At 40.1% G+C, this 144,179-nt stretch overlaps 1 protein-coding gene and 1 pseudogene across 3 annotated transcripts; both read right to left on the bottom strand.

Moving 5' to 3' along the window:
- Positions 1-44,904: 44,904 nt before the first annotated feature.
- LOC148028991 (putative GPI-anchored protein At1g61900 pseudogene) lies at positions 44,905-46,188 on the bottom strand (annotated as a pseudogene).
- A 13,235-nt stretch (positions 46,189-59,423) lies between these two features.
- LOC148028990 (IQ domain-containing protein IQM1-like) lies at positions 59,424-105,513 on the bottom strand. Of its 3 annotated transcripts, XM_087687782.1 has the most exons (10): positions 105,363-105,513; positions 105,017-105,258; positions 104,326-104,440; positions 103,893-103,958; positions 103,112-103,200; positions 102,783-102,870; positions 97,520-97,657; positions 80,050-80,142; positions 60,847-60,948; positions 59,426-60,355 (listed from the first exon to the last, which is right to left on the bottom strand). In XM_087687782.1, exons 2-10 carry the CDS (start codon positions 105,031-105,033, stop codon positions 60,092-60,094), a joined length of 972 nt encoding a protein of 323 aa, XP_087543908.1. In that variant the 5' UTR covers positions 105,034-105,258; positions 105,363-105,513; the 3' UTR covers positions 59,426-60,091. The 3 variants fall into 3 exon arrangements, with proteins under 3 accessions (XP_087543907.1, XP_087543906.1, XP_087543908.1); XM_087687780.1 differs by lacking the exon at positions 105,363-105,513 and having other exon boundaries at positions 59,425-60,355; positions 105,017-105,329; XM_087687781.1 differs by lacking the exons at positions 97,520-97,657; positions 105,363-105,513 and having other exon boundaries at positions 59,424-60,355; positions 105,017-105,330.
- Positions 105,514-144,179: the final 38,666 nt, after the last annotated feature.

Here is a 144,179-nt window from a genome sequence, read left to right as displayed (position 1 = left end):
TCTTCAGAGACTCGGCATTGGGACGAGGAGATAGTTCACCTATGGGTGGACATTGAGGGGGGGTGTTAGATATGATCAATGCCCCACCCTCATTAGGTGCTACCAATGATCCATGGTGCTCAAAGTTGTAAGGCCCCCATTATGAGGAGAAGCCAAATGTGAGACCGGACATTGGTTGAGTCCTGACTTGTATATCAGATGAGGTCTATGTGACCGGATGGCAAAAAGGTGACTGTTGTGGGCCTAATCTTTGGGTTAGACGGAGTGGTTAAGTAAAGGGAATATTCCCTGGAATATTTCCTGGCCGACTAGTGGAGGCTCATATGGTAGGTCGGTCAGCAGGCCGACCTAACGACCTTCGCGGGTAATAAAAGCTAAACCCCTTCGCAGCCATCTTTCACTCATCTTTCACCCAGTCAGAGTTGTTATTCCAGCTAGCCTTAAGCTCTTCACCTATCTTCTGTCTAGATCGCCATCTAAGCTTCACACAGTGGAAGCGCACGGGTGGACAGAGCCATCTTTGTATCAGTTGTTTGGAGTTAGAGAATTTATTGATTCTCCTCTTATCTGTTGTGACAATTTTGTTCGATGCGTCGTGTAATATTTTACAAAAATATGGATGATCGACTACCGTTGACTAAGGCAGTATTTCAATGAGCATAGAATGTCAACTAAGGCAATGTTCATGATGGCGCTAGACCTCCCTAAGGCTAGTGTGAATAAAACCTACTCCAAGGAGTTTTTCCTTTTGTTCCACGTCAGGGATTATAGACCAATCATGACACAAAAGGTCTTGTCGTATAGGGAACTCTAGTCGGCATGAGGAGGTGAGGATACCAAGGGCCTTTGGTCATAAACTCCTTAGGCTCTTAAGAAAGGCTCTTAAGAACTGCCAACTACCCTTCGAATTTCGGATGGTATCCTAGAAGTTCCAATACTAGTTTAGGAATTGAACTTGGAGAGAATAATACCTTCAGGTTGGCATCATTCTAGTTAGAATAGAAAACATTATACAAAATTATTTTTCCTAAAGAAACTATTAAGAAGGGATTGATTTACTCTCTCTTTTTGTCGTGAAATAAAAGCGTGTAATGAATTTGTATCAGGAGATAATTCAAAGAAGTTATTTTTATATGTTGGAACCTAAGGTGGTCGGTAATTAGGTAATTAAAATACTCTCTCGAGGGAACCAGGAGGATGGACCCCCAACAGATCCAGACCTATGGTTGGTTGGGTGGTCTCGATGAGCCAAGAGCCTTCCTAAGAAGGAAATTTTTGATATACCATTAGAGATCAGAAAGCCTGACTCACATCACTTTAGAACCATGGCCAAAAGCAATCAAAGTGCCACACTCCCCTTCATCTCCCATTCTCTTTGAACCTAACACAATGCAAGCTACCAAAAAGACTCAGGCCGGATCCTCATGGAACGGTTGAAACTTCCACTATAGGGTAGACTCAATTGAGCCTAGTTAGAAATTCCGAGTGTTTTCATCAAAATCCTGATCAGCATTTTCTAGGACATCTCTTGATGGGCTACTAAGAACGTACCACCAAGGAAGCAGCTTCAATGGGTACATTACACTCAAAGCAACTTACCAAAATCCAATTACATCAAATATATCCCAAATTCAAGTGCAAAAGCATGTCATAACCATATCAAAACTCATGCATCAATGTTAGACATCATTGTAGACATGTACCATATCTCAAATACCATGGAGGCACAAAAGGCATTCAAAGCATGAAGCTCAGTGTTATATGCTTGCTATCCAAATTGTTATGATAGTAATAACCTATGCAAAACCTAGCTAATAAAACTCTACACAATCCAAATAGCATTCCAAAGCATAACCAAAACATCCTTGCACCAAAATAGCATCACTGAGGTATTAAACATGCACAATGGAGCTCACTATTTGCTATCCAAACCAAAACCATTCTATTTTGTATGAACTAATGTACTAAAAACTATTTAAAAATCAACTCTATGAGTTCTCAAATTTATAGCTCTTGTAATGCTCTTCGTTTCTAGCTAGAACACCTGAACCAATATTATATGCAAAAGTTATGGCTAAAATACAACATTGTTGTCAAGCTATCATAGCTAACCATGACTTCTACAACATGCTCTATATCTACTCAAAATGGATAGAATGACTAATTCTCAGCTCAATAAGCATTGAGCAAGGCTCATCTAAGCAGTGGAAAGCTTCTCGACAAGTCGGGAGCAAGTTGGAATAAGCCAAGAGAAGAGAAGACTCGATACATACCTCGAGAGGAAGAAGTAAGGGCTACCATGAAACCTTGAGATAAAGCTTTGAATTTTGGTTGAAACAAAGGATGAAGAAGCTCTGAGCAAGTTGGAATAAGTTGAGAGAAGAGAAGATTCAATACATACCTCAAGAGGAACAAGTAAGGGCTACCATGAAACCTTGAGGTGAAGCTTTGAATTTGGGTTGAAACAAACGATGAAGAAGCTCCTCGAATGCTTGCTTTGATATTGATTGAAAGGTGGACCCTGAGTGTGGAAGGATACAAGTAGAAGCAAGAGCCATGGTAGATGGAGCAAGAGCACAAGAGAGAGACACACAATATGTGGGAACTTTGATTCACAATGTGTAAATGGCCTTCCCTTATTCAACAATCATTGAAAGAATAAAGAATAAAGGTACAATGATGGGCATCCGCCACTTGTAGTGTACAGGTGTATAGTCAAGGTGTGTGAAGCAAGAGCCATGGTAGATGGAGCAAGAGCACAAGAGAGAGACACACAATATGTGGGAACTCCAATTCACAATGTGTAAGCGGCCTTCCCTTATTCAACAATCATTGAAAGAATAAAGAATAAAGGTACAATGATGGGCATCTGCCACTTGTAGTGTACATGTTTATAGTCAAGGTGTGTGAAGTAAATACATGGAGATGTAGGCACATGCACCTTTACCCCCAACAAGAACATGGGCTTGGCTCAATACAGTTGGCACATAACTTGAGTTGTACACATGTTGTCCATGTCTTGCTCCTTATATTCTTTGCTAATCTTGAAATCTAATATTCAAGTAGGGCAATGCAAGGAGGTAATGCTGGGCTAAGAGAGTTGAGTTTTGGCAAGATAAAATAAGATTTATTAGATGGGTATGGTCAGGTGAGAGTTGACATGATCATGTTTCCTTGGATTAGGGCCAAGGAAATAACTTGGCACAAATATATGGGCTGATTAAGGAGGAATTTTTTTTCGTTGGAGATATTTAGTGTGATTTTTTATTCAGAGATGAGGAAGCTTGGAGGAGAGATCTATGTTCATCTCTAGCCTAGGAATGGCCGGTCTTGCATCATTTGGTGTTGGAAGCGCCAACTGGGCTCCCTTGCCAAAGAGGTTAGGTGGCATGTTGCCTAAGTATGGAGGGTTGTATTACTGCACATATGGGAATCTCCTTGGTAGTTTGCAATGTAATGCATCATGACTGAACCTACCATAGTTCAAGCATGGCCTAGATCTAGCATCTTGGCACGCGACTGGAAGGTGGTTACTGCCATAGTGTATACACTACACATGCGACCACACAGGTTTCCTCATTTGGTCTTGCAATCTTTTGATTGATCGATCTAGGTCCATGTTTCTTGGGCCTATCATCAAGTGTTGCTATCTATGAGCTCGTCATCTCTCTCATGATGGGATTGAGCATAAAGGTTGAAACAATCTATTTGGTGAGGGATTCAATGATTAGCTCAAGGGAGTTGTTGATAGATTTGTCAACGATTGTGAAGGAGATACTAATAAGATTGGTGATGGTGTGAATTTGGAGTCGTCAAAGAGAAAACAATGGTTTTTTATTTATTTTTTTCTTTAGTCCATTATAGGTTAGTACTAAGGCCTTTTCTTATCCCCTTTGGCCCATTTTGCATTAATTAACTCTTAAGTTTGCACGTGTGCTTATAATCCTTGAGACTTGTGAATTATAACTTTATTCTAGGATATTACATATTTTTCCCATTAGAGAAATCAAGATGTCCTCATCTCAAGAATAACTTAGAGGTTAGTGAGTTTGATGGCAAGTTTATAGGAGATTCTAGGATCTGTGTATTAGACCTACCACATTTCCACTATGCTACTCTGATTACACACAAGCACTCGAATTTCAAGACAATACAATGAAATCAAAGTTTTTTTTTTTTTTGCAACATATTGTGGATCAATTGTTATTGCAAGGTAGGGTCCATTACAATTACAAAGCTTATTACATGATATGAAGATAAGGTAGTTATATCTTCAAGATATTGGACTCTATTTGAACATGTTAAAGCTTTGGCTTTGATGAGGGCATTCTAGAGATTTATAGATTGTAGTGCTTCTAATTAGATATCCAATGGCGGTTTTAATCCATGGCAAAATTGGACCACCAATTGGGTAGTGCCCATAGGCGGAGCATATTTCTAAAGCATTAAATCAGTCAAAGCTTTGGCTTTGAGGAGGGTATCATGGAGATTTTAGGTTGTAGTGCTTCTTATTGCGAATCCAATGGTGGTTTTAATCCATGGAAAGATTTTACCAATAATTGGATAGTGTCCATAGGTGGGGGCATATTTCTAAAGTATTGTGAATTGAAAATTATAGGCTTCTGAGCTCAATCCTAGTTGGCATAAGGTAAATAACTCGTTCATCTTGATAGAATGATAGAAAGATAGTAAGTATCTTTGCCTTTCAGCCCACTTAATCTCTTCCCAACTTACAATCCATGAACTCATGCAATTTGATTTACTTTAGGATAATTTTTTTCTACTACATCTCAATGGAATTAGAAGTAGGTGCAATGTAAGAGTTAACTCTTGTAGAACTTATTCAATGTTTCATTCAAACCCTTACACATCCACAAGAAATTTCTCAAAGAAATAATGTTGAGAAAATACTACTCTCACACAAGGATGCACAAATGGAAGGAAAAAGAGAGGTGTCTTTCTTATTCATAGCTATGATGGGTAAAAAGGTCATACATCAAGGTAAAGATTATTGAGATCAAAGTAGGAAATATTTCAACTACAAGGCTTTCCATGGAAGTCAAATATATCAATGCTTTTGTAAACAAGAGGTTCAAAATAGATATCTAAGGTTCATTATTGAGAAGGAAGATTTAGGTAACCTTCTTTACAATAATTATGGATATGGGAGTGATCTAAGATAGAGACACACATGGCCACAATAACTTGAATCAATTTCTCATACGCATAGCAGTTTTATTGAATCTATCATCCATCCATGTGGAGGGTAAGGTTTGATTTGGATTCTTCAATTCCATCCACTACATTTGCTTTAGGTATGTTTGGATGTAAGCAAGACGATTCAGGTTAACAAAGTAGTATATGCCATCACACATGCAATGTCTTTCATAGTACCATAAAGATGGGTTATAAATTCAATCTAAGGTAAGCATAAATGGATCTCTTCTTTCAAAGTTCAAAGAGTGCATAGTTGACATGAATATAGCTCAAAATACCAATGTTAACCCTTAAACGAACAAGGTGGAAAATCCAAAAAATCTAAAGCAGAAGACAAAGGCCAAGGCAAAAGTGAAACAGAAGACGAAGGTGCGCCAATAAAAAAATGGAAACACAAGAAGTGCAGAAAAGTCCCAAATCAAGGAGAAAGGTGCACAAGGAAAAGCCCAAGTTAATACTTTTGTAAAAGAGTGCAAGGTGCATCACGATTTATTTTAAGAGTACCAGGCTCTCACCCGTGCAATTTGTAAAGGTAGATGGGCAGTAGAAAGGAGGCTAGGAAGATAGGAGGACAATGGGAAAAAGGGCCTAGGCCATGGCCAGCCATGTAAAAAAGGGGATAAGGGGATGACCTCCCAAAAGGGATTTAGGTTTTTGTATATAAAGTTGAAAAGTGAATGAGAAGCTCATTCCTATGTGTGGCCAAAAGTGGCTCTCCTCTTCTTCTTCTTCTTCTTCTTCTTCTTCTTCTTCTTCTTGCTTGCTTGAGCTTGTGCTTGAGAGAGGGAGTGTGAGAGTGTGAGGGAGTGAGTGTGTGAGGGTGAGGGACCAAGGAGAAGTTCTCCATCTTCTCTTCTCTTCTCTTCTCTTCTCTTCTATTCTATTCTATTCTATTCTATTCTATTCTATTCTATTCTATTCTATTCTCTTCTATTCTCTTCTCTTCTCTTCTCTTCTCTTTCTCGTGGCAATGGAGCTGGGAGTGTGGAGCTTGAGAATGGAGGTCACTTGAAGCTTGCACTTGGATCGTGGAGCTACCGGAGTGCTGGAGAGAGAAGGTAACTTGATCGAGCATGGAGGTAAGATCACTACACACGTAGAGATGGATGGCATGTCGACTATGTGAGAGGTAGCCATTAGTGCTCGGCTTGGAACCCTTGAAGCAATAAGAGTTCTTGGGTCTTGGCAATTGGTTGCCTCTACATTTTGGTTTCGTTGCTGGGACCAACGGATTCAAGCCTTGAGTGCTTGCACGAATCAAATCGAGCATTAAACTAGGGTTTTCCCCGAACTAGTACTTGAGGTAGATAGGTAGGAAGCGAGGGAGTTTGAAGAGGTATTCAATCTCCTTAGCAAGTAGGGTTTTGGTTTTTTGGATTTGGAAAAGTATGTTGGAGTACTGTAGGTATTTCCTTTATGATTTTTGCTTGCAAAATTAGGTAGGATAGGAGCAAAACATTGGAGCACGCAGTAGGGTTTTCTATTGTTATATAACAGGCTGAAACAGGGAAAAGAAGGGAAAAAAATGAAATTTTGGGTTAAATATCGGTAAGGGGAGCAAGACTAAGGTGAATGCAGGCCTGGGCAGGGTAATAAGAGGCCAAGAGTGGCAAGGAAGACCACATTTTGCATTGCAAGGTTTCAAGAGAGCTGAGAGATGGAGAGAGAGCTTCATTGCATGGACTTGCTTTGATCTTTCCAGCAAGGAGTTCTTTGCCCACTACAAGTAATTCCACACCTTCCCCTGCATCAGTAGCTAGGATCTAAAGGTGCTCCACTAGTAGGAAGGCCTCAATTGCTCGGCATGATGAATTCTGCGGAGTTCAGTGAAAAATGCATCGCGCTCGGCCCATCATGACATCTGGGCCGATCAAGTCCCCAAATTGGCCCTCGACCCACTGACTCTGATGCCCCCACTTGGCCCACTTGATTCGGACACTCATTGCTCAGCCCGTCTGAGTCAACCATTAGGACCAACTTAATATTCGGCCCTTAGCCAACTCTATTTGGCCCAAACCAACTCGGTCAACTCCACTTGGACCTTTTTGACTCGGCCCATCCGAAAAATTGACTCGGCCCACTAACCTGACTTGGACCTCAACCACGTCCATTTGGCCATCCAAGCCTTAAATTCGACCTTTGTTCCCATTTGGCCCTCGGTCCAAGTCCACCACTCGACCCCTGCAATTTGGAGGAGTTGGACTGAGTCAAATTTTTACAAATTTTTTGGAAAAATGCATGATACCCATCTAGATCTCAACCGCACAAACCTTTTTTAGCCATCCCGATGCCCACAACTCAATTCTGCCGCACAAGGAATAGGAATATTTGCAAGACAGCCGCTTAGCAGATTGAGTAGGTTGTTGAGAAAGTCAATGTCGTAACGACAGCCAGTGGAGTCATAGACCCCAAAACGAACCTAAAATGAGTAAAACGACATAGCAAGAAACCCTAGAACCTCAATGGGCTAATCTAACCAACAAGGGCAAAAAGGCCACACCACAAAACCATGTGTAGGTTGCATTTGGATTGTATCTAGTCAAAGCAAAATGCAACAAACTTAAGCTACAACTACAAGGATGACTAGACACGACAGTCCTAAAGATAGATGCATCTTGAACGTCACTGCACAGATGACCCAATATATCAGTAGAGAACCCAAATCTAGCTGTATAGTTGGAGACTCAAGTGCATGCATCAGAAGGCTTAAATTAACAAGCCAAGACCCGAAATATGAAGACATAGTGCCGCCTACTTATCTTAGGGTCAAACTCACCGCAAGAAGAAAGCATAGTGTCGATGCTCTAACCGATGAAGGGGCAGATTTTAATATCTTGACCTATGAAGCATGGACTCTACTAGGCCAACCAGAGCTCACACTGACTAATGCAACTCTTAGTCTATACGAGGGACACCCACAAACACTCATAGAAAAGTGCAAAATCCTTGTAACTATTGAAACTGAAAGCTTGCCTATCCTATCCCATGTTCCTCCAAATAGTGGTAGTTGTGGAAAGGAAACCCTCCTAGGACGACCCTTCAAAAGGGCGACAAAGTGTGAGGCTGATTACATAGCACAAAGGATACACTTGACACTACCGGGTGTGAGGATAATCACAACCTTTAGTAAAGGTGACCTCATCAAACCTCGAGGGAAAGACAAGGAATGTTCTGACATACCAGGCAAGCCTAGTGATGAGAGCAAGGACTTGTTGAAAGAATTGATACAAGTGCATGGTGAACAGAGAAAACCAATGAGTGAGGCCATGCTCAAAAAACAAGAAGGTCAAGAGACAATGCCAAGGACATGCTTTGGACTTAGAAATATCATAGAAGACCCCAAAAGAATCCCAAGCCTTATAGACAAAGGTATCGATGGAGAGCCAACACAATGTCGAGATGGATATCCAAAGCATTGCTACGTGCTCAATGGTATTACATAGGTAACCTATGGATTTGGGTACCAAAACCCCCTGCTAAACCACCTCTGTCAACCAAAGGCCGGGATGTGTCAAGAGCAAAAAAGCATAGGAGGAAATCTAAACAAAAAATCAAGTCTCGAGTCAAAAACATTGGGGTGACCAAGCCCCTCACGATTGAAATCAAGAAACCAAATGAAACTATTCGAAGGGTAGATTCTCAGTCTAGAGTGCTTAACAAGCACATATCATATCTACCCATCAAGTGTACACAAAGGCCACTAGTGCCCAAGGAGACTTCCATTTCCCAAAAGGATAACGAGCGTCTTAGGCACAACATTGCCCATGGCAAGGTTGATTGCTCAACAAAGCAACTAGCAAAATCATCTAACAACCATGAACAAATCTCTTAGACAATGCCAAGTCCACCTAGGAGTCCCAAGTCTCCTACACCCTCTTTCTCTTAATAGACACATGAAGCACAAAAGAAGTCATCTAGTGTAGCTACTCAATCCCAATCTCTATCACCATCTAAGCTTCCAAATGTCCAAGAGGTGGGACATGACACCACCCTTAGCTCTCAACCTAAGAATATGCATGTGCAACCCATTGTGACTAGCTTTGATCTGCACAAGCGAATGCACAAAGGGCAACAAAAGACACGGCCACTTCTAATCTTCTTAAGGACTTGACATTGCAGTTGACTAATAGTAGTCAGTCCACTGAACTAGCTGCTACTAATTCCAATCAGGAATCACAGCAGTCACAGCCTTTGGCCGTGATGATGCCTCTTGCATAATGTGCCCTTAGCAATTCAACCATGGAAGATGTTAGAATATCAAGCTCCCATTACTCTTTAGTCAGTCTATATTTATGTGTGTGACCGACATTAGCTGGATACATCTATACACGTGTGTAACATTCAATAAGTCGGTGTAGTCAGTGACTTAACCACAGTTAGTCTTGGTTAGTCATACCTATGTGTGTAAGTCTCTTTCAGTTAGTATAATGGAATAATAATGGAAGAAAAAAAATAATGACCTGAGGCTCATCTTTTGCTCCACTCTGTCTCTCCCCTTCTCTTCCAACATGGTATCAGAGCTTGAATGCATGAAGCTTGAAGCCTTATGACATCAAGACATCAAATCTGAAGAAAACGTCATCAAAGGAGACTGTGCACCTGCAGCTTGTTTTTTTGCAGAACCTATATCTTGCTACGAAATGGTTTTTTGAGAAACAGCGTGTGATTCCTAATTGTTTCAACATGATCTACAACTTTGCAGAAGAATGTTTTTTCAAATTTCTCACAGATTTTGAGATATTCAATACAGACCTGTGCAGACTAGCTGTTCACTGCAGTAGATAGCAGGTGATTCCAGGGCACTAGTGGCTTTCATTATAGCAATGTATATGCCCTTATTATCATGCATTTGAGCTTATTTGTAGGCTGGAAACAGTGAACTGGTTGCTGTCCTGAATTTGGAAACAATATACCTACAGGGTTGAAGTATCTGTGATGCTTATTTGCTAGTGACAAATGTTTGGATCATACCACTTGAGTAGTAGATGCTTTTTGGGATATTTTGAGTGCTAAAAATCTAAATTTTGGACTGATTTGTTGCTAGTTATACCAGGGTATTGACTAGTTATTGTCTGCAGGAAGGATACCTATCATCTTCACTTAACATACATGCAATATATTCTAGCTGATTGGACATGTATCAACTCCCGCATAGAGTGGCAGCTGAATGAGATGTTTCGGGATTGTTTTGAGGTCTGAATACTCTTGTTTTAATAGAGAAAATACTGTTGGTTATAGGAGTGGACTGGTTGTATTTGGTATTGCTACTTGCATACAGTACAAACATTGATACTTGTATGGATATAGTTTGTTTTTTGTTGGGATGTTTTGCCACTACCATAGAATGTTTTGAGCTGATTTGAGCTTGGTTTATGCTCAGTTGACGATGTTTTTTCATTGTTGGAATACAGTTTATAGCAAGCAGATTGTCAAGAAAACTATCCTGAATTGTAGGAAATTGTCTTGAATAGCAAGAAACTGGTCCTAAACTGTAGGAAAAGGAGTCAGATACTTACAGGTTGTATACATCACTAAATACCTAAGTTGCAACTATGGAAAATGCTCAAGGCACTAACAATATCACTCAAATTGTGAGAGAAAAGCTAGACAACAAAAAAATTTCTTTATGGAAGTTATGTATGAAGAATTTTTTGGTTGGCACAGGTTATTGGGACTTATGTACAGGTGATGAGGCCGAACCTAAAACACATGAAAGGAATCCGACAAATGATCAGAAAAGGGCTCATAAGCTATAGGTTGAGAGAGCATGCAAGGTGTTACATTGGTTTTCCTTATGTAAATCAGATGCTATGGTTATACAAATTATTGAATGCAGTTCTCCAAAGGATGCATGGGACATACTCATGAAGAATTATGAAAATGTAACACATGCAAGAAAGATTCAGCTAAAGCAACAGTTCAATAACATGTCTAGGAATGCCAGAAGCATTCAGACCTACACTACAAAGATCAAGAACATAGCGGATCAACTTGCCACCATTGGATCTATTGAGATATTAGCAATCACACCTAATGTAGCCTCTTTGTATGAGGCAATTTGGGATGAAGACATGCAAGCTGCAAGAATCCCATATGCATAGAAAGGGAAAATTGTACCCATCCAACAACTATAAAGCATTATACTTGACTACCACTTTTCATATGGAATGAATACATTATGATGCTTTTCTTTATCAATTAGTGTCAATCTTGTACTTGTCAGTCCTACACAAGATTGTGTTTATGAGTCCAAGTTTCCATATTGGAACCTATTTCACTTTTGTAACTGTTGTGGTCTTCAGTCACAATGTCATCATGAGCTCAATCTATGCTTACAAGCTACCATAGCCATGCTCTAGATCCCGCGTATTTTGACATGGTATCAGAGCCCAATCAGGCCATGGTACTGCTTCTCCAGCTCCATTCTACTCTCATCTAGCTCAGCTTGAGCTTAGTCCTCTAGGAGCTCATCTCCTACTCCTTCTTCTCCATTTGACCTTGTGGTAGCCATAGCCACCCTGCACCTATCCTGCTTCAAGCTCTTAGATCTCTTCAATCAGACAAGATCTTGACAAGCTTTCTTCTAGAGAACTGTAGCCTTACTCGTGGAGCTCCTCTCTATCACCTTAGAGCTCGACATTAGTCCATTTCAATCTCAGCATTGTGATTCTACATAGTTGATGCCTTGTGTGTCTACCATAGCCAGCAGACAGGCCCTGCCAACTTTGAGGAGCTAGATCTTGCAATAGAGGGCATAACTCTTCATATTGTCTTCTACAAAGTTGTTCTTCTACTCATGGCACTTCAACATGGCATAGAGATCAACGTGATCAATGCAGAATAAGCCCAGCATTTTGAAAATTCAATATCGTTGAAAAATCTATGCCTGGTTCCAATCATACATTTCGTTCAGTCCATACATGCAACAATCTTGATTATTATTATAGGGCTTTTGAAGCTATACATCTGAACTCTCTCCCTCTCATAGGGTTTCTCAAGTTACTACCTCTGTGAGCAACAATAAGTAAAGTACGAATCGCCTATTCTGAAAACCCTAGTCTGTCATAGCTCACTTTCACTAAAGCTCCTTTTTTACTTCATCTACTCATTGATTCCACCACACTAAAGGCTCTATCACTTAGGTTTGAAGGTACCAGTATCAAATCAAGGAAGGAAGATTTGGTTTGGAAGATCTTGAAGGCTTGGAATTTTTTTGAAGATCATCAAGTCAAACTCAAGCAACAAACATCAAAGTTCAAAATAGAATCTTTTGATACTACACTGCCATTGCTTGTGTCTTTTGACACATACAAAGATCAACTCATTACTGGTTATTCTCTATCATTTGAAGCTGATTCTTTAACACAAGAATGCCAAGCATGAATTTTTTTATGTGGATGCCACTCATGGGAAGTAACATGATTATTGTTACTCATTTATACTACACTGGAAAAATGTTTATTCTACTTACAAGAACACATGAAGTTACTTACATCAAAGAGCAATTAATGAATTCATTTGAAGATTTTGAAGTCATTTCGGCTACCTCAAAGATTGTACCTTTGCTTGAGGGGGACCATAAAGACAAGATGTTAACCTCAAATCGGAATGGCAGAAAAATAAAGGAAAAAGTGCAAAAAGAACAGAAAGATAGCAAAGGCGTAAAGGCGGCCTTGAAAACTAAACTGAGGCAAAAAGAGCAAATTTAAAGGAAAGGCATCTCAAAAACTCTAAAAACTCTTGTAAAAGAGTACCAAGCTCCCTCCTGTGTCACTTGTAAAAGAATAGACAGGTATAGGCTTAGGGCATGAAGCAAGAAGAGGGAAACAAGGGATGGGTGACCATGGGGGTTTTAGGGTTTGTATATATAAAGTTCAAAAAGTAAATGGAAAAGGAGCAAAGCTGGCAGCAACAGCTCATAGATGAAAATCAAGAGCTCGAGAAGATGCAAAAAGAATATGACCTATTCATCATGCAATATGAGGATCTAGCAGCGAAGATAGGGCAGATCGAGCAGGGCATGAAGGAGTTTACCGCAGGGGAGGAAGGGAGGAAACAAGAAGAGGAGCACCACCACCGAGAAATGGAAGCAATGACTGAAAGGCTGAGCCTTGAAAGAGAAGAATAGGAGCAAATGGGTAGAGAGTTGGAAGATCAGCAGTAGCAGCAGAGGCTCACAACCTTGGTGCAAAGACAGGGAGAAGGCATGGAAGAGATGAAGAAAAGGGTTGAAGTGTGGGCAGGCCAGAATGATCAAAGAGTGAAGACCTTGGTGCATCACCTAGCTCTGGTGGAGAAAGAGAAAATCCTAGTAGAAGGCAGAGCAGAGGCAACCCAAGTGGCCTTCCACACTCAGCAACAAATCTTCATGAAGACCTTGATGAATGCCACACATGAGGAAGAAGGGGAATCTGTGGACATAGTAAAAAGGAAACTAAGCATAGCGCGCAGAGCCCTACGAGCAGGGCTACACATGCCCTCCCAACCCATTGCAGTGGGGCTATGCCCAGGGGAAAACTGTAGGTATCTACTATCGGCTGGACTAAAGCCCCAGGAAATTGATGCCTTAGGGTTTGTAGAAGGGATGCAACAGTAAGAGCGCCCAGGGAGTGAGATAGAACTGCACATCGACCTAGGCAGATTCGAAGAAGAAGTGGTTCCACAACCCCCTTCACCTCATATCTTGAAGGGCAAGGGCAGCCAACAGACGCATCTATGGAGAGGAAAAACACCCTGAGGGAGAAGAGGAGGAAACTGGTGGAAGAAGCTAGAAAAAGATTAAGAGATAATCCTATGGCCCAACCCTCTGTACCCCTCCCACCATGCCCAAATGACATGCCCCCCATTTTTCATGCGGAGCTTATACTTTGGGAGAGACAAGAAAAGGAGAAGCAATCCTTCACCTTTAGCTTCCTCACCCCCAATGCCCTGCGCAAAGTTCTTTCCACTAAAATAGTGGATGAGGTGATCAATGTTGAAATCCATCTAAGTTAACAATGGCTATAGGAAAGAGAGAAGAATCCCACCCTCTGGGGCATCGAGGATGCAAAATACTAGCAAAATAAAGTTTTTGAAGTGCCTCAGTTTGTGCCCAGATACAAGTGCCAACCATTGTGACAAAGGCGCATACCTACAGAGAGGAATGACCATGCCTACATGGCATACCCTCGAGGAATAGGAGTAGACTTTGATGCAAATGCCCACGGCCGTTACGACTTTCCTATAATATACAACCCATGTACCACCACTTTAGCCCATGCCCTCACCTTCACTTCCGACAGCTTAGATGCCACCATGACATGCTTTATCGCTAATTTCTCCTCCTGTGTCTAGATCCCGCCTTCATCACCACTTGTAACTATCTTAGGCTCCTAAAAATCCTACTTAGGCAAGACCCCACCCCAGCCGAACACAGCCTTCCCCCGCTCTTTTTTGATCCTAACGCAATCGACAGCTATGCGATGACCCGCCTCATGATACGAGCTAGCGTCCTCCCTTCTTTCTGCATCGATGTTCTTGAAGACATGAGTGATAGCCGGTTCACTCGCTACAGCCATCCTTTCCTCTCCACCACTCCCCTTCAAGTTTGTTTGAACCTTAAGAATTTCCTGCATAGTCAAAGATTTTTGAGCCACTCCATTAAACCTCCTTCACCATCCCCCCCTGAGGACGAGGACTAACAATTCCCTACTACTAAACCCAATCCAAAAAAAAAAACGCATCCACACGCCGGTCCTGACACATTGCTCACAATCCTTCCACCTAGGGGTCCTTAAGTTAGGCGCGTTCGGTGACAGTGGTCAGCCGGCCCCACTCCTAATCCCCTACCCCTTTTTTTCCCCCCCTTCACGCTTAGGGCACACCAAGGGCACGACACACCTAGGGAGGTAACACTCACCTAATGGTTAGACCTGTCAGCCTACACTACACTCACCGCACCTCCCTACTGCACGAACGGGGTCCTCAAGTGTGGGGCATCACCTAGGCCTACCTGTGGTTAGACCCAGCTTCCCGTTCCACCAGCACGTGCACAAGGCACCCCACAATAAAGAAGACACTCCCCTTAGGTAAGAGCACCGCACTTTCTCCTCACAGACACGGCAAGATGTGCCAAACCATCAACTTTGGAGGCCCCATCACCCACTTGGCAGTATTGCCCATGCTCCCATGGCAGCCCAACCCACCTATGGCCCTACCATCTCCTAACCAAAAACTTGCCAACTGCCTATCATTCCCCAACAAACAACTCGACGTGCCATGGGACTGGCACCCGGCTTGGAGGGAGATAATGTTAACCTCAAATTGGAATGGCGAAAAAATAAAGGAAAAAGTGCAAAAAGAATAGAAAGAGAGCAAAGGCATAGAGGCGGCCTTGAAAACTAAATTGAGGCAAAAAGAGTAATTTTAAAGGGAAGGCACCTCGAAAACTCTGGTAAAAGAGTGCCAAGCTCCCTCCTGTGCCAGTTGTAAAAGAATAGATGGGTATAGGCTTAGGGCATGAAGTAAGAAGAGGGAATTAGAAAAAGGGACCTTGCCACAATGGCCGGTCATGTAACAAGGGATGGGCGCCCATGGGGGTTTTAGGGTTTGTATATATAAAGTTCAAAAAGTGAATGAAAGCTCATTCTTTGGTGTGTGGCTAACAAGAGTCCTCTGTTCTTCTATTCTTCTCTTCTTCTTGCTTGTGTGTGTGTTCTTGAGGGAGGGAGTGTGAGAGTGTAAGGGAGTGAGTGTGTGTGTGTGAGAGTGAGGGATCAATAGGGTGAAGCTCTTCACATCTCCTTTTCTCTTTTCCTCTCTCTTATCTTCCCTTCTCTTACCTCACACGTGGCTATGGAGAATGGATCTTGGAGATGGAGAAGACTTGAGGATGCTTGAGCTAGCATCTAGGATCGTGGAGCTACCAACTTGTGTGAGGGAGGAGGCAACTCATGTCGGCATCAAGCTAAGCTCACTACACCCCGAGAAGGTCGACAACACATCGGCAAGGTGATAGATAGCCATGAGAGCTCACTTGGAATGCTTGAAGCAATAAGCGATCCATGGGTCTTGGCGGTTGAGCGAAAGCTCCCACACAAGAACAAGATGACTAATGCAAGCAAAGTTCATGAAAATGATGACCATAAAGGAAAGATCAAAGAGAAAAATAATAAGAAGAAGAAGCAAAAAAATCATGAAGACTTTGAAGTGGCAAGTAAAGTGAACAGCAAGTACATGATCAAAAAGAGCAAGCTAGACTACTCCGACAAGAAGACCTACAATGAATTGAAGATCTATGTCAAAAGTAATGCTGAAAACTGCAAGGGCCTACCAGCCCTTCCTTGATTCTATTTTTACTGACTTTTTTAGCTGTGTAATGTCTAGCCCAAATGTCTTTATCATAAGCTTGTAAACTCCTCATGTAGCCTTGTACTACAACCTCTGTAAGGCCCCTGCTACAGCCTCTGGATGACCATCATGTTTGTGGTACCCACACTTAGCCTTTTCTACGACAGGCTCTAGTGTTTTGCCACATTTTTTGTGTGCTCACACTTTGCATGTGCTACTTTCATTAAAGCCTCTACACACTTTGTACCTTCTGGTTGTGATTGAGGAGGGGTGTTGAGATATTAGCAATCACACCTAATGTAGCCTCTTTGTATGAGGCAGTTTGAGGTGAAGACATGCAGGCTACAGGAATCCCATGTGCGCAGAAAGGGAAAATTGTACCCATCCAACAACTATAAAGCATTGTACTTGACTACCACTTTTCATATGGAATGAATACATGATGATGCTTTTCTTTATCAGTTAGTGTCAGTCTTGTACTTGTCAGTCCTGCACAAGATTGTGTTTATGAGTCCAAGCTTCCATCTTGGAACCTAATTCACTTGTGTAATAGTTGTGATCTTCAGTCAATGTCATCATGAGCGCAATCTATGCTTACAAGCTACCATAGCCATGCTCTAGATCTCGCGTATTTTGACAGGATCTTTAGTGTCTGAGGATGATATGATTGTAGTGACATTGAATGGACTTGGCAAAGAGTATAAAGAATTTTATACATCTATTTCTGTGAGAGCTGAATCCCCCGATTGGGATGAGTTGATTGCTTTTTTGTTGCATGACAAAGTTAAGCTTGGTCTAAATACAGGTTCTAGTATGTCTCAAAGCAGAGATACTATTCTTTACTCTAGCCAGCGTGGTAGAGACGCCAAAGGCCATGGCTCTTTTCAAGGTCGAGGAGACACTCAAAATGCTTATGGACAGCATCAGCAGAATGCCTGGCATGGCACAAATACACAGGGCCAACATGGATCTGGCGGCTTCAAAGGTAGGGAAAGATCACCCCATGGTAGAATATTGCAAAGGATTGTTACAAGAAGCAGGGAGATATGAAGGCAAAGGGCAAACAGCATGGGCACTATGCATCTTCTAGCAGTGCTCATGATGAGCAGGTTGACAGATTGTTTGCCATGACACCCCATGGAGAATGGTTTGATGAGATGGTTGCAGGTTCACGTGGTTATGTGTGTACTAGGGATGACACCCAGCATGACATTCAACACATAGGAATTGTTACGTTGTTGATGCCTAATGGCAAGAAAAAGAGCCTGCATGATGTACTACATGTACCTACAATAACCAAGAATCTTTTGTCAGTTGGATAGATGGCAGAATAAAATTTGCAAGTGAGATTTAATAGAGATGGATGCTTTGTTAAAGAATATGGTAATGGCTACAAATTGATTGCTAGAGGCCATCAACTTACCAAGACCATTTGCTCTTGTTGAAATTATTGGGATTTCGCCAAGTCGCGGAAAGACCCAAGATCGGGTGCTAGGCATCCGGGAAAAAGGATTCACATCTTAGCGGTCGATCGCATAAACAACCTCCGAAATATTTGTGCTTGTACTAAGATACAGTAATTGATTTCTTTGCTCAAGAAAGTAATTCAAGAAATACACTTAAATGCTTCAGGTTGAAATCCTAGAGGAGAGGCAGGAACAGTTACCTCCAACTATCTACGTGGCCCTATCCAAGGGGGTTGTTAGCTGCGCCGGGTATTTGGACCTAACCCACCGCGAGAGGTCTCTCTGTGGGTACTGCTTGGAGCGAGAGGACGCTAGGGTGCCAGGGGAAGCTCTGGCTGTAAATCCTTTGCCTCCAGATCCTGTACAAGAGACCGACGTGACTCGAGATGGGATCTCGAGGCCCGTGTACTAGTCTATGGGCAGAACTTGGAATAGCCATATTATAGATTGCTAGAATGGCCTTCGGGCATGATGTTGGATGTAATCCTGAATTATGATAAATAAAGAACATATGCTTGAGAAAAAGAAACTTGCTTGACATTGTTTTTATGTCAGTGCCTAAGTTATGTGAAGGAACCCGTGATTAATTGGTTTTAATTAAGGGAGCTGATTTTGCATGTCAAAATGTAATGTGTTAGGTAATTAGATAACTAAAGCAAACTGAGGAAAGTGCGGTGGTCTTGACTCAGGTCTGTCCTACGGAAGGGTGGTCCCGGTTAGCTGCTGGGAACTTTTCTCAAATGACGAGATGATAAGACAATCAAGACCTAGAGACTTGCCGGTAGGAAAGGAACCCTGACCTTAGGTCGATCCCAAGTGGAAATGGCTAGAATCTTCCGCTCGGGGCAGACTCGGGAAGACCTAGATCTCAAACCCTATGTCATTCCCTACGAGTGCCAGGCAGAGCCTTCTAGACCCTCCTCCCGATGGGCTACTAAGATGTGTCCCGCATTCTCACGAACAGGCACGTTACACAAGCAATTAAATTTCAAACATATTTATGTTTCAACTGCCACCTTGAAATATTTAAAATGCTCAAGTACATCACTCTTTTCCTTCATAAAGTATACCCCCAGCTTCTTGGAACAATCATCAATAAACGTGATAAAGTATTTGTTGCCACCAAGAGATACGTTCTCTATAGGCTCTTAAATATTTGTATGCACAATATCAAGTATAATTCTGCTTGCATCTCTGTCATACAAAAAGGGTTGTCGTGTCTACTTACCAAACTGACCACATGCTTCACATACTTATGAATTTCTGCAACTCTAAAAGCACGCAACCCTATAACCAATCCTTTGGACTACATAAATTTCAACATTTGCACATTTGTATGTCCAGTACATTTATGCTATATTTCAATGTCTACAAACCACCCATTTTCCTTTAGCATACATAGCAGCATTCATTGGAAGAATTCCAATATCTAAAGTGAATATGCAGCCAACTCTACTTCCTTTTGCAAGGAACCTGCACTTTTCATTAAAATCTTCTAAAAAACAATCATTTGCATTAAATCAAACCTGTGATCCTTACTCTACCATTTGGCCAACAAATACTAAATTCTTTGTGATTGATGGCACATGTAATACATCTATTAAACTCTTTGTCTGGCCATCATACAAGGACAAGGGAACCTTTCAAATGTGTAAAATTGGGTGGCATGAATTATCACCCGTCTGCATGTAATCGAGATTTTGTAAGTCATGCATCTCTCCAAACCATTCAACATGACTAGTCATATGATTAGATACACCTAAATCGACATACCATATATCATCATGTGTCCCCTTTCCTATAACAACATTCATCATATGTTGCCTAATGAACAAACACTCATTTTTGTCTTCATTTTATCGTGAAGACGATGCATAGTTTCCTTGCTCTAATTTACCATTGTGGTGGATATCATCCTTCTTAGCAGAAAAATGGGCTACAATATGATATGTTTTACCACAATAATGGCAAACAAGTAGAATTGCCTAAACCTCTATTTTGCCATCCACCTCTTTCTCTAGAGCTCCCTCTACCTCTACAGTTTTCGAGACCTCCTAAAACTTTCATTTCACCAAATTGGTGACTTAATATATTTTGTTGGTTATCACCATCACGTCCCATACCACGGCCTTTAATTCATCTTCTATCACAGGGATACTCAGCTCTGGCTCATTTTCTTCACCTGAAACGAAGTCATAAAGGCCCTTTCCAATGAGGAAGCTTGTCACACTGAACTTCCATGAAGGGTAGTTATTCTTGTCCAGCTTCTCAATGATGGGATTTCCAATGTTCTTTGTCATTATAACAAAAATGATACAAAATACCAAGCAAGTCTTCTGCAACCTTTTACGACAAGTGCACAACAATACACTAAGCAAGATTTTTAACTGATTGCTCAATAATATATGTAATATGTAACCTCTTTACATATAAAATGTTTCCTTGCTTTTTGTAAGCACCTCAAAATTTATAGATTCAAAATCAGCAACCTGTATACCCACTTTTGATCGATACAATCGAAACCGAAGTATACCATTAAAGTATTGCCCACATCTTGCGACTCTAAACAGATCCTAAAATGGCCTCAAATGCCCCAAAAAATTTTAGGACGAGCCTAAAGGATGGATTTGCAAAATATACAGTGCTCTGCTCGCACACCAAATCTCATAACAATCCTCTCTTAGTGTCGCCACTCTGATACCATGTCAAGAATCACGTAGCGGGGGGACTTGCTTGCATTTATGCGTCAAATATACACCATACACACAAGAGGGAGCCACTTAATAACACAAGAAGAGAAATGGAGACCAAAACCTTTTCTTGCTAGTTTTTTTATTCTTCTTCCATGCGCTATACAATGTATACAAAGGATAGATAAGATACAATATAAAAGAAAGTGGCCTACTAAGTCAAACAGTGCATAATTGACTATACTAATCAATTGGCACTATAACTATGCTAGCTATAGGTAGGTGCAACAAACTAAATATAATAAGTGATAAGTTAGTAGCCATGTGAGGATTATAATGACCACCGACATGCTAAGTGTAGATGTGTAGATCCATCTAGCCAAGCGGTTCATCATCAATGTCTGCATGTGTTGAGCTTTTCATCTCAACAACTAGGTCATGTTGGCTCACAAAATACCAAAATAGAGACTAATAAAATCATGAACTATATACATGTTTATATCGACATAGATTCTTGCAAGCACATATACCATTCTTCATTGGTTGCCAACATACCTTTTGCTACGAAAGCTTCATTAAAAGAAGAATAAGTGACATTATCAATTGTACGCAAGGTCTCAAAAGAAGTGTATCCCTTATACACAATAAGAAGTAGATGCAAGTAGTATCATTCCCCATAAGGAGCAATAAAATAAATTCGATCACATGTGTTTTCATAGTTTGTCTTTGTACATATCTTTCGTTTTTCGAACCCAATACATTGGAAACTCTTAATAGAGAAGTTGTTAGCCTTGTGAAATACGCGGGATCTAGAGCATGGCAGATGCGAAAGCTATGGAGGTTGAAAGAGGAAAAAGAAACTCATGAAGACATTGACCCTCACTAGGACAAATTGTTACACAAGTGAATTAGGTTCCAAGATTGAGACTTGGACTCATAAACACAATCTTGTGTATTGACACTTTACTGGAAAGAAAAAAGTACTATCATTGGATTAGAAAAAGAGTGTAAGTACAATGCTTTATAGGAATTGAGAGGTGGTACTTTCTCCTACTGTGCATATGGGATTCTGGTCCTAAGCCCTCACTACTTCTCACAAAGGGACTAAAGTAGGTGTGATTGCAAATATCTCAACACCCCTCCTCAATCACAACCAAAAGTACAAAGTGTGTAGAGGCTTTAGTGAAAGCAACACCTGAAAAGTGTGGGCACACAATAAACATGACAAAAACACCAGAGGCTGTCACAGAAAAGGCTAAGTGTGGGTACCACAAACATGATGGACATCCACAGGCTGTAGCAAGGACCTCACAAAGTGTACAGAGGCTGTAGTACAAGGATAACTGAGGAGTTTACAAGTTTATGTTTGAAGAAATTAGGGCTAGGAAATACAAAACTAAAAAAGTCTATCTCAATATAAGGACTGATGAGGTTTCTCCTGGTGGTCTTCTTCTTCTTCTTCCTTTGCTCCATTTTCTTCTTATTCTTTGACTGCAACTAGATAGGCCTTTTGGGACCTCTTTCTGGCGTGGTAGAACTTCTCGGTGTGTCCAGTCCTTTTGCAGAAGTCACAAAAGAGCTGATCCTTCTTGCCTTTGTACCTGTTGCCAACATATAATGCATGCTCATCTCTAGAGGTACTTGGTTCTTCCTTAGTTTTTAGCTTCTTTTCCTCCTCTAAGAGTGATGCCTGGATATCAACAAGTTCAGGATTTGGTATGTTGATTAAAGTTGTTGATGCATTATTATATTCAGGAGGCAAACTCTTAAGTAGAACACCGATGCAAACATCTTCTTCCATTTTAATGTTGATTCCTGCAAGTTGGGTTAGAAGTCCTTCCATGTAATTTAGATGTGTGGCAAGTGATGTGCTAGACTTTATTTTAAGCCTCCATGTATCCTGTGAGGTCTCATAGTTATCCACATGGTGGATATAGCTGTCGTCTAGCTCCAGTTTGATAATGGCCTGAGCCTTATCATCATTCTTTTGCCTAGTGACAGCAAGATCCGCATCACGAGGCTTCTTTTCTTTTCCAGTGGTAATGGCCTAGAGGCCCTTCTTCATCAGGATCAATTTGATGCAGGTCTGCCACGTATGAAACCCGACTCCTTTGAAACGGGCAGTTGGAGAATCTTTGCCCATGTTTGACTTGAGAGATCAGTAGAAAATTAGCTTCAAATGACTGAGAATAACCAAGAATGAGTTGATCTTTGTATGTGTCAAAAGACACAAGCAATGGCAGTGAAGTATCAAAAGATACTAGTTTGAAGTTTGATGTTTGTTGCTTGAGTTTGACTTGATGATCTTCAAAAAATATTCATACCTTTTCCTCGAGAAAAAATCTCGAAGAGATATGGCCTGGTTGATGAGATATGGCTGCTCCAACAGAGGTAGGTAGGTGTTGTCCCACAGACATAGATATGGCAGCAACTTTGAAAAGAGGCAATGCTGAAGCTATAGTTGTCCAATCTCAATGATTGAGGTGCCAACAAGGAGCTTTGGAAGTAGTGAAACACTTCCCTAGAAGGAACTTCAGAGATATTTTGCCTTTGTAGAGAGATATGAAAGCTTCAAACTAACAAGGTGCTGCTGACTATGGCTGCCATGGAAGCTTCATTGAAGGTAGGAATGCAAATGAAGTTGGAGATAGGGTCCAGTACTCAAACTGAGCTGAGAAGAGATGGAAAGGAGCTGAGAGGAGTGAAAGGAGAGTTGGGCCATGCTCAACTGAACTCTAATACCATGTGAAATATGTGGGATCTAGAGCATGGCAGATGTAGAAGCTATGGAGGTTGAAAGAGGAAAAAGAAACTCATGATGACATTGACCCTCGCTAGGACAAATTGTTACACAAGTGAATTAGGTTCCAAGATTGAGACTTGGACTCATAAACACAATCTTGTGTATTGACAGTGACATGACACTTTATTGGGAAAAAAAAGAGTACAATCATTGCATTAGAAAAAGAGTGTAAGTACAATGCTTTATAGGAATTGAGTGGTGGTACTTTCTCCTACTGTGCATATGGGATTCTAGTCCTGAGCCCTCACTGCTTCTCACAAAGGGAATAAAGTAGGTGTGATTGCAAATATCTCAACAAGCCTGAGGTTGCATATGATTGCAAGTAAATCACTCCGGTGAGAGTTGTGTTTTTAGAATTTTCATTTGGATTACCTCACAAATATTATCTAAGTCATGAAAATCAACATTGTTTTCACTAGCAAATTGCACTTGTAAGCATTGAATATTTAGCTTCTCATCATGAAGTTAGTACTCAAATATTCACCAACATGCTTCAAAAGCATAAATGTATAGCACAGAAAAGTAGTTCTCAATTTCATCTATATATTGCCTACCTATTTCATTTTATGTGGGACCATATGTAGTTGTCAATGTAATGCAATCATGGCCCTTACAAATATAGTTGTATCTAGGATTTAATATCTAGGGACCATATGTGGGACTCAAGTAAGGATTGTATGGCACAATCCATCAATTATCTAGGATATAATATTTCATATTGAGGTTATTTCTGTCATCTCATCATCTATACACAAGATAACCAATGTTATCAATTGTAGTTAAATAGGCTTCTTTTTTTTTTGTATCTCTTTATACATCGACCATCCCTCATGCAATGACTTTTTTCATTCCACACCTCACATGCACCATGTATATTGCATTTAGCAATAGTTTAATATAAATATGGAAATTTATATTTATCTAGAAGCTTGACACATGCTAATTTATCATAGTGTTTTGGTTTTGTGGATTTAAACAATGGCTCTAATATCAATAGTGTGTGAGAATGAGGTAATCCTCTCTTTTGAACTCTATCACAAAAACATATCTAGCTACCTTTCCAAAGACTTACTTTTCTATTATTGATTGCATCATATCCTTATGTTTCTCATGGAAAACTTGAGCAATAAGATCTAGGTGATCATATGCAATTTGGTCAGGCAACAAAGCATCTGTGATTTCTATCACTTAGGATTACATAACATGGTTATAAACATATCTAATTTTCCCTTGCTCTATAAAATGGCCATAATTTCTTGATATAATTTGTGCAAAAATCTTGATCCACCTGTAAAGGAAGTTGGCAATCTTATTGTTTTTCCTACAACACTTCAACTAATATGGTTTTTAGTTGCATCCATTGCATTAACCATATATATCAATCCTTTGTATAATTCAATTCACAAAGTTTCTTGATTACAATTACACCAAGCTAATATGCATTACTTGATGCCACAATAAGCATGAATAGTGTATTGTTATAGGAAATAGCCACCACGCAAAAGACATATGTTGATATCTTCAAACACCTAAGTTGAAAAGCATAAAATCGCAACTGAGTGACACAATCCTTATTTTGAAGGTCATTAGAACTTATTTGTGGATTTACATCGATAAAGAATTCTAATATGCCATCCATCCTCACCATTTGAAAAGAGAAGAACGTATAACATAGGCATATATACCTAATATAAGTTAGATATGGTAATACAACAACCTTGGCAAGTGTAAATATGAATATTACAATTATCAATTGTATCCTCATCACCTTGCCCACGTATGATTGCAACCACCTCACTTATAGTCAAAACAGAATATTATCTAGAAGTAGTTTGACTCTCAAAATAGTCATTATTGTATCCATAGATGGATTGGCTTGCAAACATGCACCCACTAAACTAAATGCTCTTGCATAAACATTGTGATTATGTATTATACGTTGAAGCTCCTCCAACAAATTAGGTAGAAACCCGAAGATAACCCCTAGGTTGATAGCTCATGTTGAGTATCATAAATGTAAATTTGTGTAAATTTTGGCCTTTTATTATCATTTGCATTTGGTATGAGAAAACATATGCAATGATATATTGATCCATGAACTTGAAAAGTATAACAACTTCCATATTGAGTTAAAATCTCATCTATTCTTATTCCAATATTAAGTATAGGTGGTTCTTGATATAAAAGAATAGTTTTTTATGGATGGACTCCCAAGATTGGCATTTCATGAGGAATAAAACAAAATTCATCATTTTCAAGAAGAAACATAGGGTGGTTATCTGACATTGCCCATCCACCATCTCAACATCATTATTACTTGTATTTATATTAGTTCTTTAACCAATGTGAGAGCGGAATTTAGGAGACGGAAAGTGCTTAAAAATAGCTAAAAATTATGAATATCAAGGGAAAAATATTCACTGTCAAAGGCGGCGGCTCGATCTAGGACGATTTTAAGCGCCAAAGTGCTTTAAAGGCGCCCAAGCGACACTTGGTGATTTTTCATAATTTTTCAGACAGTCGTGCGGGTTGACACAAGCTACTGGCCAATGCGGGATGCTAAGTCGGACGCCCAGGATTTTTCAGAGCTCAATTCGGAGTCCGGACGGGGGAAAGGCCACAAACCGGTCAAGATTTGAAAAGGTGGACATGAGTTTGGCCAAGTGGGCATGACCCTTGGGAGCCCAACTTAAAATGTCACATGAAACTTTGGGGGAGAGAGATGAAAAAAATCGTGATGAAGATGGAGAAGTCGTGATCAGAGATGGCGCCGAAATTTGCGCCCCATGTTGATCATGGCTCCTCCCTGCCTGCAAACAACCCCCCTGTTTGACATTGGCCCTTGCCTACACTCCGTATGCTGATCATATCGCCGCCCTTCGCCCGTCGAATGGTGGCCTGGTTTGAAATTTCTGATTCTAGTCTTTCTCTCTCCTCCCTCTCTCTCTTCTAAAGGCAAGATCATGTGGGAAGAAGAAGGAAGAAGAAAGAATGATGGAGGCTTGTCCGGCATGGACCGGATTGCTACACGGGCTGAGAATGGTGATTTGTGATGTTGCTGGACATGAAGTGTTGCTGTTTTCCTGATCTACAGCCATGGAAAAAAACCCGAAACACGCGTTTAAGCGGTAAATTAAAAAATTACAAAGAAAATTTAGTGTTTTATGCTTTTGATTGATGGAATGCCGTTCATATGGACTAAGATTTGATTATGTTGCTGATTCTTCTGAGTTCTTACTGTTTATAACCAGAAATTATGAAAAACATGCATTTCATGGCTCGAAATAATGTCAAGAAACCCGAAAACGCATGGAAAATGGGGAAAAACAAGGGTTTTGGGCGTATAAATGGGGAAAACCGTCGATACACATCAACTAATCTTTCAATTTTATGGCAAATGAACTAAGGGCCACAACCCATAAACTGGTTTTCATTTTCAGCAACTTAAAAAATACAAGAAAATGAAGGAAAATGGCGGGAAAATGATAAAAACACCATGGAAAATAGGGGAAAAATACATTTGGGGCTACGAAAAATATAGAAAAATAGGATTTATGTTTGTTGATGTATAGCAAGGCTGGGGCATGAAGTTATGCTTCAGTTCAGCCTTGTTTATATGTTTTAGTGCGTGTTTCCTTCCTTTCTCCACATAAAATGACAAGGAAACCCTAAAAGAAATGAATGCAATGATGCCCTATCAACGGGGAAGGGTAGAGTTGTGGAAAAATGGTTAAATGCCGCTGAGCATGAGGGATAATTTGCTGATTTTATATGCATTGCATCTAGGACGGAATAATAATGATAAAAATTAAACCCTAGTAGCACGAAGATCACTTCGGTGCTAGGTGTTGCAACGAAGCACAAAGCGGTTAGAAAGAAAAGCATGAAAGAGATGTTTTGCACTTACACGCTGCTGGTTTTTTAAAATGTTTGAGCACTAGGCATCCACCTCTTTGCATGATCATTTAGAGGAAATTAAAAGTATCAGAGTTAGCTCCTGGATATGCATAGCAATTGTTTTCAGTAGGCCTGTGACCCACCGTTGAGCGCGTGAGGTTCCTATGCTGTAGGATAGACGAGGGTTATAGAGGAAGTCAAGTAAGGACAATGGTACATTCCTGGATACGTTTATTTGGTACCTTGAGTGACGTTTGTGCGAAATGTCTAAATGTTGAGCGGCGCATCGAGGGGCCAATCCCCAAGGTGTAGGAGAGTCGCAAAGGGTTGACGGCATTCAGCCGTAGGAGGAACCCCATGTGTATGTGATTCGAGCCTTTTGGCTATGTGAAAGGGACTCCCTCTGAGGAGCAATATTGGGTTAGGATCAGTTGGACTACAACGTATTACAAACGCAATGTTTAGGAAGGCAGAGATTTTGATAGACGCTCCTGGCCGCGAGGCCGAGGGGTTGTCTTGCGCATAGTGACGAGGTCCGGCTAGTGCATGAGCCAGTGCCGGCCCGTTTTTAGGTCCATCACAATGTCAAGTGTATTATGTTCATTGATGATGGATGGGCACACTTTTAATGCTAATATTTCATGGTCAATAGAAGAAACTCCTCCATTCCAATGGAAAAAGAGTGGAAGATTAGCTTCATATGATACAGCTATCATTTGAACATCAAAAGTATTCACATTTATAGTGTCTTCTTAATTGAAACCATGTCCATTGTCTTCATTATAGTTGACAATGTATCATAATTTTCATCATACTGATATGTTTGATTCATAGTCCCAACCACAACTTGCAAGTTGAAACCGCTTGTGCAACCGCCATGTCCTTTATCATTAAGCAAGCCCATGCTTGTATCCAAAGGTAATAAAGATTACCTTGTCTTTTAAGGATGCCATTATATTTATGTCTATTGCTTGTACACACACACACACACACACATTCTATACACAAGATTTAGCTACATGTAGCTGGCACAATTTTGTTCTAACTCTTGCATTGTGTCTACATCTACATCTAGTAACATTGAGAATGTGTCTAATGCACTCAAAGCATGATCCTTATGTAAAGCATGTACCAAGAGCACCATTGTGAAAGGAAATCTAAGAGTAAATTTAGTGCAAACAAAATCAAGAGCACCATCATGGAAGGAAATCTAAAAGAAAAATATAGTACAAACAAAATCAAGATTATAACTTATTAGCTTACCTTAATAAAAAATCAAAGAAAGTGCAAAAAAAACATGATTTGAATAACATCAATGTGTATAAATGGGAGCCATGTTGCAATTCATTTGGGTATGAAACTACAAATAAAAAACATGACTAGAACATTAAGAGTGTGTACCATGAATCAAGGCCTAAGGAAATACATCAAGAAAAACATAACATACTGGGAGCATCATATATTACAAGGAATCCAAAAGAAAATATGAAGATATATACTATAATAATATGATATGATATTATTAATTTCACTATTATATCAAGTTTTTGCTTAAGATAAAATTAATTAAACATGCTTGCAAATTTGACTATTCAATTAGAGTTTTAAATCCTTCTACATGACCATTCTTAAAATAAAGAGAAAGATTAAAAATGTCTACTAAACTATGGCGTTGAGGATGAAGCCATGCAATAATTCATCTAGCTTAACATGGCTTAAAATCTATTGAGATAAACTTTAATCAAGCAGCTTGTGCATCAAGGGAAACACTCTCTAATCCATGCAAGTTGACATATGTGCAAGCAAGCAACTTACATACTCCACCCTCAATACGGCTACTACTTCTCGCTAGCTCAAATAGCTTCTCCTCATGATCTCTAGAAGTTTCTATTGGACAAATGTTTTTAATGTTCTCGCATATTTCTCCTATGTATCCCCTTATTTCTTTCATCTCACTTTGTAAATATGACACATCAACTAACTTATCATCGTCCTTCTCTTGTGATGTTTGTTCAACTCGTTGCAAATGATCATTAAAGTTTTTTAAAAAGAGATTAAATCACTTTGATTTTTGAACAAAGTCTTTAATCCTTTCTCAATAGCATCTAAGTGACATAAGATCCTTAAGGATCCAACATTATTGTGGTATCCTCTCACATGTTTGAGGGTATGACTACTTAATTTCTTCCTTGTCATATCCTTCATTTTGTGTACATTCATCAGGACATTAGGAGTGTAGAGCACAATATGAAGATTAAATCCATGGTCTCTTACATCAGATGACTTACCACGCTCCATGTTACGCAAAATATACTATAAATAGTAAAGTACATATCAACTTAATGTAATTCAAAAAATGATAGTAATTTATCACATGCACTATCGAAATAGTACTTCTCTCTATTAGCATTGTTAAGCTTAGCCTTTGGCTTGCCTTTGGTGTAAAATAGCACAACAAACTATGCATGGATATTCCAAGTTTTTCATTTGCAACACTTATATTGGAGCATTAATAAATGTGGTCAATATTACTAAAAATGCTACAATAATCTATGATGCAATTTACACTATTGATGTATGATAGTTTGCAAATCTTGACATTTTGCAAATCAATCTATACTTCCACCTTTTAGATGTGGATAAGTAAACTTTTTTGACACATCTATGATAACAAGGAAGAATGATAAGTAGTGTTAAAGTATAAATTTATAACCATGATACTTTTAGTTAAATATTTCAAAATATAACCTTAAAATGTGTGTGTGTGTGTGTGTGTGTGTGTGTGTGTGTGTGTGTGTGTGTGTGTGTGTGTGTGTGTGTGTGTGTGTGTGTGTGTGTGTGTGTGTGTGTGTGTGTGTGTGTGTGTGTGTGTGTGTGTGTGTGTGTGTGTGTGTGTGTGTGTGTGTGTGCGTGTGTGTGCGTGTGTGTGCGTGTGTGTGCGTGTGTGTGCGTGTGTGTGCGTGTGTGTGTGTGTGGCCCACGCTCCAATCGAAATACACTAAAAGAGTCCTATATAATGGTCATATAAATAAATATCATGATGTATAAACAAATCACATGACATTGTAACACAACAACGAAAAGCTATAGTTAAAGTTTTTGAAACATGCATTAGCAATGATTAACTATGTATATGTTGGGGATTTGGGGAGGGTGGGGGGGTGTGGTGGTTAGGTGAGGCCAACCATGTAGCCATTACAACTTAAGACTATTTAACTAATCAAAAGAATAAACATAATGTGAATGATAGCAAAAGGAGCAGGATGAGTATGGTTAAAAATATAGCAAACATGATACTTTTAGTTACATTTCTAAAAACTTGACTTAAAAATGAATACTTTGAGAGAGAGTGAGAGAGATTTAGAACATAGTAAAAGTACCCTATATAATGGTTAAATATAAATAAATATCATGACATATAAACATATCTCACAATGCAAAGATATAGTTAACTTTTTTAGAATATGATTAAAAATGATAGCAACAATGGAAAAGATATTTATCCAAAATATGGCAATGATTGGCATTGTGTATACGTTGGGGGGTGGGGAGTAAGTGAGGCCAACCATGTAGCTTTTGAGACATGAACATATCTAAGTACTAAAAAGAAAAGAATTCGCTTGTAATGCCCCCATATACTTATTCACAAAATAATATCCTATGCAAACTTATGTATAAGCAAAAGCATAAGGATTTTTTAGGTATATTATTATTTTAATGTATATCACTATTGACATATATATAAATATAGCAAGTTGAGAGACATATGGAAAGAATGGGGTGATGAAGAATGTACATCAAAGATATATATGCACTAGCTACATAATCAAGGCACTAGAAATTTTAGTAGGTCGACTAAACAACTAAATGCTCTACTAAACAAAGTAAAGAGATGAGCACAACCACAAAAACATGGTTAAGATAAAGCACACCAAATTATGCAGAGCCCTCCTTTTACTATAACAACATGAAAGTGGTGAGGGATTCCTATGGGGTAGTAAGGTATGCCAATAGCCTATGCAAGGAGGTTATACTAAGCATGAAGTATCCAATGTGAGGATGAAAGGAGAATAAACATCAAAAGAAGATGAAAATACATCCACACATCTTTACTTGGATTTAGGAGTTAATACATTTTGTGTATGAGAGAGAGACAGAGAGAGAGATCTACATACATACATACATACATACATACATACATACATACATATACACACACACACACACACACACACACACACATACATACATACATATACATACACATACATACATACATACACACACACACACACACACATACATACATACATACATACATACATACATACATACATACATACATGTGTGTGTGTGTGTGTGTGTGTGCGCGCGCGCGCGTGGAACATACTAAAAGTATCTTATATGAATATTCTTGACTCATTTGTTTCGAGAGAGCCACAAAATCACTATTTGCAATATCTTAAAATTTACAAAAACATTTGCTAGCAATAAAACTCAAATTACATGTCAAATCTCATGAGCACATGCACAAAGAATTACTTGCACTAATAGAGATGATGAAGCCAGAAGTACAAAAACTACACAATCAATCAAATAAATTGATAAATTAATATTATTCACCAAAATGATTCACATATATTTACTTGGATTTAGGGCATTGTGTATATGACTTTACTTATGCTTGTAATATACAATGATAACAAAGCAAAGCATGATACACAATGCATCATAAAAACATACATTTACAACCATGTAAGCTAAAGTTCATAATTTTTTTTAAAACATTACATTAAGTTCAATATGTCTCTAACATGTTTGGCAAAAGAAAGAAGGGCATGTAAATATTTGAACAACACATCTCTAACAATGTGTACTAGTTGGCCTAGTAAGTATTGTCGACTAGACCCACTAACTATGCTTTGTCCGGTTGGTATGTGTCATCTATTTCCTTTTAGACCTCAAGAGATACACGTGTGTATGCGCACACATGTGTATGTGTGTGTGCATTCCCTATCACTACCACCATGCCACAAAGCCTTAGTGTTTTCGTGCTTTGTTAAGTTCATCACACGAATATCAAGTTTCATTACAATATCTATATAGTACTTTTATCCTCCTCTCACTCTCTCATAAATATGTAATATCCACCATGAGTGTCACTTGTAAAATGAGATAAGCTATAATTTTCTTAAAGTTTGTTTAGAAATCAAGATTTGGGTATTTATGTGTGTGCATGTGTCTATATTTATATAGATACATGGAGAGAGAGAGAGAGAGAGAGAGAGAGAGAGAGAGAGAGAGCGCATATATCTATTCTATTAATGCCACATGGCAAGAGCACCAAAATTATTTCAAACCTTTTAACCTTAGATTTTCCAAAGTAAAAACTCTTAAATGGCAATCTAATGTCTTACAACATGTTCTATAACTTTTCTTTTGCAATGTTGGTAATCGTGTGCGTGCGTGCGTGCGTGAGTGGGTGTGTGTGTGTGTGTGTGTGCGTACGTGTGTGCGTGTGCGTGTGTGTGTGTGTGTGTGTGTGTGTGTATGTGTGTGTGTGTGTGTGTGTGTGTGTGTGTGTGTGTGTGTGTGTGTGTGTGTTATCTTGGGTCTATATAAGATTTCACTGTTGAAATGATATCGTGCAAGTGTATGGATGTTAAGATTTAGTAGTGTGGGTGTTTTGGTGTGTGGATGCAAAAGTGTGGACATTCAAGCATGCACAAAATGCACATGTGTGGCCCTTGAAAGAGTGTAAATAGATATACATATAAGGATGGTCAAAAAGCACACCTGTATGTGTTTCCCTTAGTTATTGTGATTGCTACTATGCATGTGTATAAATGAATAAATATGCATAGCATGTGTATTTCTCAAGCCTCTATTTTCAAAATGAACTTTCCTACTCTAAATTACTCTTTTCTAGTTCAACTTTGCAGATGTCTAGAAAACAATTCTATCATAAGAAAGCATCCCTCCGTCTGATTATGTTGAATCTGGTTTAGGTGTTTGGACTCCGATCTATCTGCAAATATCATGAAAATAATTCTATCACAAGAAACCATCCCACTAGATGATTACATTTGTGGCTTGGGTGTTTATTCCAATCTATGTATATATAAATCAAAGTTTGTGTTAAAATATGGTTAATCGATATATATATATATATATATATATATATATATATATATATATATATATATATATATATATATATATATATGGGCACCCCTTGGAATAACCCATGTGAATACATGTTTCATGTATGCATGCACATTTGTTGTGTAGGTGGTACAAGTGCGATAAGAACATACACACAAGTAATGTGGCTTTATATCAGTGGACATGTAATCCATGGTTACCGTGGTTTAAATCAACATGTTACCCACTCAAAATTCTTGTTACTTACAATGCACATACACATTATTGCACAATGCCATCAATAATGCATTGTTGAGTTTAGCATTTGTACTACCTAGACAATGTTATAGGCCTGCCGACCTCCTTGACCAGCACAAACTATTTATTTCTACCTTTGAATTTTAAAGCACTATGGCATTTAAACTTCGGGTAATGAGGTAAGATCAAAAAAGCTACACTAAATAAATAAAGGGAAATTGGAATATGGCACAAAATAGGTCATTGGAGAGAAACATCGGAAAAATAATAAATCTCTCTCCCTCTATCTTTCTCTCATGAAAGCAACAAAAGCATAAGAAATTATGAAAACCAATATCAATTAAAACAAAGGAAGAAAGGCATTTGCACCTATGTTTGGCACCAATAGAGAGAGAGAGAGAGAGAGAGAGAGAGAGAGAGAGAGAGAGAGTGTGTGTGTGTGTGTGTGTGTGTGTGTGTGTGTGTGAGTGAGCGAGTGAGTTCATGATCGTTGCACTAGGGGCTCATGTAATGTATAGGATTTGGCTCGCCATGTTTCTTTGCAAGGATGAGTATATATGACCACTACATGCAATGGTGTCTCTAAACCTCACAATGTTGTTTATGTTGCTTTTCCTGCCAGCACCTCCTACTTTTTATACGTGCGCTTAGAAATAAAGAGTATACAGGATGAGAAGGCGAAGAAGTGCACAGGGCGAGGAGGTTTAGGAGCTTCAATGAGCTATAAAAGGACATTTGAATACTGCATGTCAGAGAGAGAAATAGATAGGCGTCACCACTCTTTATCATATTACCATCTACATTGCGCTCACCATAGCAGCTCTTGCTACCATGCACGTAGCCACGTTTATGAAGAGCCTGCTACCACGACATAGAAGCATGTGTCAGGGGGAGGGAGGGGGATGCTCAAGCAAAGGGGTGGCCTTGACTTCTAGCTGCTCTGAAATAGGCAGTGAGCAGATCCTCGCAACTACCCTGGGAAAGCGAAAGGATGGAGCTGATACTGGGGAGGGACGCAGAAGCTCAGGATGCCGCCACCCTCCGTCTCTCATTGATGACGTTGAGAAACTCCAAGAGGGATTTGATGGGAAGAAAGGAGAAAGAGGTGTGGCTCATGAAGGTGCCCACTTAACATGGAGCAAGATAGATCCAGAGTCCAGCAAAAACAGCCACCACAGAATGCTTGAATCCCAACACAGTATGTTTGAATCTCAATCGCGGCTATCTGCCCACTACCACCGCTACCAAATGATTAAAAACATGGCAGTGTGCCATCTAAGCTTAGGCTAAACAAAGACGCAGGTAAGATGTGAATGGCAATGACCATTGATTCAATGCCTCAAAAGAATCTAGGATTAGTGGTGAGAGAGAATAGACTCAACTACCCTGGCATGCGCTCAAAAAGAGAGAGAGAGAGAGAGAGAGAGAGGCTGCTCGTGGGCCGTATTGAAGATACCACTTCCCACTTAGGCTGGCTAGACACCAAGTAATGGATAGCCAACCCTCACCCAAAGTGTGGGCATGCAGTTTTTGAAACGAACATGGGCGTCATACCTTTACACACCAAATGGACACAGTTTGTAAAAAAATAAAAAGAAATAACCTTATAAATTTTTTGATTGGTTACAAATGCAAAAAGTGCACCCTTGTCCGCCACTTTACAAAGTGGGTAAGGGAGACTCCCCGTCCAAAAGTGGGTAGGGAGTTCACTTGTTTATCAAGTAAACAACAGGTCATGTCCTCTCTAGTGTGTAAAGGACTACAAACGTTGAACTCTTAAATCAGTGTTATGATTGGTTAAAGCTTACAAGTGGGATGATGTGTGAGTAGCGGAACGTTTAAGTCTTATTATCCGCAAAATAGAGGGACGTTCAAGAGCCATTGCAATTTGCTAGATATGGAGCAGCATTGGATAACATATATTTTTAATATATTAAGCATGCAGTCACAAAATAGATTATCAAGATTCATTGGCTAGAGTCTAGGCTAGCTACTACTGCAAGGATAGATGGATGACAACTCATGAGACGGCAAGCTATTGCACTGGTAGAGCTTGGTAGCAGGCTGCTGGGGAAATCGCCACTATCGCCATTGCAGGCTCTTGACTCTAGAGTTTGGACAGTGAAGAGTTGAATCGACAGATGACGCCGATCGGCCTCCTCTATGCGTACAGGACTGAGGATTGGACTGCAGTCTGGACTCTGCAACTTGAAAGTTCTAAAACTTCCTAGTCCTCCAAGCTCGCGAGTCACACCTCCAAGCTCCAGCATGGAGACCTCAGGCCAGTGACCAATAGGCCACACTAGTTAAAACTTAAGACCCATAATCAAAACAATTGTTGTGACCACTGACCAGTCATTGATTTCTCTACCACTACTTGTTGTAGTTTTTGAATTAGATAGGGTACCCTTGAAGCTCGGATGTTTAAGATGCCCATTGCAATATCTATTCCCTTGAAGCCATAATTCAAGCTAGGAATAGGATGGGGTGAAATTCATTTTTGTAAAAGTAAAAGTTGGTCTCTCTTTGAATGGAATGAATAAATGTTCTAATCGTTTTGCTTACGAGTCTTAACTAATGTGGCCTCTTCCAAAGTTCCTAGCCATTAATTCAATGGTCAGTGGCAAATGCAATTCTCTAGCTAGCTAGAGAGAGAGAGAGAGAGAGAGAGAGAGAGAGAGAGAGAGAGAGGCTTTTTGATAAGGGTAATGTTGGTACTAGGTAGCACAATCGCTAGAATGGATACTAGATTGGTAAAGTGCACCATGGTCCATATGGAAATGGAAAGTTTCTAAGTCCTTAGAGCTAAGGAGCTGTAGATCACTTTCTAGGATTGTTAGAGCAATCTAAAAACTTTTTATTCTAACCACAAGCATATGTGTAAAGATAAACATCTTTCTATACTTAGAAACACTTTGACCCTTACTAAATATCTCCCTTAGATTCCTTAGTATACATAGCATGTTTAAAGTAAGTATTTCCTATATAGAGTGGTCATTCTAAGTGGATTGAAATATTTACTCTATAAAGTGCTTGTTCTATATAAATGTTTAAAGTTTTGAGTTTGTTAAACAACTCATAAATGCAAAGTATAAGAAAAAATTTCACATGGTTACGAACACAAGAAAATTCTTACTATAGGAACATTTTGACTATACATAAGTTGGAAAATTATGCAAAAGTAATGTCATGTTACATTCTACATGTAAACTAATTCATGAGTTTAGAAAATAGGTCAAACTAATCACATGGTAGTTCAAATCCCAAGCTAGTTATGAGCCCCATCATCATGATATTAAACCTCATTTATCTTCATGGTGGGACCTCAACAATAGGCTAAAAGGTTTGCAAGTAATAAACCTTTGAACTTTATTTACACTTATCGACAAGGATACCCTCATGTCTCTTTTGTTTGTCTTTCCTTTATAAAAAGAAGAATAGGGCTTGTGATTTTGATTTGGCAAATGAATAAGATTATTTTTATTCTTCACTTTTTATACATGTTGTTGGATGTTGAAAGCTCATGATATTATTGTTATTGATAGCCATTAGCTACATTTGGGATTATGGCCTTTTCAACAAGAATTGGTCGTTCCAAAAAGGATTCTCCAACAATTAAGCCTCTCAATAGCTTTTATGAGAAAGAGAAAGTCAAGAGAGGATGTGCCTACTAGTAGTGCGGACACTACAAGATATAGGCCTTATACCGACGTTAAAAGTGACGAAAATGTAAATTACAAAATTTGCCCTTGTCGTCGCAAAAAGCGTCATTATTGGCGATGCCATAGAACAGTTGGTATTAGCGACGTTATCAGCATCACTATTCCCGTCGGTATCAGCGTCGCATTTTTATGCGACACTAATACTGATGCGAATAGCAACGCTAATTGCGACGCTGATACCGATGCGAATAGTGATGTTAATAATGGCACTCTTCGACGCTAACAACGACGTAAATAACGACATGTGCATGTAAATTTGCGACGCTAATAGCAATAGTAACATGGAAAAAAAAAACTTGTGTGCTTTATTTGGGCCATACAAAATAGTTTTTGCATTGTGTATAATGCTTATGTAAACAAAAACAAAGTGTACTTAAATCATAATACTGATATATGAAATAAATATATTATTGTATAATGAAAGTGACTGGTACAACCATGACAAGATATCACTACTACATAGAAAATATCTACACAAATCAGGCGACCAAAAAAGAAGGGTGTGTGAGCTCCAAGGATCTAAGGGCGAGCTACATATCCTCGCCATCCAAAAGCTCTTCTCGCCACAAAGGAGCATCAAACGGACTTTGCAAAAAAAGCAACTATACATCAGTCCACCATACAATAATGTATTCTAATTAAACATTGTAACTACGGACAAGAAAGATGAGTGACTTACAGAGCCGCCGTCTCTATACAATCGGTCGATCAATGCAGTGAGACCATGCCTCTCCGCATATCGAGTCTCAAGGTCGATCGGATCATGATTTGTAATGGAGTGCTGCAAAGAAAATAAAATACTAGCTGTTAGAAACATGATTGTCAGTACAAAGGATATTGCAAAAAAATAAGCAAGCAAAACAAAAGAAAAACTTACAAAGTTCTCCAGATATGTCCTATGGCCGCCACTCCCAAGATGATGGACCACTCCGATCTCTAATCGTGACCTCGTTATCTCGCGTTGCTGACTCCAACGTCTTGGAGACTTTGTAGCCTCCTCCCTTAGTCGACGCCAATCATCCGCGTCTAGCCACTCGGGCTTTGCAACCCCACTCTTGAGTGCCTTGCATGCGTCCAATCATCTATGTGACATATATGCACGCATGTAGTCCATCATCCAGCCCGTAGAAAATCTATCTGCTATGGCTGGAACCGAAAACTCCTCATGCAAGGATGCTACTATGTAGTCCTTGCTCCCCTCCAGTATGTTTTTCCAATAATATAAGACGTGCTAAAAAACTTGGCACAACTCTCTCATGCGAGCCATCACCCTCCTCCCCTCATCATTCATGATGATGGCTCCTGACCTATCATCGACAAGATAGGCATATCCCTCTGGGGTATGCCTAAGATGGGTCCTCTCCCACCTACGTCCACGCTCATGGGCATATCCAAGAGACCCTTATACATCCAGTGTACTGATCGGGGTAGTATCTATCGGTGTAGCACCCATAGGGGTGCCACTGCACACAGTTGAGCAAAAGCTAGAGTAACTGGAGTAGACGTCTCCACAGGTGTGACAAATCTTGGAGGTGATGCAACTCCAGCAAAATGATGAGACGGAGACACCGCGTCTGTGCATCCACAACAACCACCTGAGCCATTTTCTCCCTAGAACCGCCACGAGAGCGAGGAGTCGCACATGTATCCCGTGCCGACCGTGGGCTCTCTGCCTTTGTATCTCTACAGCATCCCCCTGATCCTAAAGCACTCCCTCCCTCTGGCCCAAGTTTGGAGCATTGACCTCGTCTACTCAAAGCTGAAGCATCTGATCGCGCCGAAATAGATCTAATAGAGCGGCCTGACGATGTCCGAGACAGCTCTTGGTCCGCCATGTCTCTGAATCTCGCCATCTAATCTAGAGACATGCGCATGAAGATATCCTGCAACTCCTCATCGCTCATCCCTCAACTCATTCTGAAAAGGTCACCTACACAAACAAAAAATGATGTTAGCATAATCAATTTAAATCATACAAAGCACGGTAATATAAATCCTTAAAAAATCATCTCACTTAAAATACATATCTTATGTATCCTTATAAGCGATTAGTCAACGAATTGAGTAAGTGAATACTTTCTCGTTTCTTATTTTTTCTCTTCCTCCCCCTCTTTCATTTTCTTTAACGATCACGGCTACGACTACACTGAAGACCATGACCACGACTACGTCTACAACCACGACCACGGCCACGACCACCACGACCATTACCACTACCACTACAACCACGACCACGACCACGACCACGACCACGACCACTACGACCATGACCACTATGACCACGACCACGACTATAACCATGACCACAACCACGACTACGACCACCACGATTACAACCATGACCATGACCACGACCACTACGACTACAACTACGACTACCACGACCACGACCACGACCACGACCATGACTATGACTATGACCACATCTACCACTACCACTACCACTACCACTACCACTACCACTACCACTACCACTACCACTACCACGACTACGACCACTATAATAAACAAGAAAAAGAATGAAAAAAATAACTACTACTACTACTACAATAAATAAGAAAAAAAGAAAAAATAACTACTACTACAATAAAAAACAAGAAAACCAAACAACAATAAACAAGAAAAAAAATACTACTACAACAATACACAACAATAATTAATTTCATTTTCTCTCTTCCTCTCCCTCCCTTACCCTCTCCCTCTCTTTCTCTTTCCCTATCACGTTTAATATTTTTTCTCTTTTTTCTCTCTCCTCTCCCTCTCTCATTTTTTTCTCTCTCCTCTCCCTCTCTCATTTCCTTTTCTCTTTCTCTCCTCTCATTTTCTCTCTCTCCCTCACCCTCTCCCTCTCTTTCTCTCTTTCCTTATTATGTTTAGTGTATTTTCTCTCTCCTCTTCCTCTCTCATTTCCTTTTCTCTTTTCCTCTCCCTCTCTCATTTCCTCTCCCTGCGTCACCCTCTCCCTCTCTTTCTCTCTTTCCCTATTAGGTTTAATGTTTTTTCTCTCTTCTCTCCCTCTCTCATTTCCTTTTCTCTCTCTCTTTCTCTCTCGTTTCCTCTCCCTCCCTCACCCTCTCCCCCTCTTTCTCTCTTTCCCTATTAGGTATTGGGTTTTTTCTCTATTTTTCTCTCTCCTCTCTCTCTTTTATTTTTTTCTCTCTCCTCTCCCTCTCTCATTTCCTTTTCTCTCTTTCTCTCCCTCTCTCGTATGCACTCCCTCCCTCACCCTCTCCCTCTCTTTCTCTCTTTTCCTATCAGGTTTAATGTTTTTTCTCTGTTCTCTCCCTCTCTCATTTTTTTTCTCTTTCTCTCCCTCTCTCATTTCCTCTCCCTCTCTTTCTCTCTTTCCCTATTATGTTTAACTTCCTTTTGCTCTCTTCCTCTCCCTCTCTCATTTCTTCTCCCTCCCTCACCCTCTCCCTCTCTTTCTCTCTTTCCCTATTCTGTTTAATGTTTTTTCTCTCTTTTTCTCTCCCTCCCCCTCTCTTTCTCTCTCCCTCCCTCTCCCTCTCTCTCTCCCTCTCTCATTTCCCTATTATGTTTAATGTCTCCCTCCCTCTCCCTCTCTCATTTCCTCTCCCTCCCCTCTCTTTCTCTCTCCCTCTCTCTCCCTCTCCCATTTCCTCTCCCTCCCTCTCTCATTTCCTCTCCCTCCCTCTCCCTCTCCCTCTTTTTCTCTCTCATTTCCTCTCCCTCTCTCAATACACACGAATTATACCAAAAACAAGTAAAAGAGAGAGAGAAAACTCCCTCTCCCTCTCTCATTTTCTCTCCCTCTCCCTCTCCCTCTCTTTCTCTCTCTCTCTCCCTCTCCCTCTCTCATTTCCTCTCCCTCTCTCTCCCTCTCTCAATACACATGAATTATACCAAAAACAAGTAAAAGAGAGAGAAAAATCCCTCTCCTCTCTCATTTCCTCTCCCTCCCTCTCCCTCTCTCAATACACACGAATTATACCAAAAACAAGTAAAAGAGAGAGAAAAATCCCTCTCCCTCTCTCATTTTCTCTCCCTCCCCCTCTCTTTCTCTCTCCCTCCCTCTCCCTCTCCCTCCCTCTCCCTCTCCCTCTCTCATTTCCTTTTCCTCCCTCTCCCTCTCCCTCTCTTTCTCTCTCATTTCCTCTCCCTCTCTCAATACACACGAATTATACCAAAAACAAGTAAAAGAGAGAGAGAAAACACAAAAGCAAAGCAAGAATGGACAATGCACTCACCGTAAAGGCTCGAAGAAGGGTTTGGCGGCTCCTCTTCGCCCTCCATACACCTCCTCCTCTTCTTCGCGAACGGCGGCGGCGGTGGCGGTGAGAAGCCTTCTTTCTCTTTCTTTCTATGTTTCTCTCCCTCTCAGCAAGATGGTCGCTCTCCCTTTCGCTCTCTCTTTCATGAATGCGCGAAAAATGACGCGCCCAGGTTTCGGCCCGCATTTTTTTCCTCTAGGTACCATCACTATTTGCGTCGCTAATGGGTGTCGCTATAGCCTCATATCCTTGTAGTGGGACATTGATGTTCCACATGCAAGCTCTTACACATGTACACTTCCAACAAGAAATGTGAGTGTGGACATCAATGTGAGGTTACAAGATGAGAAAGATGGCAATGGCATGATGGAACAAAACATCAATGTAATGCAAAATATACAAGAAATTAGAGAGCAATACAAGACACATGTGGATGCAGTTTTGGACTATGAAGGATCCATTGCAAAAAAAAGCAAAGGACAAGCGTGTGTATCAAGAACATTGGAAAGTATACTTTCCATGGAGTTATGTCGTACATGATGAAGATGGAAAACAAAGAATGCATTTTAAGTTTAGCAATGTTTTTGCTAATGTTGGTAGCATAGTTCTTCAACGACCATCATAGGAGGTGCATGAAAAATCTAAAGAACATTCGAAAGCAAAGTTCTTATGGACAAAGAAAGAGCAAAGAATAACTTTACCCCTTGATACACATATGCAGATCATGGATCAAGCAGAGGTGGATAAAAGGGTTGCATGGATCAAGGTGTTGCTCCAAGTCATGTACTTCATTGATTAGGAATAAGCCACTTTTTGACTTTCTGAAGAATTTTGAAGAATTAGTATTTCTTAGGGCACCATATGTTCCCAGAATCAAGAAAGCTATGCATCATATCTTTCTTCAAGTTTAGCTCATATGTTTTTGGAGGTAGCATGCTGCAAATACTTGCACGAAAATGTAAAGGCAAAAATTAGTGAAAGCCCTTTTTATTCACTAATGGTGGATGAAAGCATAGATATGTCTAATGATCACCACATGATCATATGTATCACATATTTATGTGATAAGGGCAATGGACATGTATGCAATAGATTTGTTGCATTGTTAAAGACACAAAATGAAATAGCACAAGGATTGTATGATGGCCTTTCAGAGTTCTTACAAAGCTTTGGTTTACCAAAGTCAAAGCTTGTAGGATTTTCAATTGATGGATGTAGTGTAATGGTTATGCAAGAAAATGGTCTAGTAAACTGATTTTCTCGAGAGGTGCCACATTTTGTTGGGGTCCATTGTATAGCACATAGAGATGCATTGGATGCTAAGGATGGATTATCTACATTACCTATCTTTGAGGTAGTAGAGGTAGCAGCTCAAAAGTCTTACAAATGGTTAGTTTTTATAAGAGGAATGCAAAATTGAAAGATTTAACTGTTGAATTTGAGCTACTAGTTCATGAGCTTTTGAAGGTGCATGAGATCCATTGGCTCTCTAGAGGACAAGTGGTGAACAGGCTTGTAACACTTATATCGATTCTATTGCGCATATGGATGAGGAAAAGTGTAGAGTTAAATACAGTTTTCACCTCGTTTAAAATTCAATTTTTCCTTCATTTGTTAGTAAATGTGCTACACTATTTAAATCTTTTGAATAAAAAACCCCAAGTTGAGCAAGTAGACATTACTTCTATAGGAACTAATCTTATGGTTACTATAGATATTCTTGAGGTACACTTCTTACTGGGGGACTTTGGTCATGGGACATAATATCTCACAAAGTCTTATCAGCAGGTCAAAGATGGATATGTGTACTTTTCAATCAACAATGTAGAAGCTATGGAAAGGCACCATGTAAAGAATGGGATTAGAGGGTCTTACACGGGGATAGCACATGCGAATACCCGGTTACACAGATAGGGTATTTAAGGTGTACAAGGACCTGGTTAGGGTACCATTTGATAAATATACATCTGTCATTTCACCTTCTTCCCTGTCCTTCCATCGCTGCCAGCCATTTTCACTCTCCTCTTCTTGTCTTTCTCTCTCTTCAGCTAGTCTTTCTCTCTCTTCTCTCATCTTCTTTCTCTTTCTCTCTCCTCTCTGCAGTCTCTCCCTTCTCTCCTTCTCTCCTCCTAGGTCTCCTTCATTACAGTTGGTATCAGAGCTTAGGTATTTGGTCCCTTCTCCTTTCTCTTTTCTCACATCTAGTTCTATTTTTCAAAAAAAAAACTAGTCAGACAGGTACAGCATGGACAAGAGTTATAAGAAGCTTTAATGGAGTACCACAGGGTACTAGCAGCCTTTATTGGAGATCTCATAGGAGCTATGGCCAAGTTGGAGGTACTCAAGTCAAATTTAGCAACTCGTTTTCAACTTTGAAGTAAAGTTCTGGAGGTTCTTGGGTGAAGAAGACTCACATGACTTGAACTTGACTACAGTTATTTTCATTTGTGAGGAGCTCCCATGAATTCTCAGTCCAACGCATGAAGGGAGAAGCCTTCTTTGTTAGCTTCTTGGCCTTCTTGGTCTTCTTGTTTGCAGGAACAAAAGCAACCTCCACAGCAGCCATAGCTCGCAAACCAACTCAAAATGATTGTATTCTGTGATAGCTCGCAAAGCTGCCTGGATAGCTCCTTCATTGACAATGTCCCGTGCCTGATTACGCTTCTCTAAAGATTCATTGTCTTCCTAGTCCTCTCCCCATCCTCTGACGACCAGACTTCGTCAGTATCTTCAAACTGAGCTCCCAAAGATGCAGAGGGAGAAGATTCAATGGTCTAATCATCTGAAGATAACAAATCGTAAAATTGCTACGTGGTTCTGCCGTATACACAGGATCTGGTCTTGGCAATATGGCAGTGTTGTGGCCAATGGAATCATAGGCTAAAAGGGGAACAGAGCTTGACATAATATACATGCTTGACTCTCGAGATGCAGATGTCATGGGAGCAAGGGTTGAGCGACTGACAACATTACCAATGATGCACAGATTGGTGGTATGGAAGATGGCTAGAAGCAACATGTAACAGCAAGAAGTCTAAGCTCTTTTCCTCTTCATTTTTTATGCATGCAAAGCTGCAACACCTTCTGATTTTGCACCACTTCGGAAGTCCAAGAATAGCCTAGGGCTGCCCCCGTAAACCTCCCCTACTGAGATGGGGATGAATGCCAAGGAGCCGCAATGTTGTCGTTCAAGTCACAGGTAAAACTGATTCCATCTGCTTTGTCATTGATCACATTGGACGATATGGCCCGCAGAAGGAAATATTGTTCCCCGTAGACTTGGAGGCTGAAATCCTTCAAGTCAACTTGATAGAGATCATATACATTGGCATCTACTCTTTTTTTTCATCAATATAGATCCAAAGAATGTGGCACAATCTAGTGCTTACACATTGGTGATCAGCATTTGGCTTTGTAGCTCTGAAATGTAGTTGTATAGAGAATCACAGCATGTGGTCTTGGTGGGCGAAGGTCCACCACACGAGTCAACCACAGAAGAGGGGTCCCTGAACACTAGGGGACAAGCTTTGTTGACTTGACAACTATACAGATTCCGAAAAGCTGAGTTGGCTACCTCTGGACCAAGTTGACTTGCTAACCAGGCAAGCACTACACCCTAGCAATCATTCACCACTTGTTGTTGATTGTGGGCCGCTAAGCTACCACCACCATCTGCAAGAGAACTCATTATTCTAAAGGCCATCCATACATCAGTTTCATTGATCGCTTGTCCACACACTGGCTTGCAACATTCTTTCAAGGGATCGATAGATGTGCAAGCTGCCAACAGCTCATTCTTGCTTACTTCCTGCTCAAATTCTGTGACACTAGTGACAGGACATGAACCACCTGTAAAGTTCTCTGTGGCTTGACTGAGTATATCTTGGGAATAGTTTTATTTGCTCCCAGATCCACCAGAAAACCCATCACTTCGCTAAGGCACAAGTTTGCCGCTGTATTGTTTAGAACAAGAGAGCCAGTACCGCTGCTTAGTTGTCCTTGCATTACTCGTAGCAAGCTTTCAAACTAAGGATAGCATATAACATTGCCCACATACATGGCCAGGGGAGCCATACAATCTATGGCTGTCTTCTGGAGTATTTGGTTCAATGCTGAGATGTCCAGACTGCACAACCCTAAAGTTGGTAGGTCCATTTGGCACAACTGGATACAGTGGTGATGCAGGTAGCAAAGGAACCAAAGATTCAGGAGTTGCACTTGGCTCAAAGCTTGAAGGGAACAAGGCTGGGGTGTTGTAAGGTCCTTCAAGGAAGAAAGTAGATGGTTCAGGAGAAATCTCCAATGACACAACACCAACAGCTATGCATCTCATCAGCTGATAGAGCAACCATAAAAGAAGCAAACTCATGGTGTTTGTTGAGCTGCAGCAGCTCTCTCAGATCATGCGTGGAGCCATTTTGGGTGTAAGGGCATTGCTTGAGCTTGGAAAGGAAGGAAATTAGGGCGGAGGCTCCAATTTATTGGCAGCAGCAGTGCTCTTCTGCACTGGATTTATGACTTAAAGCTGCACAGAGGGGAAGCTTAATTGCACTTTTGTGTGTGATCTCCCTTTGTTATTGCAGGCACCTAACTTGCTGCTGCTGAAAAATGTGGAGTCAGAGGAGCCCAGCTGTGCTCCCACTAGATAAGAATACAGGAGCAAAAATTCTGTCAAAGGCAGGTTGAGTAACTGGCTGAACCAGACTGGTTGCAAGGAAGAGCAAATGATAGTGGCACATGCAATGGAGTGGATTTGACTGTAGATGATGAATTTATTGTATTGGCATATGCAATGGAGTTTGGGATGTCATGATAAGATAGTGTAATGCCTGTTGCATTTCAAAATTAAGGCTGCTTATTGATGTATATAAAAGCAGCTGGTAGACACTGCTACTGAGATCTTTGAGAGCTCGATAAAGAAGCAGCTGATGTGTGTCAGATAGTGACCATCTTGACTTCCTTGTTGATCAACTGGTGATGCAACTCTTGCAGTCATCTGCAACAGAATTAATGCAGCCGAGTTAATGCCACAGGGAGGTCCATTCTGGAGTCTGTAACCCCATTGGCAGGTTTACTAAATTGAACACTTGGAGGGAATTACAGTTACTTAGAGATGTGCTGTGAGGTCAGTTGGCCGGTGCTATGCTAAATCACATATGGGCAATTTTGATAACCAAAGTATTGTACAATATGACTTTGGGCAACACTTAGGCTGTGTACCTTGTCATGAGGGTGGATCATACTCCAATGGATTTGATCAGCAGTATGGCTATCATGGGCATCATGATTACGCTTACAAGCACTCCTTTATGCAGCAACATAGTTCTTATGCAAGTCATGATCATGGACATGTATCTGGTAGCTCATACAACATTGGTCAGCAGCATGCATATGGAGATTCTTATGCAATGCAGGAGCAGCAAGCAAGTGATTATGACCAATATCATCCCGATACCTATGCTCATGGACTTGCCAATCATCATACTTATGGTCAGCCTAGGATGCAAGGACACCATTGTAGTCATGTTGGATAGTCATCATGCAATCTTGGGCAGCATGTTGATGGGCAACAATATGGCCAAAGTTTTGATAATAGTCAACAGCAAATAGATGTATATGAGCAGCAGGGCTATTATCACCATATGCAGTATGGATAGTATGAATATCATTATAAGCAGCAGCCACATTGGTATGACCATTCATATGGACAGCATGAGCATTGTGGTCATGAGCATGGGCAGCCATCTGTTGTATATGAGCAGCAAGATGACTATGAGCAGCATGTCAGAACTATTACTCAGCTAACCGATGGTGATGAGCATGTGTGTAAATTTCTATCTAAGGCTAAACGCATTAGACACCTTACTAGTGATACGATACAGTAATTGCATGCTGCGGGCTTATGCTATCGATGTGCTAAGCCAATATCTTGTAAGCATCAAGCCACATGCAGGGAAAAGACTGCCAAAATACTCTTGGTATTAGAATATTATGATGCAAAGGATGGAGAAGATCTTGTTGAAGACCATTTTGGTATGGGTCCACGACAGGAACTTCAGTTCAAGAAAGATGATCATGGGCAGCATGTGGATTTGGATGATCATGACCCCATACAGAAGCTCCTTCAATCCACAGACCTGCAGTTTGAATGCTTGGACATTACTAAGAATACAGGGTCCATGAATATGCAGCACGTAGGGACTGATGCAGTAAACTTTTTAGCTTATGCAACCCCATATGTTGTTGACAACATCCAAGCGCATACCAAGCTTAATCATATGATCCTTATGGCAGACTCGATGCAACAGCTAGTGGTCCTGACCATTCTAGCTTTACTTGTGGATGGTAACCCAATACATGGAAAGGATAACCACTTTCCATTTGACCCTGGTGGCAGTGCAGAGACCCACGCTTGCATGGATGACCTATATGCTGGTACCACGTAGGTTATCCATTTGATCCCAGGGATTTTTTTTATTTTTTTTAAAGCTCTATCTTCTTCACACTCCCCCGGTGCAGTCCCCTCACCTTGAGGCGGCAACCTTGGCTGAAGGACAACTCGATTTGGGCATGTTTTGCAATAGACAGTCATTTTTTTTCGAACAGTTTTGGGCTTGCATTAATTGCACCCATGCATGACTTACCTGGGCTCAAAGTACACTCAACAAGCTTCGTTTTGACAAGCGCAATGTCACGTTTGGAGTTGCCCATGGCAAATATTTTGCTGGGCTGAAAGTACACTCAACGAGCTTCGTTTTAACATGCAGAACGTCTCGTTTGGAGTTTCCCATGGTAAGTTATGATTAGTTTTCCACTACAGGCCTGTTCGGGACAGCATGCTGTCCGATGTTGCCCAGCCCTTCTTATTTGGAATTGGTGCCTATCTTTGTACCGAGTTACCTTCTTCCCTCATGCTCACACTGCATACATGCTCATAGGCCACCATTCCACAAGATTCCCCCCCAATCCCCTTCCCCCCCACCCAGCCATACCAATACGTCCTCTTTTTGTTTTTTAGGGCAAAAACGTTCCAGGTCGAGATGGAACGTAAAGAATGGGATTAAAGGGTCTTACACGGAGTTAACACGGGGATAGCACATGCGAATACCCGATTACATGGATGGGGTATTTAAGATGTACAAGGACCTGGTTAGGGTACCATTTGATAAAATATACATATGTCCTTTCACCTTCTTTACCTTCTTCCCTGTCCTTCCATGGCTGCCAACCATTTCTCTCTCCTCTTCTTGACTTTCTCTCTCTTCAGCTAGTCTTTCTCTCTCTTCTCTCATCTTCTTCATCTTTCTCTCTTCTCTCTGCAGTCTCTCCCTTCTCTCCTTCTCTCTCCTAGGTCTCCTTCATTACACACTATCTTCATAACAACCACTTGGTACCTAAGGATAATTGTGTGTAGTTGGTGACTTGGGAGATCAAAGATGGATATGTGTACTTTTCAATCAACAATGTAGGAGCTACGAAAAGGCACCATCTTCATAACAACCAAGTGGGACGTAAGGATAATTGTGTGCAATTGGTGACTTGGGATAATTACATTCAAAATTGACAAGCAATTTGTATAGAAGGTTATATTTGCACTATATGCAAGGTTTGTTGATATAAAGTTGTTTGAGGCTATAAAGAAACTTAGTCCAAAGGATTATCCACATGATGTTTGTGGATGCTTTACAATGGGTGTAATATGGATAGATGCCTAAATAGAAAAGTTTGGGACACTTGTTGATGTTGATGCATACAAGGTTGAGTATGGAGACTTCATGGTGAAGTTAAAAAGAACATGTCCAAGGCAAAGTATGCATGCTTCTTGGCAATTATGTGGGCATAATATTGAGTTTGATCAAGCCTTTCTAGAGATGAAAAAGTTATGGCGTGCGTGCTTGGTCATTGTTGCAAGCATGGTTGATTGTGAGAGAGGTTTCTCCAAAATGAATCATATCAAGTGCAATGATTGCAATAGATTGTCACTCAAGAGCTTGAATCAACTCATGTTACGTTCATACAACGGTGCTAAGGTCCAACAAATGTTGATTAGGATGCTATCTATACTATATGGGATGGATTAAAAGCTCATCACAACGTTAATGTGGTAGCAACAAAGTTGATATATGAAAGTGTAAATAATGGTGTACTTTGATTGTATTGCTATTTCATTTGAGACTATGGATTAAAAGCTCATCACAACGTTAATGTGTTAGCATCAAAGTTGAGATATGAAAGTATAAATAATGGTGTGCTTTGATTGTATTGCTATTTCATTTGAGACTATGGATGATTATAGAGCTATCTTGTTGCCTTTCTAGACTATCTTAATTGATTGAGCTTTAGTCTCAACATGGCATTGCAATTTTATAATTTTTTAATACTTAAATAATTACTCACATGTAGTACTAAGTTTTAAATATTCTATTATCGTATCATGTCGATATTAGATTTTTGTAAATTAATGGACACAAAAAACCAACAAGATGGCTTATATAAATATCATAGTTATTTTAAAAAAACTCTCAAATACTATTCTATTAGCTAGAAATGCAAATTTTAGAATGCATGTCTATCAAAGGTCCAAATTTTGAAAAAACCCTTCCCCACATGAAAGACTCTTGTTCACAAGGCCTTCAATAGAAAAAACCTAGGGGACTTTCAAAAATGAACGATACCACCATTAGAGCCATACTTAGGTCAAAAGACTTGTAGAAGTCCAAGAAGTCAAGTTCGAGCAAAAGTGGTCAAGCTACTTGACTTGACCTGTTAAAAATTTGTGACTCCACCAAGTGAAGCTAGTCTCATTAAAATTAATGAGACTTCAAAGACTCAGCCCAAGTTTGGTGTAGCAACCAGATCACACACACACACACACACACTCTCTCTCTCTCTCTCTCTCTCTCTCTCTCTCTCTCTCGATAAAGCATTTCTCAACGTTGGATTTGCATGGTCCATACACGTTCTTACCCCTGTATGGCTGACATCTCCAATATATGTTCGCCAGTCTGCGTGTCATGGAGTTGAGAGAGAGAGGGGCCGCTCTCCGCCACACTATCTCTGTGCCAGTCCGCCGGGCTGCCTCTAAGCCCATATTCCGCCAGTCATCAGCAGGCTCTTCGCCTGTCCGCCTCTCTGTCAGGCTATCCGCCAGGCTCTCGCCACAAGCTCACTAGCTCGTTGCCTAGGCTCTCCGACTCTTCTGCTCTCTGCCAGGCTCTTTGGCTCTCCGACCAAGCTCAGCGGCTCTCCGCCTCTTTGCGAGGCTCTCTACCTTTCTGTCGGGCTTTGCACTTCTGCTCCAGGCTCGCCAGCTCTCCGCCAGTCTCATAGTCCGGTAATCAGGGGCCCGGAAGCTGTCTTCAAGCGTCATAGAGCCGCCCTTCAACATGCTGCCCTCTGTCGGCTCTTCATTCTATGTTTGTTGCCTTCTTCTCAATGTCACCACCTCAGAGTCGAGAGAGAGAGAGGCGCTCCATCAGTTCGCCTATCTCAGAATGGAGGCGAGAGAGGGAGAGAGGAGTCGAACAATCGATACTACCAACACTGCCACAGAGAGAGAGCGAGAGAGAGAGAGAGAGAGAGCCATCAGTGTCAGGATTGAGACTCGAGAGAGTGACGAGTCAGAGAGCGCTGAAAACAGGGGCAGCAGGCACAGCTCTCGCAACGCAGGGCAGAGAGAGAGAGAGAGCTATCATTAAGATTACTTAAAACTTTATTGAGCACGCTATTTGAAATTTGATATTTGACCATGTCAGTTGAATTGAAAAGAAAAAGATTATAATGCGCAGTTTATTTATTGAGAATGAAAAAACATCTAGTAGGCGCTGCCACATGCTTATCTACACTTAGTGAGCCTATGAAAAGCTGCTTATACATATGTCTCTTTTTTCTAAGTCTACCTAATAAAGCAAGGGTATCCTCTTTACACATTAACTAGAACTTCTTTGCTAAGAGGCCCTTTCTTCTTCATCACCACTCTGTTTCTATTCTTCCAGAGTGTGGACAGAACGGCAGCCCTTATGATATTCCATTCTTTGATAGTCTCTTCATCAATTTTCCCTAGATCACCTAGGAGTGTAGCTCTCATTCCTATGCCCTCATTGAATTGTGCTAGCTTCATCCATTCTTTCATGCTTTTCCAAGCCCCTCTGGCAGCTCTGCAAAACCAGAAGAGATGGTTGTTCGTCTCGGTATGAGTGTAGCATAGAGCACATAGTGAGTTGCAATCCTTGAATTTTGCCACTTTATCTCTTGTAGGGAGTTTCTTTGCAACAATCCTCCACAACATCAGGTTCATCCTTCTACTAGGAGAGGCCTTTAGAGCCCTCTTCAATCTGAACTTCCACACCTGGGGGGGGGGGGGGGGTCGAGGGGTGTTAGGATATTGATTCCTTCCACTCCTTCTCAACCTTGGAGACAATGGTCCTGTTGGCTTTGACAAAATCCCTCCTCTTCCTCATCTTCCATGTTGGTTTCCCTTTGTGGTTACCAAGACACATCAAGGCCTTTTTGGGTCCAACCTTAGCACCTATCAGCCAGTAGTCTTTAACTTCATCAATCATGTATTGGAGCAAATCAAATTCATTTGAGTGAGACTGAACTTTAGTTAGATGTCCTCCTTGTCCATGACTTTGCACTCCTGTTGGTTCCAAATGTGTTTCCATCTAACCACACCTTTAGAGGTCAAAGCCTTCTTTGTTCTATCTGTGATCCCCTATGGGATTTCCTTGTTTTTGTAGGCATAAGGACAAGTTCTGATGGACTGCAACAACATTGTGCCACCTTTTCTTGAGTCGCCTTCCTGCCAATCAAGCAATCTAAGTTGCTTCCTCCACATCTCAAGCAATTTGTGGGCATTGGGGTAGCCTTTGAACTTCATCTTATACCCAACTGCCAGAATCCTATCTTCCCAGCCAAGATTCAATCCCTTATCACCATCAATTATGGCCATCATAATAACACCTTTGATGATAATGGCCCAAGGCTCGTTAGATTCTAACCGTAGAAGTAGTTTGAAGAGCATCCCTTCAGCCTTGTCCTTTATGGGTTCAAGACCAAGGCCCCCATCAATAATTTCAGTGGTAATACACTCCCAAGAGATACTATGCATTCTCTCTTTCCCCCCCGATTTTCCATAGAAGTTCCCTCAGCATCATGTCCACCTTTTCCCACTGAGATTTTGCAAATGGAGTGATAGAAGCAACAAACATCACCACTAGTGAAATCATTATGTCAAGCACCACAAGCTTAGTACCAAAACTTAAAGGCAGATTGGCATACTTGGATATCTTGTTTTCAACTTTAGATACCAACCAACTAAATTTATCCCTCGTGGAAGCACCTAAGGTAAGAGGGGCCCCCAAGTATCTAAACACTTGCCCATGCTTGATCAATTTACAACCCACTCCTTCAATCCAGTTTGGGGATCCTCCCCTCCAAGAAGTAGGATCTCTGATTTGTGCTAGTTGATCAGCTCACCTGAGGCATTGGCAAATAGCTCTATGGTGCTCAAAAACTCTTCCACATTCTCCTTGCAAGCTTTTATGACGGAAGAATTATCATCCGGAAGAGTTGCGTATAGAGTTGTTTCCCATCTGGTAGGGGAAGGCCTTTCAAGAGACCCTTCTGAACCTTCCAGTCCAGCATCTTGAGTAAAGCATTTGTGGCAATAGCAAACAACAAGGGGGCAATGGGGCACCCTTGTCTAACAGACCTCTTGAGATGAAAAGCATGAGACATAAAGCCATTCACATTGACTCTAGCATAAGCATTAGTGAACAAGGCTGCAATCATACTAACAAACCCAATTCCAAACCCAAGTTTATGCATAACAGCTAGAAGGAAGTCCCACCTCAATCTTTCATAAGCTTTATCAAGATCCATATTAACTAAGACAAATTTCCCTTGGTGCTCAACAGCATGCTCCACAGCCACAACAATGTTGAGGATAGCATCCTGAATATTTCTCCCCCACACAAATCCATATTGAGCCCTATGCAATACATCTTTTAGCATGAACTTGACCCTGATAGCCAGAGCTTTGGCAATGACCTTGTATGTTACGTTTAACATTGTTAGTGGCCTCCAATGCTCAGCTTTAGTTCTAGCTACATTCTTAGGAACGAGCTTAATGAGTCCATCATTGAATTCAGTAGGAATATGACCATCCTTGATGCATTTATTTGCTAATGTACATAGATCATTTCCACAGACAGGCCACAAATTTTGGAACACTTCCGCAGGAATTCCATCAGTGCTTGGGGACTTACCCCTCTTCATTTTTGACAAAGCAAATTTTAACTCCTCAACTGAAAATGTTCTAGCTAACAAAGTAGCAATTTTAGCAGGTACAGCAGGCTCAATAGGCTCCAGCATTAATTGCAGATTATGCTCATACTCAGGGTCACTCCAACAATACTTGAGAGATGTCTAACAAAGACACCAGCAATGGATACATCATCATTGTGCTCCTTTCCCTCAGCATCCACCATCGAGCAAATAGTCTCTCTACATTGTTTTTGTTTCAGAGCATGGAACAATGCAGCCGTGGAAGCATCATCCTCTATCATAGCCTTGCCCTTTAATTGTATCTTGATAGCATTCCTTTTCTTGATTTTCTCATTCCTCAAATAATTCTCAATTTCATGCAATATCACAACCATGTAATGGTCACCATCTGACACTTGCAATGCATTGCTAACACACTCCCTTGCTTTAACTGCTAGTTCATATTGCCCGCGTCTTTCCCTTGCTATTCTCCTACCATGGCTTTTGGCCAAACCAGTAATAGCATTAATGCCACTCTTGACTCTGACAATCGGGTCCTCAGCCTCCTTAGTGGTAGTGCTCCACTGTGCATGCATCTTTTCCACAAACCTTTTGTCTTCGAGAAAAGAGCAATTGAAGAAAAAAGGGGGAGGACCGTGCCTAGCCCCATTGGTCCCTATCAACTTCACAGTTACATGCATAGGTAGATGATCTGATGTAGTAAATTCATTGATGGTCTGAACCCTTGGTTTGGGTGCAAGCCACCACCCCCCATGTGTCACATAGACTCTCTATCAAGCCTGGCAATGCGCCAGTTATTGCCTTCTTGTTTATTGTGCCATGTAAAGGGTGCATTCCCACCACCCGCCGACATCAATGCCAAGTTTGAAATATCGAAGTATCTATGAAGAGCATCCCATGCATTTCTTTCTTTAGCAAACATCGTGTTGGCCTTGTGAGATCTGTTAGACTCATGTAGAGTCATGTTCCAATCCCCTACTAAGATGGCATGCTGTTGTGAAAGCGCATTAATAAGTTCCTCCCAAACATAGCTCTACAATGAGAATCATTGGGACCATAAACAAACCAAACGTCAAAGAAAAACCTATCAGAGACGATTCGGATGCCCAAGAATGCATCGCTGGTAGTAAAAGAGATCAACACATGTTTGAATGTCTCCTTTGCCATTATCAAGGTGCCACCCTTCCCTCTGTAGTCTGCTCTTACAAAGCATTTGTAACCATTAAATTGAATACATTACATATCAATGTTGCCAATTTTTACCTCTTGTAGAGCAAGATTATCAAGCTTCCTCATAGCAAGCAACCTTCTGCATGTACTCTTTTCACCTTCTAAGCATAGTCCCCTGACATTCCATGAGATTAGAGTGCTTTTTGTGGATGTGACAACCACCATATAACTCAACCATATCATCTTCTTCATCATGCAATGCAACATAAACATTGTGATCCACCAAAGGCTGTAGAGCTTCTTTTTTGTAAGCCATGAGGTTCTTTGGTTTAGCAGTCTTACTCTTTGCAAGATACTTGCTGCCAGGTTTGATATTTTCTTTATCATTGGCAACAATTCCCTTACCTTTGTCTCTACCCACTTGCTTCCATTGGCATCCGTTGTCCATATTGTTAAACAAACCAGCATTGTTTTTTTTCACTGTATTACCAGCTTGCCCTATGGCCCCTTGCATTTTTTCGACCTCTTTATTCTTTTGTTCACCCTTCTTCTCTGCAGTGGGTTCCTTAACAGGTTGATTGCCTACAGCTTCCTTTGCTAAACAATCTCGCGCAAAGTGCCCAGTCTTCATGCAAATATAACACGCATCTAGAAAGGAGCTAAACTTGACCTCAATGCACAGTTCCAGACCATGCGGGTCGAAGACTTCCAAATATTCTTGTACCTCTTTTCTACAATCCCAAAGTATACATGCTTTCTTTTTCGCCCCAAGTTTTCCATCATGCATGGCTGGCATGTAAAGCACCCTTCCCAAGGTTTCTGCAAGGACACCGAGCTCACCATCCAACCAATCAAGTAGATCAGGAAAAGTATCCACACCGGACATTCATGCAATAGTGAATCATTAAGTTAAATCCAGGGCTCCAGGGCATTGCATAGACATAATTTCCTTTGAAACTAATCGCAGAGGCCACAACCCACTCACGCTCTTGCTTAGAGCTAACCACGGCCAGAAAGAATCCTCTACCGAGAAGCTTATACTACATGAGGATGGCTCTCCCATTATAAGTGAGAGCAAACCACTTGGGGAACTCATCTTTGTTTGGAACCTTCCCCATAAAATAGAAAAACAAGCCATAGGTAGAGAGATCAGCATACCTACGCTTGATCCTCTGTAGTGAGAGAGCAACCGGGGCTCTGAATACCTTGCCACCTTTGGTTGAGGCTTCATTCTTTTTGTCTTTAGTGATGATTTTGATTTTCTCTCTGACCTCTTTCTCCACCTCTTCCATATTAACTTGGTCATTTTCAACAGCATGCAGATAGTCACACTCCATACCCTTGCCATTGCGAGGGGCCTTCACCGACTGCTCCACTGTGAGCTCATCCCCCACTCACTTCTCACCTCCAGCTGCATGCATGAAGGCGGCTATGGGGCCCACCCTGATAGGGGCACGCCACAACAGCCAAGCCGTGCCAAGAGGCACGCGCCCAAAGCATAGCACACGCAAGTTCCAGCAAGACACCGAGTCCTCCCTTAATTTCCCAAATTCAAGATCATTCAAGCAAACTTTACTTGATCATCACAAGTGACCAGTTGAATTGAAAATTGAGAGAAGATTTTAGGCTAACTTGAGCAAGATTGCAATGTTCAAAGGATGCAGAAAGGCTATGTCAACTCTATAGAAAGTACATATATATATATATATATATAGACATTCCAGTAATGCCATGATTAATTGACAATGGCACCATCTTCTTCGTTTGAAATAGCCATCCACACATCTTGTTTTTTTCTCTCTTTTTTCTATCTTTTCTTATGTCTTATTCCTTTTTATTATATTTGATCTCCTCTCCTCTTGTTGTGCCACATAGGTTTGGGGGCAATATCCTTGGTTTGGAAACACTAGACCCAACCTTGGGATAAGATATAGAAAATCTCTCTCTCTCTCTCTCTCTCTCTCTCTCTCTCTCTCTCTCTCTCTCTCTCTCTCTCGTGGTTGAAGTGGCACACGTTGCCCTTAGGTGGTTGTAGTGGCATAAGAGAGGCCAGTATGATGGACAACATTAAGCAACTGTAAGAAACGAACCTTAAGGGCATAGACAGGCTTAACACACTCGAGGGTTATTTTCTCTCTCCAATGCCATTGTCCAAGATACATCTTGGCTATGCCTAGCATGATGATAAAGATGACCGATACAAACTAAATTACCATTACACTTTTAGGTTGTATGCATAGCATGATGATAAAGATGACCAATACAAACTCAATTACCATAACACTATTAGGTTGTATGCATAGCCAAGGGTGGAGGAAGGACAAGGTATAACATGTTTTCAATTGGCTCTTACCCTAAAGTAGCTCTCAAAAAGACAACAAACATATAATTGTGACTACATACATAACTATATATAGTTTTGATTTGGTTGGCTTTGTATAGTTGTGATTTGGCTACCAAAACTCAAAATCTATACTATGCATTTGACAACCAATTCCCTCCACTTTGAGTTGTAGGTAGGTACACTTGGTTTCACCCACTCTGACTGTTCACACAACGTTTTGCTTAAATAGTGCGGATATGAGGTAAAAGAATGGTACATCATGATTTGATGGAAGAATCTACATTGTTAGATGACATTTATCTTTACTGTGTACCAACAAAAGTACGAGTATAATAAGGGTGAACAAGTCTCTTGTACAAGGGCAAAGCTATATCCTACACTAAGCAAGAGCAAGTTTTGCATGTACAACAAAAGTATTGAGTGTGCATGTCCATACACACGCGTACAATGACCTATACTATGTACATTTAACATTAAGGATATCATTGCATGCCCTCTATTGTTGTGTTTGCATCGCCCACTCCAAAACTTCCTCATTGGATATAATTTCCACATCAAGAGGTGCTAAGAGTGGAGCAATCATACTCATTTGTGGTGTTGGTTAAGCTCTTGGCAACTTGATTGTTGCTAGTTTTTTGCATATGTTAAAAATTCGTAAGAGCTTTTAACTTGGACATGGAAAGAAACTAGAGCTTATCTTTGTTCAAGTCTTGAGTGAATTGCTGCAGCTATCAAATGATTATTATTTTTAGTTTGGAACTGAAACACTATAATTATCACACCCCTTGTAGAGGAATTTGACTTTTGAACTTGGTAGAGTTGCCTTGGTAGGGCTACTACATGGCCAATAGAGCTTGGGTATAGTCTTTCCTTAGCCTACTACTAGATGAATACAATATGTTTTATAATTTGGTAGAATGTGCTTTAATAGTCAAAAGCCTTAAAATCTTCTTATGATACCAACTAATCAAAATAAAATGTAAAAATAAAGACATCGTATGGTAAAATGTGTTTCAATAGTCAAAAGCCTTAAAATATTCCTTTGGTTCCAATTCATCAAGTCAATACATGTAAAAGTAAAGACACTATTTTTTACCAAAAATCGCAATGGATGGAGCTCGCTATTTGTTTCATGCAGAAGCATTTGCTACCCATGATTTTTTTAATGAGTGAAGAGTGGCTGCCTCCCTTAGCTCACAGAATTGCAAAGCAAGCGAGCCACAGCCACGTGAGCTTCGAGAGTCTGCAATCCACCCAGCACGCAGTTTGCAGGCTGGCTAGCTAAGTGTGTTACGTATTTATGGAATGCTAGTGAACCAATGTCATATTCACGTTATGTAATGCTAGCATATTTGTATTCATGTACTGTCACTAGATTAATAATGTCTACCTGCTAAAGTGAAAGTAAGGATGATGGCCTGATGTGATGATATGAAAGTCTATGATTTAATGTCATTTTAGTCAAGACACATATACATTGGACTTCAACAATGTTATAGGTGACAATGGATCTTGGCATTTATAAACATAAAAGTATATTATAAAAACTGTTAAGACATCTAAAGTGTCCTTGAAAGTGTGCACACGTATGCTCATTATCTACTATATACAGTGCACAATTTGCTTAAGTGCACAAGCATATAGGTTTCACACTGCGTTGGTAGATGCACCGTGCACAACTCATCAAAACTAAGAAACGATTGGATTTTTCATAAGGAGGACATGATTGGGATGAGAAAAGAAACCTCCCCATAGTGATTTATACATTTCAAAGAAGATACCAAGCTTTGAAACTGAGGCACACTCAGAAGTCAGTAAATAAAACAAGATAACAAAATAATGATAAAAACATTAACACTGAATTTACAGTAGTGAACACCAGTCTCTATTTTCTGAAACATCACAATACTATACAACTCTGTAGTTTTATTAACATAATAACAATGAATAGGATTGGATGATCAAGACAATGCTGACAGGACCAAAGAGAACAATGAGGATAATAAGGATGGACGATAAGAGAGGAGCCTCCCAAATCTAATCTCCTCAGAGAATGAGTATGCGAGATACAAGCAGCTGATGGTCACCATTCTTCTTGATTTTCTCAATCAAGAGCGACCTTGAACTACACTTACATTTTAAGGCTATACTGATCCAAGTGAATCGCAAAGAATTTGATGCTTGCCCTTTCCTACACCAACATCCCATAAACTACTTCAAATCAGCAAGATTCTTGCTGGGAATATCATAGGGTACACACAATGAATCAGCACTGATTCGGGAACCCCCTCTTATTAACAAAGTCCACAGGGAATATGCATCCCTCGGAATATTGAGATGCGCCTTGAATGCAACGGGCATGTCCAGATGGCATGGATTTAGACTCTCGCTTATTGAACTAGGACATCCCTAGCCACCTCTTCTGCAAGTCCAGGCACAGCCTGTCCCAGATGGTCAGAAGGTGTTTCTTGGTCCACCGTCCAGAGTGTCTTTGTCTTCAGCTGTAATTGGACATCGTCAGAACCAGTTTTACCAAAGCTTTAAGAGTTGGGATGCATGAATGCTCAAGAGTGGATTTTGCGCATCTTCTGTACTCCCTTTCAGAATGCTTTCTGAAGATTGGATCTCCGTTTCAGCAGTCTCTGTGACAGCAGGTAACATAATCTGTTCTTTGTCTATGCACTCCGTTTGGATAACTTCTTTCTCAATGTACTCAGTTTGGACAAGTTCCTCAAAGTCACCAGCACGAGCACTTGGCACTTCCAGAAGCATGTCATCGGACACCGACTGCACCTAAAATATCAGAACATAGGATGGTTAAATGAACTTGAGTAATGTAACATCATGCCACATAATGGGCAATGGTATTAAACTGTATATCCCTTGTACTTGCTCTTCTGAATGATTGGCAATGATTTTAAAACGCGGGCTCCTTGTATGCACTCTTCTGCTGAATGAACTTATAGAAGGTTTTAAAATGGCATCAGAAGAGGCATGCCCTTCATGCACAACCAGTTTTGCAGAGTCCCCAAAAAAAATCATCAAATGAAAAGACATAAGCTGAAGAAGTAGAGCCATGTACAGGTATTGCATCTACTCTACAGAAAACTAAAAAGTGTGTTTCCCATGCACTGGATATGATAATGCTAAAACCCACAAAGAAAAGGATCCACCAAGAAAAACTTCAGTCAAAACAGGCTGAAAAACTTCAATCGTAACACACTAGGGACCTATCAGGGGATCACGATTCACAGAGCAAAATTGACTGAGACTCACATACATACCTTAGCAGTTCTGAGGTCAGCCCCCAGTTCCTCCAGAACCCTCACAAGATCACTGAAATTCTCCTGAGTTGGATGATAATGCCCACTGTGTGCTTCCATCAGCTGCACAAATAAAATCAATAGTGACTCGGTCATTGCTTTCCTATAAAAAGAATATTTGCAGTAACCAGCCAGATTCACTTATGTAGAGGCCCCCAAAAGAAGGGAGCAAAAAACAAAGTGATTTAAATCTTGAAGCAATGGTTCCCAATCACAGCAGGAAGAGTTATAATCCCATCAAATGATCATGTATGCTTATGCACAGTGCATGCACATGTGCACCATGCATGCACACAACCACATGTTTCAGTTTCCGAGCATGTCAAATTATAAGACCTTAATTAATGTGAAATTACTATGAATTGGCCCTAATTAAACTCCACAAAAACAACAGAATCTCTGGAGAGAGAGATTTTATGTAGTGGTAGAACAAATGCTAAGTTTAAGAGTAATTAATCAGTGAAAGTGGTTGGGCCAAGGCTGGGAGCTGAATTTTGCGGGGACTAGGCTCTCCAAGGTGCGCTGTGGGGTGAATCCCGTATCACGCTTGGGCATGGTCGTAGCGGCCTCGCGCTTCCCCATCAAAGTGCATATAGCTAGTGAAAGGGTTGGTGAGCGATTCGAGTGAACCGAGAGGGGGTTGGGCTCTCATTTAGTTTGGGGTGAGAGGTAAGGGGGTGAAAATCCCAAGCGGGGGTTCCCTACCTCCTCGCCCGCGAGAGCACGCCTTTTTCTCCTTGTGCCAAGGATTTTGCTCCTCGCCCGTTGGGAGGAGAACTTGAGAAGGACCCGAGACCCGTGGTGCCAAGACCCCAAGGGGGTGAAAGACAAGTCCCAAGGGCTAGATTCGTAACACTTGGTATCGGAGCTGAATCATGCAGCTCACACATGTTGAGCTAAGAAATTTCTATGCTGATTAGCCACTTAAACAACCCCAAAACGAGCTTAATTTAGTAAAAACCCTAAAATAGGGAGTGGTTCAAGAGAGTTCAGTGAAACCCTAATTTGGCAAGGTCCATCCTCATCTATAAATAGACAAGCTGCCCCCATTCAGCCTTAATCCCGTCTGTGCAGGTTTCTCACCCTTAAGTGCAGATTTCAACCATCAGTCCACATACACGTGGCTGTCCAACCTTCGTGACAGCTGCCATCACCTCATTCTACTACGGCGTTCTACTGTTGCATTTTGTTGCTTCACCCACATCATCAGGCATCATCCTCTGCAATCTCTCAATCTCCTCACTCTCTGGTGATCAGCGTTTGGTGTTTCTCTCACTCTTAACACTCGAACTGGTGGTCATAGCACTTGGGATCCATCTGCGGTGCATATCACTCTCTGACACACTGCTCCACCCTTGGGCACACTGTATACTCTTACATTCATTTACAGCTTCCATTCACTTTAGATTTGTGTTCTTTCTATCCCTTCTTCTGTTTGTGTTTGAGTTTCAAGATTTGCATTTAGGGTTTGAGTTTTGCTATCTGTGTCTATGTTTGCCTCATTGTGCTTTTGTCGTGGTCATACTCTCTGTGTTTCCTTAGTGCAAACCCTAGCAGTGCCTCCACACTCTTCTTCACATGATATCAGAGATGGTGCTCTTATAAAGAGTATCCTGTGGATATAGTGGAGTGCTAGTCTTTGCACAAGGCACACAATACGACTCGTAACCAAATCATAATGTCACAAGCACCTTCTTCTCGTGACCCCATGATGTCTTATCAGGCTTCTCCATCGCTAGAGACCTTGAGGAGGTATTATGGACTCAGCAAGGAAGACGACACTCCATATTCACCCTCACCATCCCTCTCTATGTTTACACCCATGCTAGACATTCCAGATTTCATTAACTTCACAGAGGAGGAATTTGAGAAGTACTTATGCAACAAATATGAACCTGGAGACATCCCTTCTTCCAAATTTGCTACTCCTTCTAGACCAGTTGGTGAGGCTAGCCACCTTTCTGATCATGGAGGCAATACAACATTTGGGACGACTGATGATCCATCTTCATCATCTTGGCCAAGCCCTCTGTCAAGTTCATACAACCCTTTTGAGTCATTTGAATCAAAACCCTTTGCCTTTGTTGTGCAAGATCTCAATGGTCAAATGCATGTAAATCTTAATAGAGGGGGCTCAAGAAGCAAACATTCATCATCACGTATACCTACATCTTCTGGTTCATTTGAGCAAGTCAATTACTCTTCTCTCCCTCCCATCCCACCCTCTTCTCTTGAAGTCATATCACCCTCATTTCAAAACCTCGGCTTACATTCCACATCCACCTCTACCACATTAGGAGTTGGGCCTTCTATCTCCACTCCTAGCACATCCTCATTCTCTATTCCATATTCACATCATGGTGCCTCGTTAGGGGGCATTCCACCTCTTGACACTCACCTACCCTTTTCCACAAGCCATTCCGCACTACGGGACTTCATTACAAGGAATGCCACCCTCTAACACAATTCCCTCTAGCTTTCCTTATGTAGGCATCTCTTTTCCTATTGGGATGGCTGTAATAAGCATCCCTCTCACTACCCCCAACTACACACATCCCATGACCTCCCAGATGCAGGGATTTCCTTCCTCTGCTTATGGTGTATCGTCACACTTTCACTGAGTCACTCCTACCCAAGGATTTCCACCCTCTACTCCACCTATCTCTATCGCCCCACCAGGGGGTCCTCATGCGATGACAATGCACATGCCTAGTCATCCCATGCACACATTTGATTCCACCGTGCACACTTCTCAAATGCCGGGTGGGCACTGTGGGGCCCATTCCCACGTGTACTCCTTTCCATGACAATACCCACCCTATCCACATTATCCAAACACTACCCCTCCTATTGCCTCAACCAAGAATGCCTTCACGGATAAGACTCGTTTCAACAGGTCGAATTTCACTACTTGGTTGAACTATATGCAACAAGTGCTTGAGTCTCACGGTCTTTGGAACCTTGTTGTTGGTCTTGAGCCTATGTCTGATCCTCACCTAGCCCATCCTAATTACATCCGTCTAAGGAGAGCTTGCAATGCCACAACCAATGTCGAGTTGATGCAACTTTTAGCTTCAAGAATTTTCCATTAAGGAAGGGGATGATATGAAAGTCAAGTTGGCCGAATATTAGAGGTTACTAGCCAAGTTTGCCACTACCAGCTCTCCAAAGTCAAATGACGATCAGGTCACGTTCTTCTTGAACAAGTTGTCTAACAAATACTTCCATTTTATCCAACACATTTTCTCACTGCCTAGATTGCCGACCTTCTACAAGTTTGAGTGTCAGTTTTTGCACTGCGCAAGGCTGCATGATCAAGTCCACAAGAAGTCCTCCACTTACATCTATCACAAGGGCGCAAGTTGGTTGCCTCTTCTTCGGGAAAGAAAGCCAACAATGGCAAGAACTCGCAAGATGAAAAGGCAAGCCAAAACAAGGGAAACGCCACTTCCTCCAATGAAAACAAAGAACCTCGAACCCTTTGGTAGCAAATTCCTAAGAAAAATATGTTTTTCATTCAGTGCCAAAGGTCGGGCCATGTGGACGAGGAGTAACGTACCAAGGCCCAAGGTCTTCCTCCTAGAAAACCCCAACAAACTACTATGACTACACAGTCTAGTAGGGCTACACCTCCCCCTGCTGCCCCATCTGCTCCTTCAATCCCTACGGTTGCTGGACATATGGCACACGGACAACCTCAACGGCCATTCTACTCTACTCTAGAGGGGTTGACTGATTGGTCTACTAGCACGGATCCTATTGCCCCTTACGCATCCATTCCAAGGAACTCCACAACACCTTCTAGGCCTTCTTCCCCATCTTGACGTATCCAATGGTGGCTCCATACTTGGCCTTTCATTTTCAAGTCTTCCACTACATTTACACACACATATACATTTGCATTATTGCACTTATTCATTCAGTTTTTTCTTCAATTCAGATTTGTTTTTATTTTTAGAGCATCTCACTACTAACCTTTGTGGTTGCAAATCTTACTCTCTTTTGCAGACTTTGTTTTCAGTTCAAGGCTAACATACAGGTTTGTCTAGTCCTACCTGGGCTGGAGACATGGGATGCGCACCGTTCCATTCATAGTTTCATCTTCACAAGAGTCTTGCTCTTCTACCAGCATGGAGGCTTCCCCACCTGAGGCGGATCATACAACACCTCTCTTGATACTATCATGGTAGTGACTTCTACCTCGCTCTTCCAGTCGAGATGCCTCTTCTCATGAAGGCAAGCCAAAACAAGGGTGACACCACTTTCTTCAACGGAAACAAAGAACCTCGACCCCTTTGGTAGCAAATTCCTAAGAAAAATAGGTTTTCCACTCACTGCCAAAGGTCGGGCCATGTGGACGAGGAGTGACATACCAAGGCCTAAGGTCTTCCTCCTAGAAAACCCCAACAAACTACTACGACTACACAATCTAGTGGAGCTACACCTCCCCGTGCTGCCCCATCTACTCCTTCAGTCCCCACGTCTGTTGGACATATGGCACACAGACAACCTCAACGGCTATCCTACTCTACTCCTGAGGGGGTTGACTGATTGGTCTGCTAGCACCAATCCTATTGCCCCTTACACATCCATTCCCAAGTACTCCACTACACCTTCTAAGCCTTCTTCCCCATCTTGACGAATCCAATGGTGGCTCCACACTTAGCCTTTCATTTTCAAGTCTTACACTACATTTACACACATATATATATTTGCATTATTGCACTTGTTCATTTAGTTTTTTCTTCATTTCAGATTTGTTTTTCTTTTTAGAGTATCTCACTACTAACCTTTGTGGTTGCACATGTTACTCTCTTTTGCAGACTTTGTTTTTAGCGCAAGGCTAACATACAAATATGTCTAGTCCTACCTGGGCTGGAGACATGGAATGCGCACAGTTCCATTCATAGTTTCATCTTCGCAGGAGTTTTGCTCTTCTACCAGTATGGAGGCTTCCCCTCCCGACATGGATCGTACAACACCTCTCTTGATACTATCATGGGGTGACTTCTACCCACTCTTCCAGTTGAGATGCCTCTTCTCATCATGCTTCTCGACACCACATGAATACCGACATTTGGCTCATCTTCAACCTTCAACGTCACAATTTCAGATTGAGAGGGGATTCCTACCCGTCTTGGTATTCTACAAGTTTCGGAACTTGTCTTCGACATCGCCCCCCCCCCCCCCCCCCGCCCCCGGTTTGTACATTCATCCTTTGAATTGCATGATTTCAACATTTTTGTACAAGGGCACTTGAGCAAGTAAACAATTTTCCCACTAGGGACACTCTCCAAGAGGCACCTGTTGCATGAACATTTCACAGCATGTAACATACTTATTGTGCAAAGTACCACTAGATGGATCGTAAGTTGTTTCCACCAGCGGTTTATACACAACCATTACTTCCTCACCATTCCCTCGTCATCAACATCTAAGAGTGGATGGGTAGCTTGTAAATTTTGTGATGGGTTGGACCTAAGTATCCGTTCTCATTCTTCAGTCTTCTACTCAATCGACTGCAAACTCTCTCTGACTTTATTTTTTATTTTATTTTTTTAAATCAAGTTCATTGTAGTTCCATTTGCCCTTGTAGGGCATGGTAGGCTACTAGAGAGCAGCCAATGATCACTCTTTGTCAAATGCCCTATGCTCTCTAGGGTGACTACTAGACTCCCTTGGTCAGATAACCATCGCCCCTGTAGTCTTGGTAGGCCGCTAGGCAGCCATCGTGTACCCTTTTTTGATGCCTTGCCTACTTTAGGGTGGAACACCTTGGACAAACTGGATTGGCCTTTCTTTCTCACCTTGTTTTGGGCCTAAGAGGGGATGTTGAGCTAAGAAATACATTCTATGCCGATTAGCCACTTAAATAGCCCCAAAATAAGCTTAATTTAATGAAAAACCTAAAACAATGAGTAGTTCGAGAGAGTTCAATGAAACCCTAATTTGGGAGGGTCTATCATGTATAAATAGAAAGGTTGCATCGATTCAGCCTTAATCCGATCTGTGCAAGTCTCTTAACCTTGAGTGCAGATTTAAGCCATTAGTCCACACACATGGCTGTCCAACCTTTACGACTACTACCATCACCTCGTTTTGCTAATGCGTTTTACTACGGCATTCTACTGCCGCGTTTTGTTGTTGCATTCTACTGCGGCGTTTTACTATGGCATTCTACAACTACGTTTTGCTTCTTTGCCTGCATCATCCTTTGCAGTCGCCTCGGTCTCCTCACTCTAGTGATCAACATTTGGTGTTTCTCTCACTCGATCACTCCGACTGGTGGTCACTCGTGCTCTTGGGATCCATCTCCGGTGGATATCACTCTCTGACACACTGCTCTGCCCTTGGGCACACTGCTTTGCCCTTGGGCACACTGTATACTCTTACATTCATTTACATCATTCATTCACTTTAGATTCATGTTCTTTCTATCCCTTCTTCTAATTGTGTTTTGAGTTTCTATATTTGAGTTTTGAGTTTTGCGTTTAGGGTTTGAGTTTTGCTTTCTATGTTTGTGTTCGTCTCGTTGTGCTTCTATCGTGGTCGTACACTCCATGTTTCCTCAATGCAAGCCCTAGCAGTGCCTCCACACTCTTCTTCACAACATACTCTTTTCCCTCTCCTCTCTTTCTTGTTCGATTGCTCAAATGCTGATTTGCAAATCAGACTAGTAAGCAGTTAAGTATTATTTATCACTAGTGTTAGGAGTCTTATTTATCACTAGCATTAGGGCCTATACTAAATGGGAATTAAGAAAAATTAACTATTTTATTGCTCCAGACATCTCAAGAAAATGATAAATGCATCAAAGGTCCCCGACTACACTAATAGTACATGTTGTTTATATGGTGCCAAAGTGATGATTTTGTTTGACCCACGAAGCATTAAGCGGCTTACAAATCAAACTACAATAATGCAATTTCCTTTCAATGATGCTAAAGAATTGCTTAACCTCTAACTTTGGGGTATTTTGTGATTCAATCTATTGAGATTACCCAAGAAATTTATACAAGGTGAGCATAGTAAATTAGTGAGTCACCGATAACCGTGAGGGAAAGGTGAAAAGAACCCCCATCGGGGAGCCGTTAGACAAGATGGGCTGAACTCTTTCGAGAGTTTAACTGTGAACTAAGGTATAGGAAAGGAAAATACAACATTATTTTAGATTCCATAGTAGAATGTCCATGAGAAATGAATACTCTCTTCACTTCTCACCTTGAATTAATAAGAGGAAAATGTTAAATTGATCATGCATACAGAAGACCATTGAAATAGAGGATCCTAATGAAAGAACTGCTGCTCAAAAAGACTTGTCAAGGGATGTTCAAGAGGGATTCAAGTGGAAGAACTATGCCATATATAATGGCTAGTTGCTCTACAAAGATAAGAGTATGACTCAAAAGGAACAAAAAATTTTGCGATGGATACTCTTATCAATGACATGAAAGTCCTAAAGTAGGACACCCAAGCATTAACAAGACTTATAATCTTATTGAGAGGCGGTTTGATTGGCTTGGAATATATACATGTCCTAGATTATGTAATTGTTTGTGCTATGTGCCACATCAATAATTGAAAGGTTAAATTTAAGAAGCCTTCTCCATCCTTTAGAAATTGCTTCTAAGAATTGAGAGAGCATCTCCGTGGATTTAATTGTTGGATCACCTAGGACACAATAGGGACACAGCTGTGTGTAAGTAATTGTGGATACATGACCAAAATGGCTAAGTTTATTCCAACTTCATCTAATATTAAAACTCCAAAACTGGCTAGATTGTTCATAAAGAGCCTATACCAATAGTATGGCCTATCCGCAAATATTGTTTTTGATCAAAATAGAAAGTTTAATAATCACTTTTGAAGAGCTGTGTCTGGGAGGCTAAAGCTAAACTTGGCATAAGTATGGTGAATCATCCACCAAACTGATGGTCAAATTGAAAGGGTTAACCAAAACCTAGAAGATATGCTTCGTGGATATGTAGGTAAAAATGAAAACTAATTGGAAAGGGTAATTATCTATAGTAGAGTTCGCATATACTAGCAGCAAGTACTCTATAGTGCTCATGCCAAGGTTGGGAGGTGAATCCTACAGCTCAAGCACTCTTTCTCTCTTTTTCTCTTTCCTGTTCAACTACTAAACCCCTAATTTGCAATTCAGACCAACAAGTAGCTAAGTCTTGTATATCAATCTCATTCCTCATTATTCATTTATTCTTTGAGTTCCTAAGTTTTTGTCATTGTTAGTCATTGTACACATACTGTTTTCTCTCTGCAGACCCTACCAAATTCCCTCACAAAAGCCACCATGTCAGGGCTGAAAATCCATGTCTCTAGCACAGTCAAAGGCAGTAGATCCCTCAATATCAATCTTTAACTGAAATATAAGTATAGCAGGTAAAACCACAGAAATACATAATGATCGGGTATGGTTCTACCTAGGCTATTCTACAAGCCCAACTAGACCTAAGGATCCTGCAAGATGACTAGCCTTACTAGCCTAAGGATCCTAAATCTAATGGACCTTGCCACCACCAGACTCCTCTCCTACTTTGATTGGACTTTAAGAGGAAAAGATGTATCAGAGGTGTGCCTCTTAAGTGACCAACCTTACTTGCATTTTGTTAGTCCATCATCTCCTAGTTGAGGGAGCTCCATAGAGTCTTATGGAGACAGGATCTCTCTGTGTTACATTAATAAGGTAAATTACGAGAAACAGGCAATAGGGATGACCGTCTGAGAGCCTTGGGCACCTGAACGGAGTTTAGGGGAGCCTAGAATAAAAGAGAGTCCAAGAATAGTAGGACTCACCAAGAGTTGACAGCTGGCAATTAGATCACGATGGGGGTTGTCAGCAAATATCTAGGCAAGGTTCGGAGGAGAAACGTATCTTGTGCCTCTATCTTGAATGGAACTAAGTTTGTATTCTTCTCTGCCCCATCGTATCAGTTATCACACTGAATCGCCCATTGTACCACACTACACTGGTATCAGAGCAGGCGTTGGATCCTCCTTCCTCCTTCCTTCAGAACCGTTGGGTCCTCCTTCCTTCAGAGCCCCCGGGTCCCGCTTCCGTTTGTTTTCACGTGAAGCTTTCTTTCTGACGCCCACACGACACGTCATACGGAATCTGGCGTGAAGTCGTTACTTGACACATCACCCGTTATCCAGCGTGAAGACGGTGCCCCACACGCTTTATGCCCGTATTCTGGACATGATTTACTTCGTGAGGCGCAACAAATGAAAAACGGCACTATACCGTCTGGCGTCTCTGTGACCAACTCTGGCTGCAAGTTACTGTGTAACGACTGCAGAATAGTCGTATGACAAATACAGTTTGGGCAGAGAACGAATTCAGGGAAGACGTATAGATGGTTCACGTGGCCATTAAGAAGGGGTATATTTAGCCCCTCCTTACTAGGTGTTTCTGCCAATAAGTTTCATTTCCAACGTGACCGGCTCAGTTTGGGAAAGACAAATTATCCCTCACTCTTCGGGGTTATTATTAAAAGCCAACAACAGTTGCCCTGTCACTATAACCAGGGAAGTACTTTACTTTGTACGCAAATTTCTTATAATTGCTTTCCAATTCCAGTGTATTAATGGAAGAGAAAGGGAAAGAGGGAGTAATTGAGGGTTCCAGTTCTAGGGACCACCCTATGGTAGATTCCCATGAAACGGAGATACAAGAAGAACAGCGGGAAGAATTTTTTGCCACACGAGAACAATTTGATGATCTAACTGCTCGTGTGCAAGCACAGGGGGTTCAAATGGAATTTTTAACTCAAACACTCACTGAAATAAAATCTCAATTAACTTTATTACTAGAAAGGGATAAAAATAAGATAGAAACCTCGGATATCCCATCTTCATTGAAAGATTTGGATGTGACTATGCGAGATCCTAAGGAACCCCACTACAAGTTGAGGGATAATCCAATTTTAAAATATATGAAACCCCCTCAGTTTCACGGGGAGGAAAAAGATAGAAATAAAGACACTATCTTTAATTTTCTCCAAAAATGGGAAGATTTGCACAAACTTAAAAATACTCCACCACATCTCCAAGCGCTGGAGGCCAATTTAACTTTGGGGCCGAAGGCATATAAATGGTGGCAAACATTAAAGGAGGCAAATAAAATGCCTAAAACTTGGGCTCAATTTGAATCGGTCTTTTTGAAAGAATTCCTTCCTGAAAATGAAATGAAAAGAAATTGGGAAGATTGGGATTATGTCAGACAAAAGGGAAGACACATGCTGACATATCTAGAGGAATATCGTGAGATAATCCTCAAATTGGAAGGAATAGATGAATTTCAAAAGACAAGAAGATTCATTAGGGGACTAGATAAGGCCTGAAAAAATAAAATGCCTAAAACTTGGGCTCAATTTGAATCGGTCTTTTTGAAAGAATTCCTTCCTGAAAATGAAATGAAAAGAAATTGGGAAGATTGGGATTATGTCAGACAAAAGGGAAGACACATGCTGACATATCTAGAGGAATATCGTGAGATAATCCTCAAATTGGAAGGAATAGATGAATTTCAAAAGACAAGAGGATTCATTAGGGGACTAGATAAGGCCTGAAAAAAGGAAGTAAAAAGGAGTTTACCTAAGACGCTTAAAGAGGCAATTAAATTTGCATTAATCAATGAAGATAGTACGCGTCCAGGTACACTCACTAGTCTCACTAATACGGAGCCCAAGACTAAGGAATTGGAAACCTCAGAATTTGTAGGCAAATTCAAAAGAAAAATGCCAATTTTTAAAGGGCAAGAAACAACCTTTTGAAAAGAAACAATATGTAAGGCCAAAGTTAAGTCCAGATGACTTTGATAAGGCCAAAAAAGAAAAGCTGTGTTTCAATTGCCTATCCCCTAACCATGCTGCCTGGAATTGCCCTCAAAGGAAAAAGGGGGAAAATAAAGGAAAGGATAAGGACAAGGGCAAGGGAAAAGAAAAACAAATCCATGTAGTGCAGACTCTAGAATTAAAGGGGCATGAAAAGTATAAATCTTTAGAGGTTTTGCACAAGGATGTACAACACAAATGTTGTATGTCAACTTCTATATGGCAGCCTACCTTTGGGCCACATGATTTAGTTAGAGTGCATGGATTGATAGCTGGAAAGAGGGCTAGAGTCGTGATTGATGACTCTGCTACCCACAATTTCATAAATTATGCACTTGTCAAAAAATTAAAACTTCCCCAACAAAAGAGTGGGCATCAGTATGTTGTTCGTATGATGCAAGGTCAAGATAATAAAATATGCGATACAATGGTATCCAATTTGGAAATTGAGATCTAAGGATATATAAAGATAAACTTGATTTTCAAATTATGAATATAGAAAGAGCCGATATTGCTTTAGGGAGGGAGTGGCTATGGGAACTAGAACCATCCTTAAAATGTAATTATCATCATAATACACTGGAATTTGAAAGGGATGGTAAGACTTTTGTGATTCAAGGTGAACATGAAGTATCTGATAATCCTTTGTTGTGTTCCACTGAGGTTCAAAAGTTGATAAAGAAGGAAGCTTGTGAGGTATATATGTTATGGTCTCTTCCTGTACAAAACACTTTTACTTTCTGTAATATAAAGCAACAATTTTCTTATGTTTGTGAGTTTAATGTAAATAATGAATTAAGTGATTTATTAGATGAATTTAAATACGTGTTTCCTTCTGATTTACCAAGTGGCCTTCCACCAGATAGGGGTGATATAAATCACCCAATTGACACAAATAAGGATACACACCCTATTTCTAAACCACCTTATAAGTTAAGTGAAACACAGCACCAAGAAGTTGAAAGACAAATTAAGGATTACCTTGATAAAGGGTTTATACAACCCAGTAATTCACCTTGGGGTTCGCCAATTTTATTGGTAAAGAAAAAAGATGGTTCTATGTGACTTTGTGTTGATTATAGAGCACTTAATAAGATAACGGTGAAGAATAAATTTTCTATGCCCAGAATGGAAAATCTTTTTGATCAATTACAAGAGGCAAAATTCTTCACAAAGATAGATTTAAGATCAGGCTATCACCAAGTAAGAATTAAGGCACAAGATGTTCCTAAGACAACATTTCGTACTAGATACGAGCATTATGATTTTTTGGTGATGCCTTTTGGCCTCACTAATGTACCAACTACCTTTATGAAGCTGATGAATAGTCTGTTACGGCCCTATCTAGGACATTTTGTAGTAGTCTTCTTGGATGATATCTTGATCTTTAGTAAATCAAGAGAAGAACATTTGAAACACTTACAATTGGTATTCCAACTGTTAAGAACACATTCCCTTTATGCGAAGAAAACTAAATGTGAATTTTTCGTACAAGAGGTCAAATATTTGGGGCATATTATCTCAAAAGAGGAAATCAAGATGGATCCAAAAAAAGTAAGGGCAATTATTGAATGGCCATCTCCAAGGAACCTGGAAGAGCTGCACATCTTCCTAGGTTTATCTGGATTTTATTATAGATTCATTCGAGATTATGCCAAAATAGCTGTTCCAATGACAGACCAACTTAAAGGGAAAGGAAAGAGCTTTAATTGGGGAACAAACCAAAATGAAAGTTTTCAAAAACTTAAGGTACCTATTGCTACAGCTCCACTACAATTAATTGTGGATCCCAAAAAACCATTTATGGTTGAAGCCGATGCCAGTGATAAGGCGATAGGCACGGTCTTATTACAAAAAGGTCAACTAGTTGCTTTTCAAAGCAAGAAATTAGATCGTGCAAAATAGAATTATTCTGTTTATGAGAGGGAGTTGTATGCAATAGTACATGCAATGAAGAAATGGAGGCACTATCTGTACAGTGCCAAACTTTTGATCTTGTCGGATCATGAAAGCATTAAGTGGCTTAATGACCAACCGTATCTACAAGGGCGTAAAGCCACATGGGCCGAACTCCTCCAAGAGTTCGACTATGAGATAAGGTATAGAAAAGGAAAGTATAATATAGTGGCTGATACACTCAGCAGAATGCCCATCATAAATTAATTGAGTTTTACTCAATTCACTTCTGATTTGCTTGAATCCTTAAAAGGAAAATGCCAAGTTGATCCGGCATATTCCAACATATGGGAAGCAATAGAAAATGGGGATCCAAATGGAAGGGCCTCCACTGAGGAAGGAATATCTGAGGATGTTCAACAAAGAAATGGAGCATCAGGGGTTGCTCAAACCGGATTCAAGTGGAAGAATTTTACCATTGATAATGGTTATTTACTCTACAAGGGTAGGGTATGTGTCCCGAAAGATAAAGAAATAAGGCGCCAGATACTCTTTGAGTATCATGATACCCCTAACGCGGGACATCCAGGAGTTAATAAGACTTATAGTCTTATTAAAAGGCAGTTCTATTGGCTTGGAATGAATAAGGACGCCCTTGACTATGTGGTCAAATGTAATAAATGCCAGGTTAATAAAGCTGAAAGATTGAAAATGGGAGGACTTCTCCATCCATTAGAGATTCCTTCGGGAAAATGAAAGAGTATCTCCATGGATTTTATTGTTGCATTACCCAGAACACAGAGGGGCCACAACTCTGTGTAGGTCATTGTGGATAGGTTAACCAAAATGGCTAGGTTTATTCCAACTTCAACAGATGTTAAAACACCAGAATTGGCTAGATTGTTCGTAGAGAACATATACAATTGCATGGTCTTTCGGCAAATATAGTTTCTGATCGGGATAGAAAATTTGATAGTCAATTTTGGCGTGCGATATTTAGGAAGCTGGATACTAAACTTAGCATGAGTACGGCGGACCACCCGCAAACTGATGGGCAAACTGAAAGGGTTAATCAAATCCTTGAAGATATGCTCAAGGCATATGTAAGTAAAAGGCAAACTAATTGGGAAGAGTATTTACCGATAGCAAAGTTTGCATATAATAGTGCCAAGCACTCTTCCACTGGATATAGTCCATTTTTGTTAATGTATGGGTTTCAGCCCAAAGCTCCTCATGCAGTAGGACTGCATAAGGAAAAGGTTCAGGCAGCCAAGGATTTTTTGGAGGATATGAATAGTATACTAAAATTCACTCAAGAAAATATTAAGAAAGCTCAAAATCGAGCTAAAACTTATACAGATCCTCACCAAAGAGACATCTCCTTTGAAGAAGGAGAATTGGTCTATCTTAAAGTGCCTGAACAAACTAAAACCATGAAAACGGGACAATGTCCAAAGCTGTCACCCAGGTATTGTGGTCCTTTCACAATACTTAAAAAGGTGGGAGAACGGGCTTACAAGCTCCAACTACCTGCTGGTAGTAAAATACATCCAGTTTTTCATGTAAGTAAGCTAAGGAAGAAGCTGGGTGATTTGGATAATCTAATCTTAAATGATAACATTGAGGAGCTATTAGACGACCAATCTAATCCACATGAACCAGAAAGAATATTAAATGTTCGTAACAGACGAACAAGGAATACTATTTATCGAGAATGTTTGGTCAAATGGAAAGATTGTTCAAAAGAAAGCTCAACATGGGAGCGAGTAAGTACCTTAAGGAAAAAGTTTCCCAATTTACACCTTCCAAGTATCGTTTTCAAGGACGAAACCGATTCTTAAGGGGAAGGAAATGTTACATTAATAAGGTAAATTACGGGAAACAGGCGAGAGGGATGACCATCCGGGGGCCTTGGGCACCCGAACGGGGTTTAGGGGAGCCTAGAATAAATGAGAGTCCAAGAATAGTAGGACTCACCAAGAGTTGACGGCTGGCAATCGGATCACAATGGGGTTTGCCAGCAAATATCTAGGCAAGGTTGGGAGGAGAAACGTATCTCGTGCCTCTATCTTGAATGGAACTAAGTTTGTATTCTTCTCTGCCCCATCGTATTAGTTATCACACTGAATCGCCCATCGTACCACACTACACACCACACTACACTCCGTCTATCTTTAGCCCATTCTATTTGTGTGTATTTCTTTTTTGATGAGTTTCAGGTGTGTTCACATTGTCAGAGATCAGTTTCCAGCGTCATGCATTTCAGTGGCAGGAGGACTTGTTCATACCTAGCACGTGATCAGCAATTTTATTGTAAGAGCAGCATTTCATGTGAATGCGGGTATTCATCTATTGCTGGAAATGCGGTCACCAGTATCTTAGGGGCCAGTTTGACCAGGTTGGCCAGATTTGGGCATTTCCTGCTATAAATAGCTAGGGCAACTGGTTGCTGCATCACACACATTTTCTGAAGCAGATTGCTTCAGAACACCCTGACTTAAGCCTCTCCTCCATCTTCAATGCTGCCATTGGTCATCAGCTTAATCTCGTACCCTCACTGATGCCTTGGGCTGTGTGCAAGGACTAATCGGTCCACTTTTTGTATTCAGTTCCATTGTGCACTCTTACATGGTATCATTCACCAAAATGAGGACTTGGAGACTCTGCCAACAAAAGACCACACTTCAGTTGCTGTTTGGAGCAGATTTGTCACAGCTCACGAAGAATGTGAACTTGCTGCTTTGTTCGGGCCTTCTATGAAGTGTGCAAGACATCTACAACTCTTTCTTGCAAGGTGTAGCTCATTTACCCTCCTTTCAGGATACTCAATACCAAACACAAATTCTCTGAGTGTAATTCCAGGTCTACAAGAGTTATGGAGTACCACCAATTCAATGGTTTTGATGACTCAAATGAGGAGTCTATCTATTCTTCTAAAGATAAGTGTTCTTAGCCGCCAAATCATTGCAATAAGTGAAATGATGATAGAAGAGCAGAGCCATCTCACTTTGACAGGTCTCGAGCATTAGAGCGGCCTTCTCCCCCTCTAGCCTCTTTACATGTTTCTCATAGGGCCTATACTTCCAACCGTCGTATAGCCATTATGGCACCCTTTGTACAAGTGTCACTTCTTCCTTCATTGCCAAAAGAAGATCAACTCAATGGGCCGAATTCCTCCCTTTAATCTTGCAAAGTGGAGTGCATTCTCAATACCTTTGATCTATGGTCTTTTGTTACTCCCCCTATTCCTCGACTAGTGGTTGACAATCCCAAGATTGGTTCTATGATGGACTAGGCTGCCTTATGGGATCGGCTCAACACTCCAGCCCTAAGTTCTCTTTTCATGAGCCTACAGAATTATGTTCTTATCCATGTGCGCAAACTTCACGCATCTGCAAGAGAATAGATGAAGCTCTCTTCTCTCTACCATCCGAAGACCTTTGCCCACCATTATTACCCTAATAAGAAGGATGAATAATGAAAAGAAGTCCAACCCAAAATGCCCACACTATGGGAAAGGCACTTGTTCGGCGGAGAAGTGTTGGCAAAAAACCCCCATTTGAAGCCAAAGGAGGGTTCCAAAGAGGCTACCCTAACCACTACAAAGCTTATCTTCATTCATCTATTTGAGGTCAAAGATAACACACTTACTTCTTCCACAAAGAAGCCATGGCCGTTGGATAGTGGAACCTCTTCACGTATGGCCTATTGACTAGATTGGCTCTAGGATGTGTGCTAGAGGGGGTTCTATCATCATTGATGACAACTCTTCAGTTCCAATTCAAGGAGTAGGCACTATTTTCCTGTACCAAATCGTCATGATTCTTTTGACATTGTTCTTTATATACCTAATTTGGGCTTTAACCTTCTTTCTATCCATGATTTGAGATAGCTAGATACTCAAGTTGTCTTCACCCAAGATGATGTCACCAAAAAGGATTCGTCTGTAGGTGATGTTCTTTGGATATGTACATAAGAGGGTAGGCTTTACAAGCTCACCACCCTTGCTATGTGAACTTCCCACAAGCTTGCGCTACTTTGGCATGCCCATTATGGGCATGTAAACTTTGACTCCATTCAACGGGCTTCTCAAAAGAATATCGCATGCAAGGCTTCTAGATATTCCCCCATCCACACTTTATACCCTAGTTTCTTATGGGGCAAGCAACAAAGGTAGCCTCATCCCTAGGTTACTCCGTTAAGAGTTGGTGCAAACCAACTTGTGTGGAGCTTTAGGCACAATCTCCTTTGGGAAGGCCAAGTATCTAATGCTTATTGTTCATTATTTTAGCAAGTATGTGTGGCCTTATTTCTTGGCCTACAAAATAGAGGTATATTCCAACTTCTACAAGAAGGCATATGCTCAAAAGCAAACGACTTTAAAAGTTTGAGGTGTACAAGCCGACCACAACAATGAGTTTTGCTCCAAAGTCTTTGACTAAATTTGCAAGTAAAATGGTATTCATATGGAATATTCCCATTTGGACATACACACATAAGAATGATGTAATGGAGTGTGCCAATCAAACCATGCTTGAGCTGGTCCAAGCATCGTGATCTACCAAGAGTTTCTACTTCGAATCACATTTGCAACAAGTCTTAACTATCAACTTTTACAGGACATGACTCTCTAAGAGGCTCTCTTTGGAAAGAAACCTCTCTTAATTTTGCATCTTTGAGTATGATGCTTATGTCCATGTAGACTAAGATGAAATGGGGAAACCTCAACTGAAAAAGAAATTTATCTCCGTTGGCTATAGCATGACCATGAAGGGTTACAGGCTCTATACCTTGACTAAGAGAAAGATTGAGGTGAGTAGGGATGTGATCTTTGATGAGGCTGCGGCTTCAAACAATCCCATTAAAGAAGGTGATGCTTCTATAAGTGAATCTTTGTCATCGACTGACCCCTCCCTACCATGAGCTCCTCCCCTCCCTTCTAGGTTACCTTTTGACTTTACTTCTTCGTCTCCTCCTCCTCCTGCTCCCCTTCCATCCTTACCATTCCTTCTTCTTCGAGTATTCCCACTCCTTCCCCATCCCCTTGAGGTTTATTCAAGGGGTATTGAGCTATGAGAGGGAGAACCCTCTTCCAATAAGGGTGATGTACCTTTGCCCAATGAGAGGAAGTCCCTATCCCATACAAGTGCATTACAAGTACTAGAGACCTCAAGGTTTCCATCATAGCAAGATTGGCCTGTTAGTATTCCACTGTGGTATTGATAGCTTATGCACGATTTGAGAGTGACTCACATTCTCGATACTCCAACCGGCCCATGTAGATCAGCCAAGATGCAAGCCAAGCACAATAGTCACTATGTGTAAACTATGCTCTTATGTCGTCGATTTTAGAGGGTCATAAGCCTACCACTATTGATGAGGCTCTTGCATAAAATATATGGTGTCGTGCTATACATGAGGAGCTTGATTCTATTGATCGTAATCAAACTTGGCAATTGGTTCTGCATCTAAGAAACTGGAACACAATTGGTGTAAAGTTGGTCTATTTGGCCAAAGACATGGTTGATAGCACCTTTGACAAGCATAAGGCTAGGCTTGTTGCCAAGGGTTTTGCACAAAGGGCAAGCTCAAACTATTCAAAGGTATTTGCACCTATAGCCCGCGTTCCTGCAGGCAGCAAAATGGTGGCAACAATTCAACTTCAGTCTTCCAATGGTGGCAGCAGTTTCACAAACCCTCCAAGCCTGATTTCCAGCTTACAATGCGCAATGTTTCCAACGAAATCTAATCCAGCTGCAAGACTTCAGCTATGCATATTTAAGTGGGTAGTGCTAACTCTCTGATTTTGAGGCTGGGAGGGAGGAACATGATACCAGTGGTTAAGATTGGCATAAGGGAGGAACATGATACCAGTGGTTAAGATTGGCATTTAAACCTCAAGCGAGCCACTCAGGGTATATAATAGAGAAAAGGAAAATAAATTTGAAGCTAAAGAAAGAGAGGGCACTAGAAAAAATTGAGCACAATAGAGAGTAAGTTCATCATTACTTGGGTGCATTTAAATAAGCAAGCAGAGAAAAGCAAACAAGATTATTTCTATGTATATCCTTCCTTCGTTCCTCCATTTTGCACTTTTGCCTTCAAGACAAGTTCATTGTAGAAGATTGTGCTTAAACAATGTGTCTTCTGGAGTAAAGCCTCGACTAAGGAACTTTTAAACTGAACTGAAGCTTCAAATTTCTACTGTTTTGCATAGCGCTGTTGATAAATCAATTGCTCTTTCAAGATACATGAGACTATCAACCTTTCTTCAGGAATAAACAAATATAGAAAGTTGCACAAAAGAAGAGGTAAACATTTGGAGGTAAGATATAAAATCAACATTTGGAGCTAGCATACCAAACGTTTCAAACTTAGAAGAAATCAATATAAGTTATGGGTGGGTCTAAGCTACCTCCAAAACTCCATCATTGACAAGAAGTCGACCAGCAGCTTTGGTGGCACCACCTGCTAAGAAACTTGAGTGTTGAAATGTCCCTTTCTTCTTCTACAAACAGTAACAAGCCAAACACAAGCCATAAGAACACTTAGTCACTTTTGAAATAATGAAAACTTCTACAACAACCTAGATCAGAAGTACCCTCAAGAGAGAGAACACAATGAAAAGAGAACATTGACACAAAGTAAAAACAATAAATATTGAGAGAGCATCTAGACCTTTAACATAGGCATAGGTTCCTTGGTACTTCCAACAACTAAAAAATTAGCTGAATTTCCCAACCACATAGAATGTTTGCTCAATGACCCTTTGAAACTTCAGAAATCACTGTAGTGAATGACCTTGGATGTTCCAAGCATCTATTCATACACCATAACAGCATATCATGCACGTGATGTGCTCAATTCAGGCAACATTGTTGCAAACTTTCTTTCATTTTTGCCTTTGTTTTAATCTATCTAGACCTATAGGCATATGCTATTACAATACTCTGAGCATAGAGTTGTGAGAGAATGATAGATGAGCCAAGGATGTGTTCTCCATCTACTATAGTCTCATACAAACTCAAGCCTACTTTTCCTAGATCCCACTTTGTTATACGAGGTGTGAGCTCAACCATCAGTGGGACCAACTGTCCACTCACCCAAGACTCCCCTAAACCTGACCTGTGCATGCCATGGATCAACCAGCCTAGTGTATTCCATTTCACGGAATAAAAGGTCTCGATTGGAATATGAAATGACAGTGTCTTGATTTTGAACAATCATGGAGTTACGAAGGTTAGTAATCTCATTTTACAGAAATAACCATAGATATTTTTTTCATTTCTATCGTAGGAAACTTAATTCTTAAAATACGATATTATTTTTCAAGTTTCATTCAATAAAGAGGATCTTCTTACAAATCTTGAAGTGAAAACATTCCAAATATGTAGAAATGGTGGTTGTTACTTCCCACAAAAAGGATCCCGATAACCGAGTCACACGTCACTTTGCACCATATCTTTTTAAGCAAAGTTTTACCATAATATCTGGAATTCAAGGATTATTCTATTGTTAGATACTAAAAACTACCAGTTTCCAACTATCAATTTCTCAAATTTCACTCGTTGCCTTGGGGTCCGGAAAAAAAAAAGTTTCAAGTTGAATCCAAGTCTTTTCCGTTGGATAATGGCTTTGTAGTAACCTCCTTTGTATCATGACCACCAAATACATCTAATAAATGATCCTCCATACCCAAATTGAATGAATTATAAACTGAATCGGCTATTTGGTTTGCTCCTTCGTAACCTAAAGACAGTCGATATCCCAATGGAAAATTTTGGATATGAACCGGTGAGGAAATGGCCCCACACGGAATGTCAATGCATTTACCAATGTGGCATTCCATTTGAGTCCTGAATATAGCGGAGGGCTCTATACAAGCTATTGCATTCCCGACTTCGGTGTGATCTTTCGTGATGAGTACCTCATCACATAGGCCTTGGACCTGCTCATGGAACCACTAGGAGTCATGTTTGCAATACGTACCTGAACCACTGACACGAATTCCCATTTCTTTAACAAGTATTTTAGTAATAGAGGCTGCATGGGTCGCATCCCCAACAACTATTGCATCCTTTCCACCTAGATTCTGACAATCAATAGATTTTGAAAACCAGGCTGCTTGTGAAACAAATTTACTTTGATTCGCGATGTACGACTCAAAATCAACAATCGTTTCCGATAAGATGGGAGCCCAAGCATTGATATATTCCTCAATCTGTTTTATGAAATCAGCTATATCTAAGATTCCCATTGGAGTGGTTGACATGTAAGGCATCCCAAACTCTTTTTCTGACAGGACCACTGCCACCCGCCAACCATGAAAGCTATCACCTACAAGTTAGGATCACCAAAAAGATTGTTGCCCCCTCCTATATGTTGTCACCTGTACCAGAAGCACCTTGCGATGATGCCAACTACTCCTAGAGGGCTCCAAACTATTCACTCGCTATAGGAATGGTCCTTGGTGGTTGCAAATCACATCAACAGCATCCCCTTGCTCTCTAACAACCTTCTTCTCTCTCACGATGGTTGGAATAAACTTACACCAGCCCAAAAAACGTTTTTTCCTCTTGCATGGGCAAGTTTTGCCAAGTGGCAGCCTTCTAATCCCGTTTTTCAGCATTATCCAACTTATTAAATTAATCTTCAAAAGATTCATTTTAAAAATTAATTTGATAATCATTCTACTGCCTAAAAAAATACCCAATAATTGAATTGGCTTTGCCAATTTGACTCCCAAGTGTCCTTGAGCATGTCTCCCAAGTATCGTTGAGCAATTATTGACCCTTAGATTGGCATTAAAGTAATTAATGAATGCTAGTCTCTAATGTCACTATTGACATTAGTGGCCAATAAATTGGTCTATGCCCAAATCTGACACCAAGTACCACCTAGTACCTATTGGGCATAACTTATTACAACTATTACCTTTGGCATCAACTAATATCTTGGCATCTTGGGTCCCACATGTTGAGCTAAAACACGCTTTTTAGCCGATTAGCATTCTTAAACAAACCCAAGACACACCTAATTAATAAAAAACCCTAAAAAGGGAAGTGGTCCGAGTGAGTTTCAATGGTCTCCCAAAAACCCTAATTTTTGGGGGCACCCTTCTACATCTATAAATAGGCAAGCTGCCCCCATTCAGCCTCATCCTATATGTGTAGGTTTCTCACTCCACAAGCAAATTTCAGCCATCAACCTCCTCCCACGTGGCTGTTTAGCCCTTGTGACTGCTGCCACTCCATCCGTGTTTGCTCCTGTTGTTGGCGCGTTCATCCATGCTAACGTCAGTTGCTAGCAACATCATTATCTGCTGCGATCTGATAATCTAGTTATTGCTAGCCACATCAAACACTATTTCAGCCTGCATTTGCACCTATGCAGCCTAGGCGTTAGCTGTTCATCATCCTGCGGCAATTTCAGATCTGCATTTGCTGTCTAGGACAGTCCCCCAGCCATCACACACACTCCTACTATTTGCGTTTGCTGATCAGCATCTGCTGTCACTTGCGTTTACAGCATCTATCTCCTTAGACACTTTGACTGGTGGTCATAGACTTGGGATCCGTCTCCGGTGGACGTCACTCCGACATTGCTCTGCCCTTGAGCACACTGTACACTCTTACATTCATTTACAACATTAATTCACTTCAGAGTTGTGTTCTCTCTATCCCTTCTTTTGTTTGTGTTTGAGTTTTGAGTTTTGCATTTAGGGTTTGAGTTTTGCTCTCTGTGTCTACGTCTGTCTCTTTGTGTTTCTGTCATGGTCGTACACTCTGTGTCCTTAGTGCAAACCCTAGTAGTTTTCTTCACATGGTATCACAGGCGGTGCTCTTGTAAAGAATATACTGTGGATATTGTGGAGAGCTAGTCTTTGTGCGAGGCACACAATACAACTCGTAACCGAATCACAATGTCCCAGACACCTTCTTCTCCAGTTTCTATGATGTCCTATCAGGTTTCTCCATCATTGGAGACCCTGAGACGGTATTATGGACTTGGTGAGGGGGACGACACTTCACTTTCACCTTCACCTTCTTCTTCTACTCCCATTCCAAAGTTCACTAACATGACAGAGAAGGACTTTGAGAAGTACTATCGCAACAAGTACGGTGATATTTACATCTCTCCTACCAGTTTTGCTACCACATTCAGACCGGTTGGTGAGACCGACAACCTCTCCGATCATGGAGGACACATGGCATTTGGAACATCTCATCTCAGCCAGGTCCAATGTCAGGTTTGTACAATTCTTTTGTGTTGCATGATTCAAAACCCTCACCTATTTCTTCTTTTGAGGTACAAGATCCAGATGGCTTTGCATATGTGAACTTCAATAGAGGGAGCTCACGAAACAGACGAAATTCATGTACATCTACACCTTCCGTTTCGTTTGGCTTTTGTTTCGTTTGAGCATATCACACACACTTCTTGCATCCCACCTCCTTGGGTTCCTCATGTGGCTACCATGCCCATGCCTAGTCAACCCATCCCTACCTATGGATCCACCTTGCACACTACCCGCATGCCTGGTGGGCACTCTAGGGCCCATTCTCGAGTGGGCTCCACTCCCCCATCCTAGCCACACTACACTTTTTCACACTATCCATCTCCAAGCACTACCACTCCTGTTGCAACGGCCAAGAATGCCTTTACCAACAAGACATGTTTTAACGGGTCAAATTTCACCATTTGGTCTAATTTCATGCACCAAGTGTTGGAGTCTCAACATCTTTGGGACCTCGTCATTGGTCTAGGGCCTATGCCGACTAGCTCACCGTGACTACATCCGTCAATGGAGAGTCCGCAATGCCACAACCAATGTTGAGCTGATGCAAGGATTACTTCCTGAGTTTCACTCTCAGTTGCAACACTTTCCGCTCGCATCAGAGTGTTAGAGTCACCTTCTCGACCATTATGTGGCTTGAGATTGTACTCGGCACATCAATCTCGACTTTGAGCTTCCAAAGTTCTCTATAAAGGAAGGGGATGATCTCAAAGTCAAGCTGGTTGAAAATAGGCAGTTACTTGCCGAGTTCGCCACTACTAGCTCTCCAAAGTCAAATGACGATCAAGTTACATTCATTTTGAATAAGTTGCCCGAAAAGTACTTCAATTTCATTCAACACGTTATCTATCAACCCAGATTGCTAACCTTCTATGAGTTTGAGTGCCAGTCCTTGCGTTACACGAGGCTGCATAATCAAGTCCACAAGAAATCCTCATCGCAGCCTTATTCAGAGCAGAGGGGGTTGATTGCCTCTTCTTCGGGAGGGAAAACCACCAATGGAAAGAACTTGCAAGATGCAAAGGCAAGCCAATCAAAGGGTGACTCCTCTTCCTTAGATGGAACCAAAGAATCTAGACCTATTTGCTAGCAACTCCCTAAGAAAAACCGGTTTTACACACACTGCCAACGACAGGCCATGTGGACGAGGAGTGTTGCTCCAAGGCCCAAGGTCTTCCACCTAAAAAGCCCTAGCAAAGCGCTGCAACTGCACAATCCAATGGGGCTACGCCTTCCACTCCTGCTTCATTTGCTCCTTCAGCACCCGTTGTTACTGCTGGACATGTGGCTCGAGTACAGCCTCAGCAACCCATCTCTTTCACTACCCTTGAGGGATTGGTTGATTGGTGTGTAGGTTCCGATCCCATTGCACTTCATGCATCCATCTCACCTTCCTCTCCACTTCGTTAGGTGTTCCCTTGGCAGAGCCCTGCTTCTCGATGTATGCGATGGTAGCCACCTTCTTAGACTAGCATGTCTCTAGGTCCTCTCGGATATCCTAGGTCAATCTAGATTTCATTTTTTGCACTTTAGAGCCAAGCCTATAAGATTCATTGTCCTTAACTTTTCCATTCTTTTGTCTTCCGCTGCATTTATTCACACACATACACATTCATTGCATTTATTTTGAGTTACATTTTCTTTCTGTTATGTTTTGCTTTGGAGCATCTCACCATTAACCTCTGTGTTTGCAGATTCTCATCTTTTTTACAGGGTTTTGTTTTTTATGTAGAGCTAACTTGCAAATTGCTTTGGTCCTACCTGGGCTAGAGACGTGGGGATGCGCACCATTCCTTTCATGGTTTCATCATCCTCGGAGTGCTTGCTCTTCTTCCAGCATGGTGGTTTCTCCTCCCAAGACGGATCGTGCAGCATCTCTCTTGATGCTATCATGGCGGTGACTTCTACCTTGCTATTCTAGTGGGGATCCCATCCACTTCATCTTCTTTCATTCCTTATGGTTCTCGGCACCATATGAAGACCGACATCAGGCTCTTCCTTCTTCGGCATCTACATCTAGGTTAAGAGGGGGTTCTCTACCCTTCTTGGTATTCTACAAGCTTCAACACTTTGTCTTCGAAATCAGTTTCTTCCCCCCGTTGTATATTACCCTTTGCATTGCATGATTTCATCATCTTTATGCTAGGGCGCTTGGGCAAGTGAACAATTTTCCCATGAGAGACACTGTCCAAGTGGCACCTACTGCATGAGCATTCTTCAACATGTAGCATACTTTGGACACTTGCTTTATTCTTGGATTGATTGTTTTCCCCATCAAGTTGTGCTTGAGACTCTCCATCAAAGTGAGAAACATAGGATCTTTGTGTACTAACACATTTGTTGATACACAAAAACGTGGAGCCTACTCTCTCTCTCTCTCTCTCTCTCTCTCTCTCTCTCTCTCTTTGCCTGTTGCTTTCACTCCTACACTTCACATTTGCACATTGCTACATGTTTTGTTGTTGCCATTCTCTCTTTCACCTTCACAAAGGATTGGTCATCCAGTACAAAACCTTCATCTCTCTACCACCTTCATCTCCATCTCTACTCTTTCATCTCTTCCATACACATCTACACCTTCATTCGCTCCTATGTTAGATACGCAAAACAACACTTCTCAATCTTTTAAATTTACTTCTCCTTTTTCGCAAGATATCGGTGATGCTCATATCGGTGATGTTCAAGATGAAGGAACTCTTCAAGCCAAGAATTGGTTCATAAGGCCTAAAAAAGATAGATTTCTTCAAATATTGATGATACTCAGGATAAAGGAACTATTTAAACCAAGTATTAGTTCATAAGCCCCAAAGAAGATAGATTTCTTCATTTGAACTCAAGCAAATGTAAGCAAAAGATGCAAGATATATTAGTGAGTACTCCTTCATTTTTATATTTCCTTTTTACATCTCATGGTCAATTTGATTTTAGTGAATCATCATTTGCATTTAATGGACAAAAGGAACCTAGCTAATTTTCCACTACTACACCAATTACATATCCATTTAATCTCCCACTCATCCCTCCCTCGTCTTTTGCCGCACACTCCTTTCAACCTCCATTAAGTGCACCTAATTACACTACACACACCACATCAAAGGGTTCCTCACTTGGGCACAACCATTAGAACCTCTCCTCCCTTATCCGAATGATGTATCCATGATGAAGGCTCGTCCTCCTACACACACACTTTTCGGGCTATCCCCCCATAGGGACAACTTCGAGTTTGGAGCATTTAGTACTACAATTTGCCTCTATGGCTTTACCTAGTGACTACCTACTCATTATATAGTGCCCCAACTGTTGTGCTAAGAAATGCACTTAGTCACTTAAACAGCCCCAAAACATGCTTATTTTAGGCTTATTTTAGCCAAAACCCTAAAATGGGGAGCGGATCGAGAGAGTTAAGTGGGAGAGGATCTAGAATCCTAGTTTTCTATAAATTGGCAGCCAGCCCTCCACTCTTCCCTCAATCTCGTTTTTGCAGATTTCAAGTGTTTCAACTTGCTGCCCACACCCCATTCGAGGAGGACATCTCAGCCAAAGCTGTCCATTGCTGTCTCCATCAATTGGCGCCTGATTTCCAGCCCTCTTCACGCAGTTTGGAGCCGATTTCAGTCAGGCAACTGTTGTTCCTGTGCAGACCTGTTGCCGTACAGCTTGCCACATCATTACAATCCTGCTTCCTACATTTAGAGTCTTTCTCTCTCCTGCAGGCTCTCTTGCCAGCGTTTTCAATCTCTCTCTCTTGCAAGCTGTCTTGCCTGTGTTTTTAGTCTTTCTCTCACTTGCTGCCTATGTTTTGTCTTTCTCTCTCCTGCTGGTTGTCCTGCGTTTTTAGTCTTTCTCTCACCTGCTGCCTGCGTTATAAACCAAGACACATGAATTGGGTGGATCTTTTCAAGTTGGATCTTTGAGGGTGAACTTCAAATCCTCACTACTGTCTGCATCAGATCCAGCTTCTCACTGCTGCATTTGTTGGTATTCAACATCCGGAGGCTGCCTTGCTACAATTCGGGATCCGTTTGGAATACGACACTCTCTCCAGCTTATTACCCCTGCCCTAATCCTTGAGATACAGGAGTTCGAGGTTCAGTATTCATTCATTGCATAGTGTGTTTGTTGCATGAGCATCGTATTATTCAGTAGTTATATCACTTCATTTATTCACTGTGTTCATTGTCTCTGAGTTACCCTAACCCTAATTGTGTTCTTTTATCAATCTGTGCTTTGTTGTACGGTTTCTGTTTATGTTTCTGTGTTAGGGTATTTCTTAGCACCAACCGGCATTTCAACAGGGCTTATGTGTCTCAATGTCTCCACCTCCACCAATACCTTATAAAAACATTCATGTTCCAATGCCTCTCCATCAATCGGCACTCATTGGACACCCATGCCTATTTCTACCTACCCTCCTCTTGTTGCTTTACCTCCTCCACCTCCATCATCTTACACACACTATCCATACCCATATTCTCAAATGCCTCATGGTTCTTCGTCCTCATCAGCAAAGCATGCATTTAATGGTAAGACTCATTTTAATCAGTCTAACTATACTATTTGGTCAGATCTGATGAGACATGTCCAAGACTCGCAAAACCTATGGGATATCGTGCAAGGGTTGGAACGACAACCTAATACTACACTTGTTCCAATTGAAGTGGTCTGCTCATGAAGGATAGGAATGCTTGCGCTATTATTGAGATGATGTAGGACTTATTGCTTGAGTTTCATTCTCGACTTCAATACCTTGACTTAGCATTTCAACGTTGGAAACACCTGATTGACCGCTATGCAGCTTGGAATAGAACTTGTCGAATAAACTTAGACCATTGGCTTCAGAACTTCAAAATCACTATTGGGGATGACTTGAAGGTCAAACTGGCAAAGTATCGACAACTCCTTGCTGAATTCTCCACTTCAAGGACTCGCAAGTCCTTTGATAACCAAGTCACATTGTTTCTAAACAAGCCAAGGAAGTATTTCGACTTTGTGCAGCAAGTGATCTCAAAGCCCACTATGCCCACGTTCTACGACTTTTTGAGTGTCAACTATAGCGCTACACTCAATTGTTCAATTAGTTTCATGAGGCACCTCCTGTAGAGGGGACTCTTGTTGCTTCTTCCCCAAAGAGGCAACAAGGAAAGGAGAGAGAAACTCAAAATTCCATTGAAACTCAAAATCAATCTAGTGAGACCCAAGGAAACACCCAATCATTTCTCAAACCCCAGTGATAGAGAATACCAAAGAAAAATTGGTCTTGTCAACATTATCAAAAGGCTAGCCATTCCCCCTCCCCTCAGTTGGGCAATCCCTACAAGAGAGACAGGGTGATGGCAACCAATCTCAAGGGCAAAAGACAGGTCAAACTCACATTGCCACCGGTCAACCATCACAATCAACAGTGTTCTCAATGCTAGAAGGCTTGTTTGACTAGTATGCATAGACCCACATCATCTCCATAGATATTTGAGGATATGAGTCTTGTCCACATCTGCAAGTTGCCTCTAGACATGACTACAAAGGTCCACTCATCACAACCGAGTACTTCAGCTATTATTTGAATTGTGTACGATGGAGCCACTCATCATATGACCCCCATAGAGGACATTATCTCCTACATTCTTAGAGCCGGGAGTTTCAAGTTGGAAACAACTCCTCAATCAAGATTCATACTCACGATCATGCCAGTTTTGCCACTAATCAAGGCCCAGATTATGCTACGTTGGATGATATGCCCTATGACCCCCAACTCAGAGTGAACTTGTTTATCATTTCAGCAGCTTTGCCAGTTGGGATGAGCAATCATCTTTACAACAACCACAATCAAGGTCCTTACTCTCATACTAGATTAGTGATTGCTTGTAGTGAGGTACGGCCTAGTGACTTGTACCACAACACACTTTCTTTCCAAGCCGACAACCAAGGGCTCTAAGTTCCATCGATTGAAAACTTTAGCCATCTACACAAGAGCCTACAAACACTGGGCATCTCTAGCATTTTTACTTGTCGTATCATCATATGGTTAAGGTCTTCCAGGCCAGAAGCTATCTCAAGATATTTATAAAGCATGTCAACCTAGGAAATAGCACCATATCCCATTTTCTCAACGGTCCACACATAGAGCTAAGTGTCACCAGGTGGTGATACTTTTTACAGTTGCTTTTTTTATTTACTTATATAAATATTTTATTTTTATTTTTTTGTTATTGTTGCTTCTTATACCCAGAGTTCTCTTGGAATAAGCCGGGATCTTTGCATGGCCAAAAGAGGCAGCCATTGGGACAAATTGGACTAATGGTTTGTCTAAGCCTTAGGATCGGTTCCATATTGAATGGGCACTGAAGAATAGAATGCCAGTGGTTTGGGCTTGTGTGCTTAGCCACTGGAGATAGTGCAGGACAATGAGTCTGGCCAAGAAAAAAGATGCACATGTGAGAATGCTCACAGAATAAAAGTCACCGTAACTGAGCCACATTACACTTTTTGATGTGGTCACAATGATAAAAAGTTGCTCGAAACAACTTGAGGAATGCAAGGGTCACCATCTCTAAAATTTAGGGAGTTGCTATTTTTGGACCCCAGAATCTGTTTGCGTCATTATCTTCATTTTTGCACGAGGATTAATTCTTTGGTCTGTGTCAAGGTCAAATTTTGCACCGATCACGAAGAATTTTAGACCAGAAGGCTTAAACGAGAAAATTGTTACATGTATGCCATGTGGCACAAATTCCCAAAAGAGAGAGAGAGAGAGAGAGAGAACATTAAAAAAAAAGTAATAGGCATATCATGGAGAATTTTAGACCAAAAGGTTTAAACGGGAAATTTATTACATGTATGCCATGTGGCACAAATTCCCAAAAGAGAAAGAGAGAGCATTAAAAAAAACGTAATAGACATAAGAGATAGATGGGTGAATGAAGTTTTGAGGAGCTAAGGGCAGATTGCTGCAAAAAAATCAGCCATGGAGAGTATTTCTACGTCTCTGACTCAAGTACGGAGGTAGAGCTTGCTCCCTCCGATCAACTCTCCCTCTATTCTCAAAGGAAATGCTTCGCATGATGGGCTGATTCTATCAAAGGTACAATTCTGTGTTTTCTTTGAAATTCTGCACATGAATCATTGAGTATTGGTCATAGAAAATGCAAGACATGCTGGACAGTAAGAACGGTGAATTCAGAGATCTGCTGACTATAATTCTGCACGCGAATCATTGAGTTTTGGTCACATGTTGAACAGTAAGAACAGTGAATTTGGAGATCTGCAGACTACAATTATGCACAATAATCATTGAGTTTTGGTCACAGAAAATGCTTTCCGAAAAGCGATGTTGATCTGGAGCTGTGTAGCTGGGATTTACTCAGAAGAGATGAAAACCAACTATTCACAGGTTACGTATTTTGAAACATTATCATTTTTGTAATTTTCCATCTTTTAATTGATAAAGAAATACTGAGAGGGACGGCAGTCTTCAGGGCCAATCTGGTATTGAGCAAGGGAGTGAGGTTTCTGCTTATATGTGTGTGTGTGTGTGTGTGTGTAAAGACCAGGTGTTAATTGAAGGAACTACCGCTTTATGTGAGTCATAGACCGGTTTCACTAAGGCTCCTTTGAGATTGATTCACGTTGATCTTTGTGGACCCATATCCACTACCGTCTTAAATGGCGCGCTTTATTTCATTTTTATTGTGGATTATTTCTCTAGATACATGTGGATTTCCTTTCTCAAGCATAAATCAAATGCTTTCACATATTTTTCCTCTTGAGTGTTGCTAGTTCATAACCAAACTAGACATCATTTTGGTTGCATGAGGAGTGAGAGCCATGGCAAGTTTACCTCCCACAAGTTCTCTAAAAAGGAGTATGGCATCTCCCACCAACTCACCTCTACCAACTCTCTCTCACAGAATGGAGTCATAGAGCATAGGAATTGAACAATCATGAACATGGCTTGTTCTATGCTACTAGCAACAAAGCTCCCCGATCGTTTATGGATCGAGATTGTTAACACCTTGGTATACATCCTCAACCGATGCCCGAGAAGATCTACACAAGTTACACCTCAGGCTTCATTTGTGCCGCTATTCATAGTTGATTATAGAGCACATTCTAAGCCGGATAGTTGCCAAGAGGCTCTTAACACCCCCAATGATGAGAGGCCATGGAAAAGGAGCTAGAGTACTGAAAGGAATGAGACATGATCCCTAGGGGACCATCCGAGTCACAAGAAAGTCATTATGACAAATTGGATTTTTCGAACAAAGCTAAAAGCTAATGGAACTTTAGACAAATACAAAGCTCACCTTGCAGTGCAAGGGTTTCAACAGAAGCAAGGCATTGACCATAAAGAAACCTTTGCTCCTATTGCGCGGTGATATCATTCCGTTTGTTGGTTGTGCTCGCTACTCTCCCAAGGAGTAATTACTTTACTGCATAGATCAAAAGCAAGCACCATAGGTGGTTCCCACAAACGATTAGTCCGATTGGACAATCTATCAAATGGACATCAAAATTGTCTTTCTGAATAGCTATCTCGAGGAGAAAGTCTATGCCAAGTAAACACTTGCTAATGGAAAAGATAAGGTCTTTCACTTGCAAAAAGCTCTTTAAGGGTTAAAGCAAACACCACATCTGTGGTTACTAAGGATGGATAAGATCCTTCAAACTCATAAACACCTCGAGGAGGAAGTCTATGCCAAGCAAACACTTGCTAATGGGAAAGATAAGGTCTTTCACTTGCAAAAAGCTCTTTATGGGTTAAAGCAAGCACCACATCTGTGGTTACTAAGGATGGATAAGATCCTTCGAACTCACAAATATCATTTTACCCCTTATGACCCAAACTTATATGTACATATCAATTCAAAAGGAGTCAACTATACCCTATTTTATAGATGATTTACTAATTACTGCCATAGATTCTAATGCCATAGCAAAACTTAAGCCCAAGATTTGTGCAAAGTACAGTCTTCAACAAGTTGAACAATATTGCTCCAATCAGACACGGCCTGTGGCCACATCACTTGATTCTACTATCCACTTGTCTAAAGATACCTTAGGACAGCCCTTTGTTGAGCACACCTATAGATCTATAGTAGGAAAACTTCTTTGGTTGATTCATACTAGGCCAGATTTAGTTTACTCGATAAGTCTACTCAGTGAGAATTTCACTGCACCTCGCATGTCACATTGGATTGCTTGTTTGTGTATTTTGGGATATATTTAATGTACCTTTGCTTATGACCTAACTTCTGGCTCTAGTTTATGTTTGCAAGGGCTACACTAATTCAAATTGGACAAAAGATCCTAACACTCGACATTACCAGATGGCTACCTCTTTACCTTGGATAGATCAAGCCGTAAACAAGAGATGATTGTGTCTTCCACACCCGAGGTTGAGTATCAGGCATTCTTTAATGGTACTAACAAGGCCATCTACCTGAGGACTCTACTAGCATCACTTCATTTTCCATGCAACTCTCCTACCATTGTCTACTGTGATAACTAGAGTGTCATTGCCTTTGTGGGCAATATGATGATCACATCACAAATGCAACATGTAGGAGTCTACTTCCACTTCACCAAAGAGCAAGTTGAGCTAGGCAATCTACGCCTAAAGTTTGTGCATCCTCCAACAATGATACTAACATATTGACAAAGCAATCAATCGGCTGGTGTTGCAATATACTCTACCCAAGATCGGCCTGGGTACACCCTCCCCTACTTCTCCAACTTAACAAGGAGAGGATGCAGCCCTCCAACTTTCCCTTCTAGTTTGAGAGGGGGCGACTTTCTTCTCTTAGTGGTGACAGGATAGTTTTACAATATTTGCTTTAGACATTTGATATTTTGTACTCCCGTATTCTCATTCACACTATCAGATGATGTGATTGTAAAAGGGCGTTGGACAAGTGAACAATTCCCATGTGAGGGCAAAATCCAGTGGTACCATCGCATAGCATTTTGCATGAGCATGGGTCTTCTTGCATAACTCCAATGCATGAGCACTCTATTCTTGTAAACATGCATGTATGCACATTTATCTCCTTTCAATCTTTTGAGTGGTCGACTCCAAATCCATATTCTTAACATTGCACATGGCAATCTCCCTTGCTTGCTTAGTTCATCTACCTTGCTATCCACGCATCTCTTTTGTCTCTTCACATAGCCACCATTTTTGCTTCACCCACCCTTAGCTCCTTCATTCGTCATCAACACCCAATAATGGTAGGGTTAGCTTGCTTGTTTTGTGAAGGTCTTGGGTTCAACTAGTTTTTGTTGCTAATGAACCATCAGTTACTTAATCAACCGCAACCCATAGTTTCTAAATAAGCACTCCAAAGAAAAAAACAAAAAAAAAGATAATAACCTCTATGGTCTTAGTAGGCCATTGGGCAACTGACATACACTCTTTATCTGATGCCCTCGTTGCTTTGGGGAGACACCTTAGGGTAAAAACAACAAACTAACTAACTTAGGATTGGCCTTCCTTTCTAGCTCAATTTTTGGGCCTCAAAAATATGTTGAGCTAAAATATGCATTACATGCTAGTTAGCCTCTTGAATAGCCCCAAAAATGCTTATTTAATGTTAAAACCCTACAACAAGGAGCGGCTTGAGAGAGTTAAAATGGGGAGAGATTCTATACTCTTGAAAACCCAAAACTTTCTATAAATAGGCATGATGTCCTTCATTCAGCCCTGATCTCTTTTTTGTAGGTTTTAGGTGATCTAGCTTTGCCACCCAGACCCCGTTCACGAAGGACATCTCAGCCGAAGCTGCCCAACATTGTCTCCATCCATCCAACACTTGTTTTCAATCTCCATCATGCAATCTACATTGATTTCTGCCACATTTGCTGATCAGCCACGTCGTGTACAGCTGGCAACTTGCTGAACTACTGCATTTATGATCCGTTGGCGCTGAACGGACTACCATATCATTATACCTGCGTTTTTATGCCATCATTCTGTCCATGTTGTTAAACCTGCGTTTTCCTACCATCAACCTGCCAAATAATCATCAGCGGCTTCATTTGCTAGTTTTCTCTCTTTTTTGCCTATCCAACACTGATCAAACATTATCCATTGCTGCATTATGCTGTTGTCCAACATCGTGGAGGCTGCCTTCTTGTGATTCACGATCCGTCAAGAGTACAACACACTCTCTAGCTCATAACCCATGCCTCAAACCTCTAGGCACAAAGCTCAATATTCAATATTCATTCCCTACACAATTTATTTGCTGCATGAGCATTGTATATTCAGTATTCATTCACTATGTTCAATGTCTCTAAGTTACCCTAACCCTAATTGTGTGTATTGAGTTTATGCTTTGTCGTACACATTTATTTGTGTTTCTATGTTATTAGGGTATTTCTTTACACAAACAACCAAGGCCAAAGTTACCAAACTCAAGGCAATAAAGAGCGTATGTTTTATGCCACCAAGGAAGCCAAAAACCTATGATTGAGAGGTCTCCTCAACTGTAGTACAAATAAAGGAGCCATTGGAAATGTTCTATCTCAAGAGGACAGCAATAAGTGGACATCAAATGAACACTTTGCATTTAAAAGGGGTTGTATTCAGCTAACCCACCATCATAGACTCCACCCAATCTCTACACTTGCATAGAGCCTGTCCTGAATTACCCTAATCCATTAATGCATGATCCTTGATGAGAAAATGATATATCTAATTTGCTTATGCTCACTTTATGATCAGCTTACCCTTAATTTTCCAATCCTACGAGGGTGGCATTCCAAGTCCAAAAAAAGGCTGCCAAACAAGCAAAGATTCTGAAATCGTTGTTCATAAAGCATGGTACCCTCTATGACTACAAAACATTGTGTGCAAGCTCCAACCCATCAACAATAGAGATCAAACCAAGTCTTGGCCTCCTATTTAACTTGGGGCAAGTTTGCTACTTTGCATCCCAAGTAACAATTCTAGAAGTAGCCCCAATTTCAGCCAGCTGAGAATTGGCTTGCCTTTCATTATATGTTAGGACAAGAGGTCTTCTTAAACACCACTTACCAAAAATGAACTAGATGACGGGTCAATGATAGTGAGGATTTCAGCCATATAGGCTGACAGTGCATTAATGACATGCAACCCTGAGTTTTGAATTCTAGTGCTGCCATGCAACATCACCCATGTCTACCAAAAAGAATCAAGTGATGCCTACCCAAGGCTGCTCTCTTTTATATCATTTAGCAATAATAAAGGTAAAGTATTGTTGATGTCTTATGGATTGCTCTTTTATTTTCAATTCATAATAAATTATATTATTCCGGTTAAAGAGCTTTGTCCACTCTTTCAACATATTTCTCTCAAATCATCAGAGGACTGCCATCTAAGTCTCCACATCTAAAATTGTAATGATACCCCTATCTAAATCCAAATCTGCTGTAAGCACCAAGTATAAAGGATTTGAAGGGCAGCCCTATCTAATAGACATGGAAAGTAAGAAAGGCTCCACAACATGTCCATTGAGTATCACTCTTACAAAAGAGCCCGTGCTAATGGTGTAGAGCACATTTGGTATTCTCGGCTTGAAAACCCATCCCTGAACAAATCGTAAAACATAGACCCTCCCTCCCCCTCTCTTTTTCTCCCCCCACCCCACCCCAAGTGATTATGAAGAGATGGTTGAGGATTTATCTGTGTGGGGGCATGCACAAGTGTGGGGGTGTGTGCACGAGTGCTTCTAACAATTATGATATTTGTAAAGATGATGCACAAAAAATCATCAACACCGCACCAAATCATATGAACAAATAGGTACCCCCAATTGACAATACACTCCTCATAATAACTCACCACAAGACCGAATATACAATGTTGGTTTGTGCAAACTAGTACATGGTTGAGAAACCATACATTGTATTTAGATGGAACCTTATAAACACTTGTGACTCTACTTTCTTTGTTGGTTATTTTGTTTATTCATAGACTTTAGGAGCTAACTTCAAACATGTACACCAATTTGGCACTACACCGCCCGTAATAACTCAACACAAAAGCATGCATACAATGTTTGTATATACAAACTATTTGGCACTACACCGCCCGTAATAACTCACCACAAAAGCAAGCATACAATGTTTGCATATACAAACTAGTACATGGTTGAGACACCAAAGCCTTCAAATGGAACCTATACAATTGTGACTCTACTTTCTTTGTTGTTTATTTTGTTTATCCATGAGGAGACATATCACAGATTAGTTATACTCACCATTTCGGTTCATTTGGCTTTTACTTGATCTTAATATGAACTCTTTCGTTTTTTCTTACCAAAAATCACAGTAGCTAGTATTATACATTTGTGATCATGAATGTCTTGAATGATCTTAGGAGAAAAGAATAGATCAAGATAGGTATGAGTGACAATTTAAGCTTTGCTAACAAGATTGCTCCTAACACCTTCCAAGGATCAACTCAAATTACAAAGAGAGAGATCCAAAAGTGAACAATACTCAAAAAGCAACCAATGAGAAAATTTAGAGTTGTCACTAGGATGATTTACTATCACAAACTCACACAAAGGTCTTGTGCTATAGCAATACACGGAAAATTGTAAGATTGTACCTCTGCAATATACAAATTTCCTGATGTGCTCATCACAAAAATCCATTTAGTGCCCGAGGGTGTATTAACCAGCTCCCTACTTTTTCTATACCGCAATTTTCCATCATCCACCACTACTTCATAGTCCTTTCGCTCTTTCTGCAAGATACAGGCAAGAAAAAATAGAGATAAACATACATCACATGTTATCTTCTAGCTCATTACATTTGCATGGATTTTGTCATTGATCTTCTTAAAAAACTATATTAAGACACTTTAAAAATGTTAAAAGAAGTTAGAAGTTCCAACAAAAACCATGAGGTCTCCTATGTTGGTAACCTGGTAGCACACCATAGAGAGAGAGAGAGAGAGAGAGAGAGAGAGAGAGTGTGTGTGTGTGTGTGTGTTGTTGTATTAACACCTACAAAAGGCCAAATCTACCTAGAAGACAAAACTAGATGCATCAAACGTTCAAAGGAAGTGTCATGTTTCCCAAGAAGAATAGACGAACTATAACCTCAAAGGAAGTGTCATGTTTCCCAAGAAGAATAGAGAAACTGTAATCTAAAAGGAAATATCTAGCTAGGAAACAAACAACAAATAAATGAAAAAACACTAAATAGAGCACTAGAGAGTGTGAGAGGAGTCATGCATTCTCAACCATCATTTCATGCAAAAAAACTAAAATGTAAAACATCAATTCTAGCACACTCTTGTTGACTTGGAGCCTTTTTTTTAAATGAAATCTCAAATAAGGAGAGCAAACCATTAACTAAACATGCCCTAATGGGTAATGTTGAAAATTTTGTATTAGGTTTTTAAGCTAAGGACAATTCATACAACATGGAAAAGTGACCAACTGAAAAAACAAAGGAGTCTTATAACTCACCACATCCCAAATCATAGATGCACTGCACACATGCCTAAGACACAAACCAAAGCTTCCATGCCACTCTATTATAATAATATAAGCATGCCCAAGATGCACAATCTTATTTGTACTATGGATACAACCAAGCAATCCATACCACTAATAGCTTGTCCTAGCACTTGTATTGAATTACCCAAATAAAACTAGCATGCTCATGATGACTAAACGTTGTCAAGCGTTTTTGTGGAAACTGAAAACCCCTAGTCAAATTGTAGTTAGGTCTGATTTCTGCTAGTTTAGTTGTTTGCGTGATTGTCTGTTTTGTTGTTTTGTGATTGGATTTCTTGTGTTTGTCTAGCTTAGGATTTGTTTCTATTATTTTGTTTGATTTGTTGAGTGTGAAACTTGATAGCCTTGGTCGAGCTTGGTATTTATTTGGACAGGTTGAAGTTAAAGTTTGCTATTAGCTACCGAACATTGTGGAACAAGGTATGTTTTCTTGTCGAGACTCTTGCACATCACAAGGACTATGGATTTACGAGCACTTCACATTGCACTTGTTGATGCACTGCACTCGGGGGTCGCCTCCTATTCTTATCAAATACTTCCATGCCATGGGTTGGGTTTATGCACGTTTTGCACCATCGTTGAGCACTAGCACGGCATGAGGTCTGCTACAGCTATATGCAATAACTTTTAGATGCACGTGCACATGAGAGAGCACCTGTCATTGAGCACGCATATTTCTTGCACGCACGATAGTTGGGATGCTCATCACAAAGTTAGGAACCTCTGGTTGAGAGTGTAAGGTGGTTGGGTGAGTTTAGAGGGTCGTGAAGGACGTCGCCAATTGTGAGATGGGTTGTTCTTATCTGGTCAACATCTTGAGGACCATCATTTCTTGAGTGATTGTGAGATTTTGGATGGGTGGAGCGGAGTATGTTATATCTTTTTGAAGAGCGTTGAGAGATGAGGATAAGGATCTAAATAATCAAGGAATTATGTTTGCATTATGCATGACGCACTGGCACATTTAGATAGGTTAGGCATAATTCTTCCAATGTACCCATATTTTTTGTGTGAGCATTGTTTGAATGGTAGCATGTTATGGATTTGATCAATTGCATGTTTTCTCAAATCATGTATGGTTGTGCACGGAGTTCTCTTTCATAGCATATTCCTGCTAGGACACATTGCATTAAAAAACAGGTTCATATCCAAAGAATATTTATTTTGAAGACTCAAGGATCAAAGGAAAAGATCGTATGTTTTACATCATCAGCAAGTATTTCTTAAAGAAAAAAAGGACATGTGTGCTGAAAGTGTATACAATTACAAGAACAATAGGCCAAGGAAGGGAATAAATCGTCCAAGATAAAAGATGGAGAAAAATGATGTGATTTACGAAAATCAATATTTTTGCCCATTTTTTATGGATTTTCGTAATTCTGCCCCCGTTCGATAGTTTTGAGTACCCAAACGACTATATTTGAAGTTCAAATGACGAAGTTATGATCCAAACAAGTTGCAAACAGGCATAAAGCAAAAAAAAACGAAAATAGTGAAAAGCAGTAGAAAAGCAAAAGCCAAAAGATAAAAGCAAAAAGCCTAATGTATGTGAGTGTGGATAGAAAACTATATAAGGAGAGGAGATTGAAGAGTTAAGAGCCTTCCCCCTCTTGTACAATTGTATTTTGTGAGAGAGGAGAGAGGAGGGTCGCATGCGAGAGGATACTCTTGGACAGGCTAATTTCGAAGTTGAAGAATCTAGACTTTGTGGTGTCGAGCATCGGCTCAAGGTTGTTAAGGTACGAGAATATATTTCACTTGGTTTGTTGTCAAATTTTTGGTATTTTCATTGTGTGGTTGTGTGATACACTACCCACATTCGGGTTTTTTGTTATTTTGAGCTTCAAGCATTGTGTTTTGTCTTGTTTTTGTGTGGCTTGTGGTGTATTATCGAATATTTGAATTTTTCAAGTTGTATTGTGCATTCGACAAAGTCAATTGCCCCAACCGGCACTCCTTAACGTCTCGTTATCGAGTTGTGAGTGAGGCTTGCTCTCGATCACCACTCGCGTAACAACGTAAGGGATCAAACTACTCACTCTAGCTACAATACTTGACTAAATGGTTTCCGTCTATTACCTAAAATGGCCACAAGACTCCTTTTTATGGGCCCAACACACAAAAGCAAAAACAAAATTTCACGGCTTGGTTGCTCTACAAGGCAATATTCTCCTATAAAAGTTTTTTTTCTCCCTTTTTTAAGCATACACATCGTACGATGAAACCCCAACACTTCCATTAAAATAGGCATTAAACTTAAGAATACAATAGACAAACTCCAATATAGGTTCAGTATGAGTGCCAAAGTAATATGCCAAACATTGATGTAATACAATCAAATATGGTCCTTCTCTCCAATGTCAAGATATATGGGTGTCACAAAGTGAACACACCAAGAACAAGACTTACCACAAACTATGTATTTGCCTCTCCTTCACACCCCAAAGAAAGGTTATAAATTAAAATCATCCACCATCTATAGTAAAAGAAACTATAAGCATGTAATTTTGATGCTTTTTTGTTTTGAGGTTTGGGAAGGGAGGGTTGTGTCTTTGACTAAAAATGTCACGTAAATTAATGTGACAATTCATTGATGTGACATTTACAAGGAAACACCTTCAAGAGTTTATGACACCCCCATGTATTATACAATATACACACACAAGGTCCAAGGGGGTATGACTATTAGCATATGTAAGTTACATGCACAAGGTTTAAGGGAGCATGCTAATAGCACATGTTATACACACAAGGTCCCATTCGGGCCCTAGGGGGGGATTGTGTGGTGGGGTGGCTGGGTGTGTGGGTAGGTGGGTGAGGGGGCATAACTAATAGCACATATAAGTTATACGGGTTGAAGCTTATTAAGAGCATGGCTCAAGACAACTAATGCATGGTTAGAGCCAACAAATTGGGTGATGCAAGCATGCATGTGTACACACTTACTAAGGATCACAGTCTTTAATCATAAAAGCAGGTCATGCCAAGGCTGGAAAGTAAATCAACAGCTCGATCACAAGATTTTCTTCACTTTCTCTCTACCCTACAATCCCCAAACACAATAAAATAGCAAATTAGAGCAATTCAGAGCATGCACACAAGCCCATACAGTTCAGAATCACATATAAACAGCAGCAGCAAGCTGATTCGCTATTGGCGAAATGCCAAATCCAATGTTTAGGGCAACCTTTTCGAGTCAAATTGCTCTGACAATGTGCTGAGAATTCACAGCTACAAAAAATTAAACAAATGTTTATTTGTACAATGTTTAGCTTGTGAATTAAATTTTTTCTATTTTCGATTGTGATGTTTTTAAAAGGGAAAAAAAGAAAATGTTTAATAATGAAATATGAAGGGAAAGGATGAACCAGTATCAACTGGAAAGTATAAGCCTGTGGGCTAACCTCAAACCTAAATAAGAAGAGGCAGAGGAGAATTGGGAGGACTGTGTTGCTACCCACAAGCAGCATGAATTATTAACAGCTCAAGTGGACAAAATAGAGATGCAATTGTGAGTGTTCCATGTAGACGCTTGGGTCTTGGAACAACAGAATTACAGTTAGTCAACCTTAACGGAAATAGTTGAAAAGGATAAGGGTAAAGAAAAGAAATTCCAAACACAAGATCCACAACCATAGACCCAAACATAACCTCCACATCAAAGAATGTAAGCCATGCACACATATTGATCTTGGAGTCTAAAACCATTAGCCATATTATCTTTAGGACCCCATTAACCATATTAGCTGTAGGACCCAATTTATACTAACCAACTTCTATACTTTCGAGGTATAAACAATCCCATTCATGTGTTCTTAAATACCATTTAGTGTATTTAGGTGGGTCTATGCATGCGTGCAGGTGAAAATCCATCACATCGATCCATCCATTTACCTACCTACCTATCAATGTTTGTTTATATCCCCCTCTCTCCCTCTGCTTTCTCTCTGTCTCCCATCTATATCTCTTTATATCACCCCTCCACATCCATCCATTTACCTACCTACCTACCTACCTATCAATATCTCTTTATATATCCTCCACCCTGTGCTTGCTCTCCATCCCCCATCTCTATCTCCCCATTTTCAATTCCTCCCTCTAGACCTTTCTTGAGCCCAACACACTTCTAACAAAGGCAAATACATCATTAGATTGGAATTCTTTTAATCTTGTCAAAATAAACCCATCTAAAAGGTACAAAATACAAAAGCAAATGCGTCATAGACTTTTTTTAATCTTGTCAACACAAACACATCTAAAAGGTATAAAATACTTCTGTGGCAGACTTTTAGCACAATATTCCCTGTAAAATAATGGCAGCCCAGTAGAACAATGGCCACTTACGGGTCCAAGGTACTGGATTTGTTGCTTTAACAATTTTGACCTTTTACACTCGGGTAAATCTACTTCCCTTCCCTCTCCAACATCCAACCTACAAGCATCAGTAAGCAGTAAGTCTTTTTGTGAAAACTTAACAATAAAAACATGAGGTGTCATTTTTTATCAAGCTCTAAAGTAAACAATGAATAACAACTACCTAGCACTAGAAATTGAAGCAATAGTACACAGAAAAGTCAGACTATTGCATACATGAATGTAAAAAAAGGGTAGGCTTTCAGACATATGCTTAGCACAAGAGTGGTAAAGTAAGTAATGATGGCTTTAAAACTTACCAATAAAAGAAAGGCTCCTTTGTCAAGCTTTTCTCCCAAACATCATAATAGAAGTGTAAGTTGTGACCATAGCGATGCTTTGGATCAATCTGCATGTTCAGTTAAAAGAATATGGAAACTGAAGAAACCTCGAGTTAGCAACTATCACCCCTATAAAATGTTTAAACACAATTCTGCAAATAGTCAAAAGTCTCAAGGTCTTGGAGCATTCTACATAATAGAACTTTTGACTGTCATACATCCTCAATCGTGTGATTTGTAGAAAAGAAGACTTAAGTTGTGGAGTAATGAAATAAAATTTTTAACAGGTTATATAGATCCTTATTACATTTGTCATTGGAGGCAGATTCAAGTTGACAACTGGTGAACCATACATGTGAATTAAGAAAGCTTGGTATGTGTTAAATGATGAAGACTCAACCCAAAGGTTCAGGGATTTAAGTGCTTGATCAATGCTTAAGACTCAACACAAAGGTTCAGAGATTTGAGTATTCCATTACATAGTAATACATCGGTATCATGTTGTTGTTTTCAAATGTATCTTTTGCAAGACAACAACTTCATTCATAACTTTCATCACTACAATATGTAGCATTAACAGATTGTTTCCTAGTCCAACTCACATATTCACATGCAGCCCTGCTGCTTGCTTGGCTGAAAGGTCACAATATTAGCAATACAAGTCCCAAAAGCTTTCAATGTGGACTTTAAGCATGGTATTACACATCCCTCATGTCAATATCAGAACTAGTTGTAAATGGAATATTATCAAAAACCTTACAGCTTCGAGCCAATGTTGAATTGCCAACTTGCGAGCATTTTCATCCTTTGATAGACCTTTACCAACCTGAAGACAAACTTTACACAGTCAAAATCCAATGGCTTACGGATATCTTGTGCTCAATCCCATACATTTACCAGCTGACATGTGAACCCATGGCAATATCGTCCTACACAGAAAAACACTACATTCTGAAGAAAATAAGGCAGATATTGTTATCCCCTTATCCTTTCACATAAAGCAAATATCCCTTTGAAAAGGCATTGCAAATGTTAGCATTCTGTCTTTACTTGCAACAATTACACATAAAATAAAATCAGAAATAACAGCATAAAAATAGGTACCTACAAGAAATCTCAAAGCAACCAAGAGATATCTTCCTAAACCAATCCAGCCACAAATGAGAAAAAAGTGATGAATTTTATAACCTTACTTTGGCAGCTTTTTTCTTCAACCTTGTCCAACGCCTAACTGCAGTATCTGGTCTTTCATAGGAGTAGAATGTCTCTGAATTTTCCCTGAGTAACGCAGCCTCAACCACTTTCCACCTACAATTCATATACCATTATCTACCATCAGAAATCTCCATCCCACAAAGGGAGAAAAATCCCATGGAAAAACAAAATTTCAAGAAGCATCTATACGGGGCTTCAACAATGGGTCTCAAGAAGTAGCATGTTACAATCGACAAATTTGACATCATGATTTTACTTAACTTCCAAAAATAAGAACTGCTCTAAAGCAAATCAAGGTTAACTTTTGCATCAAGACGATTGTCCAACTTATGCTTGTTGGTAACATTACCCAGCAGGCAACGGTAGGCAGGTCATTCTACACTAATCTACAAGGACATTAAGGTCTAGCTGGCCAAGTACCGTCTGATTGAAGCGGCAGCCTGAGATTGCAAATTTGGCCTGATCTATGCACTGCAATTAGATTGTATGCAACTCATGGCATACTAATGCTGCAAATAGTCTCAGAAGTGGTTGATATTGACCTCTTCAGAGTATGACACCTCCATGGCTGGAGGGTGTAATTGACAAGGGCTGCAATGGGTACGGCTGGGGGAGAGAGAGACACACACACACACACAGAGAGAGAGAGAGAGAGAGAGAGAGAGTGACCAGGCGTCCTTTTTCATCACTGCATCGTCTGCGAGCTGACGTCTGGTCCTGTAGCTGCGGTAGACTTTCTGCACGGTGCTGGCAGCTTGCGATTGCGAAAGCTTCTGACTCCGATCACCACCCTCCGACGATGTTTTGGCCTCCCGAGGCGGTGCGATATCTACGCTACCAGAAGCTTCTAGCCCTCTGGCTTCGACATACGCACAGGGAACCGCCAATTCATCGCAGGCGGGGCGGTGAACCTGGGGCACCATAGTTAACAGGAGAAATGTGATGCCGTTGCGTGTGTGTGTTCTGTGGGGGGGGGGGGGGGGGGTGAAGCAGAAGAAGAAGAAGAGGAAGAAACCCTAGGTTGTAGATGCAGCAGCTAGACCAATGCCGGCTGGCCGGGAGACTCTCTTAGGAGATGGAAGTAAATATTCTCAAACAATGGAAGGGGACGGAAAGCAGGGTCCAGGGATGACGACCAGTAATCAACGCTTACTCAGCCTTGTAGGAAAGACTCGTTACTCGTAAACCTTAAAAAAGTATGAAAAGCCTCTGCCTCTCGCCGCCTACGTGGCCGCCAGTCTGTTTGACCAAGTTTCACCGTCTGCATGTCCACGTCAATTGATTTGAATCTCCGTATGTGTGCTTTATCTAAATGTTATAGATAGATTTGTCCACGGTTTATTTTTATAATGCGGTGTTATATCTTACTATCTTTATCTTATCTTACTACTATATTATTTTAGTTGTAAGTTTGGAAAAGGAAAGCCCGAACCTATCCTCTTTCTAAACCTCTATTTTTCAATCAAAACCCCCTCCTTTCTACCCTTGCTCATGTGTAATCTTTTTTTTTCTCTTTCCCTTTTTTTTTCATTAAAACCCTTTTCACTTTTTTTTTTAAATTAAAATCCTCTCTATTCTATCTCACTTATAATCTCTCTCTTTCTCTCTCTCTCTCTTAAATTAAACTTCTTTCTAGATTAAAAGTCTCTCTCTCAGAGTTAGATTAAATTTTTCTAATTAAATATTTTAAAAAGTTTTTTTATTTAAAGATCATTTTTTTCTCTCTGACGTATAATTTTTCTCTCTTTTTTTCCCCTCCCCTTTTTAATTAAATTCTTCCTCTCTCTCTCTCTCTCTCTCTCTCTCTCTCTTAAATCAAACTTCTTTCTAAATCAAGAATCTCTCTCTCTCTCTCTTAGATTAAACTTTTTATTTTAAAATTTTATTTTAATTAAATATTTTAAAAAATCATTTAAAGTTTTTTTAACATAGTTTTTTATACACTTTGACAGGGAAGATAAAAGAAGAGAGAGTAAGAGAGAGAAGAAAAAGAATACGAAGAGAGGAGTGGAGGAAAGAGGAAATAAAATATTCTTTTTTAAATTAAACATTTTTCTTCTCCCCCTCCCTCCTTTCTCATGTGTAGGGCCTAGGTTTTCTCTCTCTCTCTCTCTCTCTCTCTCTCTCTCTCTCTCTCTCTCTCAAATCAAACTTCTTTCTAAATCAAAAGTCTCTCTCACAGTTAGATTAAACTTTTTTTAATTAAATATTTTAAAAAGTTTTTTTAAATTTAAAGTCCCCTCCCCTCTCTCTCACTTATAATCTCTCTTTTTCTTTTCCCTCTCCCTCGAACCTCTAGAGGGCTTCTCAAACCTACCCCATTTTTCAAACCTCCATTTTTCAATCAAAACCCCATCCCCTCCCCTCTACTATATTATTTTCATTATAGGTTTGTAAGCCTCGAATTTCTAGAGGGTTTTCTGAACCTACCTTTTTTTCTAAACCTCCATTTTTCAATTAAAACCCCCTCCCCTCCCTTCTTTCTCACATGTAATCTCTTATTTTCTCTTCCCCCTTCCTTTTTTCATTAAAGTCCCCCCTCACCTCCCTTTTTTAAATTAAAACCCCCTCCACTCTATCTCACTTATAATCTTTCTCTTTCTTTTCCCTTCTCTCTCTCTTATAATCTTTCTCTTTCTTTTCCCTCTCTCCCGAAACTCCAGAGGGCTTCTCGAACCTACCCCATTTTCCAAACCTCCATTTTTCAATCAAAACCCCCTCCCCTCCCCTCTATTGTATTGTTTTTGTTGTAGGTTCGAAAAGCCTCGAACTTCGAGAGGGTTTCTTAAACCTACCCTATTTTCCAAGCCTCCATTTTTCAATCAAAACCCCCTCCCCTCCCCTCTTTCTCACGTGTAATCTCTCTTTTTCTCTTCCCCCTTTCTTTTTTCATTAAATCCCCCCTCATCTCCCTTTTTTAATTTAAAGTCCCCTCCCCTCTCTCTCACTTATAATCTCTCTCTTTCTTTTCCTTCTCCCCCAAACCTCTAGAGGGCTTCTCAAACTTACTCCATTTTCCAAACCTCTATTTTTCAATCAAAACCCCCTCCCCTCCCCTCTACTATATTATTTTCGTTGTAAGTCCGAAAAGCCCCGAACTTATAGAGGGTTTCCTAAACCTACCCTATTTTTCAAACATCCATTTTTCAATCAAAACTCTCTTCCCTCCCCTCTTTCTCACGTGTAATCTCTCATTTTCTCTTCCCCCTTCCTTTTTTCATTAAAGCCCCTCTCACCTCCCTTTTTTAAATTAAAACCCCCTCCACTCTATCTCACTTATAATCTCTCTATTTCTTTTCCTCTCTCTCTCTCTCTCTCTCTCTCAATTAAATCAAACTTCTTTCTAAATCAAAAGTCTCTCTCTCAAAGTTAGATTAAACTTTTTAATTGAAACTGTTCTTTTAATCAAATATTTTTAAAAGCTTTTTTTAATTTAAAGTCCCCTCCCCTCTCTCTCACTTATAATCTATTTCTTTCTTTTCTCCCTCCCTTTTTTAATTAAATTCCTCTCCCCTCCCCTCTCTCTCTCTCTCTCTCTCTCTCTCTCTCTCTCTCTCAATTAAATCAAAATTCTTTCTAAATCAAAAATCTCTCTCTCATTGTTAGATTAAAATTGTTAATTTATTTTTTTTCAATCAAATATTTTTTAACAAATAATTTAAAGTTTTTTAAACATAGTTTTTTACACACTTTGAGAGGAAGATAAAAGAAGAGAGAGAGAGAAGAAGAAGAAGAAGACAGAGAGAGAAGGGGAGGAAAGAGGAAATATAATAGTCCTTTTTAAATTAAAAATTTTTCTTCTCCCCCTCCCCCCTTCTCTCTCATGTGTATAGCCTAGGTTTTCTCTCTCTCTCTCTCTCTCTCTCTCTCTCTCTCTCTCTCAATTAGATTAAACTTTTTAATTAAATATTTTTAAAAACTTTTTTAAATTTAAAGTTTTTTAAACATAATTTCTCCCCCTCTCTCTCTCTATGTTAGATTAAAATTTTCAATTAAAATATTTTAAATATTTTTTTTATTTTAAAGTTTTTTAAACATAGTTTTTAACACACACTGAGAAGAAAGAGAGAGAGAGAGAGAAAGAAAGAAGAAGAAGAAGAAAAATACGGAGAGGAGAGGAGGGGAAAGAGAAAAGAAAATAGTCTTTTTTAAATCAAGCATTTTCCTTCTCCCCCTCCCCTCCTCTCTCTAATATGTAGAGCCTATGCTTCTCTCTCTCTCTCTCTCTCTCTCTCTCTCTCTCTCTCTCTCTCTCTCTCTCTCTCTCTTTTGCAAACCTCTATTTTTCAATCAAAACCCTATCCCCTCCCCTCTTTCTCACGTGTAATCTCTCATTTTCTCTTCCCCCTTCCTTTTTTTAGTAAACCCTCTCTCCTCACCTCCCTTTTTTAAATTAAAACTTTCTCCTCTCTCTCTCTCGCTTATAATCTCTCTCTTTCTTTTTCCCCTTCCCTTTTTAATTAAATTCATTCTCCTCTTTCTCTCTCTCTCTCTCTCTCTCTCTCTCTCTCTCTCTCTCTCTCTCTCTCTCTCTCTCTCTCTCTCTACTATATTATTTTTGTTGTAGATTCGAAAAGCCCCGAACTTGCAGAGGATTTCCCGAACCTACCCTCTTTTCCAAACCTCCATTTTTCAATCGAAACCCCCTCCCCTCCCCTTCTTTCTCACGTTGTCGTGTCACTACGCGCATACCGTGTAAAAAAATCTAGAGTATGGCTTTCTTTTAGATTTAGAAAGCCAATGCCACTTTAGGCATTAGTGTTAGTGTCCATGGTTCAAAATATTAGATTTTTTTGGACAAGTTTTTAGCCAATTTTTGATATTCTAGATATTATCTCTTATAAAAATCCGTAAAACTATAGACAACTTCTAAATTAGGATGATATGTAAAAGAAAGCATGTAGCTTTCAGCCAATTTGAGAGGATTTTATGTAAAAAGAGAGATTGATGAAATCTCACAACGCGTGATCATTGTTTTCAGGCAGTGAATAGCACTCTGAAGTGGGAGATGAAGAAGGAGTGATATGGTTGAATTTCGGTCATGAGTCCTGTTATTTAACCCCCCTTTCAGAGCTAATGGAGGCATCAGATTGGCGATCTGAGCAACATAGAGGAATGTATTATTTTGTACACATTTTTGTCTATTAGAGTTATATTTTATCATAATGCTGAAAGAAACCGATAGGCTTCATCTCTCACTACAAGGATTTGAGCTAGTAGCGACGCACCACAAGGGAAAAAAGCGGCCGAAATCGAGCGCGGTTTTCATTTCGCATTTGCGGCTTGTGAGTTTTGAGAGCGAGAGCGAGGGAGAGAGCGACCGTCGTGAGAGAAGAAGAGGAAGAAGACTTGCCGCCACCGCCGCCGTTGTTCGCGAAGGAGAGGAGGAGCCTTCATCGCAAAGAGGAGCCGTCCCACGCTCGCCATATCTCATCGATGAGTCTCCCTCTCTCTTTCTTTTGCTTGTTTAAGGTTTAAATCACTCTCTTTTGCTTGTTTAGGAGAGGAAATTAGAGAGAAAGAGAGGGAGAGGGAGAGAGAGGGAGAGGGAGAGAAAGGGAGAGAAAGAGAAAGAGAGGGAGAGGGAGAGGGAGGGGGAGGAAATGAGAGAGGGAGAGAAAGAGAAAGAGAGGGAGAGGGAGGGAGAGGGAGAGGGAGAGTGCATTCTCTCTCTCCCTCTCCCTTTTGCTTGTTTAATGTTTAAATCACTTTCTTTTTTGCTTGTTTAGGAGAGGAAACGAGAGAGTAAGAGAGAAAGAGAGGGAGAGGGAAAGGGAGAGAGAGGGAGAGAAAGAGAGGGAGAGGGAGAGGGAGGGGGAGGAAATGAGAGAGGGAGAGAAAGAGAAAGAGAAAGAGAGGGAGGGAGAGTGTATTCTCTCCCTCCCTCTCCCTTTTGCTTGTTTAATGTTTAAATCACTTTATTTTTTGCTTGTTTAGGAGAGGAAATGAGAGAGAAAGAGAGGGAGGGGAAGGAAATGAGAGAGGGAGAGAAAGAGAAAGAGAGGGAGAGTGCATTGTCTCTCTCTCTCTCCCTTTTGCTTGTTTAATGTTTAAATCACTTTATTTTTTTCTTGTTTAGGAAATGAGAGAGAAAGGGAGGGAGAGGGAGAGGGAGGGGAAGGAAATGAGAGAGGGAGAGAAAGAGAAAGAGAGGGAGAGGGAGAGGGAGGGAGAGTGCATTCTCTCTCTCACTCTCCCTCTTGCTTGTTTAATGTTCGAATCACTTTCTTTTTTGCTTGTTTAGGAGAGGAAATGAGAGAGAAAGAGAGAAAGAGAGGGAGAGGGAGAGAAAGAGAGGGAGAGGGAGGGGAAGGAAATGAGAGAGGGAGAGAAAGAGAAAGAGAGGGAGAGGGAGAGGGAGGGAGAGTGCATTCTCTCTCTCACTCTCCCTCTTGCTTGTTTAATGTTCGAATCACTTTCTTTTTTGCTTGTTTAGGAGAGGAAATGAGAGAGAAAGAGAGAAAGAGAGGGAGAGGGAGAGAAAGAGAGGGAGAGGGAGGGGAAGGAAATGAGAGAGGGAGAGAAAGAGAAAGAGAAAGAGAGGGAGAGGGAGAGTACATTCTCTCTCTCCCTCTCCCTTTTGCTTTTGGAGAGTGTTAAGATATATTGTGAGAGGGAGAGGAAATACGAGAGAAAGAGAAAGAGAGGGAGGGAGAGGGAGAGAAAGAGAAAGATAACATATATTGGAATGATAGCATATCCATGATTATGGTAATGGTATCCACTTTACTTTTTTTATGGGTACCATTACATTGACTCCTTAAGGGGGCTAAAAATTAGTCATACTGTTTATAAAGTCTAATTAGGAGATTTAAGATGCACGATAATAGACTTATCGATAATGGTATGCAATGTGCTTTGCCGTGGGCCACGTACATTGGTGACTCTTTAAGATGGCTTAAAATTGGTCACGTCTTTCATAATGTCCAAGTAGGGGATCTAATTGTGATATACATAATTCATTGTTTTTGTATTAACTTTATAGGCATAACAAATTAGAAATCATGCCAACTAGTCAACGGAATGACTAAAAGAAAATGATACCCTAGCTAATGGTCATTACGATACTTCATCAAAATGAACCCAAAAGTATTGTTATAGAAGAAGAATCCCTTAAATTGAGTATAGGATATTTTCTCTCAGGTCTTATGACTATGAGTAGAATTGATTGAAATAAATTTTATTACTATAGTTGATAAATTTCATAGATGGCATTAATTTTAATACGCGATCCTAGGACAAAAAAACCACATTTCTAAGATGCTTTTTGTTGAGACTGATTTATTATTAGACTAAGAGATCCTCAATGATGCTCATAAATGGATTACTTATACTCAAAGCCCTCTAGTGCAGAATTTTTTACAATAACGAATAATTATCTACCGGGACAAACAAATCCTTGAGCATGATACAAGGCCGAGATATAACATCAAAAAATCTCTCAACTACTATGTACAATGCAAGATTTATGGTAAACTTTCAACTTGACGTACATCTCCATAAAGCTATCCATTTAAGCCTCGTTTGCTGTAATGTAGATAAGATGGAAAATGAAGAAGGTCTTATTGTTCAAGATCGTGAGACATATCTTAATCAGCGTGTCCCATGTCCTTGCTCTCAATGCAAGTTGGCAATTAGACAAAAACGTCGATTGTCTATAGAACACGTACGACGATTTGGCGAGTTTCAATCTGAGATCATTGATCAGGCGATTGCGGATTTTCAGCAAACGGTAATTTGAAGTTAATATTAATCATGCATTGTACTCACAAGCTAATTGAAAACCATACACAATAAGATTGGGTCTTGTTCGCAAATTTTCTATCCAGGGGGGTGATGTCTCGACCCAAGGGGGAGTGCACCCTTTGCGGCCAATTAGAAGAGTTCGTGGACGTGCGATGGATGGATTGCAGGAGCCAATCCACCACTCGCAAGGCCCATCTATACCGTCAATGCCAAAGGAGACAGACAACCTTCCCGACCTACCTACAATCTTGGAGCCTGAGATGGAGGCAATGATCGATGCATTGATTCCCATGGATATTGAGACATCTGACCCGCTTAGAGAGGAAGCATCCATACCATTATATGATGGGTGCCGAGTATCTCGGTTGAAGACATTGCTTGCACTCTTAAGTATGCAAGCAAAATACGGTTTGGAGCGATACAAGTGTGACTGAGTTATTCACGTATCTTGCACATAAGCTTCATTGATTTTTTTAAAACCAGTATTATTACAAATATTTGTGCTTTTTCAAGGTATTTTATGATTTTTTTCAGGTTATTGAAATATCATATATTACCACCTGCAAATACCATGCCTGAGTCTCGTGATGATGCACGACATGTTTTACGTAAGCTTGGCATGGACTACAATAACATCCATGCATGTATCAACGATTGCATACTGTTTCGAGATGAATACGAGACTATGGAGACATGTCCAAAGTGTAGTGCTTACAAACCTGATACCTGTTGAGGAGGCGCGATGATTGGCGGTTAGCCAATATTTGAGCCATTCTCATGTGGACGATGCATGACTTTCCGGGATTGGGAGAGTGCTCAGGTGAGTAGACCTCCGTTCTCGATGGTAATATCTATATTTTATTTCATTCAATCAAGTATTCACTAGGTCGTGGCTCGCCTTACATGTCTGGTTACCTCAGGTTATCATGCATGCCCATTGTGTAGGCCATAGTTAGACTCCCAAAGATCACGAACCATGAAGAAGATGGTATATCAAGGACACGCCACTTTCTTGCCCCGAAGGATCATGAACTCAGGGAAGGTTTTCTTGGACAACCTCCAACGCGTATGAACACTGCAAGCTGGTACGAGCTGAAAATGGTAAACCCGGAATCACATCCAAATGGAATGCGACGGTTCTCAGTTTTCTACGAGTTGCCATATTGGACCCACTTACAGGTCAACCACTTGTTGAATCCCATGCATATTTTCAAGAATGTGGGCAGCTTGCTATGGGATCACATCATAGGAAAGAGAGACACTATAGGGTCACGAATGGATTTGAAGGAGGTAGGTAAGATGGAGGCGCTTTGGCCGCAGTCGAGTGTTGAAGGGGGAGTGCAGCTTCCTTGTGCTGCTTGGGTTTTGTCCACCAAAGAAGAGCGCATTGTGAAGCAAGTAATCAAGTCTATCCGCACTCCGACGGGTATGATGCGTTCTCTCAGGTCCGCATTTTCTAAAGATGACAAATTGTCGGGGCTAAAATCCCATGATTGGCATAAGATATGTCAGGTTTGTGAACAGAATGGATTGTAATTAGCATGGGCATTTTGTAATTTGAAAAGTGGCCATTATTCATAATGCTTTCTCATTTGTGGCAGTTTGTCCTACTGATCGCGATCCCAGGATGCCTTACTCCAGAAATTCGCGGGGCCATTTACAAGTTGTCGACTTTGGTGCAATGGATCTCACAGAAAGAGATTAAGACGTCCTCTATTGAATCCGCGAGGCGGGGAGCAGTGGAGACGGTCTGTCTCTTTGAGAAATACCTGCCCACTAGCATGCTCACAATACAAGTTCACCTTCTTGTGCATCTTATGGACGAAGCGGAGATTGCTGGACCTGTCCATACGCGATGGATGTTCTTCCTGGAGCGCTTCATAAAAACCCTGAAAGGCTTTGTGCGACAACGAGCTCACCCAGAAGGTAGCATGGCGGAAGGTTGGTTGGTGTTAGAGGCATTAGTACATATCTCACAATGGCTACCAACGGTGGAACCAGACAATGAAATGCTATGGACGCTGAAGGACGATGATAGACTGTTGACTAGAGATGTGGTGGTTGGAAATGGGGTAGAAAAAAGAATGGATGCCTCAATGGAAGAGAAGGTGAATGGCTTTTGTATGTTGCACCATGCCTCCATGGAAACGTGGCTCGCCAAGTACCAGATTGCAAGGCAAGATCGAGAGGAAGCGCGAGCTGAATTCTGACGCAGTACACGTCATCGACCGATTCGATATCCCGAAGGCATGGAGTAGATGCCGCGGTTTATGTCAACACAATGGTTGCATGAGCCTTAACCGCAGCATCTAGCAAAGGGACAGAGGTCTCAATGGAGGAGTGGGAGTTCTGGAGGGGATGTAGTCCAAAGGTGATGAGGGGTTTAGAATATGTCGTATTTAAATTTTATATGCGACATCTAATTTGAGTGTTTCGATGTACAGTACAAAATATATAGTGCAGCGTGGTCGCGCGGACGGCATTTTCGCATGGAGTGTATTGACAAAATGCGCTCCACAATGGACTGTGGTGTCATGGCAAGGTTTGAGCAAGAGAGCCGGCGACGAGCAACGGATCTGAACACGGTTGTGGATGAGATGGAGTATTTTGGGAACTTGTAAAGTATTATTACGGTGGATTACCGTAGCTTCTCCATGATACTATTCGATGTGCAGTGGTTCAAAGTGGTACTTGGAGGAGCTTGAGCAATAGTTCGATGAGGTTCATCTGGATTTCTCGAAATAGATTCTGAAAAAAAATGGACGGATTTGCGCGACACCTTTGTGTTGCCGGCCCATTGTGAACAGGTGCATAGAGTCATTTGCTTGCTAATTGTAATATGACATGGTTTATGTCACAATGGTTTGAATTCGCTTTGTACGTGTTTGTGAACAGGTAATCTTCTATCCAAACCCCCGACAACCTCGATGGTGGTATATTATACCTTCAACTCCTCGAAGTGCGAGAGTATATGATTAAAGCGATGTTCCGGGCATAGATGAAGATAATTTTCAAATAGAGAGGTCGATATTACAAGGGGTGGAGGCCACCGCAAGCTTGGAGCCCGCATCGGCTAACAATGATGGAAGTACAGTAGTCCTAGAATTTTTTGAGAACGAGGCAGACTCGTTCTTTTGTGGTGACATGTCTATTGACCTTCAAGTGTATGCAGAGTTGTGTCAGGAGATTAACATGGGACCATAGAATACTTCATTCTTGGAGAATTGTATTACTCAATTCGTTGTTTAGATCTTCCATAAAGGTACATAACATATGTATTTTAAGAGGGATTTTTCAAAAATGATTTATATTATTGTGCTTTGTATAGTTTAAATTGATTATTCTAACACCATTTTTTATCTGTAGAGGTGACATTTTCAGGATGAGTCGAGGGATGAGCGATAAGGAGTTTCAGGACATGATGGCACACATGTCTCCAGACCAGCTCGCAAGATTCAGAGAGATGGCAGACCAGGAGCTGTCTCGTTCTTCGTCAGGGCGCTCTGTTAGATCTGCTTCAGCGTGATCAGATGCTTCAGCTTCGAGCAGACAATCTTGACGCTCACGACTTGGGCCAGAGGGAGGGACTGTATTGGGATCAGGGGGTGCTGCTGTGGAGACACGGATGTGGTGTCTCCGTCTCGTCGTTCAGCTAGAGTTGCGTCACCTCCAGGATTTGTCACACCTGTGGGGACGTTTAGTCCAGTTACTCCGGCTTTTGCGCAGCCGTCAATAGGTGGCACCCCTTTGAGTGCCACTCCGAGAGAGGTTACCCCCGTCGGTACACCGGATGCAGAGGGGTCTCCTGGATATGCCCAGGAGCGTGGACGGAGATGGGAGAGGACCCATCTTAGGCAAACTCCTAGGGGTTATGGATACCTGGTTGATAGTAGGTCATGAGCCATCATCATGAATGATGAGGGGAGGAGGGTGATGGCTCGCATGAGAGAGTTGTGCCAACAAGTTTTTCGGCACAACGTCGTGGATCATTGGAAAAACATACCGGAGGGGAGCAAGGACTACATAGTAGCATCCTTGCACGAGGAGTTTGTGGTGCCAGCCGCAGTAGATAGATTCTCTACGGGCTGGATGATGGATTGCATGCGTGCATACATGTCACATAGACGATCCGACGCACGCAAGGCAATTAAGAGTGGGGCTGCAAAGCCTGAGTGGTTAGATGCAGATGACTGGCGCCGACTGAGGGAGGAGGCTACAGATTTGCCAGGACGTTGGAGTCAGCACAGCGGGAGGCGGCGAGGGCATGACTCGAGGCCGGAGTGGTCCATCATCTTGGGAGTGGCAGCCACAAGACATATTTGGAGGACTTTGTAAGTTTCTCTTTTGTTTTGCTTGTTTGTTTTTTTGAAATATTCTTTGTACTGACAATCATGTTTCTAATAGTTAGCATTTTGTTTTCTTTGCAGCACTCCATTACAAATCGCGATCCGCAAGGCCTTGAGACTCGATATGCAGAGAGGCACGGTCTCAATGCATTGATTGACCGATTGTATAGACGCGGCGGCCCTGTAAGTCACTCATCTTTCTTGTCCGTAGTTACCATGAGATATTTGAATGCATTATTGTATGGTGGATTGATATGTTGTTTCTTTTTCTGCAGAATCCGTTCGATGCTCCTTTGCGGCGGGACGAGCTTTCGGGGGACAAGGATTTATAGCTCGCCCTTGGATCCTTGGAGCTCACACGCCTTTAGTTTTTAGTCACCTGATCTATGTAGACATTTTCTATGTATTAGTGATATCCTTTCATGATTGTACCAATCGCATTTTATGCGATCATGTATTTATTTCATGTATTAGTTTTATGATTTCAGTATACATTCTTTTTGTTTGCAAGCACTTTGTATGCAGTAGTGCAGAAACTATTTTGTATGGCTCTCATACAGCACACAGTGCAAGCTGCCTGCCACAAAAAAAATTTCCATGTTACCGTCGCTATTTGCGTCGCAAATTTACTGCTCGCGTCGCTATTGTCCTCGCTATGTGTGTCACAAATTACCTGGTTGCGTCGCTATTTGCGTTGCGCCAATAGCGACGTTTTTATGTGTCATCAATAACGACGCTTTTTGCGACGACGGGGGCAAATTTTGTTGTTTGTATTTTCGTCGCTTTAAACGTCGGTATAAGGTCTATATCTTGTAGTGTCTGTTAGTATTCTTCTATATTTTCTAATTCTTTTTAGGAGTATTCTTCTACATCTTCAATCTCTTCGAACCCCTTCTCTTCCATCTACTCCTCTCCCTAAATCTACCTTCACCCTGCTATCTCTTATCTTCAAGAACTTGCCTTGAAATCTTCAATCCTTCTCTTATCTCTACTATCTCCGGAGTAAAAACTCTTGAACCCCCATACATTCTTTTGTTGCCAAAACCCTTGTGGTGACCTTCAACCCTACGCGCTGCGACATTTGTGAACCCGATGTGAAGGTCGACATAAAAGAACTCCAAGATGGGGGATTCTTCAGGAGATACTCTACAACAATTGGTGCACATACTGTAGCAGACTCAGCAACAACAAATCTAAATGTTACAACAACAACAACAAAGGCAAGACGAAGAGAAGATTGATTCCATAACTATCAAGGCCCTAGAGAAAGTTGGGCGAGAATTAAAACAATTCAATGGTCAAAATGTTTCTATTTTTATTCGCTTATATGTTGAACCACAACATGCAGGGAGTCGCTATTTTGCCAGACTAGCCAAGCATGGTCTTCAAGAGAGAATCCATCGTCTTTTTCAGCAAGATGTAGATTCGGTTGCATTCAAAAAAGCCCTACGCGAAGAATTCTTCTTAGAAGACTCTGGCCTTATGACAAAGAAAAGATTTACTAAATGGGTTGAAAAACCTAACAAAGGTTTAGCTGCAACAGCTCTATACCATGAGTTTGAAAGTAAATTTGGACAACTTGATGCTGAAGACCAATAAAGTATGGAAGGTCAGAATATTGAATTATTCCTTAAGGTTGCAGATCCCATTCTGCAAGAAAAGCTTGCTAATCAACTAGAAGATGCTACCTCTGAATCAGAAGTCAAGACTGCATGGACAGATGTTACTGATGTAGTTAACATGATTACTCGAAGAGTGCGAATGCAACTAAGATAGGGCTCTAACTCAACTTCAACAACTCCATTGATGGAGCTTGTTCTACCTTCAAAATCCCCTATTCCTTTGACTAATCAACCAACTCTTTCTTCTTATATTCCTTCTAAAAATGATGTAATGGATAAACTCATTAAAAGCATGCGTGACCTTCATCTGAATCTTATAGAAATTAGTTCCAAGGTGGAGAAGCTGAATGTTGAAGAATGAGGACGATCATCAACTCAAAGTCCCATGAGAGAAGGCTTTAAGAGGCGTTCTATTTGGTGCGACAACCAGCAACATGACAAGAGGGAGTATTCTGCCTTTCGTGAAGCTAAAGTACAGAAGCTCGTCTTTTGGAAAGACAGAAAAATTCATGTAGCTGAAATTGGTCTTCCACCACTGGAGCCAAATTTTGGCAATGGTGGAATGAAGAAAAGATTAGAAGATTTAGCGATAATGAATGCCTATGCAGTAATTGATGCAGCTAACTATGGGCTACAAATTGAGATAACTAAATCAAGTTTGAAAGCATGTAAAGCTAATGTGCAATCTAAAGTATGGATACAGGCACTAGATCAAATGGAACGTGGTAAAGCAGTCAAAGAAGATTTAGCTAATGCTAGTCAGTGCATTTGAGGAATAATTGGTTGGAAAGAACTGGTAGATTCTTTTTCTGCCTTTGCACATTTGGCTTACGTCAATCATAAAGAAGTATTGATTGAAGAAAAGAGAAGAAGAGAAGATGAACTAGGGCCTTCCTCTTCTAGCCCTCCAAAACGGGTAACTAGAAGAACGCCTGGACAACCAAAGCTTGTTGAAAATATAACCTTAGATCAAGAGATGAAAGATGTGCCACAAACAAAGAAGACCGAAGGAAATAAGAAAGGCAAACTGCCAGACTACAAATTGCAATCTGACATAGAATCTACAACCGATCTCAAATGAGTTCTATAAGAACAAATTCTAGAAAGCAAAATTGAATTCACCTTAGGAGAAATTCTTGGAATTGCCAAACATGAATTCCATGATGTAATTACTAATGTAATCAAAAGGAAAAGACAATATATATGGTGATGTAGCTGAAGAAACAGTGCATGTTTTTTTGCAAGTTCTTCGAGTTTTTGTGCAAGATGAAGAGAAGCTGACTTCACAAGGAATTCATCTTGAAGTAGTTAAAGAATTAATTGCAGCAATTGAAGCTGAAGATAAAGAAAGTATGAATACGAAAATTAAAGAAGTGAAAGCTGAAAATGTAATGGCCGGTTGGTCCAAACCAGTTGGGCAGCCCACCTCTCAAAAAGAAAGCCATCTACAGCACATGCATGAGGAGGAAGAGGCTCAGTTCATTCCAAGCAGTCACTACTCCCCCGTACGCATTGGGCAAGAGCAACAACGGAGACAGTTGTCAAAATTGGAGAAAAAGAAACACCATGTATTGCACTCTTAGACCATGACTCGAAGATAAACGTCATGGCAAGGAGTCTCTATGAAAGTGGAAGATAGCCCATAAATGTTGATCCAGGATGGCAAATGAAAGTTGCAAACAACTCTTCTAGAGAGTTATATATTGCATGTTCTAATGTGTATGTAACTATTGGAGATGTAAAAGACGATTTTCACTTTTTTGTTCAAGACTCTTGTAGTTACCCTATCATTCTTGAGCAACCTTACATTTCTGAAGCCCGCTTGGAAACAAAAGCTCTCGATGATGGTTCTTCCTATGCTCAAATCCGAAGCAAGGATAATGAATGAGCTGTCCAATTTCTTACTGTGTGTGTTAACCATCATCAAAACAGAGATTGACTGTGTGATTATCCTGTGCCTTCTAATGTTCGAGAATTCAAGGGTTTTCGAACTACACTACTATAAAAGAAGGCTATGGTAGTGCGGCATGTAAAAAGATTGAACCTCCTTATGCTGCAGAAACTGTGTCTCTAGCAAATTTTTCTGTATGTACAACCAATAGTATGGGCTATTATAAGTCTCTTCCGGCCATGACTAAAGCTGAAAGAAAATATTTATGTCATGTAAAAAGGGAGCTGAAAACTTATGACATGATGGCTAAAAATTAAGATATTTTGGGTATTTATTTTGGACTGATTGCTATTGACACATTGGCTGAAATATATGCAGCTACTCATGCAAAAAAACTGATTGAAAATCAGTCCATAGAAGTATGTACATTAGATTTTTATCAAACAATTCAAGAATTTGTTGAGCAGGAAGACATTGGTTTACTCGACAAGGTTGAAGCGCAAGTGGAGACAAGATACAAGATGGTGGATAAGAAAGTCAAACCTGTGACAATCCCACTACCTCCTGAAAGTGAAGGGCTCGCTAATAGGGCAGTAAATCAGCCAAGTCTTCGTGATCCTTCCAACATTAGTCACAAGTTCATATCTTAAAGTATAAAAGAGCTCAACACATGTGAAAATTATTTCCTTTCGTCGGCTGAAAAACACTCTTTTATGCAAATGATAATGAAACATGGAAAAGCTTTTGCATTTCAACCAAGTGAAATAGGCTGTGTGGATCCAAATATTGTGGCTCCTATGGTCATTTTTATGGTCCCATATGTGCCTTGGAATCTCAAGCCCATTCCCATTCCAAGGGCGCATCTACCTAAATTATTGGAATTTCTAAATGAGAAGATCAGAATGAAAATTTTTAGAACCTTGTTGAGCACCTTACTCAAATCGGTGGTTTACCGTACCCAAGAAAAATAGATCTTTACGATTCATCTAAGATCTATAGCCTATTAATCGTATCACAATTTGAAATGTTGGTTCGGGTCCAATCGTTGATGAGTTTGTTGAAGCTTTTGTAGATAGAACAATTTATTCTATGGGTGACCTGTATTCAGAATATGACCAATTTCAGCTTTCGCTAGAAAGCCGAGACATTACCACAATGAAGACATCTCTTGGATTGGTCTGCATGTGCACTCTACCACAATGTGCAACAAACTCTGTAGCCCGTATGATAAATGCCATGCACAAAGCCTTAAGGGACTTTATTCCACAACTTGCTCTTCCATTTCTTGATGATGTACCTATCAAGGGATGTGAAGTCAATGAAAAGAATGAGGAGCATATATTTGTGACAAGATTTTGACAAGGCTAGAAGAGGTACATCTTACCCTTTCAAGAGCTAAGTCGATTTTTGGAGTAGAAGAAGTCCTAGTGGTCGGTCATCTATGTGACCCCTATGGATGCAAACCTTCTCCAATCAAGATAGATGCCATCAGCAGAATGTAAGAAAAATGTACAAATGTTTCAGAAGTAAGAAGATTTCTTGGCGCATGTGTATTCTATCTCATATGGATACCACATTTTGCTCATGTAGCTGAAAATCTTTATCAATTATTAAGAAAAGGCCAAAGATTCTCTTAGGGTAATGAGCATACTCTCACTATGCATAAATTAAAGAAGCTATTAATTTCAGCCCCCACTCTCAAAAGGGCTGATTATTCAAATGGTCAACCCATCATCCTTACTGTGGATACAAGTCCCATTGGGATAGGATGGGCTGTTGGCCAAGAGGATCTTGAAAGTAACATGTATGCAATTTGTTTTGGAGCAAAAGTTCTCAATGAACGTCAAAGAAGGTATGCACAAGTAAAAAGGGAATTGTGGGGAGTTGTAACAGTATTAAAGTGTGATCATGAATACTTTATAAGTGCTTTCGTAGCGGTAGAAACTGATTGTCTTCCACTCTTGGGCATGATTGCCAACTGCTCTACACCTGACATTGTTATGCTAATGGATTACATATATTAAATCTCTCAACCCCAAATTAAAGCATATTACAGAAAATGAGAATCCAGTTGTTGATATGCTATCATGTGCAAGATATAACAATGAAAAAGAGTTTATGAAAGAAGATGAAGCTGAAGAATCTATACTTGCTGAATTTCATTCCATGGCTACTGAAAATACATTTTCAGTTACAGCATATACTGATCCAAAGCTGAAAACAACAAGGTGATCAACTAGAAGCCAGCATGCTCATTGCATTGCTCCAGTTCTACTTCATTTCCTTGAAGAAGATTGGCTGAAGATCGGTCAATATTTGAGCACAATGAAGAATAATGAGACTTGGACTGATGAGGAGTTTAAGCATATCAAGAGGAAAGCTTATGGTTTTTTTAATTAAAGAAGGACATCTATAGAAGCATGCAAAGAAGAAGAAAGGAGCACATGTCCGAGTTGTAGGTAACAAAACATTGCAACAACAGATAATGAAGGAATTTTAATGAAAGCTTGTGGGCAAGACATAGAGGCATATGGGGAACCTTTATTAAAGTCAAAGAAAAATATTGGTGGCAAAACATGTATCAGGACACAGTACATTTTTTTGAAACATGTTACGTGTGTTAGATGTATTCTACGATCAAGTATCAAGATGGGTTACAACCGACTTATCCCTTGTCTATACATTATAAATGGGTTATTGATCTTGTAACCATGCCTACATGAATATGGAAAATGCCATATTTAGTGCTTGCAAGAGAGGATCTAACCAATCAAGTTGAGGGCAAAGCCTTAACAACCAAATCCACTCAAGTTGTTTGTCATCTTTTGCTTGAAGAAGTGTTTTGTAGATATGGTTGTGTGGGTAAAGTAACTACAGATAGAGGAGAGTTGGATGCTGATGAGGCACGCAACTTCTTTGCTCAATTGGGTATTAAGTTGGCTTTAAAATCAACATAAACCCTGAAGGCAATGGGAAAAGTGAAAGAGGGCACTAGCTTATTCTCAAAGATCTACCAAAGTCTTGTAGAGGAAAGATCAAAGAATGGCCTAAAATGCTACATTTTGCATTATGGGTTGACCGGATTACTCACAGTACAGTGATTGGCTATGTGCCAGCTGATGCCAGGAGGCATATTCCACGGTGGATTCCGTGAGGTTTTACGGTGGATTCCGTAAACTTAGATGACCGGGGCTCATATACAAAGAGGATTCTTTGTGCGAGAAGTTGATGGGGACGCCTGTCCTTTTCGGGCGTTTCATTAATTTAGTGTGTACATGGGTGATTCCGCAAAATGCATATTAAATTAATAAACGTTTATGAGTTTAGAGTGCGCACTCGTAATAAATTAAGGTTAGGATTTATTTCTAACCAGTTGATTTATTTATGTAGCTGAAGACTGCTAGGTATTCACTTTTGTCGGTTTAATTGTATTATTTTACTAACGATTGTGAATGCTTCAGTTGATGTGTAGAGATAGCAGCAGTGGCGGAGGAAAGCATTGGAGTTTAGCGAGTATTCGACTTTTGGATTATATTTTGATAGGCGCCACGCCTATATTTTGTTATGTCTATTGAGACATTGATTATTTATTATTATTTTGTATGCGCCTATGCGCACGGATATGCTATTTCTATTTGGACATTGAGATTGGACGTGCTAGACTCTATGGGCACCGTCCATTAGCTTTATTTTCCTTTTTTTGTAGAAAGCAAACTCAAAAGCTAAAAGCTTGTCATATTTTTGTAAATTGGGCTATTATTGAGCATGAAGATTGAAATATACATAAAATACATGCTTTGTGGAGCGCTCACACAAGGCATGGGGAGAGATTGAACCCAATTGGTCTCTTGCTTCTTGTCATTCATGCTTTTACATTGTTTTTTGTGCAAAAGGGTAGAGTTCATTGTTCTTGGGGACCTTCAAGGATTCACTACGTGAGCATTCTGCGACCGATCTGCGCACCAGTGGTATCAGAGCGGAGCTGAGATCAAGAGCTTCCAATGGCTACCAATCTCGGGCGAAGGCGGAGCTCCAGGAACGATCGGGCTCTACAGTCAATCTCATGGCGAACCGTTGATACAGGCAGACTTCTGGCGATCAAGAACCCCTGTTTCTACTGTCAGATCGCGAAGGACCAGGCTCTGCAGGCGGAGGACCACGCATTCATCTCCTTCATCAAGTCGTTGAAAAATAAAGATAAGCTTTCTTCATATTCAAGTTAATTACTTCATCAAAGCTTAATCTTAAGCTTTGAAGCTTTAAAACAAGCTTGAAGCTCCACAAAATTCAATCGTTATATCAGAAGACCTTCCGAATTTTTCGCGCAGCAAAAAAAAACGGCCCCTCCCCCACGAAATCAGGCGACAGTCAGATTAAGCTCTTCAAGCTTAATCCCTTAAGTCAAAGCTAAATCACTGCAGTCACACAGGGCAAACAAGTCCATAAACTTCAGGTCCTGCACCGCAAAAGTCAAGTTCTACAAGTCAAGTGGAATCAAGTCCTGTAAGTTCTGCAAATCAGCCTAAGTTCTGCAAGTCAGCAACTCTGTAAGTCTGCTAAGTCTGCAACTCTGCAAGTCAGACTAGTAAACTGGAGTCAGAACTGACTAGTGCTTAAAACTCCTAGAAGACTTGTTCATATGCAAAAACTCTGAACTGGAAAGTTGTTCGTGGCAAAGTATTCTACCTATCTACAAGTTCGTTGAAGTACTTTCAGCAAATGAAGACGGAAATATTGCAGATTTTCTAAAAATTGAGAAAGAAATACCCAAAAATACATAGCCTTGCAACCCCGAATTCGAGCTACGCTCATCCCGCTAACCTGATTTTGAGTGAGAAAGGTTTATTGAGTTTTACAGGATGACGACCCCACATATGGATGATCCTATGGCTGAAGACGACTTACCTGAGCCTACCATGGAACAAAAGCTGGATCTAATCATGCTGCAATTGGAAGAAGAGCGAAGGGCTAGGCAAGCACTGCAAGCGCAATTGACAAAATTACAAAGAGCATCCACCGACAAAGAAGAACCACAAGCTGAAGATTTGATTCTCCGTATCATCGACGCCACTCTTGAAGCACAAACCATTCGCAAGGAATCAAAGATAAGTAAACGAAGTTTCAAGTTTCGCACTTTCAATGGTATACGAGAAGGAAAGACTGTTTTATCATTCATTAGCCAGTTTGATGACTATTTCCATGAGGAAACTTATCCAGAAAAAGATAAAATCAAGTGTGTTACTAATCATCTGATAGACAGAGCATCACTTTGGTGGACTGTAGTCCGCAAGAGCATAGAATGTCCTGCTACTTGGGAAGATTTCAAGAAGAAGTTCATGCAGAATTTCCTTCCACCGCAATTTCATGAGAAGGCTATCAAGCAATGGGATTTACTTCAACAACGAGATCGTGAGCCTATTCCACAGTATACATAGCGTTTTTGGAATGCACTCTTACAGCTACGCATGCTTGAAGACGTACCAGAGACGACACATAAGCGGAAGTATATGTCTGGACTTCTTGGACACTACTACGCTGAAGTGAACATGTTTAAGCCTGCTACCCTTGAAGACGCCATCTCCTTAGCTCACGACACTGAAGATAAGTTACGCGGAAGAGATAGACGACCACAACAATTCCAAGCCAACGGTAATTATGGATCTAAACAATTTAATTCTAATTTTAGAAGGTTTAATCGAGGTCGTTTCTCATCACCATCTTTCCGCAAGAATTGGCCTAAACCACCTGCATTACCATCCACTGTCAATCCAAATCCAAAGCCTATTCCACAAGCAAATCCAAATGTACCCAGACTTCCAGCCATTGCAAATAATGTAACTAAAGCCAAGCCAATAGTATGCTATAAGTGTCACGAGCCAGGGCATCTCGCAGCAAATTGTCATTCAAAGAAGCCACCAGCACATATCAACTATCTTGGAGCCATGGACGAAGACGAGCATGAGGATATGCCAGATTTCATTGAAGATGAGGATGATCCTACTACTACTTCCGACACTTTACCAGGTATGCCTACTCCACATTCATTGTTGACTATGAAATGTTTGGTGCATGGTAAGGAAAGAACTATCTTACATGATGACGGTAGTACTCATGACTTTATTTCAGCAAAATTGGTAAAGGAATTGAATTTACAAACTGTACCTACGCATTATCGCATAAAAGCTGTATTTTTAGGCACTAGGTACAATGGCACACAAGAAGTACAAGATTTAGAAATTCAAATTGGTGCATACATTGAAAGAAGAAATTTCTTAGTTGTTCCATTACAGTCAAGCCACATTATTTTAGGAATGCCTTGGAGACACCAGCATAATCCAAATATAGATTATTCCACGCACACAATGAATATTAATTTCAAGGAAAATCTATTACATTATATGGTATGCATGCATCTAATATTTTTCCACTGCTTTTGCATACTCAAGCAAAACGTGCACTACGCAAGAATACCAAATCATATCTCATTTGGGTGAATGAATTGCACGCAAAGGAAAATCATATGCACCCTAGGCATAAGGAATTTCTCGCATATTTTAAAGACTGTTTTGCAGAAGACCTACCACCAGGTTTACCACCTTCACGTCCAGAAGACCATAAGATTGATTTAATTCCTGGCACACAACCACCTTGCAAAGCACCATATAGGCACAATCAAATAGAGCAAAAAGAAATCCAGAGTCAAGTTGAAGAATTACTAAATAGAGGCTTAATTCGACCTAGCAGTTCTCCATTCGGTGCACTTGTACTCTTAGTCAAGAAAAAGAATAATACATATCGTATGTGTATTGACTACCGAGCATTAAATAAGATCACTGTAAAGAATAGGTATCCTATACCTAGAGTTGATGACCTTATGGATAAACTGTAAGGATCTTCTATATTTAGTAAAATTGACCTTAAGTCTAGATATCATCAGGTGAGGCTAGATAAATCCGACATATTTAAGACTGCATTCAGAACACAGTTTGGCCATTACGAATTCTTAGTCATGCCATTCGGATTGACCAATGCACCTGCTACTTTCAGTAGAATGATGAACCGTATCTTTCTGAAATATCAATATTGTGTGATTGTTTTCTTTGATGATATTTTGGTGTTTAGTCAAAGTGAAAAAGAGCATTATGAGCATTTATCATTAGTTTTTCAATTACTAAAAGAAAATCAATTGTTTGCAAATCCTGAAAAGAGTGAATTCTTTAAGACAGAAATAGAATATTTGGGTCATATTGTATCAAAAGAAGGAATTAAAGTTGATCCTAAGAAAATTGATGCAATATTGCATTGGCCTGTTCCTAAAAATGTACATGAATTACGCTCATTCCTTGGTCTTGCTAGTTTCTATAGGAAGTTTGTACGTAATTTCTCATTACTTGCTTTACCATTAACCAAACTTCTTAAGAAAGGAATTGTTTATCAATGGACTGAAACTCAGCAGAAATCCTTTGACTTACTGAAACGTGCATTAACTAATGCCCCTGTTCTACAGTTACCTGACTTTAACAGACCATTCTTTCTAGTTGTGACTGATGCTAGCGGATCAGGAATAGGAGCCGTACTAATGCAAGACAATCATCCAATAGCATATTCTAGTTCTAAGCTGAAATCCTCTGAGCTGAAATATTCCACTTATGACAAAGAACTATTAGCAGTTGTACAAGCATTAAAACAGTGGAAGCACTATTTAATGGGTTCAGAATTCATGATAAAGACTGACCAGCAAAGCATTAGACATCTACTTAGCCAACCCCAAATTTCTGACCGTCATATCAAATGGGCTTCCTTCATTCAAAGTTTTCATCCTATTATTCAATACCAACCTGGAAAAGAAAATGTAGTTGCTGATGCATTGAGTAGAAGACCTGCAATTCATAATATTTCTATCATATCTTTTGATTCTTTGATTGCTATGAAAGATACATATCACCAGGATATTACTTTTCATTCTGATTGGCAAAAATTAGTTCAAAATAATTTCATTCCTGTTGATTCATTGTCATATAATGATGGATTTATGTTTTTTGAAAAGAGACTGTGTGTTACTATTACATTCCGATCTTTTGTTTTGAATGAAATTCATTGTCCCCCATATCAAGGTCATAGAGGTATCATATCTACATTACGCATGTTAACTGAAGATTTTTATTGGCCGCATATGGATGCAGATGTATCTAATTTCGTTTCTGAATGTTTGATTTGTCAAAGAATAAAGAGACATCATGGTAAACAGTATGGATTACTAATGCCTTTGTCTATTCCATCTAAACCTTGGGAACATATTTCTATGGATTTCATTACTGGTTTACCAAATACTAAATCTAACCATGACATGATTTGGACAATTGTAGATAGATTTAGTAAGCAAGCATATTTCATTGCATGTAAGAAAACTTTAACAGCATCACAAGCAGCACAGTTATTTTTGAAAACTGTTTTTACTAACCATGGATTGCCAAAAGTGATTATTTCAGATCGTGATTCTAGATTTTGTAATAATTTTTGGATAACACTGTTTGCAAATCTAAGCACAAAGATTGATTTCTCATCTGCATTTCATCCAGAAACAAATGAACAAACAGAAGCCACAAACAGCACCATTCTAGATCTTTTACGTGCATATACTATCTCTAAACCTCAGACATGGAATACTCATTTGCATTTATTACAGTTTGCATACAACAATACACCGCACACATCTACAAAGAAAGCACCTTTTGAAGTCATTTATGGATATAGATTATCTACACCTGTTGCATCTTTGTCTAATAGAATTCAGAGTGCTGATGATATTGCTACTATGCATAATAGTATTTTTGATGAAGTTAAGGATATGATTGCTAAAGCCCAACAATCATATACCAAACAAGCCAACAAGAAAAGACAAGCTATGAATTTCAAAGTTGATGATTATGTTTGGCTTAGAATAGAAAAGCGTAGACTACAAAGTGTAGATAAACATCCAGTTGTCAAATTAGCTCCTAGATTCTATGGACCATTTAGAATCATTCATAAGATTAATGACAATGCATTCAAGTTAGAATTACCATCTCATTGGAAAATTCACAATACATTTCATATTAGTTTATTGAGACCATTTAGGGGCCAATTACCTATCCACCCTGTTTATGAAGACCCACCTTTATTAGAGGAAGAGACTAAAATACTTGAACCAGAAGCCATCGTAGACACTGACTATATGACCACTAGAACTGGCCGAAGGTATTCTAGATATCTAGTAAAATTTAAGAACCATCCTGTAGAAGAAGCACAATGGATGCACGCTAGAGACTTAAATGCTTTCCCCACTTTGTTAGCTCCACATTGAGCTAATAGCAATTGAGGTCAATTACTATCCCACCTTGGGGGTATGATGCCAGGAGGCATATTCCACGGTGGATTCCGTAAACTTAGATGACCGGGGCTCATACACAAAGAGGATTCTTTGTGCGAGAAGTTGATGGGGACATTAATTTAGTGTGTACATGGGTGATTTCATAGCGGGTGATTCCGCAAAATGCATATTAAATTAATAAACGTTTATGAGTTTAGAGTGCGCACTCGTAATAAATTAAGGTTAGGATTTATTTCTAACCAGTTGATTTATTTATGTAGCTGAAGACTGCTAGGTATTCACTTTTGTCGGTTTAATTGTATTATTTTACTAACGATTGTGAATGCTTCAGTTGATGTGTAGAGATAGCAGCAGTGGAGGAGGAAAGCATTGGAGTTTAGCGAGTATTCGACTTTTGGATTATATTTTGATAGGGGCCACGCCTATATTTTGTTATGTCTATTGAGACATTGATTATTGATTATTATTTTGTATGCGCCTATGCGCACGGATATGTTATTTCTATTTGGACATTGAGATTGGGCGTGCCAGACTCTATGGACACCGTCCATTAGCTTTATTTTCCTATTTTTGTAGAAAGCAAACTCAAAAGCTAAAAGCTTGTCATATTTTTGTAAATTGGGCTATTATTGAGCATGAAGATTGAAATATACATAAAATACATGCTTTGTGGAGCGCTCACACAAGGCATGGGGGGAGATTGAACCCAATTGGTCTCTTGCTTCTTGTCATTCATGCTTTTACATTGTTTTTTGTGCAAAAAGGTAGAGTTCATTGTTCTTGGGGACCTTCAGGGATACACTACGTGAGCATTCTGCGACCGATCTGCGCACCACCAGCTGAATTTATGCATGAACAACAACCAATTATGCCAATTGAAGAATCTATTCTCACATGGAGTCTTCTACCTTGGGAGGAAGGCATTAGTAGAGAAGAGTTGCTGACTTTGTGTATATGGTAGCTAGAAAGAAGGCCTAAAGATGTTCAAGCAGCTATTGAGAAGCTAAAGACAACAAGACTAAATAACAAAAGAAGATTTGATAAGCAACATCGACTTTGGCCAAGAGCAATTCAAGAAAATGACTGGGTGCTTGTCTATGACAACAGCCTAGACAATCAATATAGTTCTTCGAGGAAGATGTAAAGTGTTGGTTTGGCCCATATGTGGTAAAGGTCGTTCATGACAATGCCACATATTCATTGACTGAATTGGATGGAACAAGCATGAAGATACCCATAGCTAGAAAAAGAATCAAGCTCTTCAAACGAAGAAAAAGCTCAACATATGAACTAGAAGACTTGAATATAATTCAAGAGCATGAAGACATAGAGGAAGAAGAAGAGACAGAAGATGAAGACATTGACATGGCAGAAGATACTTCTTCTAACACTGTAAATTCGTAAGACTTTGGCACATGCCAGAGGATGTGTAGGTTAGGAGGAAGTGGATGTCGTGCCACTACGCGCACACCATGTAAAAAAAATATAGAGTGTGGCTTCTTTTTAGATTTAGAGAGCCAATGCCACTTTAGACATTAGTGTTAGTGTCCATGGTTCAAAATATTAGATTTTTTTGAACAAGTTTTTAGCCAATTTTTAATATTCTAGATATTAGCTCTTGTAAAAATCCATAAAACTATAGATAACTTCTAGATTAGGATGACATGTAAAAGAAAGCATGTAAGTTTCAGCCAATTTGAGAGGATTTTATGTAAAAAGAGAGATTGACGAAATCGTGCGACGCGCGATCGCTATTTTCAGGTAGTGAATAGCACCTCGAAGTGGGAGATGAAGAAGAAGTGATCTTGTTGAATTTTGGGCAGGTATCCCCCTTTCGAAGCTAATGGAGGCATCAGATTTGCGATCTGAGCAACATAGAGGAATATATTATTTTGTACAAATTTTTGTCTATTAGAGCTATATTTTCTCATAATGCTAAAAGAAACTGACATGCTTCATCTCTGTTAGTATTCTTCTATATTTTCTAATTCTTTTTGGGAGTATTCTTCTACATCTTTAATCTCTTTGAACCCTTTCTCTTTTGTCTACTTCTCTCCCTAAATCTATCTTCACCTTGTTGTCCTTTATTTTCAAGAACTTGGCTTGAAAACTTTAACCCTTCTCTTATCTCTACCATAAAAGCTCTTGAACCCCCATACATTCTTCTCTTGCTAAACCCCTGTGGTGACCTTCAACCCTATGCGCTGCAACAACGTGTAATCTCTCCTTTTCTCTTTCACCTTCCTTTTTCATTAAAGTCCCCCTCACCTCCCTTTTTTGAATTAAAACACCCTTCACTCTAGCTCACTTATAATCTCTCTCTTTCTTCCCCTCTCTCTCTCTCTCTCTCTCTCTCTCTCTCTCACAATTAAATCAAACTTCTTTCTAAATCAAAAGTCTCTCTTTCACAAATAGATTAAACTTTTTAATTTAAATTTTTAATTAAATATTTTAAAAAGTTTTTTAATTTAAAGTCCCCTCCCCTCTCTCTCACTTATAATCTCTCTCTTTCTTTTCCCCCTCCCTCGAACCTTTAGAGGGCTTCTCGAACCTATCCCTTTTCCAAACCTCCATTTTTCAATCAAAACCCTCTTCCTTCCCCTCTTTCTAATGTGTAATCTCTCATTTTCTCTTCCCCCTTCTTTTTTTCATTAAAGCCCCCTCACCTCCCTTTTTTTAATTAAAACTTCCTCCACTCTATCTCACTTATAATCTCTCTCTTTCTTTTCCCTCCCCCCCTCTTTCTCTCTCTCTCTCTCTCTCTCTCTCTCTCTCTCTCTCTCTCTCTCTCTCTCTCTCTATTAAATCAAACTTCTTTCTAAATCAAAAGTCTCTCTCTCACACTTAGATTAAACTTTTTAATTTAAACTTTTCTTTTAATTAAATATTTTTAATTTTTTTAAAAAATTTAAAGTCCCCTCCCCTCTCTCTCACTTATAATCTCTTTCTTTCTTTTCCCTCTCCTCTTTTTAATTAAATTTCTACCCTCTCCCTTCTCTCTCTCTCTCTCATGTGTAGGGCCTAGGTTCTCTCCCTCTCTCTCTCTCTCTCTCTCTCTCTCTCTCTGTTAGATTAAACTTTTTAATTTAAAATTTTCTTTCAATTAAATATTTTATTTTTTTAAAAATTTAAAGTTTTTCGAACATAGTTTTTTACACACTTTGAGAGGAAGATAAAAGAAGAGAGAGAGAGAGAGAGAGAGAGAGAGAGAGAGAGAGAGAGAGAGAAGAAGAAGAAGAAGAAGACGGAGAGAGAAGGGGAGGAAAGAGGAAATAGAATAGTTTTTTTTAAATTAAACATTTTTATTCTCTCCCTCCCCTTTCTCTCTCATGTGTAGGGCCTAGGTTTTTTTCTCTCTCAATCAGATTAAAATTTTTTAATTAAATATTTTTAAAAAGTTTTTTTAATTTAAAAGTTTTTAAACATAATTTCTCCCCCCCTCTCTCTCTCTCTCCCTCCTTTAATCAAATCAAACTTCTTTTTAAATCAAAAGTTTCTCTCCCTCTCTGTATTAGATTAAGCTTTTTAATTTAAAATATCTTTTAATTAAACATTTTTAATTTTTTTTAAATTTTAAATTTGTTTAACATAGTTTTTAACACACTATGAGAGAGAGAGAAAGAGAGAGAGAGAGAGAAAAGAAGAAGAAGACGGAGAGAGGAGGGGGGAAGAGGAAAGAGAATAGTCTTTTTTTAAATCAAACATTTTCCTTCTCCCCCTCCACCCCTCTCTCTCATGTGTAAGGCCTAGGTTCTCTCTCTCTCTTCCCCTTTTGCAAACCTCTATTTTGTAATCAAAACCCCCTCCCCTCCCCTCTTTCTCACATGTAATCTCTCATTTTCTCTTCCCCCTTCCTTTTTTCATAAAACCGCCCCCACCTCCCTTTTTTAAATTAAAAGTCCCTCCCCTCTCTCTCACTTATAATCTCTCTCTTTCTTTCCCCCCTCCTCTTTTTAATTAAATTCATCCCCCCTCCTCCCCTCTCTCTCTCTCTCTCTCTCTCTCTCTCTCATGTGTAGAGCCTAGGTTCTCTCTCTCTCTCTCTCTCTCTCTCTCTCTCTCTCTCTCAATTAAACCAAACTTCTTTCTAAATCATCAAAAGTTTCTCTCTCACTGTTAGATTAAAATTTTTAATTTAAATTTTTAACTTAAATATTATAATTTTTTTTAAAAAATTTAAAGTTCCCTCCCTCTCTTTCTCTCATGTGTAGGGCCTAGGTTTTCTGTGTGTGTGTGTGTGTATTAAATCAAGCTTCTTTCTAAATCAAAAGTCTCTCTCCCACAGTTAGATTAAACTTTTTAATTTAAACTTTTATTTTAATTAAATATTTTAATTTAAAAAAATTAAAGTCGCTTTCTCTCTCTCACTTATAATCTCTCTCTTTCTTTTCCCCCTTCCCTTTTTAATTAAATTCCTCCCCCCTCCCCTCTCTCTCTCATGTGTAGGGCCTAGGTTCTCTCTCTCTCTCTCTCTCTCTCTCTCAATTAAATCAAACTTCTTTCTAAATCAAAAGTTTCTCTCTCACAGTTAGATTTAACTTTTTACTTTAATTTTTTTCAATTAAATATTTTTAAAAGTCTTTTTTATTTTAAAGTTATTCGAACATAGTTTTTACACACTTTGAGAGGGATATAGAAGAAGAGAGAGAGAGAGAGAGAGAGAGAGAGAGAAAGAGAAGAAGAAGAAGAATGATAAAAAGAAGACAGAGAGAGGAGGGGAGGAAAGAGGAAATAGAAGTCTTTTTTAAATTAAACATTTTTCTTCTCCCTCTCCCCCCTTCTCTCTCATGTGTAGGGCCTAGGTTTTCTCTCTTTCTCTCTCTCACAATTAGATTAAACTTTTTAATTTTAACTTTTTAAATTAAATATTTTTAAAAACTTTTTAATTTAAAGTTTTTTGGACATAATTTCTCCCCTCCCCCTCTCTCTCTCATGTGTAGGACCTAGGTTTTTTCTCTCTCTCTTAGATTAAAATTTTTAATTTAAATTTTTCTTTTAATTAAATATTTTTAAAAGTTTTTTTATTTTAAAGCTTTTTTAACATAGTTTTTTACACACTATGAGAGGGAGATAGAATAAGAAAGAGAGAGAGAGAGAAAGAGAAAAGAAGAAGAGGAATAAGATGAAGAGAGGAGGGGGTGAAAGAGAAAAGAGAACAGTATTTTTCAAATCAAACATTTTTCTTCTCCCCGTCCCCCCCTCTCTCTCATGTGTAGGGCCTAGGTTCTCTCTCTCTCCCCCTTTTCCAAAGCTCCATTTTCAATCAAAACCCCCTCCCCTCCTCTCTTTCTCACATGTAATCTCTCATTTTCTCTTCCCCCTTCCTTTTTTCATTAAACCCCTCACCCCTCACCTCCCTTTTTTAAATTAAAACTCACTCCCTTCTCTCTCACTTATAATCTCTCTCTTTCTTTTCCCCCTCCCTTTTTTAATTAAATTCCTCCCCCCTCCCTCCCCCTTTCTCTCTCTCATGTGTAGGGCCTAAGTTTTCTCTCTCTCTCTCTCTCTCTCTCTCTCTCTCTCTCTCTCTCTCTGTGTTAAATTAAACTTCTTTCAAAATCAAAAGTCTCTCTATCACAGTTAGATTAAAATTTTTAATTTAAAAATTTTTAATTAAATATTATACAATTTTTTTAAATTTAAAGTACCCTCCTCTCTCTCTCACTTATAATCTCTCTCTTTCTTTTCCCCCTCCCCTTTTTAATTAAATTTTCCCCTTCTCTCTCTCTCTCTTATGTGTAGGGCCTAGGTTCTCTCTCTCTCTCTCTCTCTCTCTCTCTCTCTCTCTCTCAATTAAATCAAACTTCTTTCTAAATCAAAAGTCTCCCTCTCAGTTAAATTAAAAATTTTAATTTAAACTTTTTATTTAATCAAATATTTTAAAAAAATTAATTTAAAGTTTTTTTAAATATAGTTTTAACACACTTTGAGAGAGAGAGAGAGAGAGAGAGAGAATAAGAAGAAGAAGAAGGATAAAAAGAAGAAGACGGAGAGAGAAGGGGAGGAAAGAGGAAATAGAATAATCTTTTTAAATTAAACATTTTTCTTCTCTCCCTCCCCCCTTCTCTCTCATGTATGGGGCTTAGGTTCTCTCTCTCTCTCTCTCTCTCTCTCTCAATTAGATTAAACTTTTTAATTAAATATTTTTTAATTTAAAGTTTTTTTGATATAATTTCTCCCCCTCCCTCTCTCTCTCTCATATGGAGGGCCTATGTTCTCTCTCTTTCTCCTTTAATTAAATCAAACTTCTTTCTAAATCAAAAGTTTTTCCCTCTCTTTCTCTCTCTATTAGATTAAACTTTTTTTTAAATTAAATATTTTCAATTTTTTTTAACTTTAAAGTTTTTTAAACATAGTTTTTAACACACTTTGAGAGGGAGATAGAAGAAGAAAGAGAGAGAGAGAGAAAATAAGAAGAATAAGAAGTAGAAGACGGAGAGAGGAGGGAGAGGAAAGAGGAAAGAGAATAGTATTTTTAAATCAAACATTTTTATTCTCCCCCTCCCTCCTCTCTCTCATGTGTAGAGCCTAGGTTTTCTCTCTCTTAGATTAAACATTTAATTGAAAATTTTAAATTAAAATTTTAAAAATATTTAATTTAAAGCTTTTTAGACATCATTTTTCACACACTTTGAAGGGAGATAGAAGAATAAGAAAAAGGAGAAGGAAAAAAAAAGAATAAGAAGAAAGAAAAAAAGACGGAGACTGGGGGGAAAGAGAAAAGAGAACAGTCTTTTTTCAATTAAACCTTTTTTAATATAGTTTTTGACTTAAGAGAGAGAGAGAGAGAGAGAGAGAGAGAGAGAGAGAGAGAGAGAGAGAGAGAGAGAGAGAGAGAGAGAGAGAGAGAGAGGAAATATATAATTTGAAAGAGAGAAAATAGAAAAATAGAAAGAGAATAAAAAATATAAAGAGAGCAAGAGAAAAAAACTTGAGAGAGAGAGAGAGAGAGAGAGAGAGAGAGAGAGAGAGAGAGAGAGAGAGAGATACAAAGAGCAAAAAGGAAGGAAGAGGAGAGGAAGGGAGGGAGAGAGAGGGAAAACATAGAGATATAATTATAAAGAGGAGAAATATAAAATTTAAAAGAGAGGAAAAGAAAAAATGAAAAGAGAGGAGAGAGGGGGGAGAGATAGAGAGAAGAAAATGAGAGAGAATTCGAACACTAAGAATTATAAAGAGAGGAAATATAAAATTTAAAAGAAATAGAAAAAAAATTAAAGAGAAGAAGAAAAAATAGGAGAAAAGAGGAGAGAGAAGGGAAAGAGAGAGAGTGAGAAGAAGAAGAAGAAGAAGAAGAAGAAGAAGAGAAATGTCTTTTTTAATTTAAATATTTTAGAGAGAGAGAGAGTATAAAATTTAAAAGAGAGAGGGAGAGAAGAAAAAAATAAAAATTAGGAGAAAGGGAAGAAGAAAAAAAAGGGGCAGAGAGAGAGACGAGAAGAAAAGAGAGATTTATGTACAGGGAAAAAATACAATTTACATACTTTTAAGAGAGACTGGGGGGAGGAAAGTAAAAGAAGAAAAGAGAGAGAGAGAGAGAGAGAGAGAGAGAGAGAGAGAAGGGGGGGGGGAACATGTAGAGAGAATTATAGAGAGAGGAAATATAAAATTTAAAGAGAGAGAGAGAGAGAGAGAGAGAGAGAGAGAGAGAGAGAGAATAAAAATAGAGAAGAAAGAGAGAATAAAAATAGAGGAGAGAGAATAAAAAAAGAAAAAAGAGGAGAGGGAGAGAGAAGGAAAAGAGAGGAGAGAGAGGGGAGAGAGAAGAAAAGCGGCAAGAGAAAAAATTGAGAGAGAGAGAGAACCAAGAGAGGATAAAAAATAAACTAAAATAGAGGAGAGGGAGGGAGAGAGAGGGAAAACAGAGAGAAAGAGAATCATAGAGAGGGGAAATATAAAATTTAAGAGAGAGAGAGAGGGAGGAAAAGAAGAAAAAAGGAAAAGAGAGGAGAGAGGGAGAGAGAGATAGAGAGAAGAAAAAGAGAGAAAAGAAGAAGAAAAAGAGAGAATTTGAACACACACATAGAATTATGGAGAGAGAAAAAATAAAATTTAAAAGAAAGAGAAAAAAGTTAAAGAGAGAAGGAAAAATAGGAGAAAAGAGGAGAGAGAAGGAAGAGAGAGAAAAGAAGAAGATAAGTCTTTTTTAAATTTAAAAAATTTAGAGAGAGAGAGAGAGAGAATATAAAATTTAAAAGAGAGAGGGGGAGAGGAGAGAGAGAGACAGAGAGAAGATAAAATTTAAAAGAGAGAGAGGGAGAGAGGAGAGAGAGACAGAGAGAAGAAAATGAGAGAGAAAAGAAGAAAAAGAGAGAATTTGAACACACACAGAGAATTATAGAGAGAGGAAATATAAAATTTAAAAGAAAGAGAAAAGAAAAAAATTTAAAGAGAAGGAGAAAAAATAGGAGAAAAGAGGATACAGGAGAGAGAGAGAGAGAGAGAGAGAGAGAGAGAGAGAGAGAGAGAGAGAGAGAATAAGAAGGATAAGAAGAGAAAAGTCTGTTTTAAATTTAAATATTTTAGAGAGAGAGAGAGAGAGAGAGAGAGAGAAGATAAAATTTAAAAGAGAGAGAGGGAGAAGAAAAAAAATAGGAGAAAGGGGAGAGGAAGAAAAGGGGGCAGAGAGAGAGACAGAGAGAGGAGAAGAAGAGAGAGAATTATATATAGGGAAAATATAAAATTTACATACTTTAAGAGAGACTTGCGGGGAGGGAAGAAAGTGAAAGAAGAAGAAGAAGAGAGAGAGAGAACAAGTAGAGAGAATTATAGAGAGATGAAAGATAAAATTTAAAAAGAGAATAAAAAATAGAGGAAAAAGAGAGAATGCGAAGAGAGGAGAGAGAAGAAGAAAAAAAGGAAAAAGAGGAGAGGGATAGAGAAGGAAAAGAGAGGAGGGAGAGGGGAGAATAAAAGAGAGAGAGAGAGAGAGAGAGAGAGAGAGAGAGAGAGAGAGAGAGAGAGAGAGAGAGAGAGAGAGAGAGAGAGAGAGAGAGAGAGAGAGAACTAGGAGAGGAGAAAAAATTAAACTAAACTAGACGACAGAGAAAGAGAGAGAGAGAAAATTAGACAGGGAATTTGGGGAGAGAGAGAGTAAATAAAAAGTCAAAAACAGAGAGGGAAAAGAGGAGAGAGAAAGATGAGAAATGGATTGTTGTGCGAAACGGCAACTTTGCTTGCTACTTCGAGGCAGCGAGTGACCTGGTGTTCTGTGCGCCCGAAGCACGCACGGAACCCTAGTTGAATTAATCTAGAAAAAATGTTTACATATTCCACCAAAAGGGGGGATGGATCTAACTGAGAAGCCTTGGCTACAACACTTAAGAGCTTTGAAATAGGCTCTATAAATAGAGGCCTTCTTTCCTAGACCTTTCAATGCAGTCAATACATCGCACTTACATTGTTGCAAACTAAGAGGGACAAAGAAAGAGACACTTCCAAATAACTTCTTGTTCCTATGGATCCAAATGCTCCTAATGACTATAGCCCTAATGACATTCCAGAGAGGCGCCTTGACTTCTCGAAGAGGCCCAAAATCATCGAATAGGACTCCCCTTGCTCAATTTTAGCCTGCAGTCTTGCCTTCTCCACCCATCTACATAAAGCCTTCCATAACCACATGACATCGATGGAGTCCCAAAATAGATGTTGAACAGATTCCTCCTCCTTTTTACATAGCACACACATAGGTGAAACCTTGGCAAACTTAGTTATCCTGCTTCGAGTAGGAAACTTATTCATTAGGACTTTCCAAAGCACTAGATTAAGTCTTCGAGACGGGGAACTGGTCCACACAGCCCTTGTCCTTCTTTTCCATGTCCTTAGCTTTGTTTTGGGGTACGTTTTACAACATTCTTGCACCTTTAACACATGTCTCACACTATAGTGATTGAAGTCCTTTCTTTTGACTACCTCATAGAGCAGCTTCCCCTTCTCAATTTGATAGCACTTCATCAAGGCCATCAATCTGGTTTTGAAGGATGTCGGCCACTCTTCTCTCCTATTCATTAGAACCATCCCCATCTAGTACTTTTCATTCTCATTCAACTAAAATCTATGCTTACACTCCTTGAGTGACAGGAAGTGGAGCTCCCTCTGTTCCCATATATCCATCCATGTCCTAAGCCCTTTTCCATGCATACTCTTTATTATCTTGGGCTTGTTTAAAATAGGTGTAAATTCATATTGATAGGCAAGATTTGAAAACCAAAGGGACTGTAGTAGACTTGGATCTCCTCTCCCATCAGGGCAACCCCTCCATTTAAGCTCACATATTACACATTTCCAACTTCCTACTAGCATTTGCACAGTCTCTAATTCCCTTATCTTTATTTTCAGGCCATGCGCAAAGACAAATTGCTCCCAGCTTATGTCTTCCCATATACTAGCTGGAACTCTAGAAGACTCAATCATAGCTCTTGCTATGGTGGTCCATGGTTGTTTAAAGTACATTCTGCTGAGTAGTCCACCTTCTATGGACAACGGGTGACTCCATGGTCCATTCAAGCTCATTCAAAGATGGTGATATTTTTACATTTAAGAAGGGCCCCATCGTTTATATTTTTCATTAAACATTCTTCTTCTTTCGCAATGTCAGGTCTAAATAAAGGCCCACCCGATGTACTTGTTGCCAAATTGATCATTTTTTATTTCTTTTTGTGTCATAAGGGTTCATCAAGATTCCACCCTCCCTACATAATCCAGATTCCACTCTTTTCACATTTGAAGGCCTTAGTATGGGTCCAAAGAGCCTCCATTCCCTTGCCTTTGATCGAGTTCATCATTGGTACGCTACTCTTATGTCCACGGGGTGTATCTTTACTTCATGGGGAGGCCTCTATGTGACTGAACATGACTTCATCAGGTGATTCGATGATACCTATCAGGGTAAATCTTCCTTAGTTCAATGTAAGTTTGTTGGAAAAGGATTTTGTCTTGCCCTCCTTGGTTCTAAGTCAGAATGAGGATGTGCTCTAGCATCGGCCATTAGCTTCAGAGGGAACTTGGTATACACCCTCCCCTAGTCATCATCTTTCTTACCCAAAGGCATCCTAGTACATGAATGCCTAGTGTGGATCGAGCTCACAAACCTTCCTCCTTGGCTGGTGGAGGAGGTTGCTGATATTGTTGTGACAATGGGCAAAGTTCTCTATTCTTCGTTGCCAGTTATAGTAAGGGGGCTCCTCAAACCAAGCTATCGAGCGTGCATTCTGTGGGATAGGAGAAATGAACCCTCAATTTCTTGCAACTTAAATATTTGAGCAGATAGGAGATCATCCTCAATGTCAAGTTTTTCCACCTTCCTGGATACTCGCTATCTATGTAAAGCCAATGGGCATTTTAGACGTAATTGCACAAAACATACTAAAGGGGATATGCATAATTCTTCAGTCACATCGGTGAGGAGGTTCAAAAAGGGGATAAGCAAAAAGGTGGAACACTGCAGAAGAAGGAAATGTAGAATAAAAACCAAGAAACTAAGAAGGTGGATGGGAAGACTAATCAGATAAATTCAGGAGCAACAATGTCTAAGGGAGGGGCTAAGCAAGGTAAAACTTCCATCACTTAGACGAAGAAGCATGTTGCACACCCTAACAAAGAAAACATTGATCCTAATGCTTTCTCAGCATAGGGGCATACTAAGAAGCAAAGGAGGAAACCTTCCCTCAAGCATCTTGTGAGGAAGCTGCTTGTGGATCAGAACTTGTCTGCTCCAATCAAAGACTATGAGATGCTGGCTTGAGCAATTTCGCAGCACCGAGAAGACAAGATTGTCCTCAAAAATGAAAAATTTCTCCTAGAATGTCATAGGTTTCTCTTCTAACCTAAGAAAGCAAAGTGCTATATGACTTGGTAAGGAGGTGTAAGCCACACTTACTAGCCTTGTAGGAGATCAAACTCTGTGAAATGTGGCTCCTAGAGGAAAAGGAGGCACTATGTTGCTGGTTAGAAGTGAGGAGTTGAAGCCATCTCTAAAGCTCAAAGCTGGGGACAAATCTACCATAGGGGCCCTAGCTAGAATTTATTAGTCCTTAGTGTGCTCAATGTATGTGACAAATTGCTCTACCCAAAGACCAAAGCAATGGTAGCTTTTGGGCCAACAACTCAAAGGATAAAATGCCTGGATAGGGGGGGGGATTGGAACATGATAGACAAGGTAGAGGATAGATCTCATGGCATTGGTATGATGATCATCGAGGAAAGGGAAGCCTAGAACCACTTGTTAACTAGATGTGCGATGGAGGATATTGCCTTATTGGCCACAATTAATCAAAGGCCTAATTTCACTTGGCACAATAAGCACAATGGTTGTCATGGAGGGGTGGGAGATTGGACAAGTTCTAGGCAATAGAAGGAGCATGATGGCTACACAATGAGCTGAAGTATGCAAATCTAGAGGATGTTGTTATGTCAGACCGTACCCTGATATTGATGACCTTCAAAGTAATTTTGTTAGCTAGCAATAGTGGTGGCCCATCCCCTTTCCTCTTGAGTGTGGCAACACTGGAGGACAAAAGGTTTAACCAAGCTTTAGCAATAGTGGTGGCCCATCCCCTTTCCTCTTGAGTGTGGCAACACTAGAGGACAAAAGGTTTACCCAAGCTTTAGCAAATGCTTGTGAAAGTGCAAGGGACCCTTGTGCCTCCTCGAAATTCAAGCGGAGCTATGGTACGAGTGGGGCTAGTAGAGGTCAAGCTTCTCTATGGAGGCTCTAATGGAGCAACCCCAAGACGAGATCATTCATCATTGCCTCCAGGATGTCGAAAGCTTCATGAAAGCTCAAGAGGAATACAAGGTTAATGCTACTAATGTGTAATTGAAAGGTTTGGGAGGTGTTGGGTGATGGTCCCAAAGAATTCTACTTTGCCAAGCTATGAGCCAAGAAAAAGAAGGAAACCATTAACTCTATTGAGGATAAGAATGGGCACCTTGTGCAGAATGAGAGCAAAATAATAAGCATATTCAAAGATCATCTTGCTCCCATAGTTGGCACAAAGCCAACAAGTATTCATGTTTATGATCAAAGACTACATGCCTTTTTAGGGGATGTTGTAGCGAGAGTTAATTCTAACCAAACTTTGCTTCTTAATAGGCCATTTACGATTGAAGAGATCAAAGACATGGTTAGAGGTTTCCAGCCTAGGAAATATCTAAGGCCAGATGGTTTACCTGTAGAATTCTATCAAAAAATGTGGCCACCTTGTGGTGGGGATTTGGTGGATTTACTCAATCACATTAGAAGGACAGGATTAATGCTTACATTCACAAATCAAGGATTAATAAAGTTGAGCCCAAAAGTGCAAGATAGAACCAAAGTTTCTAGCTAGAGACCCCTTACTATGTTAAATGTTTCCTACAAAGTGCTTGCTGAGGTGTTGGTTTGCATGGTTAAAGACCTCTTTGTAGAGGTGATTCACAAAAAGCAATTCAGATTTGTCCATAGGAGGTGAATCCATGAGGCTCTCCTCAACCTAGTATTCTCTATAGATTATGCTTTGAGTTTAAAATTTGACTATTTGCTCATAAATATGGATTGGGATAAGGCATACGATAGGGTCGATTGGTCTTTTGTCTTAGGCGTTCTAAGAACCATGAAGTTTAGCAGTGTTTTTATTGACATGGTTGCTTCCCTCTTCAAGAAGGCTTCTATTGTTGTCTATGTTAGTGGGTTGGTCTCTTCCTCCTTTGACTTGTGCAGATCAATAAGGTAGGAATGCCCTTTGGCTCCCCTATCACTCACTCTAATAATTGACCCCATGCTTATGAAGGTAGAAAAACTAATCTAAGCAAGCATAATCAAAGGGCTCTCACTTCGTGACATGTTATGGAATGCAATCCAATTCTTTGTAGATGAGAATGCTTCCTTCGTCGAAGCTAAAGCTAATTTTGCGAATAAAATATTGGATGTCTATTCAGAATTCTCTCTATTGTTTGCCTTTAAAATCAACTAGACAAAGATGAAACTATTCTTTTTGTCATGGAATGAGCCCATCCAATGGATCCTTGACCTAGGGTTAAGATTGTGAGGCAAAGAGAAATTGATAGTAAATACTTGGGAGCTCCTATCGAGATAGGAATCTCAATGTCCGAAAGGTTTAATCGGTTTCTTGATAAATTTCAATCTAATTTGAAAGGCTTGGCTAGAGCCCCCTTCTCATTTGCTAGTAAGCTGCTAGTCACCAAAATTATGATTACTTCTACTATGGTCCACTTGGCCTCCATCTTTGCTTTCAATCATGGGCTTAGGCCAAAGCTAAGAAAGCTATTAGGGAGTTTTTGTGGGCTCATCAGTCTATCTCTCTCCCTTCTTGAGAGAATGAATGGAAGTTAGCCATGGATGTGCCTGATGCAAAACTAGATCGTTACCTCCAAGATCAAGGTAAGTATGTGGCTCACTATTGATTGGCAAGACATTATCACATGCTCGCACTTACATGTTAGAATCCCTTGGTTCACTACTACACAAGCTCTAGTTGCAAGTTGGCAAAAGACCCTAGCTCAATGCTCCTAGTCTTTGAGGGCAAAAGTTTGGGAACTCATCATTGACCGGAGCATCTATCTTTCCCCTTTTTCGTATGAGCATGAGGTTGCTCCCTTTTACCAAAAGCCCAAGATTGCCAAGGTTCTATGCGCTAAAGGGGTTTATGGGTGGAAAGACATATGGGATTAGAGGCAAGCTCAAGTTATGTCCCTAACTCAAATAGTTGAGATGTTCAAGCTTGACGAAAAAGAATTGAGATGACTGGGTGAGGTGTTGTAGCATGCTAAGATGGGATGGCTTTCCTCCCTTGCAAACACGCACAATTCATTTACAAAAAGACATAGTTAGCCCTATAGGCAAGAAGTTATGGCACTG

The sequence above is a fragment of the Lygodium microphyllum genome, chromosome 11, assembly GCF_053477565.2.
Source record: "Lygodium microphyllum isolate KBCC chromosome 11, Lygodium_microphyllum_v1.1.10, whole genome shotgun sequence".
NCBI classification, from domain to species: domain Eukaryota; kingdom Viridiplantae; phylum Streptophyta; class Polypodiopsida; order Schizaeales; family Lygodiaceae; genus Lygodium; species Lygodium microphyllum.
Note: the sequence above shows the minus strand (reverse complement) of the source record. Positions and strands in the feature narration are given on the sequence as shown.

Bases quoted from the DNA above. Each gene is read 5' to 3' on its own strand.
- LOC148028990 (XM_087687780.1), bottom strand. From the start codon at position 105,270: ATGGTGCCCCAGGTTCACCGCCCCGCCTGCGATGAATTGGCGGTTCCC. The intron at 104,441-105,016 runs GTCACTCTCTCT...TATGAATTGTAG, and splicing joins GTGATGAAAAAGGACGCCTG to GTGGAAAGTGGTTGAGGCTG. The intron at 103,959-104,325 runs GTAAGGTTATAA...GTTTGTCTTCAG, and splicing joins TGAAGAAAAAAGCTGCCAAA to GTTGGTAAAGGTCTATCAAA.